At 33.1% G+C, this 121,159-nt stretch overlaps 5 protein-coding genes and 1 non-coding gene across 9 annotated transcripts; 2 read left to right on the top strand and 4 right to left on the bottom strand.

Annotated features, from left to right (window-relative positions):
• Positions 1 to 34,553: 34,553 nt before the first annotated feature.
• On the bottom strand, positions 34,554 to 47,243 carry LOC110997027 (homeobox protein CHOX-CAD). Of its 2 annotated transcripts, XM_045633178.1 has the most exons (4): positions 46,795 to 47,243; positions 44,271 to 44,285; positions 36,499 to 36,644; positions 34,554 to 35,621 (listed from the first exon to the last, which is right to left on the bottom strand). In XM_045633178.1, exons 1-4 carry the CDS (start codon positions 47,120 to 47,122, stop codon positions 35,376 to 35,378), a joined length of 735 nt encoding a protein of 244 aa, XP_045489134.1. In that variant the 5' UTR covers positions 47,123 to 47,243; the 3' UTR covers positions 34,554 to 35,375. The 2 variants fall into 2 exon arrangements, with proteins under 2 accessions (XP_045489134.1, XP_045489135.1); XM_045633179.1 differs by lacking the exon at positions 44,271 to 44,285.
• A 6,932-nt stretch (positions 47,244 to 54,175) lies between these two features.
• LOC110997013 (apoptosis inhibitor 5) lies at positions 54,176 to 57,625 on the top strand. The gene is made up of 8 exons (XM_022264942.2): positions 54,176 to 54,409; positions 54,494 to 54,655; positions 54,871 to 55,215; positions 55,394 to 55,591; positions 55,742 to 55,936; positions 56,094 to 56,360; positions 56,529 to 56,693; positions 56,883 to 57,625. The coding sequence occupies exons 1-8, from the start codon at positions 54,335 to 54,337 to the stop codon at positions 57,153 to 57,155; spliced, it is 1,680 nt and encodes a 559-aa protein (XP_022120634.1). The 5' UTR covers positions 54,176 to 54,334; the 3' UTR covers positions 57,156 to 57,625.
• A 224-nt stretch (positions 57,626 to 57,849) lies between these two features.
• Positions 57,850 to 59,005, bottom strand: LOC110997011 (mediator of RNA polymerase II transcription subunit 7). Its single transcript, XM_022264940.2, has 4 exons — positions 58,859 to 59,005; positions 58,566 to 58,778; positions 58,226 to 58,494; positions 57,850 to 58,147 (listed from the first exon to the last, which is right to left on the bottom strand). The coding sequence occupies exons 2-4, from the start codon at positions 58,752 to 58,754 to the stop codon at positions 57,943 to 57,945; spliced, it is 663 nt and encodes a 220-aa protein (XP_022120632.1). The 5' UTR covers positions 58,755 to 58,778; positions 58,859 to 59,005; the 3' UTR covers positions 57,850 to 57,942.
• An 878-nt stretch (positions 59,006 to 59,883) lies between these two features.
• On the top strand, positions 59,884 to 86,390 carry LOC110997037 (tyrosine-protein kinase Btk29A). 3 transcript variants are annotated; one of them, XM_022264982.2, is made up of 17 exons: positions 59,884 to 60,154; positions 60,432 to 60,585; positions 62,862 to 62,993; positions 64,265 to 64,358; positions 67,171 to 67,347; positions 75,666 to 75,736; positions 76,764 to 76,838; positions 77,465 to 77,529; positions 78,357 to 78,422; positions 78,820 to 78,948; positions 80,329 to 80,522; positions 81,475 to 81,646; positions 82,825 to 82,990; positions 83,329 to 83,424; positions 84,277 to 84,418; positions 84,881 to 85,014; positions 85,491 to 86,390. In XM_022264982.2, exons 2-17 carry the CDS (start codon positions 60,439 to 60,441, stop codon positions 85,590 to 85,592), a joined length of 1,962 nt encoding a protein of 653 aa, XP_022120674.1. In that variant the 5' UTR covers positions 59,884 to 60,154; positions 60,432 to 60,438; the 3' UTR covers positions 85,593 to 86,390. The 3 variants fall into 3 exon arrangements, with proteins under 3 accessions (XP_022120674.1, XP_045489181.1, XP_045489182.1); XM_045633225.1 differs by lacking the exons at positions 59,884 to 60,154; positions 60,432 to 60,585 and adding an exon at positions 61,588 to 61,681; XM_045633226.1 differs by lacking the exons at positions 59,884 to 60,154; positions 60,432 to 60,585; positions 62,862 to 62,993; positions 64,265 to 64,358; positions 67,171 to 67,347 and adding an exon at positions 70,929 to 71,050.
• Positions 86,391 to 90,349: 3,959 nt separating this feature from the next.
• LOC110997028 (CRAL-TRIO domain-containing protein C3H8.02) lies at positions 90,350 to 94,231 on the bottom strand. The gene is made up of 4 exons (XM_022264971.2): positions 93,926 to 94,231; positions 93,549 to 93,758; positions 92,466 to 92,677; positions 90,350 to 91,795 (listed from the first exon to the last, which is right to left on the bottom strand). Exons 1-4 carry the CDS (start codon positions 94,079 to 94,081, stop codon positions 91,699 to 91,701), a joined length of 675 nt encoding a protein of 224 aa, XP_022120663.2. The 5' UTR covers positions 94,082 to 94,231; the 3' UTR covers positions 90,350 to 91,698.
• A 2,967-nt stretch (positions 94,232 to 97,198) lies between these two features.
• LOC110997033 lies at positions 97,199 to 120,687 on the bottom strand. Its single transcript, XR_006750976.1, has 22 exons — positions 120,495 to 120,687; positions 119,651 to 119,841; positions 117,745 to 117,893; positions 116,167 to 116,312; positions 115,576 to 115,829; positions 114,238 to 114,399; positions 112,884 to 113,128; positions 110,888 to 110,945; positions 110,171 to 110,360; positions 109,302 to 109,498; positions 108,710 to 108,858; positions 108,229 to 108,374; positions 107,358 to 107,611; positions 106,224 to 106,385; positions 104,711 to 104,954; positions 101,106 to 101,300; positions 100,435 to 100,628; positions 99,960 to 100,108; positions 99,731 to 99,876; positions 99,390 to 99,643; positions 98,334 to 98,495; positions 97,199 to 97,614 (listed from the first exon to the last, which is right to left on the bottom strand). It is a non-coding gene; the product is annotated as an uncharacterized LOC110997033 (transcript).
• Positions 120,688 to 121,159: the final 472 nt, after the last annotated feature.

Raw genomic sequence — 121,159 nt, 5'->3', positions numbered from 1 at the left:
AGAAAATTATTTAAAATTAAAAAAAGAATTTTTTCCGTTTTCGTATCTGTTAAGTGATCCAGTCTAAATTATTTAAATCGTGTGAGTCTTTTTCATTATTACACAATGCGTAGATGTCGCGGGCATGAATTACCCGTGACGCAAGAGTGATTTATAACACGATCAGTTTACTCAAGTTAGACAATCTGAAGGCATCACAATGAGGAATTATTTACACGACAGGGTAAAGTCAACCCTTTATCTGTTTGGGTTTTAGTGATAAAATAGATAATGTGTGTTTATGGTGAATCGTAAAACTAAATTGTAACGCTGGCGTCATGGGGTTATATGTGATGTGGCCAAAAATCTGTTTAGTATGATCAAAGATTTAAAGAAAACACTTTTTTACCGGATTGAAGCTATGTACCTATTATTGTAAAATTTATAATTATTTATCACAATCAATACACCTTTTGTCTTCAGTCATCGTGACCACGCACGCTGTGAAGCAAGCGAAACGTTAAAATATGTGAATTAATTTAAAATTATGTATGTTATATAATTATAAGTTTACAATAATACATAGCTACAATCCGGTAAAAAAGTGTTTTCTTTAAATGTATAAAAGCTATGTTAATAAAAGACAATACTATGATAAAAGATTATGTATTTCCTTTTTTACCCATATTAAATAAATTAATTAACCAATATTTTTTGGTCTCTGCCTTAGATATTTGAATCTGTTTCCTGATCATTTGTGTAAAAGGCAATAATGTGGTCAACCTCCTGTGCGTGACACACACCGTCAAGTTTTGAGTCTCAGACGAGCCGGTTTCCTCAGGATGTTTTCCTTTACCGTTCCTACGAATTTTAAATGCGCACAAATAAAAAAAATCCATTAGTGCACATCCGGGGATCCAACCTACGACCTCAAGTTTGATCCCTGTGGCAGTATGTCTATAACGATGGCGGCATTTCCTCGCTGCATTGCGATACTTATTCGTTGACCAAGGAAAGCTCCGATTTTCATAGAAAACATTTTTGAAATTCAACTTGGAAATTGTGGAGTCTTGCTGTGCTTGTGCACTAGATATTAGTGTATAAAATTAATATTTTATATATCCCATTGTAGTTTTTCTCTATTTGTACAATTTCTAAGCATATTTATTTGTTGAAATCTTCAATATATTTAGAAGCACACATTTCTATATGTTATTAGTATTATGTGACATATAAGTATATTCTGCGTTCTAAGTTCTAAGAAACGGATTAAAATTCAATAACAGTGTTAAGTTCAAGATATATATGTATAATTGCAAAACATAAACAATTATTATCTCAGATGTAATTGTCTATTTCGATGACAGATATATTATCTATGCTTATTTCGTTATAGTCTGTAATTCAGCCATTTAAACTACGTTCCAAGTTTGAACTTCGAACATTTGAAGCGTCGATGCGGCGGCAGTTGATTTATGTTGCATGTCGGCCGCGGGGCGGGCAGGTACGCGTTTATAGCTGAACTTTAATTTATAACCGCTCTAAATTACATGGATTTACTGCGCGCCTTTATTGGCCCGCTACGGACGCCCCATACCCCACCAGCCTTCCCTTTGTTTAGTCGAATTAAAACTAAATTCAACATAAATGCATTTCGTGGATAATTTGTTCTCCCTATGTATCTTAGGACAGACACATTTTGACTTTATAACTAATAATTACGGCAAGTATAAGGTTTTAAACCTTTGTTTTCTTTAGGAGACGATTTCAGGACTTAATTATTTTACTCAATACACGATAAACATTACGCAACATCTCGCAATACCATTTTATGGCAAAGGCGAAAAAATAGTAAAAGTCATCATAATACAGATAAAAAATAATGTTAAGTATCGTTTTATAGTTCTTAGATTGTTGAAGTGATATTATACAAGCCATAGGCTTATTTATAAATGTAAAATATATGTACATATTAATAAACGGCTCAAATAAATAAATAAATTGGTGGACCTTATTTATTTATTTAAGTATTAGTTGAGTTTAAGACATCATACATAATTCTAAGTGTACTAAATATTTTACAAAATATAACATCTAAAGTGAAAAAAATAAAATAAAAATATATATAAGATAAGTTAAGCACACAATAAAATTACCATAAATTGTTGGTAAGTATTAAAAGCAGAAAAATATTATCAGCAAAAAAACTAAATTTGGTTCGAGAAAGGCATCCCAACAATGCTTTCTTTAAAACCGATCAGCCGACTACCGAATATATCCAGGACCGGGTAAGCTGTGTTCAATTTGTTAAGAGATGCAACCATCGATTTTTTCCTTTTGGAGTATAAACGCTTGGGCCTGGGGGGCCTTCGGGTTCAAGTACACAAGCGCTTATAAAATATTTAAGTTGGCGTCTAGTAGACAGTACCGGTGACCCCAAAGCTTTACATTTACCAGTTCGCAAGTCAAGGGCGTAGAGCGGGCAAGAAGAACTGGCGAGAAACTTTCCGCCACTCTTTTCAATCGTCAAGTTTTTAATAGAAATTGTTTGCACTGGAGCAAATCAATCCCAAGGATTAGGATCATTTAGTAGCGATAAAACCGCTCGTTGCCTAGTAACCTGTTTTTTTATGTTTGAGCTGTTTCTGGGTTGGCAACCCATGTGCCGTTGACGTCTTGGTAGAGTGCGACAGCGACCCCGGAGCTTCTGTATGGTGGCTTTATGGGAACTTGGAACTGAACTAGGAACTAGTCGATGTGTTTTAGTCGGTATTGTTCACCCAGTCACTGAATAGCAGAGATCTTGGGTGTGGGTCGAGTCCCACATACCCCTGCAAATTTTAGGGCAGGTGATGCGCAAATGCATTTCCTCCTCGAATATAAAAAATTGGTAGGCAACGCATGCCTGAGTACCGTGGTCAGTTGTATCAACGTGTGTACCAACTTTTGAGGATAAATTCGTGACTTGATCAGACCACCTCGTTGACAAACTCAAGCGATCTTTTGCCATCGGTGATGTCAATCTGGATGAGCTCCACTAGGTTCTCGTCGCCCCTAGGCAATGTGTGAGGAATATGGAACTTGATCAAAATATATACCTAAATGTTTAAGCGTACATAAGTTAATTATGATTAAATAAATTGATAACCGTAATCGACTCCAGGACCTACGTTCTGCGTACAGCGTCATTGCCCTGTCTGGTAATTAGGATAAAATTCAGAGATACTTAAGACAGCATCAGCCAATGATTACTTAGTTAAAAACTACAGCTGTGTCGGTAAAACTTATGTTAAGTAAAGGTATTTAACTGTTTAATCATAATTCTTTATTAACAATAAATTTATTATTAAGTAGTTATCAGTTTCTTTAAAATTTTATCTTGTAAAGCGATAGTTGAAATATTTTGTAATGGCGGGTTCTATCTAGTTTAAGTCCTTTAAATCTTAAAAATACACAAAAAGCTTTTTTTTACATACTTATATTAATAATAAAAATGCCTTTCACTTCAGAAACTTGGTGTGTTTGAGTGGCAAAGGCCTCTTTGAAATCCCGCCATTTCTGCGTTGTGCCATTCTCTGCCAAAGCTAGCGATTCTTGCGATGTTCAACTCTGATCAACGGTTGGGCAATCAAAAAAATCATTTATTCATATGGGTAGCACCACAGTGTACATTAATAATTGAAATTTGGTGAATGTCAAGATATATATATACTAAATTTTCTATTCTAATTTTACATTGACACTTCTCAAATCAAGGGCTTATAATAGAAAAGAAGAACTGTCAATAAACTCTCCGCCACCCTTTCTTATTGTTTTTGCTTTCCACGATATTTGTAAAGAACTGCAACAATTACCAATGAACTATTCTATCCAATATGAAAAATATGAATCGACTAGTTAGATCTAAAATTTGGCCTTCAGGCACAGATACTGAGCACCGTTAGCTTCAATGGACAGGGCAAAGATGCACATATGAACTTTAGAGATATTTATGGAAAGGCCAAAGACGGAGAAAAGAGATGGCGGATAAAAGAGATGGCGGATAAAAGATATGGATGCGTTAGCAGGAAGCAAATAGAAAAAGCCATGGATGGAATTTCGGTAAAAGCTGGAGAATCCCCTTTAGCCGTGAAGAGGATCAAATTAGCATAAGAAATTTGGTAGGTATAACGTGTAACAAGGAAAATGTAATACAGTTAATGTATTGTTAACATTTGTATAGATTGGATATAAACGTACTTTAGGATATAGTTTATGTTGAATAAATGTGTTTTTTAAATTGTATTTGAATTTATTTTTCTGATTTATTATTTAATGAATAAAAGTATTTAAGAAATCAAATTTCTATTAAGAAAACGTGTTTATGCCTTATATCAGTATGCAGTACGTAAGTATAGGGAATAAAAACGTTCCTTTTTCCCCCCTGTTCATTGGAATGTTTTCGTTTCGTTTTTTGCATTAATTCTATTTTTTTAACTCTTTATTTTATACAAAAAATTTAAATTTATACTGTGGTGTAGCCTCCTAGTAAATCCTCCAGAGTTTTTTGGTGTTTTCTGTATTTTTTGTTTATAGTAAAACAAAGTAAAATTTGTATGAAACTGGTCGCCAAATAAGAGTCATATATTCCCGTCTATAGATAAAGACTCCTTCATACTTAGGTAGTTTAACATAGATTTTTACATTAGTAGGTAAGGGAGAGGGGGAAGGTTTGTCGTCAGCCGAGGCTTTTAAGACCTAAGTAAATTTACAAGGAATCATCTCACTGGCATATGGACTGTGTGTGTGGGTGTAGGTATATCTTACTACTAATACAAAATTGAAGTCAATATTGTAACACAATAAGAACCAAATGGTTGTCTGATAAAATAAATTAATATTATGGCGCTCAGTAACTTTTAAATGAAGATTGCAGTATAATTATTTAATTTTAGATATGTACCGAACCCTAAATAATACATAACTTAGATAATATAATGATTTATAGTATTATAAAAATACTATAAATTACAATGATATACAATATTAACCTTATAAGTCGCAATAAATATTACAAGCATTATTCTTTCATATTGTTTTTGATTAATCTTTATCACTTTGATTAATAATTTCAATATTTAAAAAAAATATAAAATATAATTTACTTATTGACGTATACATATTATTTTGCCTTCGATTTATTGTACATAAATAGATTACTTTACAACAAATTGTACGAGTGGTGTTAAATAGTGATATTGATACCTCCTTGGATATTAAAATACTGGCAGGAATTGCCCAGATTAAAAAGAAACAAATCTCTTTCTCTAATCTAGTTTTTAAAAAAGAAGCAATTTTTTCCGCGTAGGAACGTGATTTTAAAAGTGGTTGAAAGAATGTATATATATAAATTGACAATTAACGTCAAATCCAATAATTGTCATTGTTGTATTATAAGAATTCTATTAGAAGGGATGCTTAAGGTTTCCATACGAAAATAAATAAATACGATAGGTAACTAGTCCTGTATTTCATAGAATTAATAATATTAATAATATGTAAGGGCTTATATATATAAGGTTTTGTTTTATCACAAATAATGAATAATGTTATTATCATGATTATGTTTGAATCGTAATTTTACTAGAATATAGTAAACACACGTGTTGTTGTTCAAAATTAATCAAGACGATGTGATCCTGCCGCGAATTTTAGATATAGTAATACTGGTAGGTTCAATCCTGGCCATGCACTTTCTTTCTATGTATACATACTACATTTAATATTCGCTCGAACGGTGACGGAAAACGTCGTGAGGAAAAGGGCTTGATTTGCTCGTGTGTCAGGCACAGGAGGCTGATCACCTACTGATACCGAAGTGTGAGGCATAGACCTAAAAAGGTTGTAGCGTTGATTTATTTTATTTATTTATACAATAAGGTTATTTTACTTAGGGCCGTAGAAGTACTGGTGTACTTCTTTCATATATATTTAAATCGTGTATATATGTTTTTTATCTGACCCGTGGAATTTATCGAGTGTTCGTGAAAAGCTCTCTCGCAAGGCCACGTCACATCCGGTAAAGAGAAAGCGGATGCCGACGGCGCCTTCAAAAGCCACCAGCCCTTTGTCGGGTCTTAGTTTTAATTGCGCTTGCAAAATTGTTTTATTACTTAGTATTCTTTCAAATACAGTTAGGTACGTTAATTGCGATCACATTGGTTGGTGTGAGGAAACAACAGAAATGGGTAAACAGGCGACCAGGCGACGTTGGTGTATTAAAAATAGTATTAGATTAGGTTACATATTATGAAATTGGCGTTGTGTATGGGAGGAACAGAAAGTAGATTTTTTAAATTGAATATATTTAATTATCAAAGTACTTACCGTTGCAATATATGCACTTTTGCCATCTTATAAAAACGATTGCGCTATACAAGGACCAAGAACCGTTGCTTATGTTTCTAATTATACGACCAACAGTTTAACAGGAGTTCAGCAACATACACACTTACAGTAGAATTATACTACTATATATTTTTATATCATCCTCTTAAATTAGACTTAAAATCCAAAGCATCACTACTAGACATATATACAAAACATTTTTTCTAACGAAACACAAAAAAATAATCAAGAAAAGTATTAAGGTATATTTTCAGTGTGTAATGTGTGTGCGTTGTGTATGTGGCCCTGACTCAGCGGGTGCTCCACAACGTACTAGAACTGAACATTTCAGTATGTAAGAATAGGGTCTTAAAAGCCTTTGCTTTTAACATCTAATCTAAGCCTATTAAATATACCGTCTCGGACCTCTGAATGCATTTCCAAGTATTCGATATAATTATAAAAAATACCGGACAACAAACACGTTATACGTAATTTGCATCTGATTCGAATAAAGGGCGTATAAACATTTATATATATACACAAAATTTACCCTTATTACGTAGAACTAAAGATGAAAATCCTGTGCATAGTTTTGTACGTGTGCTACTTTGAACTGCAGGAGTTTTATTGCGTTGGCGGCTGGGCGGTAATTGGAAGGATGCGTTGGCGCAGTAAAGCTGCAATTGACCAGAAAATAACGAGCTCCCATATGTAAATATATACCCTTGAATATAGGGTTATGTACGAATACTTTTTTGTAGTATCCTAAGCGTAAAATGAATTTAAAAAATACGAGATAAAAGCCACAGAAAGAATTATGCGTTAATTTTTTATGTATGTGTGAATTCAGAAAAAAATAACACAAGATTTAACAGAGAGCGATTAAAAAATGTATTAATATTTCTTACGGTGCATGAAGCAGATATTTGCCAGTTCACATAAAGACTGTATAATAATAATTATATTCTTAGAAATAGTAATAGCCTTTATTTCCAAAACTTAATTTTAATAGATTATAAGTATCATTGATTTTGAAAAAAAAAAACACTTTAACATTTAGGAATAATCATTTGGTTGTTAGGTTTTGGTTTGTCTACCGTTGGACATAGGCCTCCTCTATCCGGTTCCACTCTTATTATAATCTTACATAACGTTAATTACTTATTACAATCAAATATGTAAGAAAATAGTATTCACAATAAATTCAATAAATTCTTAACCCACAGAGTAATTAATTTTTTTTTAATTAATAAAAAAAATTAAACAAATTTAAAAAATTTTGGTCCCTGTTTACTTTTAACGCTGGCAGTATTCCCTCGCTGTACTTATTAGTTGATGAATAAAACACCAGGTGGGATCACCGGTACTATATACCAGGCGATCAATAATGATTAGTAGTTAGGCACTCTCAAGACCTAGGTGTTAAATTCAGTTGTGGCACGAGCCACAGTACGTGTATAAGGAAAAGTTAGCCTACCTCTAAGCACTAGAATATAATATGTCTAAAATTTAAAACATTTTTCTCTATGGCGCAGGCCTTTTATATAGGCAGCAATTCCATGCTGTATTGCGATACTTATTCGTTGATGAGGAAAACACCAGCTCCGGTAATTTGTACTTCAATGTAACATAGCATGAACAGTAAGCCAATTTGGTCAATGTAGTATCTGCTAGGAAAGTCTTTAAAATATATTTTACCAAATTCAAATCATATTAAACATATTTTAAAAGAAGAGAGATCAGGGCTTTTTAGGACATGTACGGCCTTTAATAACCAAGAACTCTTTTCTCATACCATTTCTTTTCTTAAAAGCGGTCTTTTAAGATGTCCATTGGCAGTATCCCTTATGATCAGATGAGTGTCCTGGCAGTTTGCTAAAACTTTATTTAACTTAATAAAGATATATAATGTTTATAAATGCCATTTTGAGCTATTATAAGAAAAATAGACAAGAAAATAAACCCAGATAAAATGGAGCACAATATTGACGGAATCAGGATGCTAGAGACGGAAAACGAAGAGCCCGACAACGCAAAAGATAGGAGGGCGAAATTTAACTGAACTGGTAATTTGTCAAGTCAACAATTGCAGAAGAGTCGACAGAATAAAGAACAGTGGAAAAGAAGAGGAGGTAAGGGTCACAACAAACTCCGAGATATACTGTAGTGAAAATATGATAAAGATCACAAATCACAGAGTTTCGGAATATAAAGGCTATTTTACATTATAAAAATACCACTAGCTTTTACAATTCGTTCGCGCAACTCAATAAACTAGAAGTTAAATGGTTATGGACCAACTGCGAACAGTAGAGTCCATACAACGATGATGATTCCATAAAGTTATATAGTACATAATAAAACACTTCGGAAGTCAAAACAAAACGTGATCAACGCCACGAACCAATCATTGTTCTTTTGTCTATAGGTTATGGCAATAGTGGCTTAATTACCGTGAAATTTGGTCTTTAGGTTAAATTTGGATTTTGTCACATCTTTTGTAAGCTGTGTTTTCCAACGTGGGACTATTTGGTTGTTAAGGGGGGCTTTTCGAAAATTAATCATTTATGTTTCTATGATTTAACCATATTTTTTAATTAAAAGTTGTATTTATTTTAATAGGGGTGAGGGTAAAACAAAAAAAAAACACACGTTCAACCGTTGTGTAAAAGAAAAATAGAGTGGCGGAGAGTTCCTCTCTTCCGTTCTACGCCCTTGATTTGAGAACTGGCAGTAAATGTAAAATTAGAAGCATTCAATGTATATTTCCTTTTAGTGTGCATTATGTTACCTTCATAAATATATGAATAAATTATTTTTGAATTGAATTGGTACAAGAATTTTAGTAGCTACATAATATTTAAAAACATCCATAGTTGACAGACCAACGCTGAGGTCGTAGGTTCGATCCCCAATGGACCTTCAATGAGGTGAGTAAACACGCTTGCCTTGGACCCAAAAAGTCGAGGGCGTGTGTCTGGCACAGGAGGCTAATAATCTATTCATGAAACTGATATAGAAATGTGAGGCCCTTCATCTTTAGTGAGAGGATAGAATTTAAAAAATCACATTATCTTTAACGACAAATCAGAACATGCAACAACCTTATGTTTAAATCTTGCCATATCAAATGGAGCATGTACAACGGTAGTTTTTTACAATTTGCATGTACAAAAACTTGGCAACTAAAATTGGTGTAAAGTCTCTTGCAGTGCCGAATTAACAGCGCGGGGTCAGCAAATTCTATCAAGGGTCCTACCAATTTAAGAGTATTAAATAAAACAAAACCGTTACAAATATTTTTTTTATGGATTCATTATCGGAAAATTTAGAGATAGTAACACTTTTAATATAAAGCAAAGCAAATCATCAGTTTAAATAAGTCTTTTTTGTAAAATACCTACTTATGTTTACGATTAAACGTGACGAAATCGAGTTTTAGATTTTTAAAAGGATGTGACGCAATATATATCACGCTGCTATGTAAATTAATATATTTTTAACACAGGTGTTATTATACTCGGGTACACTGGAGCGCGTGTCCCTCGAATTCGCGGGCCCGTATTTGCTACACTTGCTACGTGGCGAATCCGGCACTGCTCTATTCAATTAATCAATCAATCAATCAAAATTTATTTATTCAGTTTAGATGCGACTTAAGGCATGCTTATGAATGTCAAAAACGTTTACAAAATTCGCGAAAGAGCAAAACTACGCCATCCGTTTGCAAGACTACCAGGAGGTCTTGTTCTGAGAAGAACGAGCAAGAAACTCAGCAAGTTTTATCCTCTCTTTATATACAATAATTCAAAAGAAAATGTCTTAAACCACAACGTCATTTAAGTTACATAAATAAAAATAAAATAAAATCTGTTCTGTGATTTACCACATTCACCATGTCATTACATTCCATTCATTACATACATATTGCTAGTTCTACTCGCACGCTTTACGTTTTTGATTTGGAAAGACATTTCTTGAATATTATATCAAAGATTTTTGATTATTTAAAAATCTTTATCAACGATTGGAAAATGCCTGCTTAGTGGCCAGGCGTTAATTGGCCAGTAGTATAACTTGAATATTGTATGCTCAATTTTCTATTGTATTTATATAATTATTTAGTGACTATTAGCGAACTTGTACTGTTTAAGTTTATAAAAAATAATAAATGACATAATTAGATGATAAACCACACATTGTTTACGCAATTGATTTAACTTGATGCCTTGACATCAATATTAAAATTCTATGTCGTGTGCTCTTCAATAATTAACGTATGTATGCTAATGAAATATCTATATAACATTAATTGACATCAATTAATTTATGTAAATAATACTCCAGTGGCGCTAGTCTTTTATAGACAAGTTTGCCATATGGGTGTTTCTCTCAAGTATGAAATACCCATATAGAGAGAACAATACTTGTCCTGTTGGATTTGAACCAACTCAAGAGATTTCGCGTCATATCAATGCAAAACTTATTTTATTAAAGTGTAGCGACATCTATAATTTACGGTGACGTCATACCCTGAAATGCGCTGACGAAATTATTACGAATGTAATAATTTCGTCAGCGCATTTAGTATTAGCTGACCTGGCAAACATCGTTTTGCCATGTACTTATATCAGTTACGGTTATTGTGCCTCACTCGACATAGATAGGTATAGTGTGTCGCGGACTTTTTTTTAGATATTTATAAGATCTACAATTACTTAAAACATTTTATGGTTCTATCTTTAATAGTTTAGGCAGGGTACGCAAAATAACTAACTTTTTTGGTGGATTTTTTACACCTTGTGTCCGAAAAACTCAATATCCTACGGAACCCCATTTTTGTTCAAAATAAATATAGCCTATATTACTCGTGGATAATGTAGCTTTCGAATAGTGAAAGAATTTTTAAAATCGGTCCAGTAGTTTATGAGGCTATTCATTACAATCAAACAAACAAAGTTTTCCTCTTTATAATATTAATGTAGATAATATATGTATAACTATCAATTCTCTTTGCCAAGGGGAAGTAGCGTAGCTACCTTGAGTGACACGAGGTGCGGAAGTTGGTGGTGTCACACCATCGAAAGTAAAAAGCAAACAATTTTATATAATAAAGTACATGCATCATGTATTAAGATCGCGAGTATGAGACGGGGAATCACCCACGACAACGTCAGGCTCTTTTGCGGAAGGATCCCAGAAAAGGAAATTTTTATGCTTTGCGATTTTATTTTGTTTGTACATTGTTCTTAAAGTTGAGGATGGGTGTCGCCACAAAAAGGTGAAAGATGCCCGCTGTAGGTTTCTCTCCTCTATTTTCGCTCCAGTCACTATTCATCATACCACGACTTCAAGTTCCCTACCATAGCCCAATGGATGAAGTCGTGTCTTCGTCATCTTTGAGCAGGATCTATAGTTAAAAAAATATTTAAACAGCTAGTTTTGTAGTGTGTTAACATTTAAGATAAATTAACATATAGTGTGTCACCACCTACGATTTATTAGGTGAGAGGTCACTGTTTATTTACATATTCAGATTATACTTCAAGTGGACAGTGGGAACAGACAGCCTTTGTAAATTATCATAACTTTTTAACTGTTTTACTTTATGTATAGTTAATACACTTTTGATACGAGTGTGAATGTAGTTTATACTTGTGAATCCTGATCACTTCTCCGCTGAGGGCCGGTTAAAACGAGAATGTGATGGGATTCCGCAGTCTTGGAACTGACTGATGTGGGTCCAAAACATTGTGATTCCGTAAGCTTTTTCCGAGTCTCGGATGAGCACATAACTATGGGTCCTTCTCGTCAGTCGTGACCTCCGTCCCAATTTAAGTAATCGAGAGGCGAGAGGCCAGCCATCATGGCTGAGTCCTCGGTTGAAATTCAGAAACGAGACTTAACTAGGAGTCATAGTTTATGTTAAGTCTTATAAGTCGAACATATAGATGTCAAAAACCAATACATTTTTGATATAATTGAGTCTAACTTAACACTTCTCTGAATCTGACCCGTAAGGGACAATATAACTTAGAAAATTTAAGCAAAATCTAAGGTTTATGGTCGTGTATTGAAACGATGGGCGGCGGATTACAAATGGACAAAGGCGAACATGAAAAACGCCGACGAATCTTATCATACGCTTGAATAATACCCGCTATATATCTCATGTGGGCATGTTATCTTGTATATACAAAGGTACATTTAATTGAATTTGTTCACGAAATTATAAAGTGAGACATCAAAAGTCAGGGCAGGTGTATTCAGCCACACTTTTTTTGAACTCATCTAAAAGACTATTTTTATAAAGCAAAATAGAATTTTGTATGACCACTTAATTATTATAAGAGTTGCTATGCGATTGGACAGTATTGGATTGTATCTTCAGTCTTCTACTATGTATCTTTAATGCCAGCCCCAGATTTAGGGATAGGGTACACAAAAGAAGGCGCATTACGAGAAACTTTATAAATAAAAATTTAATAAAATCTACACTTGTGTAATGCCCTCTTAAATTTATAAATTACGTATAATATTGCGATGATTTTGACGGTAATTAAATAGATAAAAGTTATATTGTTAAATTGTATTTACTCTGGTTTAGTATATATAAAACATAATGCGGAAATGGGGGTGAGACAAGAAATGCCAGTGCCTAAGAAACACTCGGCTTTCATAGCGTTCGCAATTTCCAAGCGAGCTTAATCATAAATCTGGTTTAGGATTTTTGTTATTTATATGCACTTCTTTATATCACATTAATATAAAGCTACTGTAACAACAGGGAAATAAATAAATCTTAATAATAATCAATCCCTTTTTCCCTTGGCTGGACCGATATCTTACTATTAAATATTCTTTTTTTCTTTTTGTTATTGTCAAGAGAAGGTTCTTATGCAAGAAAAAAATATTTAATTACATATTTTATATATTAAAAAATTATTATACGTTATTACAATTAGAATACCGTACCACCATATTAAGTAATCCTTACATTAGTTACGATAGAAAATTTTCTTTCAGAGCTTACCGCTTTTACAATTCAAACTTTTTTGATGTAACCTTATGGCGTTTGACATAACATTGAATGCGTGCGGCAAATATCGCCAAAGAGGATGTAAGGAAAATGAATATCGTTTAGAACTAATGCTTCGATCGTAGTTATTATATTGATAAAATACATATAAAATAATTAATTAATGTTACCTAACAAAAAATGAATTTCTTAGCCATACTTCGTCGTAAGTATCGCGTTTACACACTCGTCCTGCCCACTTCGATGCCCACTTCTCTGCTCACTACGGCTGAATGTAAATGCGGCATTAGACTATTTCTGGAGGTCTGTGGAATCAAACTATAGTTTTCAATACCTTATCGCTGCAAAATTTAATAAATTACAATACATTTTGTCCTCTTAATCACGATTTCATAACCTTCTGCAACAGCGAAGTTAAAAAACTGATCTGTTACGTCGCTATTTTGATTTTACGTATTGGGTCTAATGACGTCTCTTGCATCTTGCGTCCTGCGAATTAACTCAAGGGTTTTACAACGTTTTATAGCACATAATCGTTCTTATTAAAATTTAAGTACTGCCTTTCCTTGCAGCTTTTCCTTATTGGCATTTAATTAACGTAGAAAATTAAAATACTCTTTGGACTATGAACCTTTGAAGTACTTCTTATATGTAAAATTCTCGTGTCGCGGTGTTTGTGGTTAAACTCCTCCGAAACGGCTTGCCGATTCTCATGGAATTTTGTATGCATATTGGGTATGTCTGAGAATCGGACAACATCTATTTTTCATCCCCCTAAATGTTAAGTCCACCCCTACATATATTTTTATTTTTAAGATAAATTTTTATTTTTTTATCAACATCATTAAAAAATACATACAACCCTAAATTTTCAAGCCTCTACGATCGACCCCTATTTTTTTATTATCTACACTAATATTATAAAGAGGAAAACTTTGTTTGTTTGTTTGATTGTAATGAATAGGCTCATAAACTACTGGACCGATTTTAAAAATTCTTTCACCATTCGAAAGCTACATTATCCACGAGTAATATAGGCTATATTTAATTTTGAACAAAAATAGGGTTCCGTAAGATATTAGGGTTTTTCGGACACAAGGTGTAAAAAATCAACCAAAAAAGTTACTTATTTTGCGTACCCTGCCTAAACTATTAAAGATAGAACCATAAAATGTTCTAAGTAATTGTAGATCTTACAAATATCTACAAAAAAGTCGTTGAATTTTTTTTCAAACTTTCAGGATTGACTAGGTCCCTAAAAACCATGTCCCTATAAGTCTCGCCCGTATTAAAAGAAACCTCCAGCTTATAATAATAATAATAAAGCCCGTTTTATTTCCTATCGTGACAAAAAAAGATAATATACAGATTATATTTTTACATTGTATACATTATTTTATTTCTCTTGTTATATAACCTATATCTTAGCTAAATTTAGTACTTTACCTACCTTACCTACCTACTGTGTAACTTGACTCATACCAATGCCTAGGCTTGCCCGTATCTGCTGATAGAACACTCATTTATCTTCCTCTATCATGCGTCACACAGCACTGACGTTATTTTCAGTTGTCGCTGTTAAAGGACGTTCCTCACACGGATAATCATTGAGATTGCTACGTCGACGCTTAAACTCGTTAAACCAATTGTTAATAGTGCTTTGAGATGGGGCTTAAGAAATGCTAATCGCAGCCTATCTAGCTTTGTTGTCGAGTAAGACCACAACGAAAGTCATAATAAATCTTTAACCGAAAATTTTCTCGCGTTAGGTTCAATTTCACGTGTAACAAGAGTTTTAGATTTGCCGCCAATTCACAAAAAACAAATGACAAATGAGTGCAATATACTACATTAGGTTACCAAAGAGTTCTAAAATGGAAATCAAAAAATGTTTTCATTAGTAATGTTTCTAACTTGACAGTTTCAAACACTTTCAGTGTTACGCACATATTTGTGTTTGATATATTGATTTTATATTTCGTTTATAACTGGCTTCGACTTTATCGACTCAGATATTTTATGATCGCAGAGTGAGTTCACAGTAGCACGAGTTAAATACATAATAAACACAACATATTTATCTGAAATTATATACTTTTTGATCGAATTGTCTGTGTATTATATGTATTATTGCAAAAAAAAATGCAGCCGCTCCAAGGTTCTTTTCTATATATGATTTTATTTACTACATCCATACTAAAGTCTGAATTTTTATTTCCCAATCAGTCCTAATGTATTATAAATCTCCTATTCTACGTATAAGTCGTTTTATAGCATTTATAATCGCGTTCATGTTTACAATTATGCCATATATATCCCTAGCTATATCAAAGTCACTTTTTGAAGTTATACTTCTTTTGGCGCGATGGAGAAAAATGATGAGAGTGAATTTAAAGGCGCGCGCACACCAACACCTAAATTCGACATCGTTAAGTTAGGTCTAGGTGGCATGGAAATCGATAACTATGTTGTATATTCTAGTATTTTTATATTTAGAACACGTTTCTTACGTAACATTACAATTAAACAGTGTGAATAAATAAATATTATTTTGGTGTTTTTATTTGGTGTTTAAATCTATTTCATATACGACGGTGATAGTATTTACTGATAATTTATTTATTGAAATTAATTCTTCTTGATTAATTTTAATATTTATCGTTAGTCACTACTGCATTTTAGTTTTGTTTTTTCCATACGCCAAAGAAGTAAGTATTACTTCTAACGCGTATACATAAGTATACACATCATCATATACATATTTATATTATCATCATATGGTTATACTGATATAAAATATGAACATGCAATCTAAGGCTGTAAAATTTAATTAATGCAATAAAATTAATATCTACTGTGCATCGAGTAATAAGAGATATGAACTACATTTCAAATGTATTATAAAATGGGCGAACAGTTTCGTAAATGTTGGATGTCGTCGATTAATGAATTAATTTATTGATTACTAGTCGTCCCCTGATGTAAAAGCTCGCGAAAGTTACCTTACAGAAATCGATATTCTCTTTTGACGGAAACCAAAAAACAAGAAAACAAGCGTACCAATTCTAGGCCGGCAACGCACTCACGAGCCCTCTGGAATTGAGAGAATCCATGCGGCGGTATCACTATAAAATATACGGTAACAATATAAAACTTATATAATATAAAAAAAATATTAACAGGTGAGACTTTTTGCCTCCTATCATATAAAAAAGGTAAACAACATTACAAAACTTAATTATTTTTGCCAAATTTACTATCTATATAAAGTAAAAATGTTTTTGTATTAATATCAAAGTAATGAACTTAATAATATAAAATAAAATAATTAAATTAATAGTATAATTAATTCAATAAACATTTCATCTCCAATTATAATTTAAAATGGATGAACCGATATTAAGTTAAGTTTATGTGGCAGTAGGTAAACATTTCTTGTGTAGCAATAATTATGTTCCACATAAAGTGACAGTTAAATAGTGGTAAATAAATAAATAAAAAATTCATACAGACCCACCAACATTCTTGTACATAATGTCATGCCAGTTGTATAATCATTTTGCCTATGATTTTTTCTTCTACATACTAAGAAATAATTCGATGTGTCAAATGTTATGTCTATCATTGAGCCATTAATTTTCAAAAGCCCGCTAAGCAATAAAGTCGCTAGGCAGACTAAGATTATAATAAACAAAACATTTCGTGTTAAAATTAGAAATTCGGAACAATTCTAATTACAATAGAATACTCGACCTGGAGATTATAGTGGCGGCATTCTTTGACAGCTGTCTTTTGTTTCAAAGTCTGCAACAATCTGTGGAAATATACAGGTAAAAACTATAGACAAATAGAAGTTCAAAGCCTGGTTACTTCTACAGTAAGCTAAAAATCATAGACGACCTGTATATGTATACACACAAATCATACTAACACTAATTTAATTTAGCCTATTTAAGTTACTACTTAAAGTTTAATATAAAATAATTATTTATATACAACACAGGGAATACTAGTGTAGGGCCAGTGCACTTTATCTAAATATTCCTGTATATTGTGTCTAATAAAGTTTTTTCTTTCTTTCTTTAAATTTAAAGTGTCTATAGAACTGTCTTTACTTAGTTGATAAATCTAATGTAGCTCCAAACGTTGGTTCTCTTTGGAGAAGATTTATGTACTAAATAGTTTAAAAAATCAAGTTGGCACCTATATGATAGTACCGATGAAGGAAATCATCGTGAGGAAACCGACATTTGTTAGACCCAAAAAATCGACGTGTGTCAGGCACTGGAGGTTGATCTCCTACTCGCCTATTAAATTTAAAAATGATCATGAAACAGATCCAGAAATCTGAGGCCAGGACCTAAAAAGGTTGTAGCGCAACTGATTTATTTATTTATTTTTCATTGAAGGTAACATATTATGTACGTTAAGGATATTGTAAATACTTTTACTAGTATGTTAGGTATTACCAAAAACGAAGTTTACTAACTCAAAAAGCTTATCCAGCCCGGCCTCTCTCCATACTTGTTTTCAAGTATAAGTTATTTTACCACTTGAAATATGCAATATTTTGAATTTCCCAATTTCCTGACAAAAATAAAGTAAAAAATAACTTCTGTGAATTCTTTATGGCGTGGGCTTAATTTTGGAAAAGCATCTGTTAAATCCAGTTAAGTAACAAATCATTTAACCATTGTTTTCAAAACAATTGACTTACAATTAGGCCGTTTGGGGATTACCGTGGCGGTATGCTTTGACTGCAGTCTTTTGTTTCAATTATCAGTGGATGCAGGTAAAACTATGTAGAGTTTTTTTTAGAATTCAATTTTTTGCCTGTGGAAAAGTTTAGCACAATTTTCCCGCCAAACGTTGGCAAATGACATACTGGGAATTACAATTGAGTACTGCGAAATGTTTCATGTGTGTCCAAGACGAAAGTCATAATTAAGCAATAAATCTTGTTTCTAAATTTCAGTTGTTTTTAGGGCTTATCGACTCACATAAAGTTTTCCCAATATACTATTATAGCGTAGCAATATACTATCTTGATATATATAAATCACGTGTCACGTTGTTTGTCCGCGATGAACTCCTAAACCACCGAACCGATATTAATCAAATTTGCACACCGTGTGCAGTTTGATCTAACTTAAAAGATAGGATAGCTAATATTTGTTTATTATTTAATACAATTATAACAAATAGCGCTGTGTTAAAAGTACCAACGTTTCACATAAGCTACCTCTATATCTATAATCTACCTCTCACATAAGTTCTCCTACCGTTTCCCTTGAATAGTTTACTACTACGTAATATAACAAAAACCTTAGCCACAACAACGCTTGGCCGAGTCTGGTAGTTTTCTATAAATTTTATCCCTTATAATATATATTAGTTATATATTTTAATGATGTGGTGATCAAATAATATACTAATTGAATATTATGATATTGATAATCTTATGTAATATGTAACTAACATATAGTAGGATGGCGTAGTTTTGCTATGTAAAAGTTTTTGACATTCATAAGCAAGCCCTAATACGCATCTAAATTGAATGAATGAATTTTGATTTGATTTGATAGAAAATTTGACTTTTTAAATATTAGACAAATTAGTATGCCATTATGTGTGACAGATTATGCGGAGTTTAGATTGTACCACCATAATATTTCTGTACTATATTCCCGCAAATATTATTATTATTATACTTTGACAAAACTGTACATTGACAACTAATTTAATTTAAATAAGTTATTTTTTTTCGAAACGTCGTAATAATAATATAAATCAAGGTTGTAGAAGAAATGTAAAATTGTTATCTCAATTCTCTCGTTGTTATATACTGTGTGTTTTCTTTAATCATTCATTAAATACGTGTCACAGACATGATAGATATTTGCTTTCCTGTGTATTTAATCAAAATGTGATTATCATGTTGTAGATAATACTATAGGTATCTAACCAAAGGTGACCGTAGCCTGAAGACTAACAAAAGAGGAAGCGGAAGTGCGTTATTATTTTTGAATTCAAATTATATGCATGCATATAAAGGATGCATGCATGCTTCATATGTTTTTAAATTATTAAACAATAGGTAGGTAATCCTTCTAACACACGCCGCAAAGAATAGACCCATTGGTCCACTAGCACAATCTCTAACTCAAAATAACTTTATTCATATATATAATATAAATATAAACAGCTTATGAATGTCAACAGAAAAATGCTAATTCTAAATTCGAATTTTACGTAGAACGGACAAGTAATTCTCAGCCACTCTTTTTGATCGCTTAGTTTTGGGTTATACAAATTGTTTGAACTGAACCAAATCAATCCCAAAGATAAGGATAATTTAAATAATCGTAAAAAAAGCTTTATAGGTTGATTTACGTTTAAAGAGAGCTTCGAATGTATTCAGTGATAATTAGCTAATTTCGCTTGGGAGTAAAAAACGATTACAATTACCATAAATAAACAAATACCGTACAAGGAGCGGTTTATCTTCTGGATACATTCTTTACTGTCGTTGCACAAGACTGTTACTCTACGTAAGTTCTGTATGTCAATCAAGACCTTCACACAGACGTCAGTCTCGTCTCCAAATTCTAGCAATCCATTTTTATTTTATAAAATAGGAGTAAGGAGTTCATCTGTTTCCGGCCTTATAAGAATTGGCTCGCTCTTCTCCTATCCTAAGTCGAATTGGTTCGCTAATACTTCAATGGGCAGCTGGTTCCACATATTGGTGGTGTGCTATAACTGGTTTAAAATACCCTCAGTTGTGGTACGAATGCATACATAAGAGAAATACGCGGTAGTAGTAGAATTTCCCTTTTGACGTTCGTCTTTGAAAACCCAGGTTTTTGGCCCGTTTATTGACCAAATCGTGGACAAAGACGTTGGCTTTATGATGCCATAAAACTATTGAAACGAGCAGATCCAAATGCACCGCACTCATTGTTCGGACTTAAATAAGATATCCATTTTTTATTGTTTCGCCCATTAAGAGCTTCGTTTGTACATATTTTGACTTGCCTTTTCAGAAATGTTGCTTTGAGATGCGCCGACATTTTTTTCGTACAAAATCATCACGTGCGAAACCTTTAAATCTCTTAATTATTGACTTCAGAATGCAAATTGTCATTGATATCGAAAATTTAAGCAGTGTTGGGCTAGTGGCTTCAGCCTGAATTCTCATTCCAGAGGTCGTTGGTTCGATGCCTCGTTGTGCACCAATGCACTTTCTATGTCATTTAACATTCGCTCTAACGGTGAAGGAAATTGACGAAACCGGCATGGCTTTGATCACCTATGTATATCACCTATACATAGGTGATCAAAGCCATGTCGCCTGTTGGATGATATTGAAACGAATACAGAAATCTGAGGCCCAAACCTAAGGATGCTGTAGCGCCATTGATTAATTAGTTTTCATCCACACTTTAACAACCAATATATTTAATATTTTACGTCAAATTACGTACCTATACCTATTGAATTGTTTACGTAAACCTTACTTAGGTTTTTAGGTAAAACGACATTAAAAACCAGCTTGTTCTAACTGGATTCAAGAAGCCCAATCCAGAGAGCACAGAGGAGGCCATCACCAACAGAGGAGTTCTTACAGAATGGAGAATTAGTTTAATAGTATAAGGTTAAGGACAGGTTAAAAACTTAATTACTGACAAAACTAGCAATTGCATGTAAGTAAACTAACTTAATCTTTCTTCCTGTTTTATAAGTAAGAATTAAAAGGCTTTTTTATTTTTATTTATTAAAAAATTTGTAGGTTTTGTGGTTTTTATATATAGCGGGTAGGAGGCTCACCATTATAGGTATATAAAGAAGAGGTGATACCGCCCATGGACACTCTCATTGTCAAAAGGCTTGCAAATGGGTTGCCAGCTTTTAAAGTTTCGGTACGACATTTTGGAAGGACTATGTCGAATTGGTAGTGGTGCGTGGTGATGTTAAACTTGTTTAAAGAGACGCAGCCAATAGACTAGGTTTTATAACAAACATGTATTTCTTTTCTTAAGCAAAATCTAATATTAGGTAAAAGAAAAGAATGTGACTGATATAGAAAAGTTTGTCGTCCTCGCAATACCTGTATAATATTTATTTATTAAAAAGGTCGTACCAATTCTTAAAAGCCGACAACGCACTCGCTCGAATTGAGTGTCCGCAAGCGGTATCACTTAACATTCGGTACGCCTCTTGTTCTTGTTATATAAAAAATGTTATGTTTCAACTAAATCAGATTAACGCCTAATTATGTACAGCAAAAAATTAATCCTATCAAAAGTCCCGAAATAAAGCCGTAAAACAAAAAATATTCCAGTTATAACGATATTATTTTAGATAAAAGTACTTTAACCGTAAACTCAAATTTAATATATTATGTATTTACATAACTCCACGCTTCGAGAGCTTTCTGGTGATCAGCGAGTCTCACGATGTTATCGTTTTAAGCCCAAACTCAATAACCTATCTCAATCCAATTTTGACCACTTATTGATAAAAGTGTGCCAATAACCAATCGACGGATTGCAATAGTCATCTGTCGATACTAGCTATGCATGGTAGGTCGGATTGGTGTATATGGATAGACCTTTGTACAACTGTGCCAATACCCTATATAAGGATTTTAACACCACTTTTAAAAATAATCTTTTCAAAAGAATGTACACCTTTTGTGTTTTTTTTAATTATAATATAAAAAAAATCGATAGGTATCATATGGACCTAGTAGTAAAAAATTGAAATTAAAAAGAGTAGATTAAAGAGAGTCTTGCCCATTCTTTTCGACAGTGTCGTTTTAACTAGTAAATATATCATTTAATAAATTGTGATGTTCTTAACAAAAGATAAATGAATATATATTTTGACTTTGACGTTGATAAGATGTCTCAACCCTCCAAAATAGTCGCTAATTACAAAAAAACATACGTGGCCCGTACATGGACGTTTTGGACGTATTTTATAGCATATCATAAATTAGAAGGGGTATAGTCATAAATTCGAATCACGTCAAATCGCATTCGAAATTTAAAATGAACCTGTGGAAGACTTTAGACTTTTTTACGTTAATAATATAATATACTTCAGAAGTTTGACATTTCAATGAAATTCTTTTAGATAAAATCAGATTTCTGTATCTATTTCATGGGCAAGTCAGGCAAGTAGGTGATCAGCCTCCTGTGCTTGAGGCACGACGTCGCCGCCGCCTTCTTGGGTCCAAGGCAAGCCGGTTTCCTCGATGTTTCCCTTCACATAGGAAATGCATTGGTGTATGCCAGGGATCGAATCTGCGACCTCAGGGATCAGACAGCAATAAGACCAACACTACGCTTTCATCAGTATTTAATAAAATAAAAAATATTATTAACTATTTAGACCGAATCTTTACTCACTACAAAACGGATATTTATTTATTTACAGCTAGATAATTCTCCGACTATGTATTCGTCGGAGGTTCTTACTTAAATGGCATTGGTAACCCGGATGATTCAACACTTATTTCTTTGAATAACTTTTTGTATACGTACAGCAAATTCTAAAACGATGCCTCTTTACCTTATGTTGAACATTATTTCCTTTAAATTCGTCTCTGATTTCAGCTGTAAGATACTACAAGAATTCACTGTGCCCATAGATGTGTGATAAATGGTGCCCATAGACACCCATTTTTGGTGGGTGTGTTGCCGACCTTTAAGGGAGGAGTACGTTAAAGGAGGAGTTGTCCTTGTCGTGTATAGTGAAGTATTACTGTCGGTATTTCCATCACAAAATTTTGACATTTACCTCAATAAGAGAAACGTAATACTCAGCAAATAAACTTATCTATTGATATGAATTTAAAAACGTTCTCAACAAACATCACTAAAGATAACTCTCATTGGTTACGTGCATACCTACGTCTTTCATAACTAAGATGGTGATAAATACAAGGCCAGTGTAATTAGAAAAAGAAAAACAACAACACCTCACCTTGGTCTTGGTATGATCATCATATTTATTCACCTATCGTTACCTACACAGCCTGACACACACCTTGGAGATATGTCTACGCTCCTCGCCATGCTATCAAACTCAACATAACTTCTATTCATATATCTTCTAGGCAACCCTAGTAAAGAAATATAAAAACACTAAGTGTCTGTTTCACAATGTATGGATAAACAAACAAACACAAACAAATATATTTTATTTATATAGGTAAACAAATACACTTATACAGAAAGGAAGTTAAATTAATTGTAAATTTACATTTACTACCAGTTCGCAAGTCAAGGACGTAAAGCGGGCAAAAAGAACTAGCAAAAAACTTTCCGCCACTCTTTTTAATCGATAAGTTTTGAGTCTTAGGGTTTTAACTTGTCATACAAATTTATAAAAAACTTTATTGATTAATTAAATAATAGAATTCGTGTTTTGAGTCAAAGACACCGATGTCCCCTTGGTGGGGCAAAAGTTCTTGGTTCCTGGCACGCACGTAACCCTGACGACGTAAATTGCTGTTGCTTCAGCCACAACTGAGAGTCGCTAGAATTGCTTAGAGCTTGATTTGGGTTTTGGATGAACTCCTAATTGGAATCCCTTAAGAATCCTCCATCAAATTTTCGAAATATCATACATAATAGAATATGACATTCTCGCAAATAAAATTAATTGCAGCTCCCTACTAGAAAAGTTGTCCTTCCTTGTTCCCACCTACAAAACTCGTAGTCGTGCTTTGTTTCATGTTCCTCAAATCAATACTTAATTATGTTAAAAACTCAGTTTTGTATCGCGCTGCCCGGACATACATTGACCACTATTTAGGCTTTGACTTGTTAAGGTTATCGCGGAATGTGGTTAAAAAATGTATTAAGAATATCCATAGCGCAAAATCACCTACATCATGAGCACACCCCACATACACACCATCACGTACATACCCACACTTTTACATCATCACACAACATAACTAATTTAGGCTTAGTTAAATAAATTAAATCACAATTAGTCAAATGTATTAAATAATTTTTGTTTGTTTGTTCCCTTTTATAAATGTATTTGTTGTTAAATGTATCATGTATTCCATCTTTGGCTATATTCTCAGTGTATTTGTTTGTAATTATATATAATTTATGTTAGCTGTAGGAGTACTAAATAAATAAATAAACATCTTCCATGGCTTTCTCTCTCTATTCCCTTCCTGCTAACGCTTGCATAACTTCCAAACAGTTTTTTATTCACAAATAACTGATGCCAATTTTAATAATTCAGTTTTACAAACATACCAAGTACACCAAATTTTATACACCGTAGAATATTGTTAGTTTTTATGAGCATGGGTTATCAAAGTCACGTAATCAAGATACGGCGAAGGAAAAGCGGGATTAAAAATTCATTTAGACGCTTTCATGTTTACCGATAATCCTTTGTTTATCAACGTATCAATTCATGTGGATTAAGCATTCTAGTAAATAGTACCTACGCGATAAGAATTAATTATTAACTCCGCGTTTTATCTTTGTAAGTACATTTTGATTTTGTATTTTTATATTGTAATTACTTAGCAACAAACTGTTGAATTGTGAAAATGGTGGCAAAGCGCTTGAATGCCGCCATTTTGGGAGCAAAATCTTTAGAAACGCTGGTCATTAAAAATAGTTTATTACAAAATATCTTTGATATATTTGTAACCTTTCATTGAGTACAGAAATCTTTTTGTCTTTATTGCTGACTTCTTATTAATAAATACTAGTGACCCGCCCCAGCTTCGCACGGGTGCAATGCTGATGAAAAGCAGGTTTTTATTATGTATTGTTATTTCCGTCGCTGGAAAGCTCCAATAATATACGCGTTCGATCGCTGCTAAATAAGCTGTAATGGGCTGTATAGATCTATATTAAATGAACAATGTATTCAAGGTATTTAATTGGTAAAGGATTAATGCTGTATTGGTTAAAATCGCTTCGAAAATTAACCATTATTTGTCGTAAAAAGTAAATGACAAAAAAAAGTTGTTGTGGGTTATCCATAAGTGAAAGACATATACCTACCATCACGGACTTTTCTGTAGACCTCTTCAACGTGTACAATACTTAGTACATTATTTTGATAAAACTTCGCGTTCAGCCTGCGTTTGCAATGTAAGCGGAAAAATGTAATTATTTACGACATCACATTAGAAACCTCAAAAATAACAGTACTTCTCCACTATTTAATGGATGTTATTATTCATATAATTTCCAAAACCTTCTATCTATTAAAACTAAAAAACCGCATCAAAATCCGTTGCGTAGTTTCAAAGATTTAAGCAAACAAAGGGACATAGGGATAGAGAAAGCGACTTTGTTTTATACTATGTAGTGATTCATCCGTAATTATTTTTAAAATGTAATTCGCTTCACGCGATCATTTACAAGTATACAAACTACGTCACACAAGTAAATTTTCATTAATCAAAGTTCACCACTACATTTAAGCTTATCCGAACCAATTCGACTTAGGGTCCTTCAAGGAAAGAGCGTACCAATTCTTAAAATGCCGGCAACGCACTCGCGAGCCCTCGGGCATTGAGAGTGTCCATGGGCGGCGATATCAGGTGAGCCTCCTGCCCGTTTGCCCCGTGTTCTATAAAAAAACATAATGCAATTTTCTATAGTATGAGTAAGTATAATTAAACTATTTTAAAATATGTACATTAATTACAGTTACCGTCAACCCAAATTTAATAAAAATAATTTAAATTATACACATAAACTACAAATTTGAGTATTTTCTAGTAATTCACTATTTAAAAATACTTAATCCTCTAATACTCATATGCTTAACAATGCGGATTAGGTTAGTAGTTAGTTAGTAGGATCAAAGAGGCACTTAACAAAGAAATAAAAAATTGAATCAATTAATAATTGATCAGGCCTCTACCGAATTATTCATTCACTGAACTCCAACTTAGAACGTAAATCTCCTTATGTAAAAGAGTCAATTTTGAACTCATGGATAATTAGTAGAAACAAGAATTCTATTCAAACAATGCGTCTGCCTAGCTATTGGCCAGCCAGCAACGAACCGTTAGTTAAAGACAAAAACGGATCGTTTCGCGTCGCGAAATAGTCTTTTGACAATAAATCGAAACACGTATTTCGTATAGCATTCTTAAGAGTATTCCTTTCGTTTAAAATAGCTAAATAATATATAGTGACACGTATTCTAATCTGCTTCGGGCATTTTAATGTCAATATTGAATGCTTATTCAATTTAATATTACCAAAGGGTTTCTAAATTTCGTACCAATTGGTAACAGCTCGGGTAAATAAATGCATAAAGTGATAAATAATTGTACCTCAAAACAATTTTTAAGTTATTAAAGTTTTCAAAAGGCTGCAAGTTAAAATTCATGCACAGTTGCACGCTACCTATCGTGTTTCTCATATAAAATAATCTTTTTATTTTAAAAGTTCTAGTTACGGAATTAATTTCAATATACATATTTCATTTATATGCCTCACATTTTCTATAATTTCATATTATGTACGTCCTATTCCAGTATCCTATCCATTTGGTACAAATTGCTGATTCCCATGAATCTCACTAAATACTTAATACAACAATATGGATCACCTAGTCTCTCCCCGATTAACCTTGGGACGGCCCACCACCATGTTTACAAATGATTTGATGCGGGTAGAGAAAAGGCCTTGGGTGATTTTTTTTTTATAAACATTTATTTATTTTATTTATTTAAGTATTCCTACAGCTAATACATTAAACAATAACCAAACAATTACATTACACACAAAAGCCAAAACGGAATACACATATAAAACAGAAACATAAAGCACAGTTTTACAAAGCACAGTAGTAAGATTCGAGATCGGTAAATCAAAACATATTATATTCAACATGAAACAACAAACAAAGCCATTATTGGTAAAAGTTACCTGAATTTTTTAAAATATTTGCGCAAAAAATCTGAATCCAATGACACGTGCCGTCCTTGGAGACCTAGTCGGTTAACCATAGTACGGCCTCCCACCTGGCGGACAGATGACCTGTTACAGATGGAGGAAAAGCGCGCTGGTGGTACAGGAAAAATTTGGAGAGCCCTGTCCAGTAGTGAATTATGACTCACTGAAACTGGTTCCTTGGGTCCTTTAGCCGCTAAAGATTCAGCGGCGTGTAATTTAATTATAAATATATAAAAAAATTGTGTAAATAACCTACTCATATGAGTTCCGTATGTTATATTAACACACAGAAGTCGAGGGGCAAAGGACACAAAGAGTCCCAAGTCCCTATTGAAAACAGGGGATATTTTGAAATAAATAAAATACTGAAATTTAAAAATAATAAACATAAGGTTAGCTAATAAAGAATTAATATGCATAGAACTGGACCGTGGAGTTACAAATACTTGGAAGAGATTCATTATTAGTATTTATTTTTGATTTTAGTGATAACTTTTTTAGTATTTTACACTTTTTGTGCCTAATAATGTAAATACAGCAATAAAGCCTATTATTATTATTAATCATAAGTATACCAGAGATCAATCAACCCATGTGCGACTATCGAACGAAACGGGGAAATCCCCGTCGCTTGTTTTCGGTCGGTGTATTTTTCGCGTTCTATTACGGAGAAGTACCTAATAGCCCAAAGCCTCACAAATTCACGATCCGCCCACGTAGGTCAAACTTATTCTCTTGATTCCAAAGATTCTACCATTTCCAGGAAATCATAACGGGTGAATTAACAACAATGCTACACTCTGTAAATTTCCGCGGGCGACACTACCGTGTCTCTGGTGGATGTAATGATGTGGCTCGTGATTTAATTAAATTACATGTTGACATTGTCCGCCAGTTAGGCGTGACGTGTTAACAACCTGTAAGACTGCTGTCAAAGTGTAAACAGAGCGGGAAGGGCAAACATTGGTGGTGTTTGCTTAGCCCGGCAGAGACGCTGTGATCGTAGTCAGCTCCCCGGTGGTCGAATTTGTAATTAATCTATAACCCCTTTATTGAGGGTGTATTACAGCGCTAAATTGTCTTATGGGTTAGTATAAAGATACTATTGGTTATAAATAATTTTATTATACCCGATAATAGAGGACCTAAACGCTCTTAGAGCGGTTTACTAGGAAGATAGGAGAAATATAAGACTCGTTGGTTGATTTCAACAAGAAAGTGTTCACCTTGTGTGTGTTAGCTTAAATCAGTAGTCAGTCATGTGTGGTTGCATAAGGAATATATATATATATATTTCAAGTTTCACAACTGAGCGTTTTTCAAGGTAGCTTTTGCCTCGTAGCTCCAACTGGCAAATTATGTAATTCCAAACTATTCAACTTAAAAGTCCGGCAACGCACTTGTGAGCGATGATATCACATTAAAAAGTTCACTTGAACATTGACCTGCTGACACGGCTCATGTGGTTTTTCCAGACTTTAACATAACTTAAAAAGCCTACGGCATACAGCTCATAAGAGTTTTATATATGTTTTGTGTTATGTAATTTTAAATATGTATAAGCAGTATTTCAGATGACGTTTTATTTATTTATTTTACGACATCAAACATAGTACTAAATCTACAGATATTTTACAAAATCTTCTACCTAAAATGTATGACAATGAAAGTAAACATAAATAAAAAGTAATCTCAAGGATTCAAGAATGGCGATTCCTTTTGTACCATTGATAGAAACCACTTCACGGGTTGCTTTTCCAACTTTCCTTTGTTTACTAGTACTAACAATTAATTAGTTTCATATATATATTTGTGTCCCGTCCCCAGAAAGGCAATATATATATCTTGAAGTCTATTTCCTTAATTACATTTGGCTGTCAGTGACTTCCGGCGATATACACCTGAAAACATTTGATTGATCAGTTTTTGTGGATTAAAAACCGGCTATGTAATCTGCTAATATCACAAAACGATAATGCTATTTAGGTATTAATTTTATAATTTATACTGCATTGACTCATGCCTGTAGATAATAATGTTATCTACATATATATACTTATATAAATCTATCTTTAAAGTCCTATGTCCCCGAAGTGGGGCGGGTTTACCCACGGTCAAAACCAGTGTGATCGGTTTTGGGCCGCCCTATTAATTCTATTCCACGTCATTGCAGCTTCCTTCACCTCTGCAATACTTCGTTGCGAGGACTGTGTGTGCCACGTTTCCTTTTGCCTTGCCTTGCTTGTCACTTCCCTCCGTATGTCCCAGATTGCATAGACCCCATAGGTGATATTTAGACATGTTCTTCTAGAATATTCCAAGGATTTTAAGAATATTTTCTACAACAGAGACTGTCATTTGTTTTTTGTCTATTGTTTTTCGATTCGTGATGCGCAATAAGATCCACGTATTAGAACACTAATAATAATTTTAACGACTTGTATTATTTCATCAATAAATAGCTTAAATTTTAATGTTCTGCCAGAATTGATTGGATTTACGAATTTATTGCATTAGAATGTTTCTGTTTCTAAAGTACAGTGGTAAATACCACATAATTGCACTAAATCCTTCAGGTCGACCTAATGCGGACGACGCTAGATATTTTCCTACGAAAATGTACGTTTTCACATTTAAAAAGAAATAGTTCAAACAACCTTAGGTCTGAGCCTCATATTTCTGCAAGTTGTCGAGTTTTTGGGTTTAAGGCAAGCCGGTTTCCTGACGATGTTCTCTTTCACCGTTCGAGCGAATGTTAAATGCGCACATAGAAAGAAAGTCCATTGGTGCACAACCGGGGAACGGAAGTCGCTCGCTGAAGCCACTAGGCCAACACTGCACATATATTATATGTTTTCATATGACTTAGATATAAAATAAAATAAAGAGTGGCGGAGAATTTATTGCCAGTTCTTCTCTTCCGTTCTAGGCCCTTGATTGGAGAACTGGCAGTAAATGTAAAATTAGAAGCATTTAATGTATATTTCTTTCTTTCTTTTGACGTTCATAAGTATATACATGTTACCTACAGGAATAAATGATTTTGAATTGAATTGAATTTATTTTTAGGACACCGTCATGTAATCATTCACATTGTTCTGTTTGTACATTTCTCGTATCAATAGCGTAAAATACAAAAGTTTGAATGGGCTAAGATAATATTTAAAGTAATTATTACAATTAGCGCCGTGCTACGGGAAGTCATTGATATGGGCGCGGTACCTTTGAGGCCTACAGGTACTCTCAATAAGCATAGTGTACATAACACTTAGCAGCATTCCTTTGTCTGCCTACTCCTTATTCCTTTACAGCCATGGAAATGGCCAAACTAGAACAAACGCTGACATTCTTCTGTTCTTGAAATAGCAACTACATTTACACCCAAACTCAATAACCTATCTCAAACCATTTTTGACCATCTGAGATAGACATGTTAGTCCAAATATTTATAAAAGTGTGCCAATAACTATTCGACGGATTGTAATAGCCGTATATGCATACAAGCTATCCTTGTATGTGGATAGACCTATGAAAATGACAGTTCAACTGTGCCAATATACTATTTTACGATTTTAACTTACACCAGTTTTTAAAATAATGAAAAAGCTATTTGATGTTTTAAACTATACATGTACATTTTATAATTATTTGTATGGTTTCATTTTCTTTATTTGGTTTATATTGATAATATAATTTGAGTGTAAGGAGCGAAGAGATTGCATTATATCCTTCGCCAAAAATGGATTGTCTTCGTAGGGTTTGTTTATTGAGATGCAGATAGAAGATCGATCGACTGTCACGTTGTGATTGCTTTCAATCGGAGATTGTGGATTTATTCGGGCGTTAACCAAATAAAAAAAAATATGCATATAACAGGGGGGCAAATGAGCAGTAATCTCTCCTGATGTTAAATGATACCGCCGCCTATGGACACTCAAATTGCCAGAGGGCTCACAAGTGTATTTTAAGAATTGGTGCGCCCTTTTCTTTAAGGACCCTATCCAATAGGTACAGTGGGCAGCTTACAAAGTGGTGGTGAAAAAAAGGCTTAGTTTCTCTTTAAGATAAGTATATCTTTGAGATAGCGGTGTATCTTTTTAATATTAAAGTCGGAATCAAGTGTACTCTTGACTAGCACTACCTATGCAAAAACAAAATACTTACTATGAAGCCGACAGAATTCGTCAGTGAAAAATACATGAATGTTATTCATTAATTTGTTGGAATAATTAAATTGAACACACCCTGGATCGGTGCTAAAAAATAGCAGGTTTCCTGTTTTGGACTGCGGTAATATTTGCATCAAAGAAACAATTCGCATCAGTTATCTTTGTCAGCCGCTAATCCTTCAAATCTTCCAAATTGCAAAAGCAGCAAAAAAGGAAAATTAATGATTTCCAATTAAACACAATAGTTATGATTCGAATATTTTACGGACAATTTACAAGATGCATCTTAATCGGATGCAACATCGTGACTCCGAATCCATTATTTAAATGCATTAATTAATTTAATTGGAAAACATAAAGATTTTTATTATATTGCAGAAACGCATTTCAGGTATAGCCGAATACAAAGCGCTTTTCAATATATTATATAACTTTGTTTACATAACATAATATGATAAGAGTTTGATAGAAATAGGAATTAAACATTATTAACTATACAAATATATAAATCGCGTAATATTTTCTAAGCGCATTTTTCTATTTATTCCTTAAACTTTGAGGAAGGTTTTAACGTAGAGAAAAATGTGAAAATATTAAAGGAATTATGTATTTTAATATTAGAAAGGTTTTAGATTTATATTTTTCAACACAACAGTATTCACATTTTTTGTAACCTACTTAGTAATAATAATAAAAAAAAAATAGAAAATTGAAACAAATATTAAAATTCTTTTATTTAATTTTTTCTCTTTGATTATTGTTATTTTGTGTGTTTATGTGTGTGTGTTTTTTTTGTAATAAATAATATGTCTATGTCTAAAAGTTTGGCAGTGTACCTTTAACGCTGTCAGCATAAATTACTTAGTAGTTATATTTAATACTTAGGTTTTTTTCCAGAAAAGCTATCAGTTTCGATGGTGTACCATAACAAAATATGGAACATTATGTTGATGAAGGAAAAAGAAGTGGCAATGTTAGGATATGAATAAGGCCTTTGCCATTTACCACATATACCATTTTTTGACACCCGAGGTGGAAATGCATAAGCATCCCCTGCCTGTGATAGTAATGAATCTCTGCTATTCAGAGACAGGATAACAATGCCAACTAAAATCACCTCGAGTAGTTCCTAAAAACCCGCGTTACAGAAGCTCCAGGGACGCTCTCGCATTCCACCAGAACGAAAAGAATAATCACTTAGATAATAATAGAACATTCAACAACAATGTAGCTAGGGTCTGAAATAAAAGACCTATTATATCTTCTTTCTCGCTCCCTCACACATATCACTATTTATTTTACTATCGATCGAATTTGTAGGTACTATGTATTGGATATACTATTACCGATGCTATTTAGTAGTTGAAATAGTTTATATATATAATGATTTAAAAATTCTTTCATCATAATTATATTTACTCAAGTACTCTAGAAAAAAGTCTCTTAGAAGCTATAAGAAAATATTTTAAATTGTCCCGCACCTTGATTAGATAGATATATAAACATTTTTTTAAATCAATAACATTATTGGAATACAGCTAAAGTGCTAGAAGTGGTTAGTGTTATTACATTTATACAAATATAGGGTTTTTACTAAATTATTATTGTAACTGTACTGTAATTTCCTACTGAAAGTATTGGGAATATTTTATGATTATCTCAAAATTATTCACACTATTAAATATGATGCGCAATGTGACAAGCACCACATAACAAGAATCTTAGGAATCGCGCTAAAATATGTTCATCTCGTTTTCCCTTACGTGATCCTAATGCGTAAAAATGAGATAAAATAATGTTTCGCATGTTTTATTTTTCGTAGGTTTGCTTGGCTTCCCGGTTAGTATTGTACTATTTCGACATTTTTATGGACAAAAATAAAATTGTACATACAACGACAAAAAAATAAAATACGTTCTTTTATTAGTAAATATAACGTTTGTAATTCATACGAAATTGTTTCATTTGGTATAAAAAAATGTTGATATGAAGGATTTTTGGTGTTTATATGTCTTCACATCTTACTTACATAATTAACCAAACCAAATCCTTCGTCTATTATCTAATTTCTGCACCGATGATTTACGCCTCATTTAAAAAATACTTCCGATGCCATTCCGCCAACCGTCCGTCTTCTGATTTTTTTGACACGTTAACATTTGTTTATGAAAGCAGTAAACTATAGACTAGGCTTTTCTAAATATAAATGTTGTGTGTATAGAGAATAGAGATTCTTTATTCCTATATATTTTTTTTTACTTTGGTTGGCCTACTCCATATTTAAATTTCATTGAAATACTCCTATATCGTACTTACTGGCTACAGACTGATACTTTTTATAAACAAGAAGATTGAATGCGATATTTACGCCATATCGTAAAGACTCGATTTCATTGCTGATAGATTTCATTTCATATGTTACATTTGACTAAGTATTTATAATAATTTAAATAAAAAAATACTTGAGCAGGATATAAATAGATTTATATTTTTTTAAGTTCATTTAACTATGAAACCGATATATTTGGAAATAAAGAGTGACAATAATGAAATCAAGAAGAATTAGAATTCAAATACCTTCTTCGACATTTGTTTTTAGTATTTATTCTTTTGTTTAATTACGACAGAATATTTAAGAAAATTTCTCATAGTCACAGTAGCCTTTTACAGAAAATTAACATTGTCGTTCCTTATTCGTTCAGCTGAAGTTTTCCTATCCGTATGCAAAAAAAAAACCTCAAATTCAGGCACCTCTAGTTCAAATTCTTCGCTCATATAACAGAATAAACACTAATTATGCAGAGCTTGATATATTCGGTAGTGATAAATATAAAATAAGCTTTGTTAAGAACCTATCTGATAGGTAAAAGACATGTAAAATCTAAACTTGGAGTGTAACATTTTTCACCATAATTGTCACGTATTTTAGAATAGATCGCTTCATATACTAGATGCATTGTATATGGTATGGTGAATAATAAATAGGCCTTTGATTAAAGAAAAATGTGTGGGAAAAAAATATAAACACTATTGAATAACATGAATTTATTTAGTATATCAAATGTGATTCGTGTAGGTGCTTCTTACATTAGTTTCCAAACAATATTAACATACACTATACAATGTCTAGGAAACATTATCATGAACATTAAAGACGCAGACAAGCGTAATTTTGCGTTACGTAAGTGTCGTTTGCATTACGCTCGTCTATTGTACCAACACTGTACCACTGTACCAAAACATTGACATCAAATTGATGAATAAATTATTTATATTAATACATTTTATTAACTTAACCGACGGCTAAGCAATGTATCCAGTCTAAATAAATCATATTTACAATTATAACTAAGATAATCTCAAACGCAAATTCTCAATGCCAATAATGCTTTTTAATTTTGAATACATTTTCAAAGAGATTCTAGAAAGCTCTGTAATTTATTAAAGCGGGAAACAAAAGTGCCACTGAGAAGCAATAGGTCATACTTATGTATTATATAAAAAATATATTTCTATATTTACAATGGAACATTAAATTAAACGCTTATCTAACTGGCTCAAGACAGCCGTAAGGCGAAACCGTTCAGGCACATAATAAGCTATAAAAGGCTGTGATGGTCCATCTATGAGACGCAGGCTCTTCCGTTAATTCGTGATGAGCTATTAAATGATGAGGGAACGGAACTAACGAAAAGCCTGAACCTCAGAGAGTATATACTCACGAGCAGACGGTGAGAATATTGCACTACGTTTATCACTTTATAAGAGGAATTTAAAGCACAACGCCCATGGGCTTTCACTGGTCAATTGTCACTGATAAGTGTCAAAAACACCGTAATCTTCACATTGCGGTCACAGCAAGGGGACGGGTGCAACGCTTGGCACCAGCGGCTCAGGCACGCCCTGAAGGACGCCTTGATGGTAGTGGTGATGGTGCATCATGCCGTTCATCATCTGTTGGTGATGCAACATTGTGGCGTGGTGTAATTGCGCGTGTTGGAGTGAGGCGTGATCGCCCTTCTCTTTCATCACAACCTCCTCGCGTTTCTTGACTTGTTTTCTTTCTTTAGCGCGACGGTTTTGGAACCATATTTTTACCTGTAACAACGTTGTAAATGAATATAATGTTGTCTATGTAATATTTTTTATTATTATTTTAGGCACGACTTTAAACTACCTAAACGCCCCGTATTAATCCGGTCGGATATTCATACCAAAAAGTTTTTAGGTAAGGCATATTTCGAGTGCGAGTAAGCCAGTTTCCTATCCATTTAATTGTGTGTATTTTTATATTGTAATGTAACGAAGTGTAGAAGAATAACGAAGATAAGCAGACGAAAGAAGAACAAATACTAGGTAAAGTTTAACTACGGTAGTCACTCAAGTTCCGCAATTCTTATAACGACACCACATTTTCGTTTAAAACTTTTATTGACAATAGAGATTTGGCGCTTCTAACTTTTAGAAAGTCATTCAAAGAATTTGTTTACATATCGCCGGAAAATCTTTTAAAAAACTAGTGGCGCTGCAACTTCAGGTGGGTTTGGAGTCCAATTTATTTTACATTTAAATTAATTATCATGTTATTGTTTATTTTAAATAAATATATATATATAGTAAGATGTAACAATACAAAGAAAGACTGAAAATTAATTTACATGTAAAATAAATAGCAATGCTATATAATTTATCGTAATGTATAAAATTATTTATATATTATATTTGACCTTATTTCTAAATACTATAGGTTTATTATTGATTGAGCACCTATGTATATAAACAGATTTGCACGCCCTCAAGAATCCTCAATACATCGTCCATAGTTCGATTTTTGTCACAGCATCAATGAAATATGAACCGTATAAACAAATCGTAAATATCATATTCGCTCATCTAGATCCTACTTTGAACTGCTGCAGGTAGTTCAAAATATCATAGAGATCAAATTCCTCTACTTTTAAAATTGCGGGCTTACCTGTCGTTCAGAAAGTCCAAGGCTGACAGCTAACTCTGCCTTTCGCCTGATGGTGATATATCTGCTGTAGTGAAACTCCTTCTCCAATTCTAACCGCTGATGATCACTGTATACCACTCTATACTTGTCCTTTGTTCTTGTCTTGCCTGTAACAAAAGATTTGATAAGTACTTATTGCATAATTTTAGGTATTATTTACACTTCGCTTAATTTTTGTTATATTCATATTTGTGAGTTTAAATGTGTGTACTTATATATTTAGATAAATTTTTGTGTGTTTAAAACGCGTGTTCTCTTATAATTTTCATATTAATGGAGATAAAACAATTCCTAAATTATTTTATCTATTTGATGTTTATTGACTATTTATACCATAGACAAAACTAAGGAGACATCGTTCTGTAGAAGGAATCCGATAAGATGAATCCAAGTAGACTACAGAGACACCGCAGGAGCTTAGTAAAGGATCAACGTGGACCACACCAGAGAAGTTAGTTAAAAAATGCCAAATATCAGAAAGTTTAAAAAATTCGAGTCGACATTATTGGAAGTGAATTAACACAGTTATATCCACTTTGATATTAAATATCTACAATTAATTTAATAGATAATACAATAGATAAAATAATTAGGCTAAACAAAATACACTCAAGCCAATAACAAAGAGTTATTGCTCGTGTACAGACAAAAAACTCTTTGGAAATTCGTGAATATTTTCAGTAAAATGTTAATTTCTATTTACATTTTTTATCTGTTGATTTCTCAACGTGTAAAATCAAGATAGGTAGATCTGTTGACACGAGGTGCCTGTGTACTCGGAGTGTGTAAATAATTCTTATCTCGGTATTAGGAACTTCATAAATTATGTTTGTCACATACGACAGAAATGTGGAATTTAAAACAATTGTGTAATGATTGCTTAGAGACAGATATACTACGCAGTTATACTGTGAAATTCTTTTATCAAAGTCGCTTTAATTAGGAAAACAGTTTCTTCTACTGATGTAACATGGAGTATTCTGCCAACGTATGTTAAGTCATTTGGTTATAAGTTAGCGTTAAAGCCTATAGGTATTTTCTAGTAAAGCATGCGAGAATTAGATAAAAACATATTCAAATACAATTAAAAATATATTTGAATTTGGTCGCTTTCAACGTCAAAATCTGTTTGAACGACATCGGAGGCACAACTCATATTTGGTCGTAAAAACCGATAGTCGTTACAGCCGATTACGTTATTATTAAGTACATAAAACGGCCTGGACCTTTGACTTTGGTCGATGTAGTCGTAAACGGTTTACCTTAGTCATATACGGTTTTGACTTGTATATGACTAAGGTAAATTGTTTATAAATTTATTACTTAGCGCGTATAAGGTAGTCGATATTTTGATGTAAGCTTTTTCAAAGCTCAGAAGAATGCGTGAGCGACCCCGGAGCCTCTGGTAGAACTCCTCGAGCTGGTTTTACAGGTCACCCAGTCTCTGTATAGCAGATATTCTGGTGTGAATTGAGTTCCCCATACCCAATGCTTTTTCACGACAGATATAAAATAAATAAACTAAGTTATTTCAAATTTAAGGCCGTCAAAAACAGCTTCTTATAATCAAAGTCAGAAATTACGTTTTTAAATTAAACACGTTCAAACTTAAAATGACAAAATAAATTTCCTGTTGGGGATGCAAACAAAATGAATATGCGCTCTGTCTATATAAAGATGAGGTTTTGATGGAAGGTGTTAATTTTTAAGGTAACCGAGGATAGACTCGGTGCATTACCATATTAATCAATCTAAATTTGTAGAAAAAATATTTTTTTAGCCTATAAATAATATAGCAACTGTATAACGATGCATTACAGCTATATATACAAAAAAAATTAAATATAGTCCATTGACATTCGAAATCGAAAATTTAATAATAATTCCAAAAGGTTTCTTCAACTTCAAAGTTCGGTCAAGTGAATGGTACATTGGGACGACAATAAATCTCATTTTGTTATAGTTTGTTTTAATACCATTCCCCACTTTACATCAAAATTTGAAAAGTTTTGGAGTATGATAATAAATTAATTGTCTTGACTGACGGGAATAATAGGAAGAAGCCTCATATCATGTTTGCCTCTAAGTGCTTCTCACATTAAAAATTTTATTTTGTGTTTGTTTTTACCAATGTATCAGTGGGCCGAGCGTTGGTTAACTTTATCAATAAAAAAAGCCTCCTTTGATGTTAAATGTCATGGACGCTCTCAATGCCAGTCTTTTAAAGTTAGGTACACTCTTTCCTTGAAGGACCTGAGTGGAAATACTATAGTGACAGCTTTCACATACCCAAAATCTGCAATAACACTCAATTGTGAAGCGATGGACGAGGTGATACGGATGGAATTTCGTATTTCGCCTGATGTACATTTGTTTTTATAGTTATCTTTATAAAACTTTAATTATATTTCGCCAATCTTAATATTTAATGATTTAAGTACCGTTCAAAAAGGCAACGTTTTTAAAACGAATAGCGGTTTTTCTAACTTTAAACAATCTCATTGCATAAAACTAATTCATAAGTCATAAATGAGGGTATGTGTGTCACACTTATTACGACGACTGACACGAGAGTGACAAAGACAAAACATTGCTATTTGATACTTAGGGAATGCATTTCAAAATGTAAACTTGCTGAAATTTGACGCTAAGCCGATTACTTATTATATGTAGTACATAAATTCTGCTATATCTATAATAATAGCAAAACAGTTATCATTTGAATCAGAGAAAATATTTGTATACAAACATTGCGGGCGGGCGTCGGCCTGGGGCGGATAGAACTGTCTTATCACAGGCAAATATACGCTTAGATAAAGTGGCCCCAGACCTCATCTCAGCCGCCATTTTACTATTCCGAATTCAAAAATGAACACTCCATATTTAAAATATCTTTCGCTCTTACGAATTGCAATCGTGATTTTGTTAGTAACTTAGTTCTTTAGCTTTATATTATTGCTAAATATGTTCTAAATACATATTGTATGCATGAAACATTAATAGCATTGTATAACCTACTTTATGTTAAACTATATTTATAGAATAAGAATTCTATTTTAAATACATAGAGGATTAATTGAATAATAAAATAACACGGTCCGATATTAAATATGGCGGCGGAATAGCGCGTCGCGAATTTTAGACGCTGTTCAATATTACAATTGGTAGAGTGAAATTTTATTATTGGGAGGAAAAGGTTTTAAGGAAGAGACCCACGTGCAAAACGCGGCCTGCTGGAGATAAACTGACAGGAAATTCGATTGCAGCCAACGACCAACATGATACCTACTGGCTGAAATAATAATCTTAGTATTTGATTGGTTCATATTGGTCTTTTCATAAATTTTCATCAATCTATAATATTTTAATTTGGATGACCATAACTTGCTTACATTTTTCTCGCTCGTGTTATGCTAGACTCATTATGATTTTGATTACCTGCTTGCCAATTATTATTAATTACGCCCTCAATTTGTATATTTTAAATGAATATTTACACGACGTATGGTAAAGACCTACATCAGTCTAACCTCTCTTATTGTTCCTAAACCAATTATCTTTAGATCCTAATGACTGACAATTTTGCGCCTTTCATGCATATAATATAAATATGCATATGGGAACGAGGTGTTTACTCGGGGCCTGAGTGGTACAACATTATTCAATTATTATTGATAATTATTACTCAAGATGTCATATGGAACATGGTGTAATGGTTGCAGCTCCTTACAAACATTATGTAAAAAAACTTGGTGACTAAAAATAGTGGCGGAGAGGTTATTGCCAGTTCTTCTCTTCACTTCTACGCCCTTTATTTAAGAACTGGCAGTAAATGTAGAAAAGAATCATTTAATGAATATTTCTTTTTTTTTTGACGTTCATAAGTGTTCATTATGTTACCTATATGAATAAATGATTTTTCTGTTTCAAAAACTGTTAATGATATAATACGTTCATGTCTTTCTATACATTCTTTATATATTATATAAAATTTGTTGCAAATGTAATGCGGTCCACTCAAGATAATAGACCAATCGATAAGGTTCATTCATGCAAAATTCTATGAAGTCGTTAATTGAGAAATAATACGCAAATCGCTTGTCGAACATAATGTTCGGATGTAACAGCTTTGTCGGTAAAGTCCAAATAAATAATCGTGATAAGATAGCGGTCTTTTTGAGGTGCACTATCTCATACCTCCTTGTAAGCCTGTAATACGTTTTTGATGGACGAGGCGCGGTCACTGATAGTGATAACGAAGTGGAAATCTTTAATCTAAGTGTTTTCGATTTCCTTCTGTATTGATAGAGTATGTAGAATGATTTAGTATATAATTTAAATATACTCGTGCTTTTCTAAGCACTAGATTAGTAGTCATTCTTCTTCTTATCATCTCCTTGCGAAGGTTGCCGATCATAATGGCTATTTTAATTTTGCATGCCGCGCTTCTAAACGACTTGGTGCCTTGACCAAACAATTGTCTTAAGTTTATCAACCAGGACGTACGTCTGCGGCCAGGGTGTATGATTAGTTAAAGGAGCTCCTTTTTGGGGTTACGTAAAACGTGTCCGATATATTGAAATTCCTTTTCTTATCGTCATAAGCACTTCTTTGTTCTTATGCATTCCCTCCAGCACGGTTTTATTTCGTATGCGGTCTGTACGAGATATTTTAAGCATATGCCGATGAACTCAGATCTCAATCATCATTAGTCATTAAAAACCTATTCGAGTTTTATCCGTGTATATTTATTATAACTATATACCTACCTATATTTTTTTATCTTATTTTATTTTACAATTTTAGGGAAACTTACAGCTAAAAAGGGATCAATATTATATAATATTAGGCCAATTATCAGTTTCTCAGTTTCCACATTAATAATATTTTAGGTATTATTACATTTATATATAAAAGTCTAAATCATTCAAAAATCGTTTATATATAGTTTTCAGATGTAGAGAAGGAAGTTATTGTTGGGCTGCGGTACTTTACCGTCATATACTGATTTATAACATTCAATCCAATTATAATTTTTTTATTGTGTCCCTAAAGCGTCATTAAGACAGCAAATTAATGTCTGTACCTTGTGTAAATTTTAATTAAATGAATTAAACCTAAGATTGTCTTTCGAGCGTTCTCTAGAAACGTTCTAAGCACTAGCAGGTTGTAACATTTCGTTCTATGTGCCTAATTATTTTAATGTACCTAACGCTGGCCATAGACGGACCTCATGTCCGCATGACCAAGACCGACTGCTGTAGAGCACAATGCAGTCGGTGTCGGCTGCAACATACGGTCCATATATGGCCAGCGTATGCGACAGCGCAACGAGTTAAAGTGAGCTTTGAACTCCTTTACCCATGACGCACTAGTACTTGCACTAGGAGCTCGCGTAGGTCCTATGTGTGTTATAATAAAATGGCTAATGGCGACGTGACTAACTAAACCTGTATAAATACAGTACCTATAGTAGGTAAATATACACGGCAGTTTAATGAGTTACACTTAACATTGCATTTGAATGTAACATTGATTTGTATAGTACCAATACTTAAAAACTAATCAATCCAAATTATTATTTATCCCTTCTTTTAAGCTTATAATTAAAAGTAATTATTGCCCAACTCCAGCCATCTTTTGTAAGAGATATTTTTGTGATTGAACGACAAAAGATTTGAGTGCGAAACTAATAACGACAAATAACGAAGACGATTGATGGAAAAATAAGCTTGGTGTGATCTACTGTTTACTACCGTAGACTACCCACTGCGTAACTGACATTATTTTCTATTGTAAATCAATAGTGGATGACAGCTTTGGTACAATACAGATATATTATTAGTGAGTGGGAACAAATTAGTTTATGTACAACAAAGAATACATGTTTGTATTGAAACCTTAAGTAGCGCAACTTAGAATTTTTAAAACTAAAAAAGGCTTTTAAGTGTGAAATTAAAGGTTTAGCAGTAGTCCCGAATATTCTTTTATTATTAACAGTTGGTGTCCGAAACTAGAGAACTATCTCTAGCGATCACATAGGTACCTACCGCTTGCACTTAGAGCTTGCGTCTGTGTATAAAAAAAACGATTTGGCACAGAATACGATACAAAATTAAACCAGATTTTTAAGGGTTAAATGAAACGTTTAGCGGACATAAACCAGATATTATATAATTAATAGCCGTAGCGAGAGATCCGTTTTCATGATTTATTTAAGCATCGTTGGTAATACATTATACAGCAACTTAAAAAAGAATGAAAGAATTTTGTATTTCACCCTCACTCGGAAATCTCTTTTAGAGTTGTTAGTATCATTCCAGTATTGATGGATCGTCATTTCATTGGCTGAACAGAGAATTTCCTTGAGACGGGCAAACAATTTGAATAAATAGACATAGTGCTAGACTATTGTGACAGACAATGGCTTGACAAACATGTAGTATTGAATTGTGTATTAGCAAGACTCCATATAAAAAAATATTTATTTTAAAAAGATTTAGTATTTTTATTGCAGTTTGCTTAATTGTGTTTCAAGAATGCCATCTAAATTAGAATTTGAAATTTAAAATTATCAAATTCCGTATTTTCACTATTGCCTGTGTGTTTTAAATAGGTATCTGAATTAGAATTCGAATTTAAAATTGATACCTTCTAATTTACTAGGTTCCATATTTAAACTAATAAAGTATATTTTTGTAGGTACCTACTATTTCAGATAACTTGATGGAACTGGACAAAGTGAAAGAATTTTAGATACGAAAATTATTATCATAAAATATATCAAAATTTCAACAACGACTGTATTTATATATGTCTATACTGTACCCAATTCAACAACCTACACTTCCATATGTATTCACAATTGATATCGGAATTCTCGATCAATTTAATTCCCCCTTAAATAATAGTCATGAACTGCAGAGTGCACTAAATAAGACAAGCTAAGTACAATTACAGTTCCGGACAAAGTTGGCAAAGATTTAACTTGTTCGATTCCCGCGGGCGCCATTTCCCGTGATTGTCGCCGGGGGCTATCCCCTTCCATCCCGCAGTTTCCCGGATTAATTGTTCACACCATACCATCTCCCTAGGCAGACGTTACAGCTAAGCATAGAATAATGTTATTGTTGAATGTTGGAATGTTGTATGGAATTTAAGATTTAAAATTATGTTGCAATAGATTATGATTAGATTAAGATTATGATGAATCTAGGATTATACTAGTGTTTATAGATTTTTGTAATACATTGCGCAGAGACATTAAGAACTTGGAGAAACTGTGGTTGGTAACACTAAATTCAAAAGATTACGTTCACTAACCAAACCGAACAATTAAAAGACTCATCGTCCTTAAAACTATAGATAGGTACATTGTTATAAGAGGCTCTGGATAGAAACTGGTGGAAACTGATAGTTCGCTCAAGATGTGTCCTTGCTGACCACGATCACACATGACCGACCGAAGAGAGATTTTGTAAAGAAATATGTTTTCGAAAACACCATAGGACAATCCCTGTGTAACAAACTAATGTCAAATCATGTTAAGTATGAAAATGTGTTTGTTATGTTCTGCAGGCCTATAAATCAATTTTGTTTTTATTTTCGATTGAAGTTGTTATATAGTCATTAGGGAATTTTTTTTATATTGAGGAAATTTATGTGACTACTACTAAAATCTTTATTATAATTTAATGATTTATATAAATACATCAATAAAGGTATGTACGTACCGACTATTAACATTCCTTCGTCATTGAGCGTACATGAAAAATAAATAAATAATTAATTAATTTTTATATTAATTTCATGGTCTGGTTTGCTTCAATTACAATTAAAAATATTATTAACTGTATCAATTAATTGTGAATTAAACGCAATATTTTTAGTAACGCGGGAAAAATTTCAACATTAATTACTGTTTAAAGGTTTTAATGGCAACATTAAATTTATACATTCATATACTATATTGTGACAAATACAATTAATTAAATAAGTGATGTGTATAAGAAACTATCCCTTGGCAAATTTTTCTAAATGACAATTGACATGTCAAAGTTGCGATTTTAATTATATAGTAACCTACATTCTTTATAAATTAAAATCTACTTACATAAAACATTCAAACTCTTTTGCCATAAAAAAATATTCAACCTAGTATGGTTTTTCAAACAGGCAAAAGTGATAAAAATACTAAAAAATAACCTAAAAAAAACCTAATAAATAGCCTAGAATGTAGTAGGTAGACTTAAAAATAAATACTTCATTACATCTAGCTGTTATAGATAACTCGGTAACAGTGCGCAATTATAATCGAGACTTACAAAGAACCAAATAATTGCAATTTGTCACGCAGCCGATGCAAAACCTGGACATCATTAACGGTTTGGCTATATGACCATCGCAAGGTCACGAACTATAAAAAAAATATGTAATATATAGATTTTATTTCCTATTTGTTTTATTATTTTCCACGATATTTTTTTCATACTGTATTGACTGAATATACATATTTATGTTTTGTACTTGAACGCATACAAGCGAAGATATTGACATAATCTAAATTGATGTATCATGCATCTTAGTTGCCAGTTTGTGGATGTATGTATTATATATATAGTGGATGTTAAAACATCATACTAATAATATTAATACAACATTATAAGGTGCGTCTAAAACTTAGGCCCGTATAGTAACGTTAATGACAGTTAAACATAGTTTATATCTGTCTCACTATACCTTAGAGTATTAAGCCAATTCTGGCTTAATACTCTAAGCACTATACTGTATTCCATGATATACCTGCGGACCTGCAAATTGGGCGAATTTTGGATATCCGGGATCATCTTAACGGTAAATATCTAACCAAATCCAGGAAAGTTATTCCATTCCACTATATACTTTTATTTCATATTGCATATATGGATATCCAGAATTTTGGTATTTAAATAAACAGGCCGTCAACTGAGAATGCTTAATTATGTATTTTGTTTGTCGCGTTTAATTGTCGCGTGTATCACAGAAAATATAAATCATAATTATATATAAAAAATAACGCTGTGCCAGACTTCGCATATAACCACTGAATAAACACAGTTTAATAAATCTAAATCCGTAATACCTATTCTCACTCGTGCATTTTACTTATATAATATTATGTCAACTAATTTCTAAATTGTAGGTAACTTAACCGCGTTTAACCTAATTTTATTAGTATTTATTAATACTATTATATATCTACCTACTTATATGTAAAACTGAAAGTATATCAATACGTACCTATAAGTTGAATTTCTATGTATTATTTGAGTTTCACATACAATTTGAAGTTATTTCAATATTTCAAAATTTCAAAGCCATTTATAAGATGTCGTTTTAAATAGTATATATATCTACAATCCATTAACAAGGAAGTAACTAACAATGAAAATAATTTATTAATAAATAAATTCTTTATGTACCACTAAAAATTCTAGAATGATTGACCGGATCAGTTGTAATATCGTTTACACATACAAATGCCTCCACTATAATTTTTAGTAAAGCACATATATAGGTCTATAATTAAAACCTAAACACGTAGGAACATGCTTCCAAACTACCCCTTACCCGGCCCCAATCAACTGTATTCAATATAAATCCCATCAAACGCATCCGACATTTCTTAGAATACAGAACAATTACAAAACTGCACGTTTACGATACTTTTAATCTGTTTATTGCTACAATAAAAGTTTACACTTTGTTTTTATTATGCCGACGGTATTGTAAGCATAATTTTACCCGGTCAAAATATTCTCCTGTGCGCTTACCGACGGTAATTACAGATAGTGCCCAAAACCAAGGTACCAAAATGTATATCTAACAAATTATATAGAAAAGACCTGAGGTAACATTAATGTCTTGAATATCTTGAATCTTGAATAATATGTTGGTATGACAATATGTAATTGTTGAAACGTAGTGTAGGTATGTGAACAGTGTTATAAATTATAGAAAATGAAGTTTTTATTTTATTGTCTATGGATTATATTATAGATTACCTACGAATCATTTATACGTGACATATTATACCTAACTCCTTTATAGATTGAAAGCGTAAACCGACGATAATAATAATTAAATAAAATATTTTATAGAATCATAGTAACAATTTTAATAACAGTTTAAGCGATTACACTATGTGGGTAGCATCTATGTAGGTTATGAAGTACATAAAATGTTTGTTTTATCTTGCAAATTGTAAAAAATATATACCTGGGTTAGGTTGTGACTGGTAGCTCGGTTTCTTCATCCATTCATATGGGGAACGAGGTGGGGCCGGTGGCTGTGAAGGTCTGGAACCGGGGGAACCTTCTCCTGGGCTTGCCAGGTCTCCCCGGGCCGGTGACGGCATCTCCCCCATATCTCTCTCACCGGGCTCCCGCTTGAAATGATGTGGGTCCGTCGGCCACTCAGTTGGGGCTCCATTCCACGCACACCACTGTTGTTCCTCAAAGTTCTGGTGCTGCCAGCCATACCAGCCACTCGCGTACTGCCCGCCCTTGCCTTGGTACATGGCCAGCGGGTTAACGTAATTCACCATTTCTCGATCACCGTCCTAGCATCGCACATACACTGGCTGTCACAACACTGCACTGCTCGATTAGCAAGCAACGCGGGACGTCCGCTGACTGAGGCGTTGAGCCGCGATCGGAGCCGGCTACGAGATTGTGACTAGAGGGGCGGAAGGCGGAGGCGTTTCGACCAATCGCAACGCTCGGTTTAGTCTCCGCCTCGCAAAATGACTCAGTCGCGCCCCAATACAATTTACCTAATTAAAACAAAAATAATGGACACCGCGCGTAATGAATTCGAAATTCGAACTTCCTTCACAAAGGGATTGTCGTTAATAGCACAAGGTGTGATTCATTTGCATGCATGCATTTAAGAGAAATAAAATGTGACGTTTAACATTAATTTTAAATTGAACTTTAATTAATACTGATTAATTTTATATTATAGCTGGATGTATAGCTACAATAGACATACTTTAATTGTTTGATACCAAACCTTTCGTTGCATTAAATAAAATATCTATCTAACACGAAGATGATAGATTAAATAAATTCACTATGTAAGCTTGTGATATATATTTTTATATATGGTATATTTTTCTGAAGAGTTTTATTGATAGACAATAAAATGTGTTATGGATGGATAATTTATTCTATAATATATCTATATGTGATTTATTCAGCAACCTTCTTTGTTTTACTCACAAAGATGGTTAATTATCTTCTTAGGTTAAAAAGGTCTAGTTCTATCTAGTTCAACCACCTAGATTTGGATTCCTTGGACCATAAATTACAATTTTGTTAAATGTTAATTAATAACCCCCTTTGACTATTTATGATTTAAATAAAAGGCCAATTTTAAGTCTGCGGAAAATTTATTTTAGTCACACACAGTTATTCCACTTTTCAAAAAGCTACTATATACCTACCTATGAAGTTTCTTTTTTTTAAAGTAGGTAATAGGGGGCAAACGGGGTGGCTAACCTGATGTTAAGTGATACCGCCGCCCATGGCCAGAAGGCTCGCAAGTGCGTTGCCGGCCTTTAAATAATTGGTACGCTCTTTTATTGCAGTCGAATTGGTACGGAAATACTTATGTCGGGATCCAGCTCCACATAGCGATGGTGCGCGGCAAAAACTGCCTTGGAACGACGGACGTGTGTTTATATAGATAAAATAAATATGTATAGAAAAAAACTTATAAAAGATTATCTTGGAATGACTCTCGATCATAATAAATTTAAGCCACACTCTCAAATAAATGCGCATACTCACTCGTTCACTCATTCTTAATTTTTAACACTAAAATTATTATTATTTTTATTTTAGGTACATTTTTAAACTGTTTTAAACATGTACCTACCACGGAATAATGTGTGTAGTGTGGGGCTAGCGATATATGGATTTTGTCACAACCCTTTTGTCATAAATAAAGTATTTATTTATTATTCATTGCATCAGCATGCATATATATTTTTTTTAGCTTTTAATATTTCTCTCTGTTCAGGCTGATACGGTAGATACGGGTAGGGGTTTTTAATAGTAATCATGCCGATTGATTAAAACTGGATATCGCCTTGTTGTAGAGCAGTATTGGCCTAGTGGCTTCAGCTTGCGACTCTCAGACCTGAGGTCGTAGGTTCGATCCCGGGCTGTGCACTAATTGACTTTCTTTCTATGTGCGCATTTAACATTTGCTCGAACGGTGAAGGAAAACATCGTGAGGAAACCGACATGTCTTAGACCCAAAAAGTCGACGTGTGTCAGGCACTGATCACCTACTTGCCTATTAGACTTAAAAAATGATGATGAAACAGATTCAGACCTAAAGAGGTTGTAGCGCCAGAGATTTTTTTTATCGCCTCGTATCTACTTATATCTACTATATGTGTCTTTATTTTCTTCTCCATGAGTCTCCTATAGTAGTCAGACCGCAGTGTTACATAAGCAGGCGGTAATCTTTACAATCTTTAGTATATATGGCTTCTTCTTGTAGTGCCTCTCCACGACTGGAGGTTAGCGGTCAGCTCGTTATATAACCCGTAAGAAAATACCAGTACCCCTCTGGGTTCTATACTCTTAGATTTCTGTTTATAAAATATTTTTAAATACGCCTCTTGTACCAGTTTTCTTAAGATGTTTTCCTTTATAGTAATACGAATTTGCGGATACAGAGCAAACTCCATTTATGCACTGCCGTGATGCTTTATAAATATAACTTACGCCTCAGTGATAGTACCAAAAATTGTTTTTTATGCAAACGGGCAGGACGTTCAGTGATACCGCGGGCTATTGACCTTCTGAATGCGAGAGGGCTCGCGAGTGCGATTCCGTCCTTTTATGCGGTATGCCTTTTTCTTGAAAACAAAGATAAAAGATTATCTATAGTTAAATTTAACTGTTTCTTTTTATTACTTTTTCCTGGGAGGAAGATGTGCTCAACTCCATCATTACCATGGTGGCGCCGGTTCACATCACCTAGGCACAATGATAAGATAACTAAAAAACCTAGGGAATTTAATCTCCTGTAGAAAAAGTTTCTACTTCTAGAAAATTCTTTGGGTTCTTTGTTTTATTAGAACAGGGGGCGATATTTGCCTGTGTCTTTTTTTTGAATAAACTTTTCGATAGTTCGATAGTTATCTTCAGTAGTGTCTGAATTAATCATTAGATTAATACCGAACGAAAAAAAACAAGATTTATCGGAACATTAATTTTGTTTTAATAAAAGTGATGATTTAGTTCTTACTGTTCATATTAACTATCGTTCAAAGTTAACTATTATTGTTTACGTGTTATTCGTGATGTTTCTACCTGCAAATCTTGGGTTAAGATCAATAGATTCCGCACCAAAGTACGCATCTGTTAGGTAATAAAAACTATTGTTTAAATATTCCATTGATTTTTAGTTAGACCTCATTATTAGACGAAACCTTATTTATTTTAATCTAATTATAGATCTAATTATAAAACTTGGTATGACATCGGTTTTTAAGTTATTATGAATAATTAATAATACGTATTTCTGGGGAAATATTTAAATTACACGAATTCCTATTCAATATTAAAAACATACAACAAATTAATATTATTTAATTAAACACTTATTAAACGCCGATTTTAAGTGTGTTGTGTAATGATTGTCTTTTTTATACGTATGTTTTCTGTAATCTGATTAAACAAACGTTAATGACTGACATGTGTCAAAAGCTAGGTAGTAATGGTAATTATAATAAAAAATAAATCAGTGGCGCTACAACCTCTTTAGGTCCTGGCCTCAGATTTCTGAATCTGTTTTATGATCATTTTTTAAATTATTAGTTTTGGCAAGTAGGTGATCAGCCTCCAGTTCCTGACACACGTCGTCGAATTTTGGGCCTAAGACATGCCGGTTTCCTCACGATGTTTTCCTTCACCGTTCGAACAAATGTTAAATACGCACAAAGAAAAGTCCAAACACAAGTACAATTCCATTGGTGCACAGCCCGGGATCGAACCTACGACCTCAGGTATGAGAGTCGCACGCTGAAGCCACTAGGCCAACACTGCTCCTATAAGAGAAAATGCGGTGACACAAAAATCAGCCCAATGCTGCAATCTCATAACGGTTACGAGGAAGTTTTCGCAATTACATTTATTAAAAAACTATATTTATTAAATTTTAAAAACACACATACAATTGCAATTAAACGAACAATTACAAGTCTTCTGTCAGTTCGCTCAATAGACAATAAAAAAGATTTGCGTCAAAATAACCAAATTGGACTCTAATTAATTATAAATACAAACATGCGCTTGTGGTGTTTTTTTTTTATTTTAACATAATACTTCGTTTCGACACATTTATATGAAAATTTATCGACAACTGTCCACATACACTACTGTTCATGGCATCTTGACTGAACCTCACGGTTTTATATAATTATTTTGCCTGTGTGACCTTACTTACCGCTGATGCACACTTAAGACAAAAGCCATCGTGAATCTATGTTCTGATGGAGCGCATTATCTGTCTCATAGTTTCAAATGTCTTAACGTATAGATGGCGGGAAACTAACTTTTTTAGATTATTGCTACTTAGACCATAGATTTTATATCTACTATATATATTATTTTGTGATTGTCTCTTAACTGAGAGGAATTGATTTTATATGGCCCTTGTTGAACAACCAAGCTTGCTACTTACCTAAAAATTAATTAAAAATAATATTACGCGCATCAGGAGAATGATTTAAGTAGGTACATACGATCATTAGCGATCATAAGAAACACTTTCATCTGATTACTTATTATGTGTTTTTTGTGTCTAAGGGAAATTTAGAAACCAGATTTAACCAGAACTATGACTCCCGTAAGTTTTCTGTTTTTTATTTTAATTATGTATTGATATTTAACTTTTGTATATAAGATAAGTAGTTATCGCAGTTTTGCAATGTGAGTCCAGACTCCAAGATCTCGGAAAAAAATAAGGAAAAGCTTAATCTTGAATTTGAAGTACGACACGATTTGTAGGTAACGTTCCTAAAGAGTAATCGTCCTCTAAAAAAATACTATTATTTTTATCAACACTACTTAGTTCCATTCGGTTATATTTTTTTATTCACATTCAGGAATTCGTTCGACGCATCACGTGCGACATCTATTGACAAAATTATTAACATTGGACTTCGACAGCTGAACGTAATGTTGCCATAGACGAATTGAAAATTTTACACACAATACAATGTATAATTATTTAGGACCCATCTTTTATATGGATTGAATTTTTTTCCATTTACAAAGATTGAAGTAGATTTATTATTATAATACATAATTTCTATTAATACAGAATACATAGAAAGTATTACCTTTAAAAAAATGACCTTTGACGTAATATTGGTAACAAGTATTACCTTGGAACGGAACTCTATATCCCATACTGTGTGGTCGCCATTCGTAGCAAATCTCGGCCATGGTTCGGTCATTTTTGTAAAGAGGCTTCCCGTCTTAAGCAAGAGCTCTATAAAACTGGGCTCATGCAATGGCTATAAAGGATCCCGATGTAGCTATCCATAAAATAAATTTAACGCAGCTACCCGAACCCTTAAACGTGAAATATTTAAAGCACAATCGGAACATATTGGCAGTATTGGAGAAAAGCTCGCGAAATTGCCCTCTGGAACCCCAGCCTTTAAATCATTGGCGAAACCAACTCAGGGAAACTTTTGTCAGCCCTCGTTACCTTCCTTGCGAAAGGAGGATGACTCGGTGGCCCACTCGGCGAAAGAGAAAGCAGAGCTCCCTTGCTCTCTCTTTGCATCCAACTCTACGCTCGATGACTACGGGACCTTAACGCCTAGTACTTCGCATTAGAAGGCCTTAATTTCTGTTGATACCTACATGTCGAGTGGTCCTGATGTATCCTTAAAGTTCGACAACGCACGCACTGAAAATGGGTGTCTATTGCGATGATTGTATTTTTGGGCATTCCGCAGGTTCGTTTGCCCCCTATTATAAAAAAAGAACTATACTAACTAACGAACGAACGAACTAACATATATGCAACTTAAGATAATAAAATAAATGTATAAATAAGCACTACAATGATATTGATATTTTAATATAAGTGATATCTATTAATCTATAACTTACCTTGCCTAATACGGCAACACTAACGATGGCTACAAAAGAGAAACCTGGGACTAAACTCCAAAAAAAAAAGCAAACGCCATCGGCCAATCACTAATTTCCGAAATCCGACGCTATTCGTCAAAGGCTAAGGCCAGTGTTAGTAAGTAGTTAGTAGTAGGTAGTTAGTAGTAACTTAGTGGATATTCCACTAGATCTGGTGGTGTAGACATACGTTTTAGCGGGCGAATTTTGGTTTTAGTGGCTAGTGGATTAGTTTGTTTCATTCAGTGGTATGCTACGACATTTAACCACTAGCACGATTGATATCTTTACAGGAAAAGACGGAAACGTTTACCTTTTACAGGAATATTTTGTCATTATGTAGGCAACTCTGTAAAATTACGTTGGTTATTTTTGGGAATTTCTCGAAACAAGTTCATATCGTATCAATTTCTTAAATTATTTTGATTATGGACTTTATTAGTAAGTACAATGGGTCAAATTTGATTTGAATTAATGAGATTTCTATGTGTTCGCTTCGTATGCATGCACAAAAATAGAAATACACAACACAGATACTTATTAGTTTTTTGCTATGCATCGGAGCAACCTTGTTTGTTTACAAATGTTAAGTTTATTTTTAAAACAAAACAGGTTACGGGACTCAAAATTAAAGGACTGGCTGCAAGTGGTAGAAACTAGAAAGTACAGCTGGTCCAATTGCAAAGTGCAAATTATGTCACTCTGTATTTAGAAATCATTACGGAGATTTAAAGAATCACGGGTTATCGAAAAAACACTTGCAAAATTCAAAGGTACGTACGTAACTAATATATTATGTAATATAAATTAGGATGTGTCAAAAATGTATATTAATATAATTGTATTATATTATAAATATGTTTTAAACTTTTAGTGGTCTTTATAGCCAACATCGACTTTCAAAGAATAAGTAGGCCCTTTTCCAAATTCCCAATTCTGTAGTCCAGAAAATAGGAACGAAAGAAGTGTACTTAAAATCAGAAGGTGCAGAGGAAACCGACTCTGCTGAAGATGATTTTTAACGATTTTGTATGTCTTCTATAAGTTGTTTTGTAATGAAAATAAACTAATTTTATAATTCAATTTACAATATTGTTCTTTTATTGTCAAAAAATATATTCTAGCTGTATGCTTTCCATCTAAAGTAAAGAGTGATATAGACTACTGTTTACTTCAGTAAAAAATGTGTTTTCAGCGGTAAACACAAAAAATTGTGCTTGCGGGCTGCTTGCCTATCCTCCTCCTATCTGCGGACATAAAAATCACATCGATCCTATATTTCCTTTGGGCGTGAAAGAAGAAATAAACAAATTTACACTTATAATATTAGTTAGTGTGGATGTCAGTGGTTTTCTAGTGGGTTGACTGCAAAATTGGTGGATTCGTTAAAATTAGGTTGGCAACACTGGCTAAGGCATCGTCAATCAAACGTGTACGGCTAACGGCCATTGTTCACTGCTGTTAATGTCTCGATTCACTCGTGTTGATTTTAGATTTGTAGGAGTTTTTGGAATTTGTGTGTATCTTATTTGTACTCGCTTTCGGGTGTAAATTAACGATTACGTGATTACGTATAAGGTTTATTGAAAATGACTACCGATAATATTGAAAAGTTATATCAAAATTATGGAGTTCTCGCCGACGCCAAGGATGATATTTCAAAGGTAACCTATAAAGTATAAAACAAAATCACTTTTATTCTTAATAATAATATTTTAGCAATATGTTACTTACTATGTTATTTTCAGAATGAAAAGGAGTATTTGGAAATATTAGCTGCTGTCAAAGGCTCCGATAAAGAAAAACGTTTAGCATCACAGTTTATCGCCAAGTTTTTTAGCAGTTTTCCTAGTCTATCTGAGCAAGCTATAGAGGCTCAATTTGATTTATGTGAGGATGACGATGTTGCGGTATGTTTTCCTTCTGTCCATCCGTAATTACTTCAATTATATGTTCCACCAACCAAAAACCCTTATAACTATATCAAATTTACAAACTTTAGCATGCGTAAAGATATTAAAAATAATTAAACAACACAGATGTTTATTTTAACGTAAATAATTAAAATCTATATAAATTATAATAATAGTAATATTTTTTTATTAATTAGATGTTTTCTATTTAGATTCGTAAGCAAGCCATCAAAGAGTTGCCTATAATGTGTAAAAGTAACAAGGAACATACTCAAAGGATAGCTGACATATTAGCTCAATTGATGCAATCTGAGGATCCTACTGAAATCAATGTGGTCACTAATTCACTGTTGGCCATAGTAAAAATTGAGCCTCTAGGTGCTCTGGCTGGTATTTTTTCCCAAATTCATCAAAGTACTAATAGTGAAGTACCAAATGAGACTGTTAGGGAGAGATGTATTAAGTTTCTTGCTACAAAAGTTAAACAACTGGGAAGAGAAGTTATCAATAAAGAGGCAGAGGATCTGATTATTGTTGAAGGCAAGAAAATATTAGAGGTATTTATTTTGTTATAGTCCATCTTGTGTAAGTTTACCTCAGCTTTTCAACTAAAACTTAGTTATTGAATTCAAATTCACTATTCTCTAGTACTTCTTAAGTTGTGTGGTACTAATGTGATTTAAACAGAAATTTAAATGTTTTAATATGTTAAATGTATAATCTTTATATTGCTAGGATGTTGGAGCTGAAGAATTTGAACACATAATGGATTTGCTAGCTTGGTCACGACTGGGCAAAACTCCAGCTGGCAAAAAAGAATTGACACAAATTATTGCAACACTTGCCTTTTCACCAGATGATTGGCATCCTGAAGATTTGGAATATGTTGATAGACTCATACAGTGTTCCCAACATGCTTTGCCATTGTTCACGGTATGCCCTTTAAGCAAACTTAAGATTTGTCATGTTTTTGGCAATATACTAAATATCACATTTACAGTCTTTAAATATTGGTTGACATATTCTATTCCTATATTTTGAATATTTTATACGATAATATTGACAGAATGTTATTTGTTTCAGGCACAAGTTGATTCAACTCAGTTTGTTAATATCTTTTGTGACCATGTTCTGTCAAAATGGAGTAATATTGCTACAACAGGTGGAGGGACAGATACTAAGCTGGAAATATTAAAAATATTTGCAGAACTTACTGAACATTGTGGGGATATTGAAGATATTGAAAAGAAAATTAACACTGTTTACAATGTTTTATTGGTAAGTTGCTATTAGCGTTGTGGTCATAACTAGTAACTAAACATAAAAAAGTAAATGAAATATTAGATTTATATATATGTAATATATATATGTATATATGTAATATATATGTATAAAAAGAATAAGAAACAATTATGTACTTTTTTTCATATTTTAGGAGTATCTACCAGAAGCACCAGTACCAACAGAAGATGAGAGCACAGATAAAGATGTGGAAAAGGAAAAATCTGAGGAAAATAAGACAGTTCCTTCTCTTCAATTTTCTCATGTAGAATGTGCATTATTTGCTTTACATTCATTATGTAGAAAATCTCCAGAAGCAATTGGTGTTGATGCAGCAAGGCTAAAGGCGTTACGCCTCCGCCTACAGTATACAGCAAGATTGACACAGGGATATATTAAAAAGTTGAAAGAAGTTACTCAGGTAATTAAATCAGAGTTAGTTTGAGTTTCATTTTAGTTACACTTTCACTTAAAAATTATCTAGTTCAATGCTCATCCTTGGAACTGTAAACTGTAACTGTAAAAAAAATATGATCTATGAGTATGCATAGTTAATATGTAAAAACATTAAATTATAATTTTACTTTAGGGTAAAAAAGGTGAGGATTCTAACAGTGATGAAAACAAGTTGAAGATAGCTGCTTTGAAAACAACTTCTAATATTAATACATTGATTCGTGACCTATTCAGAACACCACCCAGTTTCAAGAGCAAAATACAGTTGTCATTTGCATCAGCTAAAGGACCTAAAGAGGTAAAGTTATTATTCTAATTCTCTTCATTTGTTTTTTCCTCTTAAAAAGAATATGTAACTTATGTAGATTGGGGGATAAAACATTTATAAATAATGTATAATTTTTATCATCAATAATTATCCTATAATAAAGTTAGAGGCAAATACCAAAACAAAGCTTATTGTCTAATAGAAGTTATTGCATTCCAGGAAAAAGTAGTTTTACCAGCAGAAGAAAAAGAGTCAGGTGCACAAAAAAGACATCGTCCCATTACATTTGACAATGGCGAGAAAAAAGAATCACCCGAAAAGCGTTCAAGAAGTGGCGATAGAAATATAAAAATGTATACTCCACCATCAGGGAAATATAGTTCAAGATTCAACACGGGTCGATTTAGTGGGGGAAATTCTGGAAGGGGCAGGGGTTATGGCAGACGGGACTTTCAAAACAATGGTGCTTCATTTAGAAGGCGCAATTACTAATGACAAATGACATCTTAGAAACTGACTTTGACATTGACTTGTGTGAATATTAGGTTTAATTTCTTAGGGTTTGCCAATATCAGATATAGGCAATGGCTGAAAAAGGGTTCTGATTTTTATTGTAGCCAGAGTTCCATCATTTCAGGATGCAGCAAACCTTTTTGCAATAAGAATGAATGTGAGTATATGCCTGACTAATACATAAGTATTGGTAAATTTTTTTATAGGTGTGGTTGCCGATTTCATTGATATGATCATCACTGTACTATTCCTGGTCATACTATAAGTATATTAAGTTTACTTCATCCATAGACTGCAGAACATCTCAAGGTAAGTAGTATCTTCAATTCAACTACTTTATACTAATCCTGGTCAGCAGACATTTGAGAATGCAGTTTTCCTGTCAACTTTAATGTATCTTTTTCAGATTTTCAACTTTAATTTAATAAATAAATCTATCAAACTTTGAATTTTGGTTTTATTTTATTTGAAGTAATCAACAATAAAACATGTGTGTATATTTACAATAGATGGAATAATCCTTCTAACTTTTTGTCCACCAACAACTAAATAAAGTCTTCAGCAGTCTATAATATTAGCATTGAATATGAATATTATTTTCAATTCAATGTTAACAACTACTAATTATTATCTTTTTAAACTTGATAACAATTTCAAAAAATACAAAAGAAAATGAATGGGTAATTGAATTTATTTTTGAAACTGATGAACTAACATTAACATACTTTAAATAATTTTTAAAATACAAAATTAGTTCCACATGCTATTATCTCATATTATCCACAACATTGCACATAATATAGTCTAATTCATAGCAAGGATCAGGATTAGCACTTTCATTTGGATTGTTCTCCATTTGTTCGAGAATCTCTGTTGGTACTTTAAAGTTTGATTCTATTTCATTCTGGTCTGGTAAACTTTGCAGAGCATTTTGTAGAATATCTTGTACCTTATCAAGATGCTTTTGAAACCTAAAAGAATTAATAAATTATTATGCGAGTATAAATATTGCCAAGCATACAGTGGCATATCTTAATTATTCCATTTACCTCATAGCAGTCTCTACTCTTTGACGCTTTTGCAACTCCATCATAACTCTTAAGGTCTCTCTTGCTTGATGTGGTCTAAATTCATTTAAGAGATGATGAATATGGATAAATAGAAGACTTAAATCTTCAACTTTTTCAGCTCTCTTAGGAGAGTCTGGACAATGCACTAGTAAATCTAATAAATCTAGGAAGTTTACAAGCAATGAGTGATTTAGTTTTTTCAGTTCTCTTCTTCTTTCAAAATGCATAGGATAAAGCCTTCTAAATCCCTGAAAGTATTAAATATTATATGAATAATTGTAAATATTGAATATTTCCACCAACCTAATAGTACATTTACCTGGCTTTCCAGTGACCGAATAATTGTATCATCAGCATTAAATGCGTTTCCAAACATTGAGTATGTGTCATGAATAGGTCTTGGTGGTAAGGGTGCACGATTTCGCCTTACATTTTCATCTGTATAAAAATTAATGTACTGCATTGGAGGAAGAGGCAGCGAACTGACTTGAGCCGTCTCCGAAGACATTGTGGGATTTATAAATCAGCTATACTGAAATAAAGTTAACGAAACGAATAAATGAACACCATAGTGAATGAAACACTTAAATACCGCCTCATTACATTACTTACAACACAAAGTAAATTATTTATGGGTAAAATGCAATAGATATATAACGAAAAGTTGAATAATATGATATTTTTGTTTATAATGTGATGTACAAAATATACCACAAACTACAAGAGTTTACATCTACAAATTTAACTCGCCTTCTTGACTATTGTTGACAAAGGACTCACAGTTATACACACTATTTATATTCTGTGGACAAGTGATGTTAAAATATAGGTTAAATAATAAAGTAGCTGCGCCTTAAATCTTAGTACCGTCGTTAATAGGTCTCAACCAATTCTTAAAAGGCCGGCAACGCACTCGCGAGCACTCTGGCATCGATAGTGTCTATGAGCGGCGGTATCACTTAACATAAAGGAGAGCTTTCTGCCCGTTTGCCCCCTGTTCTATAAAAAGAAGTTCAGCAATTAAACTAAAGTAATGAGTAAAAACTTTCTCATAATATTAATATAATAACTATAAAATTATGGTGAATTGCAGTATATTTTATGTTTTTATGTCTCTTTGAAGGAAATTAGCTTTATAAACCATTAAATCCAATACTTATTTAATTAGGAAATAACTCAGTACTATTACAGTGGTTTACCAGCATCGTTTCCTTGGTACAATGAAAGTTTGACAAACATTTTACATAAGATTTATCCAGTAACACGCAAATGTCTCAGTTTTATATTTAAATACAGGTGATGTTATAATAAAAATAAGGTTTCGTTAGTATTCTTTTCACATAGCTATGTCGTTTATCAGGATAGCCTGTTTGACAAGATTTTAAATAACTTAATTAAACCCAAGTTTCTGGTGGGCGTCCTCTTTTTCTATAAAATAATATAATATATTAATTTAGCATACATAGGCTATGCCATCAAACTCGGTATCCGTTGAAATTACGTTTTTTTAGTCTTGTCAAAAAACCTATAAGCGTTAGCTGTCATTACTATTTATCACTCTTGTGATTTGACAGAACCGTCCATAATGACTATTTTGTTATTTGTCAAAAAGTTTCACTTGCAAGTTTCAACTTGCAGCCGTCGGCAATTGTAATACCTGCAGTATATTCTAAAGTTATAGTTTAATAATATTCATGAAGAATACCTTTTTAAAAAGTGTTTTTATTTAAGGGAACTTCTGTGCTTTTTTTTAAGTGAAATATTACAAAGCTTAATATTGCTTTTAAAGTGCTTATTCCAGACCGGTCTATACGTACTTAAAAACTACTATCGTTGTTATATTTTGTAGAATGTAGTTTCGAAGAAGGCGTCTTCTCGTGTTATCTGAGTGGTTTACCTAGATACTAGGTAGGAATGTCTACACATTATATACTTATGGCCTAATAATTTCTAGTTTAAGTACTTTTATAGCAACTGTTAACACACAATAGAGTAACTATAAAATATGTTACAGATTTTTAATTTTTAATTGTCCTTTATCTTAAAGAGAAACAGTACAATAACAGAGTAACATTGTTTGGTAATATTAGACGGCAAGTATATTAATAATAATAATTTTTTTGTCACTTTTACCATGACAATTTGAAATATATTTACTTATGTGATAAATTAAATATATTTGTAGGATCATTATGGCTGGCACTGAAGATGAAGTGTTGAGAGAAGCATTTATGGTTAAGAGGTCTCAAAACAAGAAAATATTCACTCCAGTGAACTACAAAGAACGATGGTTTGTCCTCACTCGTCAAGTGCTCATTTACTATGACTCAGATGGCCCAGTAAGTTTCATTGAGATTTATAGTATATAATAGAAAAAAGATAAATTAACATTAAGATGGCATTATACACAAGTTGATATATTAAAATTTTATCAATAAAAATAATAGTAGATGTTTGCAAGCTTAAATAATTTAGTAATTGCAAAAATCTATCCTCAAATTTTCAATTTACCTTAAATATAAAAAAAAATAGTAAAACATAATAACACTTAAAAACAGTTTAAAACGTATGCTAGTAAATTATTTGGTGGCAGTTGAATGTATCTATGTATGTATGAAAACTTAGCTACATAATTTTATGCTTCCATGTTTTTGTTAGAAATATAATACCTACATCAAATATAAATTCATATAGTATTAACCTATAACACAAATTAAATCTAGCATCATTATTTATTAAGTAGGTTGGAATAGCTTTTTGCTTTTTAACATGGATATTATTATTTTATGCAAACAAGGATGTTACCTGCTACTAAAAAGTGTAAGTAATTGAATCAATATTGAGAACACTATGTAATGTATTTCATAACAAACCTAATTATACAATATTCTTCACAATCCAATCATATCATTCATTTTTATTATTATGTACTTCAAAAATCTCTTCAAGTTTTTGCTTGTGAAAAGTTGATGTTGTATAAGTAATGAATTTCGACCCTCAAAGTGATTAACCATAGAATTACGATGTGAAACCCCAATTATAGAGGCTATGCTATTTACAGAACGGAGAGGGGTTTTTTTAATGAGTAAAAATTAAGTTCCTGAAAATTCTTAAACAGTTTTTTAAAACGAGATTAGTAAATATTATTTTATGAATAATTAAAGAACACGTATTTTTCGATCTTAAGCAGTTTTTCTCTACAATAGTGCGACGAATATAACTTCGATGCAGTTTCAAATGGTACACACGTATAGTTAAATTCTATTTTTAAATATCATTGTGTCAAAGTGATTAGAACGCGTGGGAAGAATGATTGGGGCTAGGGTGAATAGGAAAGGGTCGGAAGACGCATGCGTGGTTTGGGCGTGTCGCCTCAACGCAAAGGGTCCGGCAGTCTAGGATCTTCGCAGTACCGTTCGTCGCCCTTTCCTTCCGGTAAAGATTTATTATTGCTATTCTAATACTTACATTTATTTATCGGCATACTTATTTAATTTGCAAGTGTTTTATTGGTGTGTTCACGAATATCTTTGTAAATATTTATTTAGCATATTCAGTTTGTTTCTAAATCGTTTTTAGTGTTTTAACTCACAAAAGCCGGTTAACTATGTAGGCGGATCTTAATTACCTAAATCTATCCAATGATAGTAAAAATATACATCGAGTTATATATGGATTCTCGGACATAGTTGATCACGGAAAAATAAAAACTGGAGAATTGAATCAATACGCGAGAATTAAATAAATCGGTAAAGATATAATTACATAAAATCTAATATCTGTATTTTAAGGATTACGACGTCTATATTGCAATGTCAATTAGTTCTACATATGAGTTTTATAAAAATATCAAGGCGTGAATGCACTTGGATTTTACAGAACACCGCGCAGCGCTTAGCTTACTAAGGGGCCCTCCATGATAATGTATGCATAGGCAGTGGTGGTGTGTGAACAGCATTAATTGAGAACCCTCAGTCAGAGAGCTCGTTGAAGCTCCCTTTGCGTCTTTTCGTGTACATTTTCGGTTCAGTTCAGATAAATATAGTGGTAACGTTAGAAAATTTTATTTTATTTTTAATCTCGTAAGTTCCATGTTTACATCGCTCATATGTACCGCGTTATATTAAGTCAAATCGAGATTTATTTAAATATTTTTTAAACTACAAAAGAAATTCTAGGATAAGGTCGGAATGTAGTGAGGATATTGGTTGACGCCATTATATCCTGGAAATAGCTGCGGAAGTTAACACCCGTAATATAAACCTGGCTGGTGATTACATTAATTTTGCAGCACGATTGAACTGTTTTTAAATTGAGTTATAGGCGACTCTTATTCAATCTATTTATTAAACGTGTCGCGGTGTTTGCGGTAAAACGGCTTGAGTGATTCTTATGATTTTATATATTCGGTAGGTTTGAGAAAACATGTAGGTTTCATGCCAGTGTCATTTGAAATAACTCCGACATATTCTAGCGGAAACACCCGAGAAAATGACTAGGGTGTATTAAGCGCAATCAGCGTTGTAATTTCGTTTTACAATAGAACATAAAAGACAAAAATGCCATTGTCTATGCCACTAAATGACCATAGAGTATAGATAATAAATTTCAACAGAAACGGAAAGAACGTGGTCGCATCTCAACATATATGATACACACAGTGGAACAGGCGCAGCTTGGAGAACTCAGCAAGCAAGTTCCGGAAGGTGATAACGAGAAATCGCCTGGATACAGGTATCCCTTTCAGGTAAATATATATTTTATATGAATTTTAAGTATTGAAGTATGTATGTACACAATCCAATAAATTTTTGACATACGGAAGTCCTGCATACGCAGTGAATACCTAATATATTGCGGATAATAATAATAAATAACTTTTATTTTATACTATGGAATCACTATTACTACCAGAAGTCGTTAATTAATAGAGCAATATATACAAATATAAACTTTGAATTAAGTGACTTTCACGATATTTTATAAGCCATGTATGACAATGACAGATGACAGTAGCGCGATTTTCTTGACATAACTATAATTAAGCTAAGGGCTAACGAAAGGCGCGTAAACAAATTGTCACTGTGGCAGTAGATGCAATGTTTAATTAAGAATACCTTCGAAAGAAAAAATAATACTGTTACCTGAACATCAAAACTTTATAGTTCTATGATATGATTGTGTCACCTTAACTGTGTTTATATTATAAAGGCAATTAGTCAAATAATCTTATGGTCATATTTGATATCCCAATAAAATCTTTTTTATTATAGTTTGATTTTAATGGTATTTGTTCCGTTAAAATAACACTAATCCCAGACTAGCTCCATTATTAGTAATTTTGCTGTTTTGGAACAGCTTAAAAATATTACTGTCTCCAAAATGAACTATAATATTAAATAACAATATATTTAAGATAAATGTGTTAAGTGTTAATAAGTTTATTTATGTATAGGATATGAGGATGTGACATCAAAGCAAGTTTTATTATTTATTTATTTACACTCGGTTACCATAATATACATAATTAGACATATAAAAAAGACAAACAATAAGCAGGTTACATATGGCAACGGGCGGCCTTATCGCCATCAAGCGATTTCTTCCAGGCAACCCCAATGTGGAACAATAAAAAAAGAAACAGCTACTTATTTAAAGAGGTTATGATAATCGTAATACACATTAATTAAAGTAAATAGATTCCATAACTTCCTAAAGTTAATGAATGAGGTTCTTAATTTCTGGTTACTCAATAACTCCTGCATTTATGAGAAATAAAGGCACCCAAAGCAGTTCTATTATCTATGATGTATCAACTGGCAGTGAAATCGAATTTTAATCGCCAAGTTTTTTCTTTTTTTTTGTCTCGTGTGAGCCTGGGAACAGCATCCTAATGAATTAATAATTTATAGTCGAATGAGTGAATGAAAAATACAAATTTTATTAAAGTTTAAAAGGAAGTTATTTCATAATATTTGCAGCTTCATGATGACATAATATATCGCAGATTGTGCACAGGTGGGTTACACGGAGCAGAATTCCGACTATACACTGTACCTGGCTGCCCGCGAGCATTCTGAGCGTTTGAGCTGGATACATGATATTAGAACTGGTAAGATAATCTAGATCATCCTTTATTTTTATTATGTATGAATATTTTCACTTAAACATAAATTTTATAAACAAGAATGTAGGTAATCGTCTCTTTCAAAGACAAATTTTGCTTAATCTGTGATGAAAGAGGTTTTAAGGACGTATCCGATCGCAAAACTCTAAAACAGTAGTTTGGTTCTTTCTATTTTTTGTCTTCGTTTCTTAAAGGGCAAATGAAAAAATATATGGTGGAGTTGAGTAGTTTATCTATACATTTTGAAAGGTCAATACATGATTCAAATAACTTCGCTCTATAGGAAAAAATCCAAACATAGCCGTTTTTTGACACTTTGAATTCATTTTATGACGAAAATTTATATGGAACATATTTATAAAATTTACACGATATATATCGCAAGCCAAGTAATCCATTTCAGAAGAAAAATAATAAAATTAGATAAATAGAATGTTTTACATAACTAATTGTTATTACGGGCCAGCGCGTCTCAGTGCTCTAGCTCTCCATTAAAAAAAAAATTTTTTTTAATGAATTATAGATGCTTATTTGTTCAGATAATAGGTTTACTTTTAGAAGTCTGTTAGATTTTTTTGATAAAGTATTGTACGTAATTTTTCTTCGTATTCCACCTAAACGTGAAATTCCCATAAATGTGAGACTATAAATAGATGGGTGATAGTCAAGTTCTACCCTAGCTTAGAAGCTTTTTGAAGTACGTTAGAACACAGTTACCAACGGATTCTTTATATTCCATATTAAACTAACATTTGACCAGTGTTGGTTTAGTGAGCTTCCGATTTATCATTGAGGTCGTAGGTTCTGTCCCGTCTTTGCACCAATGTACTTTCTATATGCCCAGTTCGAGTCTCCTGTGAGACTCGAACTTCGGCTTGGGCCTTCGCGGGGAGTCAATCGCCTGAAGGGCAGGACGGAAGCTCACTGGAGGGAGCGAAGTAGGAAGTAAAGGTCCTCGCCTACCCCGGGGAAGGCGGTTTTTACCATAGTCTGATGTTTATTGCTACTGTTATTATTTTTGGCCGGGCTTTTAATTTGTCGTTTGCTAATGTGATTGGATCATCCGGATCCGTTAGGTTGTGTCGGGGCCTCCTTGTGAGCCTTTTTAGTCGGGAAGGGGGGGAAACATTGTGAGGAAATCGGCGGGTATCAGGCATAGATGTTTTTTGGTTACGATCCCTTTATTTTCCATGTGGAACATAGAGCCTACTGGATATCCATGTCAGACACATTCATCGCTCGACTTGATCCAGTTTGATATTATTATGATTGTGCTACCTGTTCGTTTTTATCTTTTAACTTTTTTATCGGACGCAAATCAGTAACTGTAGGAAGTGTGAGTCACCGTTTTAACATTCCATTTTGTGGTTACGGTTACATTCCGAGTTTAAGAAAAAAGAGCACTGTATGTGGTAATTTTGCCCACATGCCAACTAGTTGATTTAATTTTAAATTAGTATTTTAAGTAGACTTTTAATTAATGCATTAAATATATATTTAAACATATAATGGGTAGAAATAATAAAAAATTGTATCATGATCGTTTGTCAATATTAAAGGCAAGTAGGTAGGACACACGTCGTCGACTTTTTTTCCTTCATCGTTTCAGCGTACATATTTGCGTATAGAAAGTCCATTGGTGCACAGCCGGGGATCAAACCTAGGACGAGAACACTCACTCGTATAGTGAAAGAAAACATCGTGAGGAAACCAAAAATCCGGCGTGTGTGTCAATCACAGAATTTGCTAATTGAGGAAAAAATTCACGAAATAGATAAGAAAGGCTGTAGTACTGGTATAAGCTTGGATAGTCTGTCTATAATAACCTTAGAATTAATGATGAACTTAGTTTGAACCTATGACCGAGATGTTGCGTCAATGTATGGAGGCGGTCAATATTGCGTCATGTGTAATGTCAAAATTGATGGTTTGTTGAAACTTTCCACAAATGTATTGCAGTGTATGCATTTTTTTATGATGTGATTCAAACACAGAACATCACAGATAAATAAAGGTAATAATATTTATAAAATGTCGCCGAAATCTATTATCTATTATTTATTAAAACCTCGTTACATTACAAATAAAAAGAAAACATGTATTATTAGAGAGCGGTCGGTCTTGCTAGCGAGTGTCTTCCAGGCCACGCTAGTACGGAAAAATAAAGAAATACTCAATTAACAAAAATGAAATTCCAATTACCACGTGGAAATCTTAAGAAAAGCATTGGTTAATTATTGTTTTGTAGTTTTCTGTAAGTTTCTTTATCGCCTTCCCAAAAGTCAGACTTGAAAGGGATACTTAAAATATACAAGGACTTTAGCCTACTACTAGGACTTTAGACTAGCCCTATGTAGGCCTTACTAAGTGTGACTTATTACCTGTGGTATATTCGGATTCCCACAGGTCAACAACGAATTACATTATTACTTTGTATGTATTTTTTTTACGTAAAACATATTATTTATATGTACTATTAATAAGAAGACTTGTGAAATTATATGAGTGTTTGCCTGGAAGAGATCGCTCGGAAGCGATAAGGCCGCCAGTTTCTCTCCTTTTCATTTAATTATGTTTAATTTTTATATTGTAATGTAACGAAGTGTTAATAAATAAAATTAAAATAAAAGCTTATTAAATTTTAATTACATATAAACCTAAGAAGACTCGTGTTTTGCGTATTTTACAGCAAGCATTGTTGTCAAATGTCATTAGTGACAGCTGAAGTGTCCCATTCTTTTTAGCCTGTGGTATTTATTCCATAATCACAGATAATTACTACTCTAATCCCTTACAGTGTGTATATCGAACACACGGCGTGCCCGATATCACCCAGCTGTCTGGTCTGCTCGTCGCTGGTCGTGCTGTGACGCGGAGCGCCGGTCTGCCCCGGGCTGCGCCCTCACAGCGGTTTGGCCGCTACCAGAGCCCGATTTGCAATTGATATTGCACGAACCAAGTAGTCTTACTCCATGTAAGTATAAATGTATATTGTTAGTATATATTAAGACAAAAATATAAAGGAGTACGAAGCCACCTGACAATATATATATATATGCGTAAGTATAATAGTACTGAATTTATAGTACCGTAGTTATCAAATAGAAAAGACAGGCTCGACACAGGAACCTAGTGCTTTATATTGTACTTCTTTTAATACTGCATACAATTTTTTTAAACTTATTGGGTTCCTTATACATTTATTTATTAATAAGAGGATATGACAGCCAGAAAGTTGCATACAAGTTATAATTATTCAAGTGTCCTTAAATTGTTTCGCAGATAAGATTTTTAAAAGCATGAGGAACACAATTCCACATAAAAATAATATCCTGTTGCAAATATATACACAATGATTTTAAGTACCTACAATTGACAAAACATTACAACAACGATGTTAAATGGCGCTTGATAGATACACGAAAACATATAATTAATTAGCTTTTTTTTTAGATTAAATTCTTTAATTTTTGATTTGTTCTTGTACAGCTATGTAATAATGTTATGTGCGTTTAGATCTGTTTATTCATTAAAATTCACCACATCAATTATAATGATACTACTACTATCTACAGTATATGTTACAAGTATTTTTTTAAATACATTTATGGGAAACTGAAATGTTACAAACACAAAACCTGTGTATTTACGTACACGCCTTTGAAGTAACTTCTTTGGCGTATAAAAAAAATATTCTGCGTTTGTAGAAAAAACGACACTAACAATATAAAAAAGTATTTCATACATTGAAACTTTTATTATACCCCATTATTTAGATAAATACTTAATTTAAATATCACAAAAAATCTGAAATGTTGGCTATAGCTAACTCCAGGTTGTTGATTTTTTGTGACGGTGTTCGCGCGCATCGTACAAAATTACGCGCCAAACGAAATATAACTTCAAAAATAAAAAATAAATCTGTTTCAATTATAGATTTTACTTTAATAAACGAATGGCGTATTAGATATATAGATAGTTAGGTACTTAACAATGTTTTTTTTTTAATTGATCACTACCGAATTTATGAAGTAGTGTTTATTCTAGTACATTCGCGAAGAATTCAAGGAGCCTGAACTTTTGGGTTGGTTTTTGCAGACGGTATTTGGTAAATTCTGCTGATTTTGTACTTTGGGAATAAACAAGGAACAATGTTAATCTTCTATAAAACTGACTGCTTCTCATTTGAGAATAAATTTGTTTTAACAAAGACTACACAGCTGATTGTAAAGACATCCGCCATTTTGTATTGTCGAAATTCGATACTACATACTGAATTGCTTTTTTTATGTAATAGGAGGCATACGTGCAGAAGGCTCACGTGATGTTGAGTGATACCGTCGCCCATGGACACTCACATTTCCAGAACGCTTGACCCTAAGTCGAATTAGTGAAATATTTTCTAAATTGTTTCAAATGTTAAGTGGGGGTTAGCGATGTCGGGCTCTTGTCTCGTCTCTTAAAAGTAACTTGTAACGATTAACATGACTGTCGTATGAATGACGCGACCCCATTTTTTGCTAAGTTCACTTTCTTTGGTACTGGAAAGTTTTGAGTCATGGTTTGTATATTATTCAATAACTGAACCTTATTTTATGTTTTTTTTAAATACAAGACAGTAGGGACACTGTGTGTCACAACACAGATTTAACAACAATTTTAAAACGATCTGGTCTTGTGGGAGACCAGATCGTTTTCAAAGCCGTTTTTGCCGAGCACCACCCCTATGTGTGAAGTATTTAAGAAAAGAGATTACCAATTCTTAAAAAGCTATCATCACCTGCGAGTCTTCTGGCGATCTATGTTTGTCACTTCAGATGAGCCTCCTGCCCTTGCCGTTACATAAAAATTTCGATACTAAGTATAAAGTGTGGCTGATATATGCCAACAATCCAATACATTTTTGAGGTACTGAAGTCAGACAGTCTCCTTTCTGAATTAGAGTATAGTGGGGCAAAGAGAAGCTTAAAGAGGATTGTATCATAATAATAATACTCAAGTAAATAAAGGCAACCGTGTAGTAATTTCGAAGTTTTAGCGGGTTTGACATTAAATCCTGCGAAGTTATTTATCTCGTATAGTATATGTTAAAATCTGAAAAACAACAAATTCGTACAAATTCCTTTGTTATTCAGATCCTAAAAAAGATATAGATCGATAGAAATATTGCATTAAACAAGGAAAACCAAAATCAAGTAATGTCGACGTTTTTGGGATGGTATAGACATTTTAGCTGTATGTACTCAGAATCATAAATTAGTTAACGACAGATGTACGATATAAACATGCGTGTTTTGTTCCCAAAGGGGTATGAGGCAGATCTGCAAATAAAAATATATTAGTAGCGATATTCTTAGTCCATAGAGTATGCAGTGTGTTAACCACTAAACCTTGGAGGCAGCTTAACGCCTTACGTAAAGCTTTGTAGTTCGTCACATCATTCAAAAGATTATAAAATTTATGTAAATATTAAGCTCAAGTCTACGAGTCGGGAATAACAACAGCATCTATTGCATCACTTTCACTCCATTAAGTTATTACTTGTGGGTGAAAGGGATAGACTATGTGAGCATCGAATAGTGAATGTAGGCCGTATACGTTTGATGCCCTCACTGTCTCGCCCTAAGTAACGCTGCGTTCACAATGGTAAATAAATATTTCATTTTTATTAGAGTTGTATGTGAAAAGTGAAATATTTGTTATTATTCAGAACTTAATACACATAATTCAATAAAAACTGTACGCGAAGACAAGTAAAGCTATGTATTAATGCAAGAAATTCCCATTAATAAAGCCAAAAATATTCCAACAATAAATGCTGTAAAAGTTTAAGTGACAAACCAAAACTCGCGACTTTTTCCACAGAATAACGTACTCTTAATTGTATTAAATAAAGCGTGTCTTTTGACATATGACACACACTTTATTCATTCACTCACTGACACATTTCACACTTTTCACACTCAGGCGTGTTGATAACGGTTGAAAAAAATAAATAAAATAAGGTTAAATAATGTAATTATTTTAAGGAATTAAGAATTAAGTTTTGTTATGGAAGAGTTGGGAAACCTGACACAGGTATTTTTTACTTAAAAGGGTTTCAAAACCATACACCTAGGAATGAAAATGTACCTACTTCAAATGAATAAACTTTTTTATTTATTTTATTTATGACATTTCTTATTATTAACAATCAAATAGATATGTAATTATTTCTTTACACATTTTATAATGAAAATAAAAGGAAATAGTGGATGTCTGGAACAATTTCAGGGTCGTTTGTCAATCTAATAGGCAAGTAGGTGATCTGCCTCCTGTGCCTGTCACACGCCGTCGACTTTTTGGGTCTAAGGCTAGCCGGTTTCATCATGTTAATCTAATGGTTAAAGAAAAAAAGCGGAGATACAGCCCGAGATCGAAACGAATAGAGATGAGAGCCGCATCTTGAACTAACTATATTATTATGAAAAGTATTATAAATGCTCTATTGTGCACGTCGCCTTAGTTTCGTTACGGTACATTGAAAAGTTATGAACCTCAGTCGTGTTTCGTGTGTCTCGCGTGCGGACGTCTCGCTCGAATGTTACAAACAAAAACTGATAGTGAACCAATGGTTACCAAAAAGAAGTCGAAAATACCATGTCTCTCGCTATCATCGTTCCTCCCGGCGTTAGAGGGTAATCGTTTTTAATGACCTTTTTTTCGCGGCCTCGCAATCGCGTTCACTTGCAATCACTTTCATGTCTCGGTACTTGCCAAAATGGATTTTAAAGTGATAAAAATAAGTGCTAATTCGGGGGTTTTGTGATGTGTGGTGCAGTTTTGGTATTGAAACTGGTTATAAGTTGGTGGTAAAGGTTCTTGGGTAGTCAAGTGTATGAAAAAATTTATTAATAAATGATTTAATAAGCAAATGCTTTTCAGTGGACAGTCTATGGGTAGAGTCGGTATGAAACTCGTCAATAGGTACATTTTGACGAACGGCATGATTTAGCCTAATTCCCCAGTTACTGTATTAATATTTAAATACCTTTTTTAGTAATCATAACAATGTGAGTGTCCATGGGCGGTGGTATCACTTAACATCAGGTGAGCCTCCTGCAAGTTTGCCCCCTGTTCTATAAAAAAAAACAGATTTACAGTATTTACAATTTTCTTAGCCAATAGTGATATCAAAAATAATATCTTAATATATATATATTTCTTGTGTGCGTGTGTATGTGACTGAACTCCTCCTAAACGACTGGACCGATTTAGACGAAATTTTTTGTGTGTGTTCAAGGGGATCTGGGAATGGTTTAGATTCACAATTTTGTCCGCTGGACAATGTTTTTTTAATTAATTTTCAATTTATTAGTTGTTGTTGATTTTGGAATGTTTTACATTGGATCCGACAGACGGCGCTACCATCGCAGTGTCAAATTTTAAATAATATTCGAATTTTAATTTTAGTCTGTCCCGAAATTTAAAAAAAGTTTTGTTATCATTGTGTTATATCGTGTGTGACCATGTGCTGGATCGTTAGATAAATTGTCATAACATTTGAATAATAATTTTCATCAAAATGGCTTATTAAAAATTGAAATTTTGAAATTAAAGACGTGTAGACAGGACAACGTCTGTCGGATCCGCTAGTATTATATATAATATTAAACCTAAAATAATTAAAATAATAGCAAGTTTTATGTCGGATCCCTAAGACAGTATACCTTAAACGATGGCGACATTTCCATTCGTTGAGCGAGGGAATCACCAGTTCTGGGGTCATCAGCGCCTGTGCACTTGAACCCCAAGGGTCTCTACTCTACAACAATAAACTTCTAATGTTCCCTACATTAGAACTTTATTGTTGTATTCGATTTTATTTCGTAGCTTAAAAACAATTAAAGATATTTTCTAACATGCCAGATTATGGGTCTGTTTCACAATGTCCGGATAAGTTTCACGACTGTCAAATTCGCTATTCGTCATGAAACGCGAAGTTTCTTATTCGGAACTTTTATCTTCCGAATAATTTATGTGTTCCATAGCTATTTGATGTAATAAAATGAAAATAGTATAGTATCCTTTGCCTTTCTTCATTTGATTTTGATTCAAGATATTCCACGTCTCTTCTCTATACATGAAGATAGGGAATACTAGAGCCTGTGTTCGTCAGATATTGGTTTTGATGCCAATTCATATTTTCTTCTAGATGTTGCTGAAACATAGCCATGGCATCTTTAGCCACGCTTACCGTCTTTATCTCGGGGACAGTTTAATTGATAATTTCAGGTATATTAAACTGTGTGTTCAAAAGCCTTTGATTTACCATGTACAAAAATTAAACAATTTGAATTTATGATTATATATTTTAGTTTTTTTTTTACATATCCCGTATAATTTAGTCGTTATTCCACATATAGAAATCGGTTAGATATAATCTAACATTTAAATTTAATCTAAATAATCTAATATCAATGAAATGTAGACAACAGCTATAAAAAAAATACAGGTCGTAACAAGATTATGGGATATCAATGGAAAGTATCTTAAATATCGTAGACACGATATTATATTGCTGAAACAGGACTTAATGCCGCAATCAATGATTTTCTAATGCGTTCGTTTGATCCGACTCTTTTGTAACCCCAAGAGTTTGTCTCTGGTTTGAACTCTCTGTTTTATTTCCGCCAATAAATTTTAAATCTCTTACCGTGTGTGATAATGTTATTGTTTGGCGGCCTACACCTGTGAAAGTGTATTTTAGTAGGCACCAACTAAAATTGTAACTTAAAATATCTTATATGTATAATAAGAAACTAAATGTTTTTAAAGTTATAATTCTTTTCGCACGTTAGTTATTCTGCTATTCGGAGCGGAGAAGAGTCCACCAAAAGAGATAACTCACGTGGGTCCAGCCGATCTTGAGTTGGTGTCACTAACACGACGATTGCTTTATATATTTAGATCATAAATTATAATACTGGGTAATTTTTATTTATTAAAGTATTTTATAATAATAAAACTTGCTTTGATAATACAATAAGAAACTAGATACTGACAATAAGATTTTATGATAAAGTGAAAAACAAACTCGTTAGTATAATAATGACTGAAGATAAAGGCTCACTTACTAAACGATTTTAAAACAAATGGTGACTTTCACCAGTATAATACGCGTAATAGAACTAATTTGAGTGTGCGACCAACCAGGCTCCAGAAGATAAACCACTCCTTATATGGAAATTGTATTCGTTTTTACAACAAACTCCCAAGCGAAATTAGAGAGCTGTCACTAAATAAATTCAAAGCCCTTGTTAAAAGTAAATAAATTAATAAAGCCTTTTATAAATGTGACGAATACCTAAATGATCCTAATCCTTGGGATTGAGTGGCGGAAAGTTTCTTGCCAGTTCTTCCCCCTTAACCCGCCCTACGCCCTTGACTTGCGAACTGGTGGTAAATGTAAATTTACGATTAATTTAATTTGTTTTTCTTGTCGTTCATAAGTGTACATGTTTACCTAAATGAATAAAGATATTATGACTATTAATCGATTCCGTATTTTTTTTGACACGTGACAAACATGAAACGATCTCTATAAGTGATCTCTATGATACTTTAGTGAAATAGAAATAATACCCACGCTCGGTAAAAGGTAGAAGAGCACAATACTTTCTCCGTTGCTTGGGTGATTCATATCTTACTGGGTCATATTATACGCAACGATAAATGCTTACAATACCTATTGCGTCGATTACTAGTTTTTGAAAAGGAAAGTGATTAATAACGCACTAAGGTTCAAGAAATTTTATATAGAATTAATATTTATTTAAATTATTTAATATTGCGAACTTCATCTTTTTATATGGAAGATATATATACATATATGTTTTCCAACCTTTTTTGGGCCATGTCACACATACATAGATCAGGATGTTTATATATAGGTTTTATATTAAAAAAATTGAGTGTTCGCTTAAAAAGAAGAAGAAGGAAGAAATCATTAGACAGTCGTTAAATAAACACAGTGAGTAAATTTTAAAAATTCTTCTTCTAAATTCTCCACGTTGTGTTATATCCAGCCGATTTCGATTGCTCCATCTAGAAATCAAATTGCCCCCCTATGGGGCGTGGGTTCCACGTTAGGAAACACTGTTATAGAGGCTTTTACGGAATAAAAATTAAAGAACAAAAAACTAAATTTTCCATAAAAACCTTCAGAGTTCAAGGAGAAAAAACTTGAATTGGTCCAATGTCTTCGAGTTTTACTCTTAGCAACATAATTTGCGATTATTTTTTATTCATTTATATAACACAGTTTATTTTAAGAGTAGACTTAATCTGATACGTGCTTTTTTATTATTTTTTAGTGTTACTCAATAAAAAAACAAGAGAACGATGTAACTGGGACCTATTTTTCATTAAATTATGTCAATTTATATTTCTGCGTGTCTTAAACCCAAATAGTCGACGACGTGTGTCAGGCACTAGAGGCTGATCACCTACTTGCCTGTAAGATTTAAAAATAATCATGTAAAAGATTCAGAAATCTTAGACCAAGTCCTAAAGAGGTTGTAGCGCCACTGATTTATTTATTTCTAAATTAGTTTATGAGGAATTTATAACCACAAATTTCTCGCAAAAATAGTCAATAACACACACAAAGTACAGTTACTACACACTCTAATCACGCACACTTCACACAGTACTATAGCACTTGTCTTTCCTTATTCGCACTTTATCTCTTCAGTGGTTATCTCTTGATATCGCATTCGAAACTTCTGATCTTCCCTCTCCCTTGCGAATCATTCCGTCCTTGTCCCACACCTAAAAAAATTGGTCTAGAATGTTTCTTCATTAAAGGGGTATAAGTAGTCCTGAAAACGCCTGAAAACGGGTCAACTGAAAACTGCACCACTCGACACATGTTCTACCTACTAGGGTAACATTATGCAAATTAATAATTTTCCGCTATGTGATTGACCCGCTCCTGAAACGGAAATCATATTTCAAAAAGCTGAAAAGTTCTCTGAGTGATGGAAATATTTAGAAACGTTACAGTCGAAACTACGGATTTGAAATCATATTGATATTTTTTAATTAATACAGTAATATAAAATTAAATATGATATAAATTTTGTTCATATTTGATTAACATAAGTTTTACAGTTATAAAGAAAACACTTTTTCAACGGATTGAAGCTATAAATTTATACATAATTTTAAATAAAATAAGAAAAAGTGTTTTCTTTAAATATTGTTATTAATAAAGGTTTGTGTATTTTCATTTATTAATAATTATTACAGCGGTCACGGCGGCTGTCACGATGCCCGGAGGAGGAAGTGGACCTCCAGGGACGCCATCAGCTAAACCCAAAGTGAGTCGTTTATCTATAGGTCCCCTCTGAATAGCAGAGGGTTTTGAGTGTAGATCCAGCCCCACAGTCCCCGCGTCAAGTTCGATATTCTTGATGCGGGCCTGCATAAGTGCATTTCCACCTCATAAAAAAAAAACAAAAAAAAATAAAAAAAAAATCTATAGGTCAGAATCTTGGGCACTGTCAAATTTCATGCAGACGAATGGTTTGACTGATAATGAAAAAAGTTTGATTGGCGTTCTAGAACACGGGCTTAACATTTTTGTATGTATGAAATAAACTCGAAAACTATTTAACATTTCAACCTTTACAAATTAATCTTTTACAAATCAAATAATAATAATATCCTGTTTTGAACTTTAATATATTTTCACTACAGTATTTCTCGGAGTTCGGTGTGCTTCTTGGCAAAGGTCTCCTCTAACCCTTTCCACTGTTCTCTATGTTATCAACTCTTCTTCAGTTGTAGCCTGCTGTTAGTTTCAGTTCGTCCTCCCATCTTTTGCGTGGTCGTCCTCTTTTTCGTTTTCCGTCTCTAGGGTACGATTCCGTCACTATTTTGCTCCATTTTAAATGGGTGCTCCGTAGCAGTACATCTCCATTTGGTCAATCTTAGTGAGAATGCCTGTCACACCTGTTTTTTGTTTAATTAATTGTGTTATGCTCAGCATACTTGTTATACAATAATATAATTTAAAAATTAATGTATTTCTTTCATAAATCACTAAAAAATTTAGTCATAGTTTTCCTACAACGCATTTAAAGTAGCAGCATTTGCCTCCTGCCTTATAAAAAAATCCTACGAAGAAAGCCAGTACTAATTAAAGTAGTCAATAAGATCGACGATGGAGGTGGGCCGATGACGCGATGGACCCGAAGACTCATTAAGACGACGGCAGGACCAGACCGCCTGATAAAGTCGATATCCCAAAGTTGCAAATGGAGAGAGGAGTTGGAGATTAGAGGAGCTCGTCTCTTGTTAAAGATGTCTCATGACAATATCTTAAGTTTTTTTTTGGTTTTCCAGGAAAAGCGGACCAAAGTCGTCGTAGCGTTGTACCCCTTCAAGGCGATTGAAACTGGTGATCTCTCTTTGGAAAAGGTAAGAAAGAGAGTTAGTTCGGTGGCAGTTTTTGTATGGTTCAATATGTTAAGAAACACTTTGTTTGAAGTTGGGTAACGACTTTAATTGTTTCAAACATGAGTTTATAACTAAGATAATATAAGGGGTGCCCTTTAAGACGGGTTGCGACCCTGGGATTACAAAAACTAACTTGACTTATTGAAGAGGATCTTATCGGAAAGGAGAATGTTAAATTATAATTTATGAGTGCTAAAAACTAAAGGGGACATGCTTCAAGTGTGTGGTTATCTAATTTTAGGTTACATAACTAAGGGGTTTTTTTTGTTTGTAATCAATAAACTGTGGTCAATATCGAGTAATATAAGAAATGATTTTCCGATTTCCGAAATTATTATTATTAAAAAGTTCGTAAAAAGCAAAATATATTGAGCAAACCGGAATGCCTTAGAGTTTAGACCCAAAAGGTCGACAGTGTGTGGCACAGCAAATTGAACACCTATAATAATAATAATAATAATTGAACACCTATAATAATAATAATAATAATTGAACACCTATAATAAAAATGATCACGTACAGATATAGTAATCAGAGGCCACGACCTCAAAGGTTGTGGGCATAGTTAATGTGAAATAATGTTTCAGGGTGCAGAATATGAAGTGATAGACGATTCGCAAGAGCATTGGTGGAAAGTGAAAGATGAAAATGGGTAAGATTAATCAAAATTTATTGTAACATAGTTTTTTATTAATATTAATACTTATATACAATAATGAAATTAAATCGTTTATTTGCTATGATAGTGCTGCAATTAGAAACATTAGTTTAAAAAAATCCGCACACTACACCATATATAAATAGTCATATTAATTTTATAATGTCATATTTAATACAGAAATTAACATAATAATAAGCAATAATTTAATACGATGTGTTATAAATAACAGGAAATATAAAAAAGCATCGCTCAAAGGCCGGCAACGCACCTATGGGTATCTATGGGCTGCGATGACTGCCCTTTTTGGGCGTCCCGCAAGCTCGTTTGCCCCTCTTATATAAAAAAAAAATAATTTTACTTTACGTATCTATGTCACTGAACTCCTCTTAAACGGCTGAACCGATTTGAGTGACTGTTTTATATGCGTCAGGGTGGCTCTCTGGATGATTTAGATTTACTTATCATCTCTGCATGTGGCACCGCGGTCGGTATCTACGTTATTTATCAGCAAATAAACAGCTGATATATATAAATCTTTTGTGCATGTGTTCGTTACTAAACTACTAAACGGCCCGACAGATTTTGATGATATTTTTGTGTGTTTAAGTGCAGTCTACACACAAATATGTCTGTCAGATCCTCTAGTTAAAGAAGTTTGGTTGAAAACATTGATAATGTTCTCCGAGTTGAATCGTCTATATTTATCTCTATTGAGGCTGGTGTTTTAATTTCTCGTCTGGGATTCGAACCCGAGATCAATGATTTCCTAGAGTGATTCCTCAATATGGGTATTGAATAATTATATTTTTTATTTTCAGATCCGTTGGATATATTCCTAGTAATTATGTTAAGGAAAAGGAAACGATAGGATTGCAAAAATACGAGTAAGTATTTTTTAAATTAATCACAGTCGTTAATTGTTACAGACATCTTATGGTTTTTGATCTTTGATTTTCTTGTTTGATAGTTATTACCCAAACATTGTCTATTTCTGTAAATGCATGTTCAAGAATTCCTACAAAAAATTAATACTTTTATGTAGTTTTATTTTTGAGAGCTTTGATTACTTTTGCTGACAAGAGAAGGGGGGGGGGCTGTATCACTTAACATCAGATAAGCCTCTTGCCTTATTGCCTGTTTTTTAAACTACTAAATTATCAGCCAAACGGCTTAGTGCTTAGATTACTATACTACTAATGTTGCTATTAATAATGTGGGTTGGTAGAATTAAGGCTAATTTTATGTGAAACACAATGACAATAGAATTTTATATCCTTTCAGATGGTACGTTGGTGAAATGTCGCGACAGCGAGCTGAATCTCTCCTCAAGCAAGAAGATAAGGAAGGATGTTTTGTTGTACGCAACTCTTCTACCAAGGGAATGTACACGCTTTCATTATATACCAAAGTGTAAGTATTTCATAGAGAGCACAGTGATTTCAGCGACTTTTACATTTTTTCATATCCTGTGATTTTTGCCTTTGATTGGGCCTATTTATGTCGCAGCCAACTAGCTTAATTAGCCGTTTAATTAACAGTCTAGCTATTTAACTAACGGCCTGAAAGATGTTCAGCGAGTTGATCAAACAGCTAGGCAAATGACTTCAATCGATGACGTTTCATTACTCGCCTGTTGACTGTTAATTTAAATTTAGTTCCATTTTCTGCCACTCTCAAAGTCAAAACAAAGATCTTCAAACTGTCAATATGGCGTCGGCAACCCACAGCTTTAATGGTGTTTTCCAAAGCTTCATGCAAAACAACAAGTATAATGGAAGAGTGTGGTGATATTATTAATGTGAATTTGACTTAAGAAATTTAATATTAAATTAAATATTTTATATGTCCTATGTTACTTCTGCCAAAATATCTTTGTTATTTCTGCCAATCAATGAGTCTATCGTACGAATGGCCTAAACATTAGCCAGTTTATTAAATGTTGTAACAATCGCTTCGGGTGAATATATTTCAAGCCGTTAGTTAAACGGCGCCGTTTAGTTAAAAGGCTAGGCAGTTAATTGAACGGCTTATTAAAATTAGTTGGCTGCGACATATACATATCATTAACTTTGTCATGTTTCCTATTATTTATTATTATGCGATTATGAATTCAGTTTCGTCAACCCAACATTATCTGGCGGCATTAAAATTCTTTGTTTTTCTTTAGTTTTAAAAAACCATTAGCTCCTATTTAGCTCTGGGAGATTTCTGTATTTGTGTCATGATCATTTTCTGAATAGGTAAATAGGTGACTTGCCCGTTCGTCTTCTGCGTACGTGCTAACACTTCGTTTTCAATTGTACGGTTGTAATAATAATACGTATTAAGATTTTTACTTGGATTTGGTTTCTAATTATATTAGTCTAAAACAAACTCCTTATCTTCTTGCAAAATGGCAAATCCTTCCCTCCACTCGTCTCCAATCGCTTTCTTTGACCATCACGCAATAAATTTCGGATCGAATGTAACTCTGATACCGTAGGTTCGGTCCCCAGCTGTGCACCAATGGAATTTCTTTCAATTTAATAAAATATTCGCTCGAACGAAAAGAAAACATCCTTAGAAACCGGCTTGCCAAACCCAAACAGATGGCCTGCATCGAACACTGGCGAGGCTGATTACCGAGTTGATTTGCACCGCTTAACAAATAATTATGATACAGATATCTGAGGCCCAGGCCTAAAAAGGTTGCAGGCTTTTTAAACATTTCGACACTATAGAATATGCCTCACATCAAGCAGAAGGTTTTCTGTATAGGCCGGCTTCTTAAACTTGAATTATCAATTGCAGCACTCACCCCCAAACCAAACATTACCACATAAAGCACAACGGGCGGGGCGAATTCTACCTCTCGGATAAGCATTGCTGTCCAACAATTCCCGACCTGATCAACTACCACAGGCATAATAGTGGCGGACTCTGTTCGCGACTCAAGGCCACGCCCTGCGATCGCCCTGCCCCGCCCACGGCTGGACTATCGCACGGTAAGATTAATTAACCTTTATTGTGATATGGTGGCCCCTGACTTATAATATTTGTCCAAATTATGTAGTATGAAAGACATATTTTATTTACGTTAAACTAGAAGCGATAAAAGAATATATTTTCATTTAGAAAGGATTTTTTATTACCAAATGTGCATTTCAGCATTATCTATTTTTATTGTATTTATGGTTCACTTTTTTTGGCTAATAAGTATATGTCGCAGTAAAGTAGTTAAATCAGAGAGTTAATTGAATGTCTAGACAGTTAATCTAAGATCGATATTCAATCAAGTCTGTATTTCGGTGTGATCGTGAAGAACTGAGAGCTTGGAAAATTCTTGTTTTGTTTTATTGTAAATGGTAGGTTAAGTTAGTATTGTTGCCTAGGAACGTAAAACTCGTCAAACTTTTACTTGGCTGACGGAACTTTAGCGACTTGATTGAATATCGATCTTTAATTAGCTGTCTAGAGATTCAATTAACTCTCTGATTTAACTACTTCACTGCGACATATATATCTACATCAGATAATATATAGATGTATACTGTGGCGGTAGGTGGCTTTTTTGTAGGACTATTTAAGATAAACATTTCCATCATATATTACGTATGTGTTACTAGCTGTTTTGGAAGCATATGGTATTTTTTCCTACTTCATATTTTGGACAATTCACACAATATATTAATAAATTGTAGCCGTTGTGCTATTCTGATGTATAAGCTATTATATTGTAAAGTTTCATTAAAATCCATTCAGCAAAATACTTTATTCTTGCGGCATAGTGGCCGTGTTTACATTACCCGAAAGGTTCTTTTATTTAAAAAAACTGGCTGAAGGTTCGCGAATGCGTTGCCAGCCTTTTTGTTATATATTTTTAAAATATTAAAGAGCATTTAAACTATGTTAAAGATAATTAAGCGAGATTATGTAGTATGAATATTTATTTTTTAGATAAATGGGAGATAGATCCGTCGGAATTAGTATTATTAGAAGAATTGGGGGCGGGTCAATTCGGCGTTGTACGTCGCGGTAAGTGGCGTGGACGAATTGACACTGCTGTCAAGATGATGAAGGAGGGGACGATGTCTGAAGACGACTTCATTGATGAGGCCAAGGTTATGACGTAAGTCTTTATCTGATTGCACACAAAATATAGAGACGGCTCATAATAATTGAGATTTTTATTGAGTAACAAATATATTAGGTTAGTTAAAAATTATGTACTAAACTGGAGATTTAAATCTAATTTCAAAAATTCATTAATACCTATGAACCTAAATAAAACCTTAAAAAATATGATAAAATACACAATATAAATATAATAACTAAAATATATTATTAAGACCCCTTTAGGCAAGGTTCCGAAGATATTGGCAGCGTTCCCCCTTTGAATAGCTAGACTAATTCTTTGACCGAGGTAGCTGACAGCTCTTCGGTCTCCTATAATGACATTTTTGCTATGTCCTAAAATGTGTATGTTTACACCTGATAAATAAAACTTTTTATCTATTTGACTTTATTTTTCGAAAAACTATCTACTATATGCAACTTTACAGAAATTAGTTCAATAAAGTTAAATAAGATAATGTTTAACAAAAGTTTATTATCATAGACATTAACTTATTTTTCTATTCTTTATTACTCAATATGTCACATGGAACATGGTGTAATGGTTGCAGCTCCTTACAAACATTGTGTAAAAAAAAACTTGGCGATTAAAAAGAGTGGCGGAGAGTTTATTGCCAGTTCTTCTCTTCCGTTCTACGCCCTTGTTTTGAGAACTGGCAGTAAATGTAAAATTAAATTCATTTAATATTTCTTTTTTTTGACGTTCATAAGTGTACATTGTTACCTACATGAATAAAAAAATTTTGATTTGATTTGAACACAAATTATACAATTATTTAATTTTACCTTATTACAAATAAGATTATACATAATTTCATTATTGTAATATAATTATTACTATAATTGTTATCGTTACTATATATTTTTGTTAATATTGGCTTAGAATCTTTTCGAATCAATCGTGCTAGAGACAAGGTCAATTATTTCCGACTCCAATAAAGAAGTTTCACTTCAAAAATATAATTATTATTAAATTAATATGAAATTTAAACAGCAGCTAGATTAGCGAGAGATCCAAATAGCGTTTGAAAGAGTTCTTTGTCGAGGAACTAATTAATGTTTTTTTTTTAACTATTTATTTAAAAATTAAAGGACAGTGTCTCGTTCCCAATAGAGGATATCTCTTAGACAAATATATATATATAGCCGCTCTACAAGTCTTTACATTTCCAGCAAACTTCAGCATCAGAACTTGGTGCAGCTATACGGTGTGTGTTCAAAGCACAGACCGATATACATAGTAACTGAATATATGCGACATGGCTCGTTGTTCAACTACCTGCGACGCACATCTCCAGACCAGCTCGGCCCTGCTGTTCTTCTCGATATGTGTATACAGGTAAAGTATTTAATTATCAATAAGGAAACATGACATCACAAATACATAATGTTTTCTTTCAACGTACGAGCGCGTGTTAGATGCGTATATAAAAACTTTTCATGACATTCGACATGGATAATAGTACAAAATCGAATTTATTAAAAAAAATAAACAATCTGTTGGTTAACCCCCCCCCCCTTCCTCACCCCCCTAAGAGGTTACGGAATACTTGAACGGCCCCGAATCGGTTTTGCGAACTAAGGATATTATCAGCATAAATATAGCACCGGAACATAATGGATACACGACAATTATTATTTAATATTTTATAATATAAATAAATAATTATTTTTCAGGTGTGCAAAGGTATGTCATACTTAGAGAGACATAATTACATTCATCGGGATTTGGCCGCGAGGAATTGTTTGGTGGGAGATGAAAATGTTGTCAAAGTAAGTTTACTGGATGGTGTGAATGTGAGAGAATGACGAATGACGTGTATTGGTTTCGATATAATCAATCAGAATCAAATGGAAAACGAATTTATTTCGTTTCATTCTCACTACACAATGCCATATTTCTTATTATTAAGTCTTAAGACTTTGTTTCTGTACATAAAAAACTAGTGGCCGCTTCTTTACTAGCTTAATTAGCCGTTCAATTAACGGCCTAGCCGTTTAACTAACGGCCTAAAAGATGTTCAGCCGTAGCGTTTGTTTATAATAAACTGGCTTATGCTTAGGCCATTCGTATGATAAAGCCATTATTTGGCATAAATAGAAAAGATGAAACATATGACATCGAAAATAATTCTTATAAAATTAAATTGCTTCAGTCAAATTCACATTATTATTGTCACCACACTTTTCCATTGTACTTGTTGTTTTTCATGAAAGTTTGGAAAACACCATCAAAGTTGTGGTTTTCCGGCGCCATATGACAGATTGAAGAGTTTCGTTTCGAGTTACAGAGTGGCAAAAATGGAATTAAATTTTAATTAACAGTCCACGGTTTAGGCAAGTTAGCTGTTTGATCAACTGACTGAACATCTTTCAGACCGCTAGTTAAATGGCTAGGCTGTTAATTGAACGGTTTATTCAACTAGTTGGCTGCTTTATGTATTTGACAGATAATAGTACGCCATATGAATTTTACTTTGTTTTCACTTTTAATTAATTAATTAAATAATAATAATAATAAGAAACTTTACGTTCCTTTTATTTGAGTTGTTATAGGATTCATCTTAGCCATAAGAAAATTTCAGATCTCTCTCATCGTTGTTATATATAGTAATTTATTTATAGGTAGCAGATTTTGGCCTGGCTCGGTATGTCCTTGATGACCAGTACACGAGTTCTGGCGGTACCAAGTTCCCAATAAAATGGGCACCGCCCGAAGTTCTCAACTACACGAGATTCTCCTCTAAATCCGACGTTTGGGCGTTTGGTATGTAACGTTGTCATTTTTCATCAAAAATAGTATTGCGTCTTAAAAATTTACAATTTATTTAGAAAACTAGAGATAGAAATACTTACGATAATGTGGGAAATGGACAAGAATGACACGAAACGAAGAGTAAGAAAGAAAAAAAATGCAGATTGGCTGAAAGTGAAGCGAAGCTATAACGCCATTTATATATATATATATATATATATATATATATATATATATATATATATAATAATAAAAATAAATCATTTATTTGCAAGAAAGTGGTACAGAGATCAATTGTATCGTAAAAAAATGTTTATTATGATACAGATAAATCAAATCAAATTTTTAAAGTGTTAGTTCTTAAGACAGGTAAATTTTACACGAGATGGATAGACTTAGTCAAGAAAGAGGCGAGAAATTAGGCTTTACATATCGTAGAAGTAATTTTAATAGTAGATTAATTATTAATTGCAGGAGTGCTGATGTGGGAAGTCTTCACGTGCGGCAAAGTGCCGTATGGACGGATGAAGAACTCTGAAGTGGTAGAAATGGTTCAGAGGGGACAAGTGCTGGAGAAACCCAAGGGATGTTTGAATGAGATATATAATGTGAGTTTCAGTATTATTACGCAACAAAATAGGTTGGTTTTTTATAGAGATATTAATTCATTTTTATAATAATTGGTCAGTAATTTCTACAATGTCCGAGATTGGTGCCGACTTTGTTCGACCCTATCTTCGAACCGGTGACTTACATATGAAATGAAATGAATTTAATGGAATGAAATGAAATGAATTAAAATGAATGAGATAAAATACATGATAATATGAAATGAATGCATTGAAATGAAATCGTTTATTTGCTAAGATAGTCGTACATTTAGATAGATTAACTTTAAAAATCAGCACAATTTATATTATATTCTTCAGTTTACAATCTAGTGATTCATTAAAGTTTTATTAGTCTTAATAATTTAGATGAAAGCTAGTTAAGAAGAACTTCTGCAACCCGAAGATCTCGCAGTACTATAGATAGGGCAGTTGAACCTGGTTATTGCTGGTATTCATGTGTATTTGATGAACAGGTAATGCGAGCATGCTGGCGACACGCGCCAGACGAACGGCCCTCGTTCCGCGTGCTCAAAGAAGAATTGGCTCAAATCGCTCACACCGTACTCGCTGATTGACTGCGTCTTTTGCTCTGTCTGCTGCGTCCCACTCCGCCAGTATCCCCTGGCAACCCTGGTATTTCCAACTTCGGTATACCCGGTAATCCGGGTATCTCCAGTAATCCCGCTATAAGTGTCGGTATACCCGGTGTTGCCAGCAATCCGGGTGTTGCCAGTAATCCGGTTCTACCCAGCGACCTAAGTATGCCCGCTAACTTCCTCATTCCCAGGATAGCGAGTCCCTTAATTCCAGCGACTCCCGTCAGTCCTTCGAGCCGACATCCGCTTACATTACCACGCACTCGCAGAGTAAACGCATCGCCTACGTAAGAATAACTATTAAGGAATTGCAGTCAAATTAACCTTTAGCTAATAAACTTTTAGTTTAAAGTTAAAATCTGACGGCGAAAATATTTTGAAAGCGCCCAAAGATGCTCGATTTTAATAGATGCGAATTTATAAACAGTGTTATGATATGTCAAATGTCATTTACAATTTTGACAATTTACTTTTGGAGTACAGTATTATATGAAGCTTCGCGCGCTCGACGTGTTATCGGATCTCGTTATCAATTTATTTCTTTAAATTATACTGTTGTATTTACAATTGAATCTCAGTAATATGAAAAATCTCGTGGTTTCCACTCTTAATCTTTGATGTGAAAAACCAAGTTTTTATAAATTGTCAAATTTGGATTTGTCAATCAGAAATGGTTGACAATTTAATCCGACAACATTCAGAAGGGGGTTCCTTAAATACGTCACTAAGTGACTGACGAGACTTAGTGCAAACACTGACTCCTGTATTCCATAGTTACACTTAGCGCCAGTCTCTTTTCTGAATATCGCCCTTAGAAGAAGTTACATACAGAGTTGATGTTTAGGGATAAATATCTGTGTCACAAACTGTATTTGACACAAGCTAAATTCTCAACTCTATAATTTGATCTAATTTTAAAAGCCACACCCGATTTTGTACAGTTAAATGACTTATGTATATATGATAATTTTACGCGTACATTTCGGTGACCACCAACTGTTTTCTCTAATACTGGCCGTCCACTGCCTCTCAGCAAACTTGATTTCAAAGTATAAATACTCATAGATGTAGCTTCTAGTCGCCATTTCTTAGCGTTTTCATTCACTTAAAAATCAGCTCAAATAATGTACATTAATCATATCATTAAATTAACTGTATATAGTATTGTATATTAATTGTGTTTGGAATATTTTGTTTGTATAACATTCCTTTATTGTAACGAAAATTCAAGTACAAATTCGCTACTAGTTAAACAAAAGGGTTCTCAAATAACCGGATAATACCTTAAAAAAGAGTGTGTGTACTTATGTACACGCGTTAGAAGTTATACTTCTTTGGCGTATGGAAAAATAACTAAAATGCAGTAGTGATTAATGAGAAATATTAAAATTAATCAATAAGATTTTTATTTAAATAAATACTATCACCGTCGTATATGAAGTTGATTTAAAAACACCAAAATAATATTTATTTATTCACACTGTTTAATGTACTGTTACGAAACACGTGTTCTAAATATAAAAATTCTAGAATATACAACTTAAACGTAGTTATCGATTTCCATGCCACCTAGACCTAACTTCATTCTGTTAAGTTTGTGTCACGGCGCGCGTCGTAAAATTTCACTCATAAATTTTTCATAACGCGCCTAAAGAAGTATAACTTCAAAAATAGATTCTAAATTCTGAAATCTGTTTGTCTTCTATGGATAAATTAAGTTAACGATCGTGTCATTAATTAAACAAAAAGAATAAGAACTACAAAACTAAAAAACCAGTAGTATCTGCAAATGTTAATAACTATATTTACTAAAATAGCATACGTAGTCACTCATAATGAAAGACTCTGAGTTGAGAAACAAACTAGTAGCGAATTGCAGAGGACTTAGCACGAACGTTTTGATAGTTTCATCAACGTATACGTCACGATAATGCATATTTGAAATTCAATTTTATATCGAACTATTGTTTCCGCTTAGTTCCAATATATACCTTTTCCATAGACATTTCTATAAGCTATAAGATTGTTCGTGCTAAGACCTTTGGATATAGCGTATACATCGTACTGATTAATTATGACGTCATTTTTAAGGACCTAGTCATATTTTAGATGAATTAAGTATTCGGTATTACGTTTTGGATTGGATCTCACGTGCTGTTCAAATGAGAATAGAAATGTCAAGTACAATGTCAATTGTCACTGTCAAGAAAACTTGGCATTTCATAAGGGGCCGCTCAAGTATTACGTAAGCAGATTTACTGCAATTTATCCCCCCTCTTGTCAGCAAAGCTATTAAAATTAATAGTATAGTACATAAACGTATTATTTTCAAGCATAGAGACTTTGCGGGTAATAAGTGAAAAAAGGTATATAATTACTGTTGACGTAATCACCAAATAAGAAAATTAAACTCCCCCACTCCCTCTATGTGCTAACTTACATATTAACGGCCCCGAACTTTTTTATCAAGCTTAACTAAAGTTTGTTAAGCTTAAAGTAGCGAACGTATTCTTATTTGAATAGTAATTATTGATTTTCAGTGAATTAAGTACATATTAAGAAAAGGGGTCAATTTTATAATAATGATCGGCTGAAATCTAGATTGAAACGGTTAACTATAACGCGGGTATATGTGTGGTGAGAATTATGAACCGCTGCTGTTAATTTCTTAATTAATTGTTCTAATAATCCAGAGCCAAACCACTGGATTTTTAACACGTGCGTACGATTGCTTCCGTTTTCCGATCAGCCTTGTGTCTGATACATCACACACTCACAGACAGAAAGTACATTGGTTCACAGCCCAGAAACTGTGACCTCAGTTTCTGAAGCCACTGGCGAACTGCTCTTTTACAATTTAGTAATATTTATAAAACACTTATATTTGCCAGACATGGTATATCTACGTGCAAAAAGCGGATTTTTACTTTTTTGCACGGACATACGGACACAAAACTTCGAGTTTTGACAAGTATTTTTACACGATACGTTATCATTTTTTGACAGTTCGACGCATACAATCTCCATACAATTTGTATACTTTTATTCATTGCTATTCGATATATTTTTGTACTTCGTTTAGTTTAAAATAGATGCATACACTTAGTTCCAAATTCACCCACAGCGCTGCATTTTCATACTATAATTATTATTACTATACACGAACTGAAATGCCATAATAAGCTTGAACGTAAAATATTTAAGGATTAACACATTATTAAGGAATTAACGGCAACGATCCTTATACGCTCTCAACCTAATAAAACGTATACCAAGTATAGACCTATTACCATGGCAACGAAGTTAACAAGTACATACAAAAAACGGTCACCATGGTAACGCGGTACGTTTGATCTACGTTTTGTTTATAATTATACTCTTCGACTGATTATGTTTTATATTGCTAGTCTGATTTGAGTTGGAATTTACGACGACTATTGACCGTTGCTATATGAGAAAAGTGTTGACGTTTGGCCTCTCGGTCAAAGGACTGTGTATTCCGAATACATATTAGGTTTATGCTTTTTGTAAAATTTACTAGTACAATACTTTAAGTGCTATGTTGTTTAACAATAGTGTTTGCTTTGTACAGCGGTTTATTTGTATACCTATTTTGTAAAATTTAAATAAAATATATAATTATGCATTGTTTCATTTTAACTATTAAATTTAAGCAATGAGCAATAGTGGCCTACGCCACTGATGAGCAGAAATCTTTAAGTTAAATCTAAGGAAAATTCAAGATTGCGAAGTTTTGCTAAATTTGTTTCGCTATTTTACGACATAAACAATTGAGATTGGTGACGGTAGATGGCATAACCATATTATATGGTATATACTTTATGTAGTATTTGATTATTGCTCTTAATTATAAAATTAAGAGCGTCCACAAGGTGCCAACGCGCGAGCTATAAACAATTCCGTGTCAAAATTTTGGCGCTGCATTTCCTTCGATACGTGTACTCGCTCTAGAGTTCGCGCGTTAACTGGACGCAACAAGGCGTTAGGCGTCCCTAGTATCTCGACTCGCGTGCAATACGCGAGAGAGTCTGGCGTAGTGTACGCGATTTACGCGCGTATTTTGAATTCGCGCGATGCTTCTGGACGCGATGTATCGGTGCCTAGTATCTCACTAATGCGCGTATAAATTTGCGACGAATTCGCCCTTTCTGGACAAGGTCAAAGTTCTTGAATGAAAGGGCTGCTCCCGTAAGCAGAAAGTGCATTTTAAATTTGTTATCCTTTAATAATATTTATCTTTGTAAACTTAGTAATAAGCATTATTGTATTACAAGAATTATGTTTGTGCACCGCGTCGTCGGCACGTAGGTACATCGAGGCGTCACACTTTTTGTTTTTATTCTGTTTTATGTAGTGTTGTATGTTTAATATAGGCGAAAAATAAAAAATAATGTAATAGGGTTGATTACATAACATTAGCAAGCCTTACTTCTGCCCTCAGTCTTAAAAGAAAAAGAGAAGGAAAGAGTATAAATTGAGTATTATATATTAAATAAGAAATGGTGAATTTTTAAAATCGGTCCAGTACTTTTTCAGCCAATTCGTTACTGCACAACATGCAAATCTTTCCTCTTTATAATATTAGCATAGATTAAACTTATGTCCACAGGAAAACCAGTGAAATAACTAAGGCCTTCGTTCTAATCAACAAGGATTTACGGCGATTGCGTTATTACCTTGGTTATTAAAAAGGATATCTGAAGAAAAACTCTTGATGATTAAGAATAATATATTTTACATGGAATGTCACACAATTTTTGGTATTACAATGAAATCAAATTTGACAGTTTTTCGATAGAAAAAATGCAGGTAGCGCCATCTATCGAAGTAGTTTAAAATTCCAAAATATATCAAGTATTCGCGAGCTGGCACTTTACTATAATATTTCTTATTGATTTTATGTTTACATTTTACACATTACATGAAGTTCTACAATAATGGTTTATAACATAAGTAAAACAAAACCAGTTAGAAAATGGATATATGCTCGACATATATCCCACAAATTTTAATGCACACATTTAACATACTTAAAGTAAAAATATTATGGCAAGATTAGCACAAATTATTACTTACAACAAAGATAAAATTATTAACAGCTTATATGAAGAAAATCAATATGTATTTTACATATTTATAACGGTCGTAGTTAAGGTAACATTGCGAGCCGAGACTTAGCATTATGTATTAATCATATTGCATATTAATTAAATCTTAAAATGACTTAATTAACGGTTAATTAATGCACGACTCTAAGAATTATACATAAATGTATAACATAAGAACATCAACATTTAACTTTAAAACAGTTTTTTTAATAACAGTAAAATCTTAATAGACATTGATATAACACCTTAGGAACCGGGTCTCCTATTTTTAACGGTTAGTTATTGGTAATCAATTGTATGAGCCGAAATGCCATGAAACAGCCTTGCTTCTTTTATAAGCGCAAGTTTTGTTGCGAGAAATTTCTTCAGGATTTTTATAAGCATTTAATTTAATAGAAATATCCTTTTGTTGTACGTGAGTAGTTATTAAATTTCTATATCAAAATTAGGAACCATATAATTTGGTCCTTCGAGCCGGACACTAATTAAACCATAGCCAAACCACGATATATGTTTTAATAGTGCAATTACAGCACCCAATTATTGTAAATAAGACTCAATGCTATATCTAAAAAGGAAGGTAAACTGTATAATAATTATTAAAAGTTTTTATCCTTAAGTAAAATCGTCAAATTGTTTGTGAGCATACTCTGAATTTATTAAAAATAAATCTTGTTCAACAGTAGTATTTGCTGACTTCAAATTAGTAAATTAGAATAACAACTTCGAATTTATTACATTAAACTTTATAAGAAGATATTAGTATCATATTTTCAGCTTTTAGTAGAAGTCAATTAAGATATTCCAAAAAAGTTTTGACCTATTATCATGAGATTGATAAAAAACGACATTAATAATAACAAAAGTTAGCCCATTGAAATAGCAGACTCGGCCACAGATGACTGACTAGTTATTAGATTACAGTTATTTACAATGTTATCTCGAGTTATCAGGTGTTACATATCGGTGGGTAAGATATCTGGTATCAGGTACTGACATAAATCCATTTCAGAATTTACAAATGTTACTTTACTCGCTGTGTTTTCATCTAGCCTGTAATTGAGAAAAAACATTTTTTAGTTCACATGTAAAAATCAGTAAATTAAACAAAAATTTCTGTAACTTTTAGAAGATAGGGTAAGGTGTTGGAAGGTCGTAGTGCTGTCCACATATAATTGTCTATGATGCACTATGTTTGAATTTGGATTATGTTTTGTTTTCTTTTGATGTGCATTGTCATTTATAGATTCATTATATATTTTCTCTTATACAAGTAAATACAATTTTACAAGTATTACTAATGTTTTATTTTATTGCTAAAGCCACTAGTCCACTCTATCATAAGGCAGGGATAATTTTAAGTTTGAATTGACAAATATAAATATTTTATAAAACTATACAGGTATGGGTATGGTGATATATATTAATGCTGTACCAGGCATCAATATATTACTGCCATATTGAAAAAAGAATCAGAATATTATAATATAATAATTCAAAATTATTATTATACAGTGTTTCTAAATATCTCATGTCAATTTTTTCCTCATAAGTTAATAAGAAATAGTAGGATGTGCTATTAATAACAAGTTACCTTAAAAATCTTATATGGTGGAAGTTAAATGCCTACTGACTACCTACTTACTGTGGCGATAAGAAAAGAATAATAAATTATCTATGGGGTTTAGGAATAATTGATTTTGACATACACAACAATACATACCATCCTTTAATAACTGCCCAGCAGCCAGAGAAGAATGTTGGTGCATTAATTATCAGACAAACACCAAGTCGTTCTGGATAGTGTCTACTCAGCAGCCAAATAAGATTCTTCAGTACTTGGTAGTCCATACACGAAAGTGTAAAATTATTCAAATCAAACACTATACATAGATTATCTACAACTTCTTCAAAACACTTCTTGCTAGCATCCTCCTGAAATTAAGGACTAACTTTAGCAATTACAAAGAAAAAGTAGTATGATAATTTTTAAACAAAACATTTAGAATTTCTCAAAGAGATTTATTTAATATAATATAATAACTTTGTATGATGGAAAATGTAAAGTTCTTGACTTGACCACGACTATGTGAACCCATCTTGGTGCCAAAGCTGGATCCGCCCTTGAGTAAGACATTTCTGCAATTCTGTTATAATTTAAAAAGATCAAGGATGATGTTTTATGGATAGACTTGTGTAAAAATGGGATTTTAATTTTATATATATGTAATTATAATTGTGATTTATTTAATCTCCTAATTATATAAATATATTGGAATTGTCTAATAATAAATAATGAAAAAAATTTGTCTTGAATGATTAATATTTTAGTTTTCTTTGATGTACTTTGAAAAGCTTGTTACCCTTTGGCCAAACTTAATTGTTGTAATTAAATCAAATCCATCAGGTTACCTAATCTGATAATAGGAAACATTTGACAAGAATGCAGCATAAAATTTACTGTAGGCCCTGAATAGCCAACTGAGAAGTCTATTTTTTCTGACTAGAAATAATTTTCTCTCAATGCAAGTAACTGCTTTTATGCACTTATTATATTAATTAATATATCAGAAGTAGCAATAAAGATATAATCTCAATAAAATAAATCTTAAAATACAATGAAAATGAAAACACTATTAACAACATGCTTTAAGTAGCTAATGAGTATTTTATTCTCACCGCTTCAGCATTACTATCAACTAATGTAACAAACCTTTACAAAATTATTGTAGTATATAGAATCTTTAAACCACCAGAATTTTTGTTTACTATCCTTACTATACTATAATGAATATATAGAACTTACTAAACAATGTACAATAAATTTTGTCAAGTCGTCAATGTCTCTGTCGCTAGAACTGTGGTTCTTAGCTGGTATATAGATGATTGGTCTTCCAACCATATCTCTGTGTCTAAGTACTCTTGCTTTATTGCTATATTTCTCAATAATTTCTTTATTTTCATGGAGCTCTGTAACACCATATTCTGCTCTCCATTTGTTGGTTTTCAATATTGCCTGTAAATCAATACAATATATCAGTCTACTAAAGGAACATAAAAAGGATTTAGCATTCTGCTTCGTTTTATTTTCGATTAAATGCATAAAAACCTAAACTACAACAAAAACTATTCATTATTGGTTTACCAATTAGCTTATCAATTTGTTTGAAAAGTATTACTTACCTGAAAGGCACTATCAACTGTTTTAAACGCCCTTAAGTATCGTTTTAAAGAATAATCATTGTGATATTGCGCTGGATCAGCATCAGCAATTAGTTTCATTCTTTCTTTGAGTTGTTTGAGATCTTCTGCATTCACTGGTTTTTGTTCTTCAGCCATTGCTTCTTTATATGTATATCTACGTAATAGAATAAATATTTTACAGACGTATGTTGTAATAAAGCTACTATTAAATGAATTTGTTTTCCATTTAATTCTAATCACTTATCAGTATTCAGCGGGCACTTAAGTTTGACACTAACAGTGTTACCGCCTCCAAAAAACAATATGCCTAAAAGTTAAAACCAAAGTCAAAACCCGTTACAATTGCCCTGCTTTAAATAAAAATGGAACAAATTAAGGCAGAGTTCACGAATTTATAAAATATTATAAATTTCAAGAACACAGTACTATATAGTTGATTATTTTGAGACTTGAAATTAATAAATAGACCTTGATGTTCCGCTTCCTAATTTATTACTCCTCAAATTCAGGAAGAATCCATAGGCAAGAACCCTTTTATTAACGTGACAATTAACAATTACATATTACTTGATATAGACTGTCAAGTATAAGTTGGCGTTCCTGTGGCGGCGCCTCCTACAACACTCTGTGTTGCCACTTTTTTTGTTTATTTTGGATTGATGGATATTCTTAGATATTACTTAAGGTAAATAAAAAATTATAATAACAAAAATTATATTTTATAGTAATTGTGGTCTGTTAGAGGCATTATTCCTTCCAAGAATTCCTTCTTCAGAGTCATCTGTGTCAGAAGAATCTGAGTCGCTGCTATTCAAATCAATTAAAAATGGTTCCATTACTGTTTCAAGGCGGTTGTCTGTTATACGATAATTATTTTCAACATTTATAAAGTGATTACAGTATTTTTGCCATTCTTCAGCAGTTATTTTGGAAAATGCATTATGGATTCTCTGTTCCATGTTTTCAGAGAGGCCAGTAACATTTGTGTCTGAAAATATTCTTTTGAACGAACTCCAAATTAATTCGATTCCATTAAAGTCACAAGGCGGAAGTCTTACAGCCTTATCACCATGTCAAAGTCATCCAAATCAGAAACTGTTAATTTTCTTTTTCTACTTTTACCTGGAGTGACTAGTTTTACTGTCTTAGCCTCGGAAGTAGTGTTCTCTGGTGTGGAATTGTCATCACAAGCTGTGGATGTGGAAGGTCCTTGAGCTGCTTGATTAGGGACTTCAGTTCTCGCTGTAAAATTACTTTCCATGATTTTTCCCTCTGAAACTATACGGTTCGCGGTTCTTTCAGAAACACTTTAAATAAAACAAAAAATATTTTAAGTTATCCATCAATCACATTTACTTTCAAAAGCTATTATTATTTTTCCCTAAATTTGGGGATATAAATATCACTTGGCAATACTTTACCTGTCAAAGCCGCTGTTCGAGCAAAATTATTGTAGTACGTTTTTCTGCCACACGCCAATTTACACATGACAACCTGTACCTCAGGTTTTATTTATTTATCTAAAATAAATTTCGCATCATAATTATGTACTAAATACTACGAGCATCAATAAAAGTTTAAGAGATCCTTAACTATGCAACTAAAATTTATTTAAATGTGTTTTGCCAATGTCTTAGGTGTATACTAGCTGACCCGGCGAACTTCGTAACAGGCAATTAATGTAGTTTAGTTGTTACAGCTATTAGAGCTGAACGTAATGCATGGTTTTAAGAAAGTAATACAATTAATACATAACAAATATTAGGTTCCCTACTTCAATAAAAATTACAAAGACAAGCGTCTGAACGCAGGCATACATATTTGAAATCTTTTTCATAACCGGCATTATTTACATTTGTAACATTTAAAATATCTTATACCTATCGTTAATATCCCGTTTACGAATATTCTGAATATATGTATATGTATTGTCAATTCCAAACCTTCATTAAATATTATGTTGTTTAATTTGAGGGGATAATTTACGGTATTGACGCGATGAAGTATTTCCGAACCAATTCGACTTCGGGTCCTTCAAGAAAAGAATATACCAATTCTTAAAAGGCACGCACGCACGAGCCCTCTGGCAATGAGAGTGTCCATGGGCGGCGGTATCACTTAACATCAGGTGAGCTTCCTGCCCGTTTGTCCCCTGTTCTATATAAAAAAAAAACAAAAAAAAAGAGCATTAAAATATATTTGACAGTTACGGAGCCTATATAACTATTTTAAAGTTTAATACCGCATTTCCATTGACCTTATGCGAGATGGGTAGACGAAACATGTGTACGACCCCCTGGAATACGAATACAATAGTGTGACATAATATAGTCCCCCCTATGACTATATTATGTCACACTATTGTATTCGTATTCCAGGGGGCTTAGTCAAGGTGCCTTAACAGTAGTGTATGTAGAGAGTCGAAAACTAAATTTGTATTAAAAGAGGTTCGACTAATTCTCATATCATCTCATGAACCCCCAAATCACAACCTCGTTCTGAGCGCTATCAAGTTGTCAAACTTCATACAGTAAAATGTTTTATAACACGTTATAAAAAAGGATGTAAGTATGATTAATAGAGAATGTACAGTAGCCGCCACACTATGCTTCCCTGTGTCCCTGAGCGACTCTTTCCATTTGACATAATAATGATTAGGTACTTGACGTAGTATACGACGATGTTTATATAAAGCGAGTTACCTGCAGCCAAACTGCGTATGCAGTTGTGCAGGGTATGGTTGAATTGAAAGTGTTTTTACGAAAAAATATATTAGATACATACATAGTACACTTCCAGTTTTATATATAAACTACTGTTGTAAAAGTAAAATGTTTAATATTTTCCTTTTATGTAATGCAACGAAGTGTTAATAAATAAAATACTTTAATTTTCAACATTGGACAGACTGAGAAGATGGAACTGAATGTATAAAGTTTTGAAACGATTGTGAAAAGTTTTTTTTAAGAAAGCGGTTATAGATCAGATCATCAGAAGAGCATTTGAAACAGAAAAGCGTTAGATAAAGAAACTACGTGTTTTGGTATGATGTGTAGTCGGAGTTTGTTTACACAAAATTCGGAATATTGCCATTAAGTATAGTTGTCTAAACGTTAGAAGTTTCGTTTCATCGTACATTTTTGTTCAGTACCGAAAATGAAGCTATATTTTTGTCATTACTTGTGAACGTTGAATCAACACTCTCCACAAATATATTATTGCTGAAATTGGTAACAAAATGAAAAAAATATAAAAAAACTGTAGATATATATTATTGCTTCACACATAGATACTTCATGTAAACAAAAATGTATACAAACCAAGATAATTATTCTGATTTAATGTATACATTTAAAAAAAATTATAAACCTAAAAAATTGTATTTAGAGAGATATCCGGGGAGGTTCGATGTTTGATGCTTATGACAGAAGGCCGTTAACTTGAAATTGTGGAAGATGAGGTACTCGGCGTCTAAAGTCATTAATAGTGCAGCAAAAGCTGTATCCCATGTCAATACGGTCTGGTTGCCACTTGAGCCATCTGAAAGCGTTGTTATTCCGACACCTGTCTGTACAGAACTGCAGAGCCTTGACCTCAGAAACCGTGTAGTATGGATTGTTGATACCAATGAATGCGGTACCAATGCGTCTGCTAGCATCGTATACCACCTGGAAACATTTTAGTGTAAGCTTAAACATTATAAGGAGTCGAGACTGAATGATATGGAAACGCCGAAGAACGTAGAAGTCGTAGTAGGTAACAAGAATGTAAGTGAGTGCTGCTATTTCACCATGCTTCCTGCTGATAGAGGACAAATCTTTGTTTTAATTTAATTTATTATTATTAATTACTTAAGATGTCATGTGGAACATGGTGTAATGGTTGCAGCTCCCTACAAACGTTGTGTAAAACAAAAACTTGGCGATCAAAAGGAGTAGTGGAGAGTTCTCTTTCGTTCGCCCTTAATTTCAGAACTCGTAGTAAATGTAAAATTAGAAGCATTTTTACATTTCTGTTTTGACGTTTATAAGTGTACATTGTGTTACCGATATGAATAAATGATTTTGAATTGAATATTGGATATGTAAGAACTTTTAATTAAATATTTTTATGGACGCCACCTTAATACTTATAATCTCTTTAATACAAGCTTTATGTAATCAAGAAATATGGTCATCGATATGATAAGGACTACATAGGATTTTAAACGGCATAATTAAAAATATATATATATAGTATCAATTTTAAATTTTTTTAAATTTATTTATGTATACATTCTAAAACAATGTGTATGCCTTAAAAATACAAGGAAATATGACATCACAAATTTAACACACTTACACATACACATCAATTACATTAGAACTTAAATATAATATACACATACCTTGTAAAAGTAAAGGGGTACGGGTACTCTGCGCCTATTGTTAGTGTTATCGAGATAAATGTCAACAAAACGGCCGGCGGAGTTTCGAAGCTGTGTGACGCCAAATGTTCCTGTATAAACAGTTGTGTGGTAGCCCGCTTGGGCAATACGACTCCGTAGGTTCTAAAAACAAGTATAATATATTATATATATAAGCCTTATCTTAAGCTTATATTATATTGTACGTAATAGTCTTTAGTGGAACGGATGAAAAGCGATTAACAAGTAGCATATACAAGACAACAGTCTCCGACTGAGGTTGGGTAGACTTTGACGTACATGTGGCATCAGCTACCCACTGACGTATTTCCGAACCAATTCGACTTAGGATCCTTTAAAAAAAGAGCGTACCACGTCTTATAAACCCGGCAACACACTTGTGTGCCTTCTGGGGATGTGAGTGTCCATAGGCGGTGGTACCACTGAACATCAGGTTTGCCTCCTGTTATATAAAAAAACCACATACTTGGACCAAATCTGGCAGGCCACTAAAGAAAGGACAAGTTTAAAGTTATTTTTAGTAATTAAAGAAGGAAAGGAAGAGATACATAAGGTGCTCATAAAATCATTTTGTTTTATAAAATTTGAGGCAAAAGGGGCAGGAGGCTCACCTGATGACAAGTGATACCGCCGCCCACGGACACTCACATTGCCGGAAGAGCCTTCTGCCGCAAGGGCGTTGCCGGCCTTTCAAAAATTGGTACGCTCTCTTCTTGAAGTACCCTAAGTCGAATTGGTTCGGAAATACTTCAGTGGGCAGCTGGCTCCATATAGCTGCGATGCCCGGCAAAAACTGCCTTAAATCGATCAGTTGTGGAACGACGGAATTCGATGTGATATGGATGGCATTGTGTATTCTGCCTTGACGTCCGATAACGAAACTCAACTGCAGTTATTAGACCGAACTACTCCTCTGAACCTCCATTGTAAACGCGGTAGAAGATGAGGAAAGACCTTACATCTCCACTCAACCCCAAGGAATTATTAGGGAAGCTAGCCTTAATTTAATAATCATACTTGTTCCAGATTATTCCAGTTTCCACCATTGAAGGGTTGCCATTGAGGACTGGCATTGATGAAGTAGAACGTTGCACGTTGACCGACGGCAAATACTTGTTCACTTTTCGCCAGAAGGTGGCCACGGGCCAAGAACTGTTTACTTGTGACGTATCGGTCCACCATATTGTTTCCCACTGCTCTTGCTATGGCCTCGCGATGTCGGTTTTGCGTGTACAGATTGTTAATATCTACACCAGGGTAGAATTTACCCGCTAAAAAATAACGGTGATTTTTATATTGTGATTTCATTAATTACACAAGTTTTGAAAAATTTAGTCTTCTAGAATTGAATGGGCTACCTTGCCAACTAGGCCTGCTGACTCCCGTTTGTTGTACAGCATTTATTGGAGTTTGAGGGTATGACACATAAAGAACTTCAAAACGGTTTTTATCATAGCATACCGTATAAAGAGGGTAGAATACTCTATTAACACTGTAACCAACTCTGCAATTAAACACATTAAAATGTATGATGTTCGGCAGTAGGGGTAGAGAAAAATTATACAAAATGCATCCTTCCTTGCTTACCTAATAATAACATTATTGCCATAACATTTTTCTTTAGTCTCCACGGCTTCACTATTGACATTACTGTTACATGTCAATTGACCAAAAGCCCGGTTTCCGTTCAGCAAACCCGGAGCCGACACTAGATTGCTATTAGCACACCTTACAGTCTGTTAGAAAATGTAGCAGTTTTATATTCGCTGAAGAATTATTAAAAGTTAAAGTTTATAACTTATAACGCATAATATTTGAATTTTATTTAAGTCTAAGCGAATAAAAAGAGTGGCGGATAGTTTATTGCCAGTTCTTCTCTTCCGTTCTACACCCTTGATTTGAGAACTGGCAGTAAATGTAAAATTAGAAGCATTTATTGTATATTTCTTTTTTTGACGTGAGTGTACATTATGTTACCTACATAAATAAATGATTACGAATTTGAAAACAATTTCGCACCTATGAAGGAAGGAGGTATTATAAATTGTATTATGGTACTTACACCAACAGCGATATTAGTTGCAGCAATATTTGGATGACGAATTTGACGGCCATTACAACCGACTATAACTTCATCGCCAGTTTTTAAACGAACTACTCCAGAATTACCATCTGGAGTTAGATAATTATTTGTTTTTTTAAGAATAAACACTGGTTGGGGACTGGCGAAATCGTTTCGCACGTTCAGTGAACAACCTTAAAAAAATATAATTATTAATATTACTTATCGAACTTTTAGGCTTGTTTTATCTCGCAGACAAGCAAGTAGAGCAGGGAACTAATAATATTATATATATAGGGAATATTTCAAAATAATGACTACCCAATATTGGATGGAATATATTTACATTGTGACACGCTGTAAAGCACGCGAAACGTTAGATAAATTTAAAATTATGTTTAAATAATTATAAGTTTACAATAATACATAGCTTCAATCCGGTAAAAACTTTTATTCTTTAAATGTGTAAAAGCTATGTTAATAAATGACAATATATATTTTTCAATGGAATATTAATTCTAGTAGATACCACTGCTGGCACCTAAGCTAATAATTTCTACGACAGCGTATCAACGACAATTATAATTGTAGATTTTTAATTGTATTTTTCTTGTTCAAATTTAATGATTAAGTCTGAGCAAATCTGAAATCCAATACTTTTAATAACTTACCACTTCTAGCATTCGTGGTTTGTACTTCAGAGATATTATACCATTTGCTCTGCTCTTTTTCCAGTCATTTATCCAAATAGTCTTCAAACTCTTCCTCTCCAAGCTTGAAAACCATTTCATCTGGATGTGGCATCTCCGTTGGTAGCGAGAAAGTCGCCACAAAGAGCGTCAAAAGTACCAAAATCTTCATCTTTACTTTTCGTTAATGGTTGGTTTGAAAAGTGGTCCGCAGACCAGTCTTCAGTTTTCTGCTGACTGCGAGATATGAAAGACTTTTATTTATATATAGAGATTAAATTGATAAGATATTATGAAGGTATTTGCATTTTAATATTTGCTAAAGATATTGATTTTTACTTACTGTCGGCATAATTCCTTTACTGATTGATAAGTTCTTATAGGAATTAGAAGATAGTTCTATCTCGTCTCTTATTTATTAAGTCTTAATTCTTTATTTAATCAATTATTGTTACTACTTTAACATAAAGTAACTTTAAATTTAAAAACTAAAATATATTATTGAAAGAAGTCCGAAGATAGGTGAGGTTCCGAAGATACAGGCAGCGTTCCCCCTTTGAATAGCTAGACTTATTTTTTGTACGAGGTAGCTGCCAATTCTTCGGTCTCTTATGTGGACTAATCTTTTTTATTATTCTGTCTTAATTATATGTCTTTATTAGATATTGTATTTTAATTCTATCCTTTATTCTCACAACTTGTTTGTTTTTATAAAATAATTTAGTTGTTTTAATATAATCCAATAATCTTTCACTGTCTTAAGATATTGGATATTTATCGCTCCAAGTTATGCATCTAAGGATTTTATTTTTGCCTCAATTGCAGACAAGTGTACTAACTGTATGATGAAGCAAACATCGTTAGGTAACAGTCTAACGGCGTAGACCTAAAAAAAGTCAGATTGAAATCATTTGCGAGCAATGGCTAACGCCTGTACACAGATTTAGTATTATACTTGCTCGTACGGGGAGTTTTACACGTCTTTCACATCGAAATCTACAAAATCGACGTCGTGTGTCAACCATAGAAGGCTTTTAATTTGTGTATCATGAGTTTCTAGAAGTGTAAACGTTATACCTATAAATGATCATAAACTAATATTAGTTACTTTATTGCTTTCTCTGATATATATATATATATATATATATAGATGGATTAAAATGATTTCAGTAAACATTCGTTTAACTTTATATTTAGTAAGTAAGTTAGTAAGCAGTTAATCTTTCTCAATATTTGAAATATTAATCTACTTAAGAAAAATTAAAATTGCAAAGCAGCAAGCACTATCGCGATTATACGGGACCACTTTTATCAATGCTTATAATTCATTAAGATAACAAAAACCAGGGTACATATAAATTAAATATATGCCAACTAGCGATCATCTCTGACTTCTCACGGGCAACTGTGACCCGTAAATTACCCGTAATAAACGTAACTTTCTCGCGTAAAGACAGATAGCCTACTTGCCTATAAGATTGACCAATGATGTTTTTTTATATAATATTAGTATGGATTTAAAATTAAGCTCCTTTGGCTATTAAGGCTATTAAAAAGTAAGGGTTAGAGAGGTAACCCATAACATACTTTTTTTAATACTCTATCTTTATATATATAATTCTACTGTACGTGTCTTAACTCCTCTTAAAAAGCTGGACCGATTTGAATGAATATTTTTGTTTGCGTTTCGGTGACGCCCTGGATGGTTTAGATTCACAAATAAGCCCGGCAGATGGCACTGCAGTCGGTATCTAACAAATAAGCTGGTATGTATATAAACTTCTGTGCATGTGTTCGTCATTAAACGACTGGACAGATTTTGATAAAAATTTTTGTGTGTTCAAGTGGAATTGAGAATGATTTACATTAATATATTTAAAACGTTAGTTGGATCCGCTAGTATCATATAATTTTCCCTGTAGTTTTGAGGAGAGTTTTGTTTATAGTACAAAATAATAGAATTGATTTAAAGTCGTTACAGTCTTAGGTAGGTAACACCTAAAATGTTAAGAAAACGAAAAACGGCTCAATGTAGAAAGTTGCCAATACTTTAAGTGTTTTTTGAAGTAATCTGCGTTCCTCTCTACACATCGTCGCATTCAATGGAGCCACTGAAGAGCAGTGGGCCCATTCTTCCTTAGTGGCATCTTCTATTCCATTTTCGTATGCTTTCACCGAATCTTCAGGGATCGTAAAACGATTACCTCGAATTTTATCTTTAGTTATTCCAAGTACTTTTACAGGGCATTTTTTTTGTCGCAGGGCGCAACAGTCAATTACCCGTGCATGTCCGTTTTGCGGAGTGCGCTGAAGCATTGACGTGTTGGTGATCGTGCTTTGAGTGCGCTGCTGTCGAATTTTTTCCAAGGCAACACTGCAACATTCTTCAGTCTGCAGTGACTGTCCTTCCATCTTCTAGCACAACGCGAAATACCTTTCCGACCAAAAATGAGGTAATCATTTTTTTTCCTTGTCTACTTCTTTTCTTTACCTTAGTTGGCTGATCCTCGAAAGGAAACACCCACTGAGTTGATTGTCTTTTGGCTTCGGGTTCGTAGCAATATATTCAGCTTTCACCACGTGTGATGATGTCAAATACAGCATTTGAGTCACCGCCGTTGAACCTATCTAATTGCCGACACCAGATCATGCGAAGGTGTTCCTGGTCGTCATTTATAGGATAGGAATTCCATCTGGTACAAAGCTGTAGCCTAAATGGTCGTGTAATATTTTTTGTACTTGAATCATACCAATGCCAAGATTGCCCGTATCTGCTAATAGGTCACTCTCTTATCTTCCTCTATCATGCATCGAACAGCACGGATGTTTATTTATTTATTTGTTTGGATACAAACAAATATATACAATATACAATAAAAATAAAACATAAAATAAACACATTAGATGTATCCACAATAGGTTTCACTTTTATCTTCAGTAATCGCTGTTAAAGGACGTCCCTCACGCGTATCATTATTCAGATTGCCATATTCAGATTGCCAAGTCCACGGTTAAACTTTTTAAGGCTATTGTAAGTAGTGACAAGAGATTGGGCTTCATTTTCACGTGTAACAAGAGTTTTGCTGCTAATTCACAAAAACAAATGGCAATTGAATGCAATGTACTGTATGTAATGTATATTACATGTATGTAATGTAGTTTACCATAGAGTTCTAAAATTGAAATTAAAAAATAATAATATTAGTAATGTTTCTAGCTGGCCAGTTCTAAGCATTTTCAGTGTTACCGACGTATATTATATTTTGCATATTAAGTTTTATTTTAGTTAGTAAGAATTTTACTAATATTTTAAAAATACTTAAGATGAGGTATATCTTCAGATTGGAATGGGGATAAGTACTAGTTCTGAATATTTTACTTTAGAGTAAAAAGTACATATAATCCAACAATCCTTTTTGGGTTAATTAAATAAAATGTAAATAATTTTATTTTATAAAGAACAGCTGTGGTGGTTAGGATAACATTATATAATACAAGAGATGCACACAATTCTGAAAATTTTTCTGGTGTGTCTTGCCGAAAATAACATAACTTGTATTAATTGTAACATTTGTTATTTATTTATGACAGCAACCCGTTAACAGTAAAAGATGGCAGGTGCGGAACACGTCTTCTAAAATCAGCGATAGTACAGCAGAAGCTGTAACCAATATCCACTCGATCTGGTTGCCATCTCAGCCAGCTGAAGGCGTTGTTATTCCGACATCTATCTGTGCAGAACTGCAGAGCTCGGGCTTCAGCTAATGTGTAGTAAGGATTGTTGATACCAATAAAAGCAGTACCAATGCGTCTATTTGCATCATATGCAACCTGGAATAAGATTGATTCATATTGGTTAAGGACATCAAGGACTATATTTTTCTAATTCGATTGTCCACGATTCTGTATTTTAGGAGTCGTCGTAATTTTTAAGAAAGATAATAAAAGCTTTATTTTAGATACTAGGATTCTATGTGTCGTGGGCAGGCCTTTTCCAGAAGTTATTTTAGTTTTTTTTTTGTTTTGGTTAATGTTTGGTTTGGTCACTAATAGTTTTGTTTAATATTTGTTTGAACTCTTCCTGTATGGCATGTTTGCTTATAAGTGCAAGTGTCACATTCAACATAGTATTGTGATTATTTTATGAATGTAATAGTGTGCGGACCGTTGGCTAGCTTTTATCAAATAAACAAAAGTTCCATTTGACATATTGACGGTACTTGACAATAATTTATATTTAAAACATTTTATAATTGAACTAATGTTACACAAAGGATTATACGAGCCAAGGCTTTACATATTGCACACTCAGACTTTCTTAGTTTATATAAGGGTGGGAAATTCCTAATTCGTCGGGTTACGCCCCGAGAGTATAGCCAGATGTAGGCATTTTCTTCGACTGTTACATTGCATTCATTCGTTACCTAGTAATTAACATCTAATTATTTCCCTTATACTTCAGTGGTTATTTGCGATTAAAAAAATCTCTATTATTTAAAACACCCCGATGACTCAGGAACCGGTCAAAAATAATTTCAGCATAGCTTTTGTCTTTCAGAGGTGAAAGAGAATTGGGTGAAGAAAGTGCGTTTTTGGGTTGCTTAAATGGTTGTGTGGTTAAGTATAGTTGTCTAACCATCAAAAGTTTTGTTTCATTGCACAATTTTTAATTTGAGTAGCGAAAAGGTTTGCAATAGGATATATTTAGAACGGCGCGTTGGCACGCTCAACGCTTCACCATTGAAGACGAAGTTTTAATAGTTATATTTTAATTAGATGATTATAATTGTTGTATTTAAAAACAATGATGAAGCGTGCGTTATATATTAATAATTTAAAATTATTAATTAGAAATATAAACAAATTCAAAGAAGGATTTCCCTGCCAGGGAACTTAAATGCTGCCAGCATTCCTTCGCTGTTATACTTGAGCGAGGTATGCACCGGCTCTAGGGTCACCGTTACTGTCCACATGATGCCAACTTAAATATTTAATTAGCTTCGATAATAGTCTAATGCATATCTTTAATCTTTCCTATAAACAAATGATCATCGATCGATATGATAAGAATGAATACTTAAATAATTAATTTATTCTTACCTTGTAGAAGTATTGGGGAACTGGTACTCTACGATTGTTGCCAGTGTTGTCGAGAAATAGGTCAACATAACGACCGGCTGAGTTACGAAGTTGTGTGACTCCGAACGTTCCCGTGTAAATTGTTGTTTGGTAACCCGCACGGGCAATGCGATCACGAAGATTCTGTAAATATTTTTTATATGTATTAAGAATGTATTAAGAATATCGGGCAATGCGATCACGAAGATTCTGTAAATATTTTTTATATGTATTAAGAATGTATTAAGAATATCGGGCAATGCGATCACGAAGATTCTGTAAATATTTTTTATATGTATTAAGAATGTATTAAGAATATACATAGCGCAAAATCATCTACATCATAAGCACGACCCACATACACTTTACACCATTACACAACACAACCAATTTAGGCTTAATTAATTAAATTTAATCAGTTAGTTAATTGTATTAAATACTTTGTTTGTTTGTTCCCTTTTGTAAATCATTTTGTTATATAATGTATGTATTCCATCTGTGTCTATGTTCTCGGTGTATTTGTTGGCTATTATATGTAGGTATTTTGTGTTAGCTGTAGGAGTACAAAATAAATAAATAAATAATAAATAAATAGCTTTCACTAACAGCGTGGGTATAGGAGAGACTATACACTACACTATTATAAAATATATACTGTAATATCTGTTATAACATCGAACTCATTATGGTCGTAATAACTGATAGTCGTAACAGCCGATGACGTTGTTATTGAGAACCAGTCAGCCATTCAGCAGGGACCTTTGATTTTGGTCAATAACCGGTTTGTTGTTCTAAACGATGTCGTCGTAAACGGTTTTGACTGTATCTAAATATTTTTACAAATAAAACAAGAACCACAGTAATGAAGGAAATAATAGTACTTTGAGGGAAATTTCAGAAATGATACGGCTAAATCCGACTACATTTCAATACATCAAAATTGCATTTTGACATACGGGAGTCAAAGTTGGCGCTACGTATGGTGTCCCAATCTCAGCCTCTCCACCTCACCTCTTAACTTCTGAATATGAACTTGAAAAACTAGGTGCATGCTCGTTATTTTTATGAAAATTGTGACGACCTTTACGAACAAATGAAAGACTACAAAAGTTATACCAATTCGAGACTGTTCCAATTTCCACCATTAAACGGTTGCCATTGAGGTCCAGCGTTCACGAAGTAGAACGTTGCTCGCTGTCCAGTAGCGAAGACCTGGTCGCTCTTAGCAATGAGGTGACCACGTGACAGAAACTGCTGATTGGTCACGTATCTATCGACCATGTTGTTCCCAACCGATCTAGCTATTGCTTCGCGCTGGCGATTCCTCGTGTACAGGTTGTTGATATTCACTCCCGGAAAGAAGTTTCCAGCTGTAATTTAGGCAAGTGTTAGAGAAATGTCTAGTAGTTAGTTCGATTTAGGGTCCTTCAAGAAAACAGCGTACAAATTTTAAAAAAGGCCGGCAACGCACTCGAAAGCCCTCTGGCAACGATAATATCCATGGGCGGCGGTATCACTTCAAATCAGATGAGCCTCCTGCCCCCTGTTCTATAAAAAAAAAGTCTCAACTGTTCAACTAGAACTTGTCCCGTGGTTCAACTTGTGTGCTTTCCATTTCAAAACAAATTGTTGTAACTGAGATACGGAGAAATGAGCGTGGCATTCGTACGGATATCTGAGTCCTTAATTTCACATAAAAATATAAAAAAATATGTTTATTATGGAATCGTAAGACACAGATATCACTTAATCAATGTCATTAAATTTGAATGTGCATCCCTAGTAGTAAGCCTTTTTACACAGCTTTTCTTTAATACATGCTTTCAAGCACTATGTGTAATTGTAAATATGGAGTAAAATGCCAGTAGTTAGCTTGGGCAGCTTACGGCGATTAAAAAATTAAAAGTTCAGAAGGATTTTGTATGAAATCGGGCTGCTACTTCCTGAGGGGTTAGGCGTTAAATATTATTTGTATCAAAAACCTTACCCATCCAGTTAGGTCGGTCAACGCCAGTCTGAGGAGCAGAGTTGCTTGGATTTTGGGTATACCAAACATACAGTACTTCGAATCGGCGCTTGTCATAGCACGACCAATAAGTTGGATAAAATACGTTATTCACGACGTATCCGACTCTAGAATATTGTTTTATGTTTGTAACAATTGGTGTGGTATTCATAGATTTATTTTCCAAAAGAAATGTAAAAGAAAACATTTGAAAATAGGATTACTTATAAGCTAAAACTTAAAATAAACATAAAAAAAGCTTGGTCAATAGAGGAGGTACGTTTTAGTTAAAAAAAGAACAATGGCTTGGAAGCACCAAGTTCACAAAAAGTTTTAAATGATTCTGAGCGCGGCATCTAAAATTAAAGTAGCCATGATGTTCGCCAACCTTCGAAAGGCGATGGCGATCTGACCGGGAGAAACAAGATTTTTATAATTAAAATACCTTTATAATTAAATTTACCTTATAACAACATTATTGCCATAACATCTCTCATTTGTCTCAACGGCTTGACTATTAGAATGGTCATTACATGTCAATTGTCTGAAAGCGCGATTTCCGTTTAACCAACCTGCACCAGACACCAGGTTATTGTTCACACATCTTGCCGTCTGAAATATATTGACTAGATGATATATCGATTAAGACAAACTTCATGCTTTTAACATTTAAAGGTTTCACTCCGAAATCTTATACTAGGTGTAACAAAGATATTAATTCAAAATTTCGTGGGCCAAATGTTCGTACAAATCCTTTGCTCCAGTGGAGTTTCTTTCTATGTATGTACTTAACACTTGCTGGCACAGTGAAGTTGAGAGTGTCCATGGGCGCAATTGTTACAAAGAGTTTTTTTGTTTTGAGGCTACACGATTATGATGAGTTCTGCGGTTTGTTAAGGTTCTCTGTTCATTTCATTTTCACAAATCTATATCCATTTAATGTACATATTTTAATAAGTATTTTATTGTATTGAGATATGTGATATAAAAGGGGCAAGATTTTTTGTGTGTTACACAGAGGAAGCGCTAGGAATGTTATCCCTAATGATACTTACTGCAACAGCAACATTGGAAATGATATTTGGGTGTCGTATTTGACGTCCGGATCCAGTACACGCGACAATAATTTCGTCTCCGGTGTTGAGGCGAACTTGTCCTGTGTTGCCATGTGGTGCTAGGTAGTTGTTCAACCATCTGTGTATAAAAACTGGCTGTGGACTTGAGAAGTCATTGCGCACATTCAGAGTGCATCCTGCAAAGGAGTAATTAAAATTAAACGCTTATTAATTTATTGAAATTCAGCTATTCAGGTATTTTTTATTACTAGTATAAGTTAGATTAGGTTAGGCACTCAACTATATTAACCAAAAATACACTACACTCCCACTTGTGTTTAACTTGTAACTTAAAATTACACGGTGCCAATTGCAATAATTATGTTGTGATAAAACCCTTATTATGATGTATTTCTTACAACGTCTAAGCGTATCGTCTTAGACTTGCTATGAAAACCAATTGTTATTGCGTTTGCTTCGTAAGCATGGAGATCACTATGAAAGAGGTATTAAATAATTGTTTATATTATTGTAAAATTTCATTTCTATCTTTAAACTGTAACCTTACTTAATTCAACAAATTAATGATGATATTCTTGATTTATCTTTCACAAATGTTCATTCTCAGAAAAACGCAAAACCTTTTGATAATGAAAAAAAGATTTGATTTTTTTGGATTGGTTAGTCGGACAATGAATCACTCTATGTGAGTGATAAAAACTGAATCAGTCTGAAAATTAAATACATACAGTATTTTTTAAACCTAAAGCATATTAAAAGTCTATGTGCTACATAGACAAAAGACAGATAAGTAAATGTACTGTAATAAGTACATGAAATGCCTGAAGTAAGTCGCTTAAAGTACTCACCACTCCTAGCGCTGGTGGTAGTTCCTTCGGACGTGTTGGTCCATTTCCGTTGTTGGAATTCTATCCACTTATCAACATAGTCCTCAAATTCCTCTTCCCCGAGTTTATAGACCAGTTCATCTGGATATGGCAACTCTGTTGGGATCGAAGACACCGCTACGAACAACGTGACAAGTAGAAGGAATTTCATCTTGAATTAGGTCCTGGCCAGCTCTTTGGCCAAGGAAAAATGACAATTATAGGATGATAGCATTGTGTTTTTAAAGATATGGATTAAAATGATAAGATACGATAACTATGAACACCCGTAAAACTTGATTGATTTAATTAGAGGTTTGTGATTTATAAATGTATCGCAACACACTCGTGTTTTGTCATATGTGTTCAAGCTAGAATTCCATCTGTCTTCTCACCTGGCGAAGAGCCTGTGAAGACAGTATTTCTTTATGTATTATTATTGATATTTTATTTATTTATAATTTCTAAAACAACGTGTATACATGGAATTATAAAAAAAACATGCAAGTGGCATGTTTTTTTGAGCTTCCATCGTTTGAGTTTCAACTAATTTTGGCTTTAGACTTAAGATAAGAAAAAAAAAATTACCACCATCGAAAAATTTATTGTCAGAAAATGTTTGAGATTTTTTCAGAGGAAAATGCGATCGACAAAGTTTATTTTATGAAAATACATCAGAAAATACAGCCACAAAGTTACTGTATAGCGTGCAATATCGACGAAGAAAATCATCATAATCAACTTTTCTTCAAGACATCTGCACGTTATAATATTCCGTACAGCAAATATTATATTTATAGCTTTGAGCTATAAATATAATATAATATAATATAATATAATAATATAATTCAAGGTGTGAAAAAATATTATAAAATTCTATATATACATAACGGCAATACGAAAACATTTAAGTGCTCCTATTTCACCATGCCTCCTGCTGATATAGGATTTTTAACACTGTCATAAATAATAATATTAATTAAAGACAAATCTTTGTTTTTAATTAATATTATTATTTATTACTTAACATGTGGAACATCGTGTAATGGTTGCAGCTTCTTACAAACGTTGTGTCAAACAAAAAGCTTGGCGATTAAAAAGAGTGGCTGAGAGTTTATTGCCAGTTCTTCTACTCATTCTACGCCTTTTAGCCGAGAAAGGCTATTGAACATCGTTCTAAGGCCACAATAATTCTGGTGGAACCACAGAGCAAAGCTAGTATATCCCATTCTTATAAGATAAGATTAAAACGCTAGTAATTAAATCGAATCAAATGTACACGAGGGAAAACAAAAATGAAGATAAGAAACATCAATCATTCAAATTAGCCTTCATGTTATCAGAGTGATATCAATAGAAATGTTAAATAAGAACATCTTACTTACGTGTTACATAGAATAAAAACATTATAATAATAATCTGTCCAAATATATGAGAGAGATGTCTTTCCTCTTTGAACTTCGATTTTATTCCCTTTTGTGTAAGTGCAGGTGCTAAGAAAGATTTTACCTGTGACCCCATAGAACGGATAAGTACTGTGATAAAGATATTCAAATTATTAACTAGTAATCCTAACCTTATAATAATTAAAAAAAATAGCAAATGCAAGTTCTAATATTATATATCGGCTTTGGAAGCAAATATACGATTCGTTTTTGAAAATAGAACCCGGGAATTACCAATGACGATACCGGGTTTATACAGCTATCAATCATCGTATCAATATTATTAAGCTCTATAAGGATTGTGATAATTGCATGATAACATTTATAAGACGTCTAAACCTTGTCTAAACATCTATTTTCATATCGAATAGGTATACAATTTTGAGTTTCATTACGAGATAACTTTGACTTGTATTGAAAGTAAGAAAGAAAGAAAGAAAATCTTAATAAGACACAATATGTATACAGAAATATTTAGTAGTAAAGTGCACTGGCCCCCACACTAGGATTCCCTGTGTTGTGGGTAGCCAGTCTCTTCCTTTTCACATGTAAACAGTATTTTACTTAATTATTTCTACATGACATACTTATTCAAACTATTTTGTACAATAACAATATGTTCTGTATTTGTATACAGGGATAGGTTAGCAAGATATTGTTTGAGATTTTCAATAAATGCATGTAATGTGATTTTTGAAATGTTAGTGATAATTTTGTTTTTAATGATGTGGTTAAGGATCAAACTGAACATAGAAAAATCTGTTTTGTAGTTCATCGCGTGCATACAAACAGACTTGTGCACTTAATAATCATCATAATGTTTAAAACTATTTTATCGTTCATTTATTAACATTAATCCGCTGATTAGAGCGATACTTTCTACGTAAGTATTAAAATAGGATTATTTTGTTTTTCAATTAAACGAGAAATCTTGATGATTAGAGTTGAGGTGAATTATTCGAGTAGTCAATTTTAGAAGGTGAAAGGAAACGCCTTCTCTAAGAAATATTACATGTATGATTGTAACGTATAATATTTAGTTTATCTTAATAGGTAAGTTATAAGCTTTATTTAATGTTATTTTCTATAAAATAAACGGAAGTAGTAATATCAAATTAATTGTATGTAATCTCAATTTTATACCTCAAAGATCAAGTTTCTCCCATGGATGTTCACACTCCTAGGGTTTAGTCAACCCCGCGTGGGTAAAAAAACAAAAGAACAGTTTATTTTGAACTATTTTTATTTACGCAAGTAATCCGTTAACACTAAAAGCTGGCAGGTGGGGTACTACTCTTCTGAAGTCAGCGATAGTACAGCAGAAGCTATAACCAAGATCCACTCGATCTGGCTGCCATCTTAGCCAGCTGAAGGAGTTGTTATTCCGACACCTATCTGTGCAGAACTGCAGAGCTCGGGCTTCAGCTAATGTGTAGTAAGGATTGTTAATACTAATAAAAGCAGTTCCAACACGTCTGCTTGCGTCGTACGCCACCTATCGGAATAAATAGTACATGTCATTTAATAGTTATTTTAATAATAGTATTACTAATTTAAATGTCTTAAATGTATTATAATTGAATAACGTGAGTATTTTAATATACACAATAATTGATGATGGTATGAATATTCAGATTCGTATTTCTAAACGCAACTCAACTTGTAATAACTAGGAGGAAATATATATTATGTTTGAGATACAGGCTCCGCCTAGTTTAAACGCTAGTTCTCATAGAAGTATATTACGTATAAGGTTGACCACAGTGAATATTGTATTTAGAATGTAATGTTTGTTTTGAGCCAAATAAAGTAATTTTTTTATTTTATTACTTATATGTATGGTATATATAAGTCCCAGGTAGGAACAGTTTTAATTGTAAAATACAATTGTCGTTTAAAAAATCGAGAGCGCTCTCATGTATGTCAAACTTCATTAAAAGTAGATTAGCAGTAAATATTTTTCAGGATTGATTCAGATTGTGCAAAGTTGTAATAACACTTTCTTATAATTCTTATAAACATAGATTGACATATTGACTTATTCGTACTCCATAAAGACAAATCGTTCAAGAAGTTCAACACAAAGTTGAATTGGGGTAAATTAAGGATCCCATATTTACCGCCAGCTTTTCAAACAACTTTTTTATCGGCTTTTTTGTATTCTTTTATCTTTCTTTTTTGGGTTGTGTAACTGATAATTTATTTTTATTACGTCTTATGTTCATTGCTTGTTGTAATATACAATTAATTAATGTATTGTTGTATATATTTTCTCATGTAATATTATTAATGAGAAAAAGTAAAGAGTAAAAACCCTAAACCGGGTCCAGAAAATTGGTTTATTTCGACGATTAACAGCGAGAACTGCATTCAGATCACAAGTAGCTCTATGATCAATCAATACTATCACTCTAATTAAGTACTAATTGTGTTAATTGCGTGTTGAACCCACGAGAATGTAAGTGCGTGCTCCTATTTCACCATGCCCACTATTGATAGAGGGCAATCTTTGTTTTTAATTTTATTTATTATTTATATTCAATTAAACAAACTTCATACTAAATGATCTGTCATATATAGTCAGCAAATGGAAAATGATCCTACCTTATACATATAAAGAGGCACCGGCAATCTTCGATTTCCATTCGTATTGTCAAGGTAAATGTCTACAAAGCGTCCATTTTGATTTCTTAATTGAGTTACTCCGAAGCTGCCGGTGTAGATCATACACTTGTAACCAACGGCACCGATACGAGCTCGTAGATTCTGTTAAATTTAAGTAATTTAAATTGCATTTGTACTATTTAATAAAGTAATGCAAATTGCTTAGAATGTGATAAAACAATGTCTTTGTTTTCAAGACAAGAAGTACAGCCTACAGTTTAGAGTTTAATTGTAGAGAAAAAGCAGAACTAAGTAAGAAAAGTAAGGATTTTACCAAATTACTTAATTCAAATTTCAATGAAATTTTAACAAATTTTTGCAGAATCCGGTACCGATACAACTTGTAATATAAAGTATAGACGGATAAATAAATAAATTAGACCTTGAGACGACAGCACTGATTTACTGGGGACATTGGCAGTATGCACAGAAAAATGATAAAGTACACAGGCATGTAATTGTGTAATATACTATAAGGCCATGTCAGTTATAACCAAATTATACAAAAAATAAATAAAACATTAGTGGTCCGAGTTACTAAGCGAGTAAGCTAAATTGCCTCACCAAAAATTTGCAAATTTTTGCAGTATTAAAAAAAATGCTGACGTTGCGTCGTCGCCTGAATCGATTACAAGTGCCAACTCGATCTTTACACGACGTTATATATATATATATACATTATAAAATAAAATAAAATACGTTTGCTATGGAACATAAGATAGACAGGTGTCACTTCACCACGTCACGTCATTAAATTTGAACCTGTAGGCATCCCTACTCATGACAGAGGGTGTAAGCCGAAAGAAAAAGCCGGTGTAAAAACTCTCTGTACTATTTTATAGATTTGTGTGTTACTACTTCTTACCACTTCTATTTATTATTCTCTCGTTTTGTGTTTTATAACTCTTATTAGGGCCTGTTTCACAATGTATGGATAAAGTGCCAAATAGCTTTGCAACACATAAATTATTCGAAAGATAAAAGTTCCGAATTAGATACTTCGCATTTCATGACGAATAGCGCTATCTGACAGTCGTGAAACGCAAAAATACAGTTTATCCTACAAATAAGTAATAAATAGCTTATTTGGAACTTATACGGACATTGTGAAACAGACCCTTAAAGTCTGATGATAAAATTAATTAAATAAGTAATTGAGTGGAAAAAAATAAAGCTGTATTAGAAACAACGATTCTATAACCATAACTGAAAATAATAATTGTATACTAGCGTCTGTAAAATGGATAAATACATTTAACATGGCACCGACAAACCTACCTGTTCCAGCCAGTTCCAGTTACCAGCATTAAAAGGCTGCCATTGAGGCACAGCATTAATAAAGTAAAATGTGGAGCGCTGTTCTGGTGCAAATACGGTGTCACTTTTAGCGACCAGGTGTCCTCTTGCCAAGAACTGTGTGGTTGTGACATATCTATTGGCCAATTCCTCTCCTACTACCCTTGCTATAGCTTGCTTTTGTTGAACTTGAGTGTAAAGATTATTCGCTCCCACTCCGGGAAAGAAATTTCCCGCTGAAAAAGTCATAAGATTGTGAAAATGTATTAATACAAGTAAGTGTCTTGTGTGTGCCAAGGCTATACATTTTGCTCACTGAGGCTTTCTTAGTTTAACTTTTTTAGTTTAGTTAAGGAAGATTTTGCCGCGCACCACCACTTTGTGGAACCAGCTGCCCACTGAAGTATTTCAGAACCAATTAGACTTAGGGTCCTTCAAGAAAAGAGCGTACACATTCCTAAAAGGCCGGCAACGCACTCAAGAGCCCTCTAGCATCGAGAGTGTCCATGGGCGTATCACTTAACATCAGGTGAGCCTCCTGCCCGTTTGCCGACTGTTCTAAAAAAAACATACCTATCCAGCTCGGTCTGGTCACCCCAGATTGGTGAACAGCGTTCGACGCGTCCATAGGCATCCACACATATAGTACTTCAAATCGCTGTTTGTCGAAGCACGAATTGAAGACTGTATGGAACACGTTGTTTACTATGAAACCGACCCTGTAAAACGCTTTATATGTGAAACAACATTAACAGCAAGTAATTGAAGTCAATATAATACTTATGAACGTCAAAAAGAGAAATATACATTAAATGCTTCTAATTTTACATTTACTGCCAGTTCTCAAATCAAGGGTGAAGAACGGAAGAGAAGAACTGGCTGGAGTTTATACTCTCCGCCACTCTTTTTAATCGCCAAGTTTTTTGTTTAACACAACGTTTGTCCTTACAGCTATATATATACAACCATGACACCATGTTCCACATGATATCTTAAGTAATTAATAATAATAATATAAATTAAAAACAAAGAATTGTCTCAGATTGTCAAAGATCCTCTATCAGCAGCAGGCATGGTGAAATAGGAGCAGGCACTTACATTCAACACGCAAGAAGAAGAATCTAGAAGTATGGTTAACGCAGACTAAAGCATTTTTTATTTAGGAAACAAAACAGATACATCTCTATAAAAGTAAATAAATCATCAAAATTAACACATTGGATTTATCCACACAAAGTTTCACTGATAAAAACAAAATGCAAAGCAAAACATGACAGCAGAACTTTAGCGAAGTAGACAATACAACACAAGATATATAAATCAGGACTACGAAAAAAAAGATACCAGGGTTAGGACAATAATAGTTGTTTTAACTTATTCTTAATATATTTAGTGTGAGATGCTCGCGGAACCTAATGTTGGTTCTGGGAGTCCGAAGGTTCTGTGGGAGCTTAGAGATCTGACAGGAATGGTAAGAGCTCGAGAAGATCTGAATAAGGTACTTTATGTACAAAAGTAAAGTTTGCCATGGAACCAATCAATTCTAAAAATACTCTTTTATATCCTGTATTGATAACACAATTCTAAGTTGATATCTACTTTGTTAATTTGATGAATTAGATTATTTAATGTATGACGTTAATTATACCGAGTTTAAACAAAAGCGTTTACCTAATTCCTAATCATATAAATATTAGCCGAACAAGCATTTTGAAATAGAAAAGTACTGGTAAAAAATAAAATTGTTGGAAAGTGTAAAATTTTTATATGTTTTTGAAGATTGTAACTTAAACTGTAGAAAATGCATTATATATGTGCTGTATACCTTGTATACATGCCTCCTGCTGATAGAGGACAAATCTTTGTTTTTAATTTAATTTATTATTCTTTATAAACAGGCCCTTAGATTATCAACTTATCCAAAACATAAACGTCACTTTAAAAAAAACCACATTCATTCGCGGGGTGCAGCCAGGTGATAAGTAAATTTTGTGTATGCCAAGATTTTTTCCTACCTCAACATTAACATATCAATCAATTTACATAAAACCTACATGAACGAACCATTATTTTTTTGAAACCATGAAACATTCTCTCGGCATTTCCGTATTCAATTCATAAAGGTGGCTAATTATATAAAATGTAATTTACCTAATAACAATGTTGTTATTATGGCAACGTTGGCTTGTTTCCTGAGCTTCATGAAAAGCATGGTTAGTGCAAGTCAGTTGATTAAACGCACCTCTTCCGTCAATGAAACCTGGTCCTGTTATTTGTGTTCCACTCGAGCATTGAATAGTCTAAAAAGCGTTAATAGAATTAAATATCAAAGACATTTTCATGAAATCTTTAAGGGCTTGGACAATGATTGGTGTGCTTCTTGTTAAAGTTGTGTTGTAATTGTGATTATGTTATAAACTCAAACTCAAAAATATCTTTATTCATATAGGTAAACATGTGTACCCTTATGAACGTCAAAAAAAATTAAATTAATTGTAAATTTACATTTACAACCAGTTCGCAAGTCAAGGTCGTAGAGCGGGTAAGAAGAACTGGCAAAAAACTTTCCGCCACTCTTTTCAATCGCCAAGTTTTTAATACAAATTGTTTGAACTGGAGCAAATCAATCCCAAGGATAAGGATCTATTAAGTATTGGTCACATTTATAAAAGGCTTTATTAATTTATTTACTTTTAACGTGGGCTTTGAATTTATTTAGTGATAATTATCTAATTTCGCTTGGGAGTTTGTTGTAAAAACGAATACAATTTCTTCGAACTTCTTATACAATGTTCAACAGATGATTTGACGATGATGTTGAATCACTAATGCTTGCTTAAAACAAGCCGAAAGAGGGAGGTAGGGAGAGGAAAAAAATTCTGTAACGTATTTTTTATATGATTGACAATCTAATAATAATCTTTATGGGTACTCTAAATGTTATGAACGATCCAACCGTCTTAAAAAAAGCAATGTGAGCAATTACAGTATTTTTATTATTAATCTTCTTAGGGTAGATATTACCAGTTAACCAAATTAAAACAAATTATAAAAATAACCTTATTACAGGAACAGAAATCCTTTAAAATTTTATTATATAATTTTATTTTAAAGTTTTGTAATCTTTCGTTAAATTTTTATATGTTTGTTACAATTGTTACAAACAGATATAAAATACAGATTTTAACAATTAAAATCAATGTTACAATACATGGATTTTAATTGTTAAATGGTATGGTAGCAATTTATCCTTCCGTAATATAGTTGTTTAGCGCTGATACGCTAATATAAAACACTCAGAAACAAATGAAACCCACACCCTTTCGTGAGTACGAGTGCATTCAATTCACACGAGTTCAACATTTCCGCGATCAACAATATCGTATTAGTCTCAAAATTCATTTGTGAGCCATAAAACCATTAAATATACAGAAATATGTCTGATGCATGTATGAAATGAATTGAAATTACACATTTATAAATCCAAATGTATATATGAGATTAAAAATTATTTATCCATTACAATAATGTACAAATTTTGTACTTATAATAAAGATTTAAGATATATAAGAAGATTTACTGCAATCTATCCCCTCCTCCCGAGAGGCCTCTTGCTTGTATTTTGTTTTCAAATATAGACAATAGTATGAGTAATATGTGTGAAAAAGTAAATAATTACTGATGACGTAATCACGAAATAAGATAATCAGAACCCAAAGCACTAAACGGGGGGGGGGGGGGGCCCGTTTAGTGCTTACGTAACACTTGAACGGCCCAGAATATTTTTTTATAGAACAGGGGGCAAACGGGCAGGAGGCTCACCTGATGTTAAGTGATACCGCCGCCCATGGACACTCGATGTTATAGGGCTCGCGAGTACGTTGCCGGCGTTTTAAGAATTTTTACGCTCTTTTCTTAAAGGACCTTAAGTCGAATTGGTTCGAAAATACTTCAGTGGGCAACTGGTTCCACAAAGTGGTGGTGCACGGCAAAAACTGCCTTGAAAAACGCGCAGTTGTGGAACGGCGGATGTCGAGGTGATACTATTTCTACTTACTGCTGTAGTTGTGGTTGTAAAAGCGCGGGGATGAACAATTGTGCGTCCTGGACAAGCTACGGTCACCTGTTCACCAGCATTAAGTCGCACAATTCCAGAATTGTCAAACGGATGAAGATATGAGTTGGTGCTTCTACGAATGAAAACTGGCTGGGGTTCGGCGAAATCTCCATTCACTCGAAGACTGCAGCCTTGTAAACGTCGTGTTGCCATAAACAGATAACAATATTTAAAACTCTTATAAAGTGCAGTGTTGGCCTAGTGGCTTCAGCGTGCGACTCTTATTACTGTGGTCGTAGGTTCAAACCCCAGCTGTGCGCCAATGGACTTTCTTTCTATGCGCATTTAACATTCGCATGAAAGTTGAAGGAAAACATCGTGAGGAAACCACTTGCCTTAAAAGTCAAAGGCGTGCGTCATGCATAGGCTTATCACCTGTCTATTAGATTAATAAATGATGATAAAACAGATGTAGCCTAGACCTACAAAAGTTATAGCGCCATTGATTTTTTTTATAAGTATTGAAAACGAAAAGAATTAAGCTTATTATATATTTAATGAAAACAATTTTTAACGGATTCAAGTTTTGTAATTATAAGTTACAATAATACATAACTTCAATCCGCTAAAAATTGTTTTCTTTAAATGTGTAAAAGTTATGTTAATAAAAGATAATACTTATTATATATATATTTAGCGTCAACTATCAGCCCAATATGTGCAATTGAATCTTGACTAGAACCGTAAAAATCGTGAATAAACTGGCATTTCCAAGACCCATTAATATAATGTGCATGATTTCATAATCTTGTATTTAAATAGAAATAAAAAATAAATCAAATACCACTGCGAACGGTCGATTCGCTCGTAGAGTTCATCCATTTCCGCTGATCCATATCAATCCATTTGTCCAAATAATCCTCAAATTCATCTTCGCTAAGGTGTAAAGCCAAATCACCGGGCTCAGGTAATAACTGTATGGCTGCATTCACTGCAACGGCGATAAATAATAATCTAAACATTTTACAAGAATACTTCAAATATCACAATCCTACCTTTTCTCACGCCTACATCACATTTATACTTCTCTGTATCACATATTTAGATATTATAAAGTGATTCGTCAAATTTTATCTATGAACGGAATTACCAATTAAAAATAATTATAGGTGATAGCTGTCCTTTGTTTAATTATATGTGTAATAATATATCTGGATATTATCTTGCACGTGCTTACTATAATCATTGCCTGCTCACATCTCCCAGTGGAAGACGGTTTGGTTTTAAGGACGGTTCATGACTATATATTTAAAAATGTATAGTAAAATATTTTCAGTTGAAAATTGGTCATACATAAATAATTGACTTCAATATGACCTGGGAGAAGATTGATGCCTTAAAAGGATCAGTTGCAACGCGGTCTTCTCAACTGGTAGATAATTTGAATATTAATTCGTTTTATAATATTACTTATTTTTATGAATAAATGTAATTATATGAATAAATATT

Source organism: Pieris rapae, chromosome 22 (assembly GCF_905147795.1).
Source record: "Pieris rapae chromosome 22, ilPieRapa1.1, whole genome shotgun sequence".
In the NCBI taxonomy this organism is placed as follows: Eukaryota; Metazoa; Arthropoda; class Insecta; order Lepidoptera; family Pieridae; genus Pieris; species Pieris rapae.
The sequence above is the reverse complement of the archived record's forward strand: the minus strand, read 5'-3'. Positions and strand labels throughout refer to the sequence as shown.

What these genes read in the sequence shown, in the direction of transcription:
- LOC110997027 (XM_045633178.1), bottom strand. Translation starts at nt 47,122, where the DNA reads ATGGTGAATTACGTTAACCCGCTGGCCATGTACCAAGGCAAGGGCGGG. An exon ending in TTGGACTTTCTGAACGACAG is followed by an intron (nt 35,622 to 36,498) that starts GTAAGCCCGCAA and finishes ACGTTGTTACAG; the next exon opens with GTAAAAATATGGTTCCAAAA.
- LOC110997013 (XM_022264942.2), top strand. Translation starts at nt 54,335, where the DNA reads ATGACTACCGATAATATTGAAAAGTTATATCAAAATTATGGAGTTCTC. An exon ending in CCAAGGATGATATTTCAAAG is followed by an intron (nt 54,410 to 54,493) that starts GTAACCTATAAA and finishes TGTTATTTTCAG; the next exon opens with AATGAAAAGGAGTATTTGGA. An exon ending in ATGCTTTGCCATTGTTCACG is followed by an intron (nt 55,592 to 55,741) that starts GTATGCCCTTTA and finishes TATTTGTTTCAG; the next exon opens with GCACAAGTTGATTCAACTCA.
- LOC110997011 (XM_022264940.2), bottom strand. Translation starts at nt 58,754, where the DNA reads ATGTCTTCGGAGACGGCTCAAGTCAGTTCGCTGCCTCTTCCTCCAATG. An exon ending in TTCGGTCACTGGAAAGCCAG is followed by an intron (nt 58,495 to 58,565) that starts GTAAATGTACTA and finishes TAATACTTTCAG; the next exon opens with GGATTTAGAAGGCTTTATCC. An exon ending in AGAGTAGAGACTGCTATGAG is followed by an intron (nt 58,148 to 58,225) that starts GTAAATGGAATA and finishes TAATTCTTTTAG; the next exon opens with GTTTCAAAAGCATCTTGATA.
- LOC110997037 (XM_022264982.2), top strand. Translation starts at nt 60,439, where the DNA reads ATGGCTGGCACTGAAGATGAAGTGTTGAGAGAAGCATTTATGGTTAAG. An exon ending in GTGATCTCTCTTTGGAAAAG is followed by an intron (nt 76,839 to 77,464) that starts GTAAGAAAGAGA and finishes ATAATGTTTCAG; the next exon opens with GGTGCAGAATATGAAGTGAT. An exon ending in GTTTGAATGAGATATATAAT is followed by an intron (nt 85,015 to 85,490) that starts GTGAGTTTCAGT and finishes TTTGATGAACAG; the next exon opens with GTAATGCGAGCATGCTGGCG.
- LOC110997028 (XM_022264971.2), bottom strand. Translation starts at nt 94,081, where the DNA reads ATGGCTGAAGAACAAAAACCAGTGAATGCAGAAGATCTCAAACAACTC. An exon ending in CAGTTGATAGTGCCTTTCAG is followed by an intron (nt 93,759 to 93,925) that starts GTAAGTAATACT and finishes ATTGATTTACAG; the next exon opens with GCAATATTGAAAACCAACAA. An exon ending in TGGGCAGTTATTAAAGGATG is followed by an intron (nt 91,796 to 92,465) that starts GTATGTATTGTT and finishes TCTCAATTACAG; the next exon opens with GCTAGATGAAAACACAGCGA.